The following is a 122,040-nucleotide window of genomic DNA, read 5'->3' as shown; positions in this document are numbered from 1 at the left end:
TATTCAGGGCTTGTAACACTTTTATGTCCTGGATGTCCTTTTACTGGTCTTTTTAATGTGTTCTTTTCCAGGCAGCTGTACAGATGACATTGGGTGGGAGTAAGAGAAAATTCTTTTGAGAACATCATAGAAGGGGCCTTGGTCCGGCCTTGGTGTCCAGACAGGGAAGATCAGGCTTTGCCCTAAAAAGCTCTGTACTGAAGCGTTCTTGGTGGTTCTGTTCTTCAGCATTAGAGGTATTCAGTTGTATCAAACCATTAAGGAAGTAAAATTTTCAGAATCTCTAGGTGTTAACATCTAAAGATTGTGCTAAAGGAGGGAAATATGTTCCCCCCTGCCCCCTATTTAGAACTTATCTCAGATGTGTAAAGGCAGCACACTGTAACCCAGGTAACATCTAAACCCCAGTATTCTTGAAAATTTAGGTAAGCTTCAAGGGAGCAGTGTCCCAGCTGTTAAAGGGAAGATGCTTGACAAAATGTTACTAATGAAATGATGAAGTGTAAAGAAAAACACATTCAAATTCTCTTCATGTCTAAATAATTGTGGTGTAAAAAGCTGTTCCCACTGTGGAAGTGAGCACCCAGTTCCACATGGGAATTGGAACTATGTAAGCAGTTACCAACTGTAGAAAAGAATCCTGTCTGCTGAGATTTTTGAACAAACTTTTACATATCTTCAAGACAATTCCGTTATGTACGAATGCTTAAGATGTTCACACTTGAACTGCCTGTCCAGAAACTGAGCACTTCTCTTAAAGCTTTGGACAAAAACATGCATAACTCACATTTTGAGAATTAATGCAGGCATTTTTGCAAATTCGGTGTTAAATACACATGTAACTGCTTGTAAAGTTAGCTTATGCTTACAGTGCACACCACTTTATTTCCTCTCTAATCTGAAACTGATAGATGTCAGTATTGAAAGCCTACTATGAAAAAAGTATTATTTATGTCCTGAAATACTGAAATACAAGAAATATGAATTGCACTAATCATATTAGGACTCTTTCCTTGCAATATAAATTTCTCTTATATCTTACCTTGTCCTATGCCCTTTTTCATTCTCAAATTATTTTGTGAAATTAATGTTACTTGCCTAACTTAAAAGACTATTTTGAGATGCTGCAAGATGTTTTCAGATGTCCAAATGAGTTAAGTGTAAGCTCAAACTACTACTGCTCTCCTGCCAAAGAGACTTAAATTCTAAAAAAGTATTGTGGAGTTAGATATTACAGTTCTTTCATAAGATGTACTGATTCTGTGATGGTAGAAATGAAAGCTGGCAGAAGTTTGAAATTGGGATTACAATGTTTTAAGTAAAATTGCTGTTTTCTTATGGGTCAACAGTAAAGATGAGAATTTTTCTGCTTTTAAAATGGTGTCAACAAACTGGATGAATTAAACATCATTAATTTTTTTCCCCAAGTTTTCTAATCTTTGCCAGTTTTGAAAAGAGCTTAGTTGGGAAGACGTTTGGCCACAATACTGTACTAGTTCTAGACAGACTTCAGTTTAGACATATCGGCAGTAGAAAGTTATACTAGATGTGAATGGTCAAAAATAGTCTAGGTACAGCTATGTAGCACTTTTTCAATTGTAATCTGATGATGCAGCCAAGTGTAGACAAAAAGCTTTTTCTTCCATTTTATACTGCTGTCCCAACAGCATTAGGTTATATTTCAATTTATTGCTTTTATTTTGCCTGTGTGTGGGGAGGAAGATAAAAACAAAAAGTTGATTAAGTATATAACAAAATGCAGTTGTAAGTTGTTCTCTAAGGTAGTATTAGAGTACCAGAGTTATTAAATTAGGTTTTTGAATCTCAAGCATGTTATGCTTTTCTTTCAAAAGCTTATTAACAACTTGAAGATTTTTAAAACCTCATCTACGTTTTCCATTTTATAAAGCATCTGGAATGGTACTTTATATTTGTGGAAAACTTACATTCTGAGTCTTGAACTAAAAGACAAGCAAAGTTGTTTTGTAGTCTTGATTTTGTTCACAGTATTTCTATATCTGAGCTTCAAACAACATATAAATGTGAATTTTGCTGTGTCTTCCGTGTTTGGGATTTGGGGGGGGGGGGTTGTTTGGTTGTTTGTTTGTTTTAAATAACCTCCAAAACCGTTTATTTTCAGAGGTTTGAGTCATCAAGCAGAAAGTGACTTCCTGTTTTCAAAGAGTTGTTCTTTAGGGAGAGATTTGTGAATGGATAAAAGAATGTTTTTACACTTCCACCGTACTCACTTCAGTCTCAAGAGATCCTAGTTCTGCCAAACAACAAGTGCTACTGCTTCATTGTTTTAAGAAAGTTTACTACCACCAGGATTTTTTTTTCCTTTGTAGTTGTGACTGGGGTGAACTTCATTTGAGAATCATTGTCATTTCTAATTAATTCATGTAATGCCTTTTGTTTACCATGAACTTGGAGACATGGGCCATTTCTGCAGTCTTGAATACTGAGTGAAATCCTAGTGGATGTTACAGTTCCTACTTTTGTCAGTATACTTTAACTTTTCATACTATGTGGCATTTTAACCTTCCAAATCTAGTAGGGAGGACTCAGTATCTTCACTCCCATAGTACATATAAAAAAATCTCTACATGTGAAATCCCAGCTCTCATCAGCTGGGTTTGCTGCTTGTAATGCACCCAATAGCAACAAAGACCCTTGGCAGTACTGTCATGACTTTCAGACACAAATAAAATGAGCTACAAATTTGTCTCTTTCTTTTTCCTGTTTAATAAAAAAAACGGTTTTAGCTGAGTTGCCTCAATAGAAAGAGCATGAGAATCAATTTGTTTTGGTAAGAACCTGAGCAAACATTTTGAGAGTCAACATGTATTTAAATACTAAGCAATCACATGAACACTTTACTTAAGTTCTTGAGATTGGTTTTTTAAAAGTTTCCATGCATTTAAATAAAAAAATTAAAATTTACATACTTCCAGGAATGTGTTTCAGCTAAGAAAACATGTACTTTTTTGCTTCTCTTACGTAAAGGCAATGTATAGTGTAGTTTCCAGTTTTCTTTGTATTGAGTGAAGTTGTGCTGCTGTCACACATTGCACTTGAACTTTGTTGAGCTCTTCCTTTTGGTAATTCTGAATTCACAATTTTGGATATGCAGATGGTGTGCACGCAGCTTGACAAAGCATTGAGGAAGTTTATTTAATTTTTGAGCTGTCTTAAAATGTATTTTGTAAAGGGTAATTGGAGTTTTGAGTTAGTTTACTTGTTTAAAATTCAGTATATACTAAATCAAAATTAACCTAGTACATCCTGTAGGCTCTGTTAACTTTGCAGAAAGGTACTAGGAAGCAGAGGAACCTTAGGAATTGGCAATAAATACACCAGGTTTTGGTGTTGTTCTGGCTGCAGGGTCATCTTTGGGTGTCCTGCCTGTAAAGGAACATTGCTACCTCCCCTGATATTATGGTAACAACTGGAGTTAAGATCAGTGTATCTGATCCAAATACGTGAAACTTTAGGACAGATTTAAGAATTTTAATTATAAATTTGAATTTAGAGTCCTTTATATCACTGATTGAAAAAAAAATGCATTCTCTTCTGCTTCTTGGAAGCATAAGATGCTTTTATGAGATTTTCAGTTATTTTTTCCCCCTATTTCCGTCTTGGTAGCTAAATATGAAATGGGATGCCAGTCAAAAAGTACTGAAACACACCTCCAGGTTTTTATCCAGTTCCCCCTGCCTTGCCCCCTTACTGGAGCCTCTAAGGTGTTTTCCCAGTCTGCACTTCAGAGAGGCTGTACATTCTAAGACAAGTTCTCTCAGTCCTTCATACACTTTTACAGGGTTGTTGGGTTGGGTTTTTTTTTCTTAAAGTATGTATCCTGCCCTCTTAATTTCTCTTCAGACTTATTTCCTTTGCTTTGTTCTTATCTGTCATTGCTTTGAATAAACTTGAGACGGCACACAAAGGAAGCATCTGCTCTGTCATTACATTTCTAACTTGTTTGCTCTCTGCCCTGAGGCAGGAGTAGCCTGAGGGTGTGAGCTGTTAGCAAACGATTGAACCAGATACTGATTTGTGCATTACTCTGAATTTCCCACTGCACTAGAGATGATAATGCTACTCTGTTTCAGTAGGATATATTGAGAGATACATTCTATTAAATATATAATACTGAGCTAAGATGTAATAATTCCTTAAACACTCTTTTCGTTTTCTCTCATCATGAAGGTTGTTGCCTTTGTTTATGCTTTCTTGATAGTCTTCAAGATAGAAGGGCAACGTTTTTGGTGGGTGGTTTTATTTTTTTTTGTTTGTTTGTTTTGATTTGATTTTTTGGGGGGTTTTTGTTTTTTTGGTTTTTTTTTTTTTTTTTTTTTTTTTTGTGGTGGTTGGTTTTTTGGGCTGTTTTTAATCCAAGACTACATTTCCTGAGTGACTAATCTACCCTCCATAGGTCTGATGGCTTGTGTTTTTCCATACCCAGTCTTCATCAGCTTTCTTCTTGTGAAGCCTTATCAAGTTAGGCTCTCTGGCAGCTTCAGTGAACGCTATGCTTGGGCATCATGGTATTTTATCAGTAGCTCAAGCAAGCTGGAGGACTTCAGATCATGTCTTGCACTTCTGCTGCCTTTTGTCAGGTGTATCCTTCTGTCTAATTTGCTTTGTAGTCCTAAAAATACCCAAGTATTTGCAAGTGTTTTTCAGAACTTGCCTGTCTACATGAAAAGATTAGTTTTGGACATTTTTCCTTGTCCTAGAGCATAACTAAACGAACCACAGCCAGCTGCACTGTCATTTGTGCTTATAGGGTAGTAACAATATTTTTCTGTAGGTAAAAAATAGGCTGAATTAGGGAAGGGATAGGTAATTTCATAATTCTGTTAAGTTTGTCCAGCCTTGAAGGGTTGAATGATCCTGCATGGTGCTTGCTTTACCTTTTCATGTTTGTGCCAGTAGAGTGAGTTGCACTGCGAGAAACGGGAAAGAGACGCGCGTTTGCAACTGGGTGAAAAACTCATCACTGCAAAGGCCGGGACAGCAGCTGCTCCAGCCGAATGTATGAAACACCTGGAGCGCCTGATGGCGAGATAACCCCAATAGCACCTGGCACTTTTACGCTACGAGGGTTTGTTTTAAGCTCTGACCCTCAACGCAGGTTGACAGAGGAGATCAGCCTGCGGCCGTCCCTCCGTTCCCGCTCGTTCCCCACGGCCCTGCCAGGCCCCAGCGCGGCCTCGCCGAGCCCAGGGCGGGCGGGCTGCATGGGCGGGGCGGGCGGAAGGCGCCCATGTCCTTCCGGGCCGCGGGCCGGCGCTGGCGGGAAGGCTGAGCCCGGGCCGTACCGCGCCGGGGCTATGGACAGGTGAGGGGCGGTGGCGGCGGCGGCGACGGCAGCAGCCCCGACCCGGGGCCGCGCCGGCTGCGGGACGCGCCCCTGCGGCGGGAAGCGGGTGCGCACAGTGCGGGCAGCGAAACGCAGCGGGCCTGCAGCGGCCTCTGAGCGTACCGGAGGGGTTTTGTCAGCCGAGAGTTTCAAGTCTGGCTGTTGCTTCTTGAGTATATCTTTGGATTAACAGGCAGCCGTGAGCTGGTCGCGGGGCCGGGCCTTTGCCAGGCCTGCTGAGGCGTGGCCGCGCTGCCTCCACAGCCCACCGGGAGCGGCTCCTCTGCTCCGACTAACTGGGAATGGTGTTTTCCCTTCGGCAAGACACGTGAGCTTTCCCAGTCTGCGGCGATTGCGTTATCCGGAGGGAAAAATCATGTCGTGAAGTCATGCCATTCTTTCAGTTTAATTTTTCAGTTCAAAATTGGAATTTCCTACTGTTGCATCTTTTACTAGCCTTTTTTTTCTCTCTTTTAATAGTACAATGTTAGTTATGGTGTAGGAGGAACAAAGTCTGGGTTTTCACGCAAGCTTGTTTCCCTGAGCTAATAAGCAGTGCTAAATTTCTGCAGAGGAAGCTGGACATAAGTAGTAAGATTGGAGATGACTTAACGCTTTAAGTTTCCTGGTTGTGGAGTTACTTTGCCATGACAATAAGATCTGGGATGTCCTGCTTGAATTTACTTGCTTGCTTTCTGTCTGTGATGCTGTTTTGTAGAAATGGTTTTGAAGACATGTCGTCCCTCCATGATCCTGAGATGGTCAGACCTGGACGAAAGCAAGGCTCTCAGAAAAGAGTTTCTAGTATCCTTTTTCTGTAAAGAATTCTTGTCTTTAACTGCTGTGTTCACCAGGTGTGTAAATTTTTAATACTGCTTTGATTTTCCTGGGTGTATGAATTCAGGTCGTTATCCACCCAGAGAACTATGTGAGCCAGAGCTGACTCCATTTCTGAGCTTTTGGAAAAGAAGAATAAGTTTCCTTCATTATATCTTAATTTTATGGTTTTATGCTTATTTGCAGGTATTGTAGTATCAGAGTATTATGATGATCCAGTGTATCTAACTTACCATCCACTGTCATAACAAAAGTAGTGCACAGACATAGATTTAAATTTCCATAGAAATTTCCCCCCCTGCTTTTTTACAATAAGGAACCCCTCCACCATATGGTTTGACAGCTAAGATAGTGGTATTTTCGTGGTTGTAATAGCAAAGGAATCCAGTACATTTGCTTGTTCTTACATTTGCTTGTTCTCACAAGCTTACATAAAGCTTACATAAAGCTTGTGAGATATTTGCCCTGATTATATTGTGCCTAAGAATCAAGATGTTTCTGAACGTTAATAGCATACGCTATTTTCTTGTTATGGTTGATGTAGTATGCAGCAGCTCCTCATGGAGCAGGATTCTCTTTGACCTGAGCCACTGTGAGGAGTCCCAGACCTGTCGTGTTCATATTTGCGAACTTCGCTTTGTGGTGTCCCTTCTAACTCTCCAGCTTTTAAAGGTTCTTTTATGAAACTTCCTGTTTTACTCTGAAAGACGTGTAATTTTCATAACATTTGAGTTATGACAAAATATTTTTCCTTTTCAAGTAGTCACATTCATTTAGAATAGATCCAAAAGTGTGTTTAGGAGAATGTTTCTTAACTTGTTTATTAATCAGTTCTTACATCCCTGGATGACAGTATTGGAAACATGACGCCCAAAAGCCAGTTTCTTTCCCGAACACCTAATTCATTACTTCACCAGCCAGGTAAGACTGCTTGCTTGTTTGCTTACTATTTAGTTAAAGGTTTTATGTGCTTGTACTTAATAATTAATAACAATCCATAAGAATGACATGGATGTGCTGCAGTCTAGTGAAGGCCCACAGAGTTCATTAGTGTGTTAAATATCTGATATATGAGGAGAGACTGAAAAGAGCTGGGATTGTTTATCCTGGGAAAAAGGTTGGGGGATCTTGTAAATATATATAAATATTTGATGGGAGGGAGTAAAAAATGAGCCAAGTTTTTCTTGGTGTCCTGAAAAGTCAAGAGGCAATAGGCACAAAAGCATGTACAAGGAATTCTGTTTAAACATTTAAAAACACCCCCTTTTTTACTCTAATGGTAGTTGAATGCTAGAGCTGCGCAGATGGTCTATGGAGTCTCTGTCCTTGGAGGTAAATAAAGCTGGACAAAGTCCTGAGCAATCTTTTCTAATTGACACACCTTTGAGCTGCATTATGCTTTAAGGGTTTGGAGACCAGTTTCCAAGAAAGCACGAGTGGAGATGTACTGCTCTTTATGCTCATGTGTGTTTACAATGAACTCTAGTAACTGAAGGTATGTTGCCTGCTTTCAGGCTTCTATCTGCACTTCATAAGTACTTCAGTCCCTGTTAAAAATTTCTTTTGGAATTTCTGGGTAGAGCAGAATAGCTTTAAATACTTTTTCTTTTCAGAAAAGTCTCTTTCTCTTTCAGGTACTGCATTACACCGCAGCTCCATGAAGTCATCAGATATGTCCGCCATCCTAGGAGCAGGAGGGAAATCTCCTCTCATTCTACCAAATTCTGGACTTTTTGGCAATCTGTCGATGGTAAGATGGTTAGAGCATCTTTTTCTCTTTTCCCTGTGAAATATAAGAAACTCCAAGTTCAGTGTTTCTTTGTTTGCTCCAAAGACAAACTGCGAGTGGTACAAGCTTGCTTGTACTGCTATTGCTGTTTATTGCTGGTGTTAATTATTACTGTGTTGTTCTTTGAGATGATGCCATGAGGAATAATAGAGATTTACAAGGAATTTCCAAATACACCATGTGTGTTAAGCTAGTCCTCAAAACGTCAGTTTGTGACTACAAAAGTCCTGACTGTGCTTGTCTACAAATTCTTCAAAGATAATTGTTTTATGTTAACAAGTTAAAATTTTGGGATTTTTCTTAATTTAGCATTCTCCAGTATTAGTCTTCACTAGAGTGTTGAAGATTAGACTTCAAAGATCAAGCTCTTCTTATGACTTTTTAGATGACATTGATGGTTTTCTACTGCAATGGCTTTGGAAAAACACTGATTGGGAGAGTTATCAGTAGGGACCTCTGACGTATCTTATCTCCATTTATTTTTAAATTAACTCTAAAGAAGTTACGGTGTTTTTCTCTAGCTACATTTTAATTCAGTCTCCTCTTTAGTTGTTTCTGTGGTTTGATACAGGCCATTTGTTTCTCCATAAATTATCAGCTTCTAGGGCCTAGTTGATCGATGTTTATACAGAGCTCTTAGCACTGTGTCCTGGGGTGACTAAATTTGCCCTAAACCAGGACACACTGGTAACTTTTTAAGGCATAGTTGCACCTTACCTAAAGGTAGTTATTTCACTATTTGTTTTTTTAGGATTCTCTGTTTATTCTTACAGAAGGAAAAAAGGTGTAGCTAGGCTTGTAATATCCGAGATTACAATGTATTTTCTTTATGTTCTTGTGGTTGCAGTTGGATGAAAGTAGCTGGACAATGGCACTTTCACCTCAGCAGAGAGGAATGTTTGTAAATGCAGACATGTCCAATATGACAGAAGATGTCACTATGAGTGCTGTGTTGTTGCGTGAGGATGATCCTGGGGAAGCTGGTGAGACAGTTTGAAGTTTTACTAATAACTGATCCCAGTTCTGACTTGTGGGGTATAAATATATGTGTCCTTTTAAAAAAATTTCTGTATTATTTTGCTGGTATTTCTTAGACAAAAGCAGTCTAGTTTTAAAAGTTCAGAAAATTACTCTGTTCCAGTTTATTGGAATTTTATGAGTTTGTGTTTTCTGTGGAAGCTGTTCTGATGGAATAAATGTGATGCTCTAGTGATGTGGGAAGCAAACTGGATTAATTTTTGTGGAGATACACAAATGAGTTTGCTGTTGAAATTCTTGTGTATTTACAACGAAAGTTTTATAACTGACATTGCCCATAGCTTCTGTAGATCTTACTATCTTAGCTGATAAATACTTCTGACTTCATGAGATAGTTCATATCATCATTGTACTCATTTAAATTTGCAAAAATGAGATGCCATCAGGAGGATGTTTTCATAGTTCAGTGGAGGCTTTTTTACCAAATTGTGCCTCACTAATATGGCTGTTTCTCCTTATATCTGTCCTAGCTACTATGAGCATGTACTCAGACTTTCTGCATTCCTTTCTGAAGCATACATCAACTACCATTTTTGATCTTGTGGACGAGTATGAAAATATTTGTAACAGTCAGGTAAGTAGTTACTTGGTTTTTTATTTACTTGATTTTACATTCCCTTCCCCAAGCAGCGTTGCTGTGAAGTCACAGTGCTTAACATACATACTTTAAATCTTCCAGCTTATGAGTCACTGAACACTAGCATTGAGTAGCATCTCACTTTCCTCAAACACTGCTTTGGTGCAGGAAGACCCATGGTGTAGCTTGCTGAATACTAAAACTGTCATCTGGTTGCTGTTCCACTGAAAGTGTCACGTGGCAATAAACATTAGCAGATGTATAAATGTTTTTATTAACAAGATGGATTAAAATGTACTTATTTCTCTCATATGTAAATAAATGGAATCATCATATTATTTTATAAATAAAATCATCATTTGAAGAGATGGTAATCAAACCTGTTTGTTGGAAACATTCAGGATAATAAAAAGATTGCTGTAATGGCTTAGGAAAAAAAAATACAAAAAAATGGGCAATATTAACTCTGTATAAATTTATTTCTCTCAGGTGAATATATTAGGGAAAATAGTTTATCGGGCAACTCCTGGACAGCAGAAGTTTTCCAAAACTGCCAGTGTCTTGTGGCTTCTCAAGCAGGAGATGGTAACTTGGAGACTGCTGTCCTCACTTTATAGGTAATTCCTTTGAAAAGCACACTACTACATTTCTGTACTGAGATTACTTTCTTGGATGAATTTTTACGAGTTTATAAATAGGGAGTCAAGCAATTAAGCTTAATTAGCTGATTATTAAGTTGTTTTTAAGTTAATAAGCTGTTTATGGAAGTATATTTTGATATATATATGTCTATTCATTATCAATTTACAAAAATGAAAGTTGTAATTTGCAACTTTTAGTATTTTTAAGAACATTTTTGTAAAGTTTTTTAAGCACCTTTTTGCTAAATTTTCTCAGCTTTTGTTTTAATCTTTAGTGTTTTGCATTTTTATTTCTAGAGACAGAATACAGTCTGCACTGGAAGATGAAACTGCATTTGATATCACTGTAAGTATGGACTCTTTTGGCTTTTTTTAAGTGATGTAAGAAATAAGCAACATATAGGCTAAATGCTTTTGTTTTACTTTTAGAATCTCAGAGTGGCAATCACTCAAAATTCAAAAGTGAAAAATTAGACTATTTTTTATCAAGACAATTATTAAATTATTTAACCCATTGTGAAGAGTAGGTCTAAATATTCAGTTCTAAAGAGAGATTGCTAGTGTAACAATTATTGTAAACTATTCTTTGTTTTGCTTCCTTAAATATCCTGAGTTGGAAGGGATGCACAAGGATCATTGAGTCCTTCTCCTGGCTCTGCACAAAATGACCCTAAATTCACTAGGAATAACTATTTATTTATTTTTAAAAGCTGCATCAGTAGCTGTGATGTTCCCATAGGTCAGAGATGATTTTGCTTTGCTTAAAAGAAGAACATGTGGTCTCAAGCGGTCTAGCCTTTGCAGTCCTGATTCCAATTTACCTGAAGAGAAATCCAAATTTTTTGCCGTTCCTGTTAGAGCTGTAGTCATCTTGGCTATGTCAATACAGTGCTTCCAGCCTTTGCTGCCAGAATATTCTTAGGAAAACAAAACAAAGTGACTCTGCCTTTGTTAAATTTATGATTGCAGATCTTTCTTCTCAGTCATAAAATAGCTTCCTCTACAATTCCTGCTGCTAAGTTGTCAGTGTTAAACACTTGTGCCAAAATACCCAGTTTGCTCCTACCTGTGTTTTTAGGAAAGCACATCTTCAGTTCTCTTTTTATTGCAAGTCTGATGAAAGCTAAATTAATGCAGGAGTTGCAATAGAAGGATCAAGGCTCTGGGATTGATTTTTTTGTTTTGTTTTTCACACTTTTTAATGTTTTTGGTTTTTGGGGTTTTTTTTTTCAATTTAAAGTAACAAATGGAATTTAAGATAATATGCAGGCGGTCAAGGAATCTACTGCGTGGAATCTTTCTCTGGTCATGTATTTGTGAATTATACTCTTAAGTCTCATTTTTACAGTTTTTAGTGTAACTGGATGTAAAAGATCAAATAAAGCAATGTATAAGGCATTTATTTTTTGAGAAGAGGGAGGGGTAAGACAGCATACTGAACTTTTAGCAAATTTCTGAATTAGTATGTGTTCAATTTGATATTTCTGGTTTTGTGGAAATTTTCTTTTCCATGAAGTAATAATCAGCTTTTTCTTAAATAGGCTTTAACTGCTAGTGAAAAAACTACTGTAGACAACTTGTTTCAGAAAGATTCACTTGTTCGACAAAGTCAGGTATGATGGAAAGTCTTTAATATATAGGAATGAAAATAGATTAAATGTTCGTAACACTAATGCTCTATGCACCTTTTGGGGTCGTTTCTAATACTTTTTTTTAATATTCACTTAGGTGTATATTAATTGTATGCATAAAAATGATGCTCCTTAGTTGCTTAGTTGCTTAGAAAGGTTTTTCAGGCTGTTCTGCAGAGGATGAAAGACTGAGAGCTGTTCCCATTTGCAGCATCTGTTACTGTTGATGGTAGCACTGAATTAAACTGCAGTATCCAGTGAGAAAGAGAGATAAAGTGTCAACCACCTTCATATTGGATACTTAAAATGCAAGTGGAATAGTCTTCTGCATCTATCAGCCTTTTGGTTTCTGCTTAGATAACGAGTGGATTCAGAGATGAGAGGAAGGCAATAAAAGTATTATTTGTTACATGTTTGTTTTAAAAATGCAATTTAATTTTATTCCAGCTGGTGGTGGATTGGTTAGAGAGCATTGCTAAGGATGAAATTGGGGACTTCTCTGATAATATTGAGTTTTACGCAAAAACAGTATATTGGTGAGTTAAGACTTTCTTTGATTATATACATTTTCCCATCAAGCGTAAGATTCACAGTTACAGAATCACTCTTCAAAAGAAGCGGTCTTTTTAGGCTATTCATTTCATTCATTTATTTTCTTTAAATTCATACATGTAAAATTGAGACTTCTTACCTATCCACTGAAGTAAATCTCAGAAGTCAATTAGTGCTTTTGGGGGGAAAAGATGAAAGGAAAAAACATCAAACCATTTTAATTTAATCTTTGTCTGGCTTTAGTTTTTGCCTATCTTAAGTTCTTACTGTGTCACTTGTGTCATTGACCCTTCACCAGAAGCTGTTATTGTCACCTTTATTGTCACTGATAGATGTAATGGCAGAAAGGACCAAAGATGACCTTTCATGCTAGATGCCTAGAGTAAACCTGCTTTCAATGACCACTGAATACAGGCTTTTGGAATTACATGTTTATCCTGAGATAAATTTCTGTCTTAGACTGACTTCATAGTAATGGTAATGGGAAAATCTGCTTATGCAGAAGTCAGTTAATAGTGGAATACACAGATTATTGAAATAACTGATGCTTTTGAAAGAAGTCAAATATATGTGCATTAATTCTAATACTGTATTTGTGAAATGTTACATTTTCATAACGCTAGTAGAGTCCATTGATGTATCAACCAAACCAAGTGTCTGTTCTGTAAACATACTCTATGTAACAAAATATATCTTTCAATATTTGTCTTACTAAAAGATGCTTGCTAAAAAAGCCATTTTTCTGTAAAACATTTCACTGCTTTCAGGGATAACACACTACACACCCTGAAGCAGCGACAGTCAAGTACATACATGGGAAGTTCTCGTCCTCTGGTAACAGAGTTGGTAAGTATTATATAAAAATAAGGCTTGGCTTCAAAATGGGCTAGAGAAATATGCTATCTTCACAGATTGCCACCAATTCTTGGACAGTTGTGCTATCTGAAAGTAGTTGTAGTATCTAAAAATTGCTACAGAAATTGTGAGGCAGAGCACCTCAAAAATTCTTTCATGGATCACTGTGGACTTGTGTTTTCTTTCAGCAATCACTTCCATACTCCCACCCCCCACACAATACTTGTGATCTATTTGGTGAAGTAATGGCTTTATTGTGACTAAAACAAGCTCATGTTCCTAACCAGAAAAGCTTATAAAACTCTTTGGGGAGCCCTTGCAGATAAGGAAATACTGTGTTCATGCAGTAACTAGTACAATGAAAACAAGTCCTAGTGCAATACTTTGAGAGCTCTATAATGAATGCTAATAGGGGAGAAGTCAAGGAAAGAAAGGACTGTCCTTTAAAACAAGGTCATGAGCTGCCTCAGTGACAGCAAAGCAGCTGTAGAAGATTAATTCAACTGGGGAGTGATCTGAGGTATTGATTGGCTTTAGAAAATCTTTTTGGATTACATAGATGCTAGTGCAGCTGTTGTGAAAAACCTTCTCAGATAGAAGGTGGAGGAGGACAAACAGTCTGGTAGGCAGATAGAAGGGCAAAGGATATTTGAAGATGAGAAGAGCTGGAAAATAAGTAATTTGGGGCAAATAAAAAGGCAGTGGAGTAAATTAATTACATTGACTCCTTCTGATAGGAACAGTGACAGAAGAGGAATAAAAGAAATTAGAGGAAAAACAGGAGTATCATGTTCAATATTACGGGTTGTACGGATTGTTGTACCCACATGAAAAAGTGACTCCAAATTATAAAACGGGGCAGGACGTTAATGGAAGAGACATATAGATATTGTGTAGATGAGTGATGACTTCTTTCATTGCAGGACCCAGATGCTCCTATTCGACAGAAACTGCCACTTGATGATTTGGACCAAGAAGACGATGCAAGATTGTTGAAGTATCTCTTCACTCTCATCAGAGCAGGAATGACAGATGAGGTAGTGTAAGTTTTAATTAAGTAAACATAAGTGTCTTACTGTTAAAGCAAATAAGCTGTGTACTAAAATGTCTGTTTAAATTTGGCTTGTTGTGATTCAGTTTTCAATTTATTGTCAATACTGACTGCCAAATTAACATTTTAATCAAACTTGGGTTTAGTTAAGTAATTTTGGGTGTAGAATAGATGTTAAGGAGAAAATTTAGTTTTGGGTGTTTGGGTGGTTTGATGATATTTTTTCACTGTTGTGTTTTGATACTAAATACCACCAAGACAAACACATAGAATGCTTTAAAAAGCTTCCTAATTGTGTTTCTAATCATGAATTGATTATCAGACATGTATACATAATGATATTTGAGGAATGGGGAGGAAAAGGGATTTGAGATTCTCGTGCCTAAGACCTTAACTGAGGACTATGAGTACTTGCTCATACTCTGTTCCAATATGGTGCACATCTATTCATTTTCTGTTGGTATGGGAACATGAGCCTATTGCTGCAGGGCAGTGTGAGTAGATACTTGCCGCTTCGGTTGCAATTGGGAAGGCTAAGTGAACTGGGAAAATGGATGACTGTATGAAGACAACAATTAAACATCTAAGCAAAAGGGCTATGCTTTACACTAATCTTACCAGAATGATGCATAACAGCTGTTTAGTTAACAAAGATGAGGCTGTAGCACATTTCTTACGTTGCTGTAAATACTGACTGAAAGTGGAAAAACTATGACATTTGTATTGAAATCTTTCAGTTGTTTTGAGTTTAAGATCCTCTCTGCTTATTTTTCACATAGTAGAATCTCGACACAAATTAACTGTTTTAGTAATATTCACATTTTTAAAGAAGAAGCTGGAGGTTTTCTTACCTTGAAGTGTGTTGCTGAGAAAATGCATTATTTTTCAGGCACAGCGCTTATGCAAACGATGTGGTCAGGCCTGGAGAGCTGCAACTTTGGAAGGCTGGAAATTGTATCATGATCCTAACATAATTGGAGGTATCTGCTCCAAAGTGCATTTTGAGACAGACATAAAAATACTAAGATCTCATAGTATCTGTTTGTGGCAAAGAGAAATAGCTCTTTATTTTCACCTGATGAGCCTTTTTTGGTATCTGGAATATTTTACCATGTCTGTTGAACATGTAAAAACTAACATGAAATTATTTGAGTTGAAGGTGAGTTCATTGAATCCATCTACATATGCTAAAGCCACTGTCTTTCTTTAAGTCAGACATAATCACTAGGAAATAAATGTCTCAGAGTTCTGTACAGATCTTCTCCACCTCCATACTTGGGTCTGCATTTTCTTAACATCTGGCTTATGCAACCTAGCACACATTTTGTTGCTTACAGATTCAAATTGAACTATATACCCAGGTTCAGAAAGGTGTAGTAAGACAAGAGTTCAGCAAATGTAAATGCAGGAGAAAGAGATGCTTTTAAAACATTTGAAAATTGTAAAGTACCTTTCTCCTTGGTTCCTTGCACATGGTTCCCCATTTATAACACAGTACCTTGCTTCTCTCTGTGTTCAGAACATTGCAGGATTTAGCAAGGAATTTAAGAATGAGTCTAAGTGTTGTTTATAGCTGGGTGTGGAAGGCTTAATGCTTTCCTTCTTTTCAAATCCTGATAGCCTGTTGCTTTTATCTGCATGCCACACCACTGTCCTAGCTTTTTTTTGAGTCTGCCTACCTAACCTGTTGTTACGCAGGTGTAAATGCCCATGCAGATGCGTGCCAGATAGCAGCACTGAAGCAGTGACATTTTTAAGAAGCTTTAAGATACAAAAATTCTTTTTTTCCTGTTAACCTTGTTTTTTTTCCAAATGTAGACACTGTAGATATGTTACAGCCAAAAGCATTATTTTTTTAAAAGCTAGATAACAGCCATGTTTTTAAATTACTGTAATTTATAGATGCAAATTCACAAGACTAGCCAGAAAAGCCACTTTGCAGTCCAGGCAAAAGCATCAAAATGCTTTAGGAAGAGTTCTAAAGGGATTGAAATTGGGCTATGAAAAGAAAATAGACTTTATAGTTTTGTAGGAGTTACTGGATTCTCTTTCTTTAATAACACTTTCTCTCTTTTTCCTTTCCCCCTCTTTTTTTTTTTTTAATTATTCTTTGCATGTAGGAAAAGAGCTGGAGCCTGTTGAAGGCAATCCATACAGGTGCATTTGGAAAATAAGTTGTTGGCGCATGGCTGAAGAGGTAAGACCATGCTGCTATTTTTTCTATTAATACATAAAGTTGAACTTTTCTGAACTCTGAAATGGGGTTTTAAGTGAATATACCCACTCTGCATTTGCTGCTTAGAGGATTTGCAATTAATGTTTCTAAGAGGACTTCTGAAATACCATATTTATGTACTGTGAGAAATCTACATAATCAGCACGGCTTTTTCAGGAAATGTCTGCCTTTCTTTTTCTGGTTGAAAGCAAAACCACTGACACTGACTTTCATCTTGACTTAATTGAATGGGAAAGATAAAACCTTCCTTTCTTTCCAGGTCAATGTAAATTTTTCAGTTAAGTTACAAGGGGATGCTAGTGAAGGAAAAGACAGCAAGTGCCTTTTCTTTTTCACTTGCTATTCTTATTTTGGCTCCTTGTGTATCCTGTGATTGTTCAACTTTACTCAGAATCCGTTAGATGGAACATTTTGCAATGGATTAATCTATAATAAAATGTGAAGTGACTAGAAAACTTAAATGCTTTGTAATTTAAAGTTTGGGTGTTTTTACTGTTTATTTTAGGAGCAGTTTAATAGATATGAAAGAGCAATCTATGCAGCCCTGAGTGGAAACCTCAAACAGGTATGTCAAGCCCCCTAGTTAAGCAGTGTTTGGTAGTTGTGCATTTCCTTTCTCATATGTGACAATGATATCATCAGAAATAATGCAGTTACTGGTTTCTGTACTTTTAAAGATCCAGTAAACAGAACAATAGCAAACATTGCTGCTTTAGTAGACATGCTCTTTGTAGTACTGACATGTCTTAATTAAATATATGATAGAATTTCAGTCAAGGAAAGGCTGCTTTTTAAGGTGGTGCCTACACTGCTTTGGTGCCTGAAAATCTGATCCTAAATTATAGTTGCTCTGTTTAGGTTCTGATGTTTCTCCATCTCTTGATAATTTTTACTCTGTTTTTTGAATATGTAGCTTCTTCCAGTTTGTGATACCTGGGAAGATACTGTTTGGGCATATTTCAGGGTCATGGTGGACACTCTAGTCGAGCAGGAAATACGAACCTCAGTAGTAACTGCAGAGGAGATGGAAGAGCTCCCTAGAGATTATTTAGAAACAAAGTAAGTTCCAAGTAAAATTATGCTGCAACTACGCTCAACAAAGCATTCTGTATGAAATCGGTGTGGAATATTCAAGGTAATGTTTTTTGTTTTTTCTCTCTTGCTTTGAAGCTGGACTTCAGAAAAAGTTTTTGAAGAACTTCAGGCTACAGACAAAAGGGTACGTAATAATTGCAGTGTTTCTCCTCACTGCTTACCATTTTAAATTATTCACAGGGTTCTACTTTTTACTGCACTCTTTAATGAAATACTCAAATATGCACAATTACTAATTTATTTCATATTTTCTATCCCCGAAAATGTATGATTTGTGAATTCAAGTATGTTACTACCTCTTAACAGTAGAAGTGATACAGGTTTTGTGTTGCCCTACCCTATATTTGCCAAACCAGCTGGGTGTGCTAAAGAAACAGATGACTGTCAAATGTTGTCAGACATACAAAGCAGACAGTGTACATCAACTATTGAACGCTTCAATAAAATGTTCAAAATTGATTACATTCCATTTTCTTCCTAGGAGATTTGTATGCATATTTCAGAACAGGCCTTTCAAAATTTAAAAGCTTAGACTGTGATTCTTTGTTACTTTATATATACTCAATTAATGTAAGGTGGGGATACATAACTTAGAAGTTAATTTTGCAGAGATTAAATTGAAACTACACTTACTTTTATTTGATGGAATGGACACATAGCATTTATCATATTGCTAAGACAAAGACATGCAGCTACAGATACACTCAGCCGTATTTGCCATTGCAACACAGTACAATCCTTACTATAAAGCAAATTTAGATTTGGATTGCATTTCATGCATTAATGCATTCATTCCTCTGGGGAGAGGGTGGAATTTCTTCCTGAAGTAACTTTCACAGACCTTTTCTTTAAGGATTTATACACATTGTTGCTTCTTCTGTGATTTTTGAAAATATTGTCTGTAACATCATTATCTGTAACATCTGTAACATCTCTTCAGAGCAAAAAGCCCTTGGTGTTGGATGTCTTCCATGAAAGGATTAACTGTACAGATCTATATTCCAGTTCTTTCGTTCAGTTTGTCAATGTTCTTGTAATTTGATGTAGAGACAGCAAGTGCCTTTTCTCTTGCTCTTTATGAAGAATACCCTTTGAAATAGGATAGCTTTTTTCCCCTGAGGAACCTTTGCTTTATTTATAAGTTTATTTTCTTCATACATTATGCTAGAAGATTTATTCAAAGTTTGAATTTTCTTTTTTTATCTCCAGAGGGTTATAGAGGAGAATCAAGAACACTATCATGTGATTCAGAAATTCATTATACTTGGAGATGTGGATGGTAAGCATTTCTCTTAAGTGATTTTTTTTTTTATTGTCAACTGACTACGTTATTTTGAGAGAACTTTCCAGAATCTTCTGTATGAATGGATTTTTAGAAGCACACAGTAGGCAAGCTCTGCATTAAAGCTGTGCTGTAATCAAAAATTGCAGGGATAGTTTGACCTACAGGGTGTTTTCAAAGAATTAATAAGAAGTAATGAAATCATGTAAATGTGTCAGGATACATGCCAGACTATAGCTGTAACTCCTTCTGAGGAATAATGGAATACATACAGTACCTTTATAAGCCAAAGAGCTACATCTTTCCAAAATCGTTGCTGTTCTGTTTTGTTGGGACTTCTGAGACTAAATTACATTTGTTGAATAAATGCATAATTTTGAAATATTTCTTAGGTGTTTTTTTCTTTTTCTCCATGGTTTGGCTAATGCAGACATTTCCTTGGTGGTTATAGGTTTGATGGAAGAAGTCAGTAGGTGGCTTTCCAAGGACAGAAGTGTGCTCCCAGGACACCTCCTTCGTTTCATGACACATCTTATTCTGTTTTTCCGCACTTTGGGTATGCAGACTAAGGTCAGTTCCCTTGTACTTGATTTGCTGTCATAGCAGTAGCCAGTCTTTGAAGTAGAAATGCTTGTGTGGGAATACATGGACAGCATAGAATGATGGTAAGTTACTGCCAGGCTGAGGAGGAGCTGCATGTTTAAATAGTTTATTTGTTGCTCTTGGAGCCTTAAAGGAGAAAAGAGCATCCTCATCTCTTCCAGCTGAGCTTAAAAATTGGGTTTTGAGGATGGTGAATTTTACTCAGAAGCCCTTTGTTGAGAAGGTCCTGAATCAAACTTCAGTGTTAGGCTTATTCATAGCAGCCAAGATGTCTTGAATATAATCTGTTCTTCCACAATTGCTGGAACGGTACCTATTGCTGCTTTAAACTCATAAGTGCTTCTGCTTGAGATAATTAGTACCAGCTGAAATTTTCTTATTATCTCCAAGTATAAAGTAAGTATAGCCTACTACCTATCTGGCCTATTTATGCTAAATACACAGATGGGTCACATAGCTGTAATTACTCATTTCTGACAATATCACAAGTAATTTGGGGCTCTCCTTCTCTACTATTTTAAAATTCAGAAGCTGTTATGTATCAAGTAAGTTTCTGAATGTAACCTCTTTTGGGAAAACACAAATGTGTGTTTTCATTAGATGATTTAAATACAGCTACGAGTTACTGTTTATTCATACTTCCAATCATTGTTGAATTCCTCATGGAAATTAGTTTTAAAGTCAGTTAACGTTTAGCTAAATAAGAGGAGTGTGTGCACGTATATGTATACTAATATTTATATACTATATGTATACTAATTTTTTATTAGTTTTATACATACTAATAAATATTTTTACATACATTTTACGGAGTAGGTCTTTAAGCTAAAGTGCAGTAGAACTAGCCATTCGCATATGTTTGACAGAGGGGACAAAAAAGGTGCAATTTCCTACATTAATTCCATTGTGGGAATTTGTAGCAGTTGATTCTGCCTTTACAGTTTTAGACTAGATGAATTTATTGTATGATTACTCGATCAACCCTCAGTAGACTTCATGGGGAAGAGGCAGAAGTGCAAGCTTTTATATTTATTGTGTATTGATTGTATGCAGATCATATAGGTGTATGCACAGATGAAGGTCTTCAATTTACACATATAAATTAAAATGATAATTCCTGACAGCAACAAACACTTGAGTCTTAGCTAAGGCAGTTTCACGTGCTTGGACTATAGTGGTTGTTTAGTATAGGATATTCTAGATGAGTCAGGTGATATTTATACCCTGTATATCATTTCCTATAATAAAACAGGGTATGTAGTACACTGCAGTACACACAGAACAATCTGTGTACCTGACATTTTTTTATTAATTTAAAAAATATGGTAAAATGGAAAGATTTAAAAGTCCTGTAAAAAGTAAGTAATCCTGTAAATTCCAGATAGACCAAAGACTATCCAGTTGCTGAAATACACTAAATCTTTTAATCAGAAGACATGCTTTTTTAATCATGCTCCAGGAGAAACAGTTCTCCAGTTGAGCCTGTTTGTATAGATAAGTGAAGCAAGAATAGGCAAATAACCTTGTGTCTGTTTTAATAGTGATAGCCTGTGAAGTACCTTTTATTTTATTTTCCATATTATCTGATTTAAAATTGAATTCATATTTGTTTGCAATAAGGAGGAAGTTTCTGTGGAAGTCCTAAAGACCTACATTCAGGTAAGCTTTCAGAAATACTGTTTATTTTCTCTGATGTGATTTGGATGTAAAGGAGGAAGAAAAGCAGACTTAAATTTACAGGATGATAAGAGCTATGATGCAGCTAATGCTGTACACTCAAGAGATACATGGAAGCTTGCCTAATTCACAAATTCTCTGTCAGCAATTCTTAAATAAGAGACAGATTTATTGATCTTTGTTTAGAGGCTGATCTTCCTGCATCAGAATAAATTAATCAGGAATTTTTTACACATTTTTGGGTTTAGTCAGTGCGTGTTTTTACTAAGGAATATAGTATACATATCTGTTATATGTATTTATATATTAGTGGATATCTTCTATATATTTGCTTCTTACATATTTGCTTCTCATTCTGTATGCTTGGTTCGTACTGTGCAGCGGTTGGTGTCTGAGAAGCACACAGATTTAATAGCATTTTATGTCAGCCACCTGCCCCCAGAGCTCGCTGTGGCTCAGTACGCTTTATTTCTTGAAGATGTTACTGAGAGTGATCAACGCCACCACTGCCTTGAATTAGCAAAAACAGCAGGTGAGAGACCCTGATGGTCCAATTATCATTTTATATCCTGGGTTATTTTGTCTTTCAGTAGTGTTTGCTCCAAAACCTAGCTATGAATACAATACTCTTTCCTTCTCCTATTTTTTTTTTAAGTTAAATAAAATTAATTTGCTGATCACTTCTTCAAGTAGGTGTATAAGTGTGTTTTCATTAACTTGGAATTAAACTAAATATCACTGCTTCTGGGTTATGTCCAAACACACCAGGAAGTAAATGTCAGCTGCCTGTCTCAAATATATGTTCTGAAGCTTGACATGATCATATTATTTCAGAGAACTAATTATAAAAATACATACCTCTTTGTGGATTTAGGAAGGTTATGAGTATCTTAAATTTTTTGTCCAATTTATAGTGCTTTTTCTTAGCCATGGTCGGTTGCTTGCATTAATTGTAAACTTCCTTCCAGGCCTGTACATGAAACTAGAAGGGGATTACAATGAAGCAGCACACTGTCCATTGCTTGACAATACCTCTGTGCTACTCAGAATACACAAAGAAGATTTCCTTCGGATTTTCGTGTCTTAACTTCTCTTCAGTCATTTTTCAATCACTTTCTTTTAAACTCAGCTTAGGATTCAAAAATAGCACATCCTGCTTAAGCATCTGTAAAAGAACTATTCTGAGCTTTTCCTGGTACATTCCTGTCAAATCATAATCTTGCTGTCATAATTGTAGGAATCAGTGATCTTAGCAGATATATCTATATGCTGTCTTCAGCACAGATTGAAAAACTTATTAGTTGTCTTATTCTTGTATTTGATGTTCTCTGTTACATCAAATCTCATTCTTGTAAAATACCTGCAATAAATGACATAGCGCAAAAGCTTAAAATTTATTCTGACAATGTATGTTTGAACAGACTGATAAGAATTACCAGTAGTAAGGAATAAGATCAACAACTGGAGTCTGAAATTCAATTTTTGTTAAGTTTGAATTCATGATAGTTCTTACACAGTTCTCTTTTAACCCAGGTCTGGACGTTGCAACCATAACAAAAACTGTTGTTGAAAACATCCGCAAGAAGGATGCTGGGGAGTTCAGCCACCACGATCATGTGCTAGACACAGGCACAACAGAGGTGAGTGCTTCACAGAGCAGATAGTCCAGTTTGCAATCAGCTACGGAGTCTTTGACCATGTATGAGCCATATTTTTCTTTCAACAATAGTGAAGATTGCCTTGAAAAAGCCTGTGAGGGAAATGCACTTCCCATGTGACCAAGTGAGAATATTGCACAAATCTGCAACTCTGTTTCTGCTTCTCCTTGCTCTTTGGGTCTGCTTATCAGCAGCCGTACCCGTGTACAAGTCAAGATAAGGCCCTTGAAACGACTGTAGCACCCTATGATGTAGGCTGTTACTGTAGCCTCTACAGTTTATGAGGATTAGTACTTTGGATCTCAGATGTATCTTTTAAGATGCTGAAGTGGCATTTCTAACTACAGCAGACACTGCTTTTGCTGACAGTTTCCTTGTCACTGCTATTGAGCATTGGTTGGATCAAACTCAGTTCTTTAGGGACAGCAAGGTAATGTTAACAGGCTCTATTCAAAGTACTGTTTGGACAGCAATTGATTGTTTGCAAGTTTCTGGTAATGTTTTTGCTGTTCAGTATAAAGTTTAAGCTCCCTAAGACAAAAAGGTAGTTTATCTAACACAAGAGTTGGAAGACTGGTTGCAGGCTGATGGCACCCTTGAAGATTATAGCAAGAACTCCATAAAACATGTTGTTACAGTGTATTTGTATTAAAATTTGAGGAAAACACACCATAATCCATAAAAAATGTTGAGAGATGCTCTGGATATCTTGGGAACACTTATTATTCCAGATGGCAGAGATTTTCTAATCTTTTGAATAAAGCAATCCTTGTTATTTACTGTGTTGTAATGCTTTCCAAACTTGTGTATTTCCCTGACCAGATCTAATGTGTGTTACATCAGCTGTGTGCTTAAAATGGTGGTGAATCTCTGTGTTGGTTTTTACAGGCGGATCAGCTGAAAATAGATGTAATTGACTGGCTCGTGTTCGATCCCGCACAGAGGGCAGAAGCACTTAAGCAAAGCAATGCAATCATGAGGAAGTTCTTGGGTACTAAGCTTCACAAATATTGTAGACTTATTTTTAAATGTTGATTTTGTTCTCATTGGCTCTTGGCACTACATTTGATATAACTTTGGATCTAGTCTATTAAAAAGCATGGGTTTGCCAGCTTAAGAAGATAAGGTATGGAAATTGCAAAGCTCTGATACCCAGTTCACATTCTCATAGCATCCAAGAAACATGAAGCTGCAAAAGATGTGTTTGTGAAGATTCCCCAAGACTCTATAGCAGAAATATATAACCAGTGGGAAGAACAGGGAATGGATACTCCACTTCCAGCTGAAGATGACAATGCTATCCGGGAACATTTATGTATTCGTGCATATTTGGTGAGTTTCAAATATGCAATATTCCAAGTTACTGTTTTGAAATACTGGTGGCTTTGCCTTGGTGGTGAAACTTTAGCTTTGTCCATTTAATTTAACTTCTGATTCTTTGATTCATTAAACCTGTGCATGTAATGACATTCTGGTTATTAGATGAGTCAAAAATACCCTAACACTGTTTCCAATGCAATCCAGGAAGCCCATGAAACCTTTAATGAGTGGTTTAAACACATGAACTCAGCTCCACAGAAGCCGTCTTTGTTACCACAAGCAAGTTTCACTGAAAAAGTGGCCCATGAACATAAAGAAAAGAAGTATGAGGTAGGTGGAAGTCCACCTTATTTACTGTAAACTTTTATGTTCTTGCTTTAGAAGCAGTCTAGTTCAATGAAAGAAAGTAGAAGTCTACTATTTCATATTATTTAAGGACTCTATTATAAATTATTTTTATGTTGAGAGAGTATGAAACAACAGAATAATAAGGCAACTGCACAATAAATTCTGGTTTTTTTAATGACTCAGCTTTACATAAAATATTGTAATACTAAATATTATCATGTGTTGATTGTCAGTGTTATTAATAAATGTGAGCACTTGATTTTGCTATTCTATTAAGTATTATCACCTTTTGTTTTCTAAAAGTTGCTGCAGTTTTGTTTTGACTGAAGTTCTTTTTGCAGGTCTGGTCAGTAAATATATACCCTATTCACTTAACAAACATTTGTTTTATAAGCATGGAGAATAGGTTGTTTAAAATTATCTTTCTCTAGTGGCTTTGTTTTTGAACAACCTGTCTGACTTTATGGACAGGGCATTAAGCAAGGTTGGAAATAGCTGTTAGCAGCAGACTTTTAAGTTTTAGCCACTGGCTGAAGATTCTAATTTTAATTTGAGCTGCACTGCCTGTTGCAGTGTGTTTTAAAATAGCCTTGGAAATTGTCCTGTTCTGCAGCAGTTTATTTTTTGTTTCTTTGCCAGATGGATTATGGCATTTGGAAAGGCCTCTTGGATGCTCTTACAGCTGATGTTAAGGAGAAAATGTACAATGTGTTGCTGTTTGTTGATGGAGGATGGATGGTTGACGTCAGAGAGGTAAAATGAGTTTTTATGTCATGACACAGAGCACAAAGCACAGATCACGTGTAGTTGTACTTTTGTGACATTTAGTTTCATGTGTTCCTGTTTAATTGGCTCTGGCCTTGCTGTGAGCATTTAGAGCTTGTTCCCCTTAGTAACCATGCAGATCACATCTGACAGTCCACTCCAGGCTGCTTAGGCCAGTTTTCTGCCTCCAACAGTACTAATTGCACAGTTATGCTGAGGTGCCTGTTAAAGGTAGATTTTCATAATACTAATGTGTTCTTTTGCTCTGGTAAGGATGCCGAGGATGACCCTGAACGAACGCACCAGATGATCCTGCTGCGAAAGCTGTGTCTGCCAATGATGTGCTTTTTGCTGCACACAGTGCTCCACAGCACGGGGCAACACCAGGAGTGCCTGCGCCTCGCTGACATGGTCGCCTCGGAGCGCCACAAGCTCTACACGGTGAGCTAGGCAGGGCTGCAACAGCCTGGCTTACATTGAAAGCTCTGTGGGTTGGCTGTGGAAAAAGCTTCTATATAGAGAGGAAGACACCATATGTTCCTTAACATCATAAGTTTCTTGATGGCTTCCCATTCACTGTAGTAGTAAAAGGATTCCTTGTGCTATGACTTAAGGAATCAAAGAGTTAACTTTGAAATATTGAGGATAATGACTGGTGGTCTGACAATCAGTTCTGAGTAATGCAGTTACTAGTTTTTGGATAGGGGCTATTGAATTTTAACTTCATGATCTTAAAGGTCTTTACCAGCCTAAACGAGTCCATGATTCTAAGTTTAGGTGTAGGATTGTAATTGATTTCTTTATTTCCATTGCATATCAAACACTATATAAGCACATTTTGGTTTAGAGTGTTTGGTTTACCCATGATCATCTTGGCCTCCAAAAGCCTGAAAAACAACTCGAAAATGAGACAGAGGTGTCTTGAGCCTACATTCAGGCTTTGGATGCTGCTACTAACTTTCCATGTCTTACTAAATGTCCTTCTGAAATGCCTGATGATCACACTATCTTAAATAGAAATAAATAATCAAATAGAAAAATAGTAACTTAATTAATCACTACTTACTTTTTTGTATCAGTGCTATTCATTGCAAATAAATACAACTTTATGATGTTTGTTTTTTTATTATTTATTCTCAGGTATTTTCAAAAGAAGAACTTCGAAAGCTTCTACAGAAGCTGAGAGAATCTTCTCTGATACTTCTGGACCAGGATCTTGATCCTTTGGGATATGAAATTCAGTCATAAGTTTTCATGCAGATATTTTCAAAAACTTCTGAGCATGGACATTCTGGTTATTAACAAAAACAAACAAAAGACCCCAACAGAATCATTACTTGGACAAAGTGTTCTCTCTTTTTGTGGGGTGAAAAACCCCAACCTTCAGATTTCAATTTAAACTTGAAAAAGTATGACCAACTTCAGAGATGTTATTTGTTACATAACCTTTTTCATGTTTTTTTTCCTAATAAAAGTGCTTGAAAAAGAGAAAATGCTTGTTCTAATCTAAAATGTCATTATATAAATTTGGTGATTTTCTGAATGTCCTTAATTTATTTTCTACATGCCAAAAAGACTGCCCATAGACTGAAAACATTACTTAGCAGTAAAATGAGCATGGGTACAGGGGGAAGGAAAGTGAGACTGCCAGAAGGTGTATGGAGAAAGTAGGGGAGAAGAAAACAGACACACTGGAGGAAAGGAAAACATAAAAGCGAAAGTGAGGGGTTACTTCCAGCCCTTCGGAAGAGAAGGCAGCCTTGCTTCTTGGCTTGTACTGTCCTCCTGTAGATGGAGTTGCTAAAATGCTGATGAAGTCCTGAACCAGAGGAAAGATGATGATACGTTGAAACCCCCATTTGAGATTTTGTAGTTTATTTTGAAAGCTTGTTCTGCCCCCGTTTACATGTGTAAACACAAGTTTAGCTGCCTTTCCCTTAACAAGACGGAGTGCAGAGGACACGTAGGGCAGTTAGGCAAGGACTTTAGCTCCTTCACCGAATCTCTTGACACCTGGCAAAGAACAACGTCGTGTTTGTGGAAATGCGCAGTCCTGTTGTGGAGAGGTACTTGTGGCTTGGAGCCGAGGCGCGTTTCCTCGCGTCGGGGCTGTTGGGCAGGAGGTGGGGGCGCACACAGACGCACACGCCACACGGAGGGCCGTCCCTCCGGCCTCCCTGCCTCCCGGGCGGGGCCGTTCGGGGCGGGCGGGGCCACCGGAAGGCGCGAGCCCACGTGTCCCGGCGGGGCGGGGAGGCGGCGGCGGGCCCGGCCGGTGCGCGGGCGGCCGCCGGGCTGCCTCAGCCATGGGCTGGCTGCCGGCGCAGGGCCGGCTGGCGGCGGGGCTGCTGGTCAATCTGGCCGCCTCCATCTGCATCGTCTTCCTGAACAAGTGGCTGTACGTGCGGCTGGGCTTCCCCAACCTCAGCCTCACCCTGGTGCACTTCGCCATCACCTGGCTCGGCCTCTACCTGTGCCAGGCGCTCGGCGCCTTCTCCCCCAAGAGCCTCCAGCCCGCGCAGGTGCTGCCGCTGGCCCTCAGCTTCTGCGGCTTCGTCGTCTTCACCAACCTCTCCCTGCAGAGCAACACCATCGGTACCTACCAGCTGGCCAAGGCCATGACCACGCCGGTCATCGTGGTTATCCAGAGCGTGGCTTACGGCAAGACGTTCCCTCTGCGGATCAAGCTGACCCTGGTGAGGAGGCGGCGGGGCCGAGGGGAGCGGGGAGGGGCAACGCTGAGGGCAACGACCCTGCCTAAAACCGCCGTGTCCCCCTCCACAGGTCCCCATCACGCTGGGTGTTTTCCTCAACTCCTACTACGACGTGAAGTTCAGCGTTCTGGGGATGGCGTTCGCCACCCTGGGCGTCCTGGTGACCTCCCTGTACCAAGTGGTGGGTAACGGCGCGGGGCGCGGGAGCGTTGCGGTGGTTGGGCTCCCAGATGCTGCCCCTTGCTTTGATCGCCTTTAAGTAGCGCCCAGCCCCGCAGGAAATCTTCTGTGCTCCGTTATTTCTTTTTGAAAACCTCCACCAAATTATGATAATCCACCATAACCTCTGACAAATTAAGGAATTGATCGTCCTTGCTGCTAAACATTGGGGTGTCATCTTTATCATGAGCGTTATTTTCAAGGGGCTAAGATTGCTTTAGCTGTAAAACTCCTCTTTTTTTCTAGAGGGAACAAATGTTCTTGCTGAAGCATGTGCCTTGCGTTTGAGCTTTTTCCCTAGAAAGGATGTTTTCCAGTCCTTCAATCCCATGGTTTATCCTTGAGCTATTTACATTTTATCAGTATCCTTCTTCAGTTTCGACCATATACATTCTAATGTGGTTTTGTAGAGGATGGATTAATGCATAAACCCACAATACAACCTTTCTGGATAATTATGATTTTAAAAATTGGTATGTCCAAGGACTGCCTCAGCCCTTTCTGCTGTAAGATTGTACTAACAGCTCACCCGATTTGCTATTGACCATGACTGGAAGAGCCTCCTTGATTAGAAACTCCTAATCAGGGAGAAACTCCACATCATGTAGATGTGATAGATTTAAACATTAATTTCTTTGTAGGAGGTGTACTGTGCCTCAAGAAGAGAAAAGTGAGGCTCTTTGACCCGTAGTGAGTATGCCCTTGCATACAATTTTCTCCTCTCATGGCTTTTTCACTTGAAAGAGACAAACTCATGGGGCCTCCACTGAGGCAGTGGTGAGGCTCAACAGCCTGTTTAGTATTGTCCACGTGAGACTCCCTCTGTGTTAGTAGCCAGTTTGCTTTTGCTCAGGTTTTTCAGTTTATGGGGTTCTTTTCCTCATGTTTAACAGCTTTCTCTTTTGGTTTTAGTGGGTAGGTGCTAAGCAGCACGAGTTGCAGGTAAACTCTATGCAGTTGTTGTACTATCAGGCACCGATGTCCTCAGCTATGTTGTTGTTCATCATACCCTTCTTCGAGCCAGTCTTTGGAGAAGGGGGAATATTTGGGCCCTGGACGCTTTCTGCTGTGGTAAGGCTTTTGTTGACTTTATTTTATTTAAATAATTGTCACTGATGTAGTTAAATTTGATAATAAGATCTGTTTCTTTGTGGAACAGATTTTTGTACAGGTCTTGTCTATGGTGAGATGAGAGGGACGTGTGCAGGACAAAAAGCCCCTTGTTGAGTCTGTCCCTTCCTCTGAGTCACTTGCTCTGAGAGGAGCGAGTCTGTCAATTGATTTATCTCCTTATTTTTGTTTCTGTTTAGAGGGCATCTGAACAACAGGAAAATCTATCAAAATCCAGAAGCTTCCCCTAGTGTATGAAGTGCTCTATTTCTAGCTCTGACTGTCCACTCAGAGAAGGACACTCTCAACTTCTCTTCTGTGGAAGGATGCCAACATTAGTTGTTCTCTAGAATTAGTAGTTTATTTTTACCAAGGAGACTATAGTTTCTCTCAGTAGCCTTCTGTCCAAAAAAGAGCCAGTGACATATTCTTACTACTGCTAATTGTGCCCCTCAGTGATGGGTCATTTCCTGTAGCATTGTATTTTATGAATGGGATAGCAAGTATTCACAGTAGTAAAATCAGATATTTTGCTAAAATAGTTTTTGTTGTGACCATAAATAAGACTTTATCTCAAAGTTAAAGAATACGACCTCTATGTGAATGAGTATCCAGATTTTCCAAATCACTCTTAAATGTTCACCAAGAGTAAAGGAGAAAAGGCCTGTGGCTCTGTCAATGTATATTTATGGATGTCATAAATATACATGTCACTGAGCTGCCTATCACCAGTGTCTGTACTGATTTGAAACTGTTTCTATTTTTGTTCTCCATATGTTTTTATTGCCTGATATTTTGCATTTGAAAGTAAATGAAACTAAACAAATAACCTGGAATGTATCTACAAATTGCCAAAAGCAAGTCAGATTACTGACTGTGTCCATTAATCCACAGATAATGGTACTGCTGTCTGGAATAATAGCCTTTATGGTAAACTTGTCCATTTACTGGATCATTGGAAATACGTCACCTGTCACGTATCCTTTGTAATGCTGCTCGTTTCTCCCGTTTCCAGATGAATTATGTTGGAATTCATTTGGGCTAATTTAGGTGGGAAAATTGTTTGATAACCTTCCTGGTTTGGGATTTGTATAGGTAATAGCTGTTCATTCACTGACCTTCATACCTGCAAGGAATATTAACTCATGCTTTGGCTGCCTTGAGGAAGTGTTGGCATGTCCATTAGACTGCAATGAAAAGGGTGAAAGGCTTTAGGTGGAGGTAAATACAGCCGCAGAGATTGGGAAAACTATGAGTTGAGTCAACACAGTGTACCATTGCATGCTTTGGGTGGAACTAATGAAAATTCCAAGTGTTTCTTTTTACAAAAAATAATACTGCTATTGGCTATTATCCTTAACAGATGTCTAGGTATAACATGTTTGGACATTTCAAGTTCTGCATCACCCTCCTGGGAGGGTGCCTCTTATTTAAGGATCCATTGTCTGTTAACCAAGGCCTTGGAATTCTGTGTACGCTGTTCGGCATTTTAGCCTACACCCACTTCAAGCTTAGTGAGCAGGAAAGCAATAAGAGTAAATTGGTCCAGCGTCCATAGAGCAAGAGTTTCTGAACACTATTGTGAAGGAAACCAAGTATTTAAATATGCATTGATTTTAGAATGCAAAAAATTGCCTCATCCGCTTAGATCTATGGTTTTAGTTTAACTGCCAAGATTGTTATTCTGTAACTAAACCAAACAGAAGGATGTAAAATGCTGGGGTTTTGCCATCTCAGTCTGTCCTATCATTTTCATTAAATTAAAACACTAACTTAAAAGAGAAAAAGGCACACTTCAAATTGCTGTGGAAATTGTACTGAAGTAATTATATTTTTTGCATACCAAATGAGATCATGATAGCTACAGTTATAGTATAGAGCAAGAGAAAGAAAAAGAATCCTGTCTCTGTGATCAAGCCAGTATTGCCGTTGTGAAGAAATTTGGAGGCACTTTTATGCAGATGTTCTCGTATGTATTGATGCTTCCTCATTTTTGTCCGATGAACAGTGAAGAGGGATACAAGCATACTTTGTCCAGTCATTTTTTTCAAAAAGGCTGCCAGACTCATTCCTGTTTTCTTGTATATACTTTCTTATGTATGGCTTCAACACAGGGATAGATTTTTAGATGAAGAAAGTAGATAAAATTACAGGTGAAGAGAAAAGCAGAAAACTTGAAGCCACAGGCCAAGCAGTGGGAAAGTAGTAAATCGGATCTAAAAAGTTCATCTTAATTTTTTCTTCTAATTTGTCAGGACATTAATGAAGTAATTGATGTTTTGAAAAATGTTGTTACTTTATAATTTTCTCTGTGCCAAAACCAAGACTTTACACAAGATCTTGTAAATACCTGTGAGCCTAATAAAATCTCTCGTTTTGTAGTAGTAACCAAATGTTTGCAGCCCTTGCAGACAGACACCCATGCTAAAAAAATTTTGAGAACACTTTGGAAAGGTCACCGTCTTTAACGGGTGTGAAGGTTGCCCAGTTCTCTCTCTTGCCTTCAGCACCACCTCCCTTGCTCCCATGCCTTTTCCCAAGAGGTACCTTGGGTGGGATTCGCAGGTTTGTCATAATTTGTCATCTGTTGTTGTCATTTGGGGAAGAGGCCCAGGGGCTGTCTGGACAATGCTGGGTGTGAGGCAGCATTTCTTCTAACAGTCCTGGGAAATGTATCTGAATGACTAAAGAGTGCAAGGTGGGACCTGCTGCTCTAAGTAAAATATGCTTTGAAAATAATTTTATGACAGTATAAGGCACTTATTTTGACAACGTGGATGGAAGAAGTTCAGTGCTGTTCTAGTTAAAAAAAGGAAAGAAAAAATAACTGCTTTCCATAAATCTGGTGAGAACATATGTTCACTAGATTTGCAGGGTTAGAATTTAATTGCAGTATCTTAATCCTTACATGTTGGGGTTTGTTTTGTCTTCATCTACCTCTATCAGATTTAAAGAGGGGAATTGTGTGGACAAAACCAAGTATTTAAGTTGTACAGCGACTGACAGAAATAATATTTAGTTCCTCTAAGTTTTTTACAACAGAGGTAAGAAGTCTTTGTGTTGGAAACAATGTAACTTTTCTCAAGCTTGTTTATTTATTCTGTTACAGAGTTCTTGATTTAAGAGAAAGTTATTCTTCTCTGTAACCTGAGTTTATACAGTAACACTCTATATCCTTTCAGAGTTACAAACACCTGAAAATTGTTACGTCTTTACCAACTGTTTCTTGGACATTGTACTGATCCAAGAATAATTTTTTTTAATACAGTTTTGTAGATCTGTATAATTAGTTTAAAAATACAGCCTGGACTACTGAAAGATGTGTTCAGATGATCAAGCTCTGGATGCATATCCTTCAGTATATACACCAAGAAAGCCATTTGTATTAATTTGTGCTGTGCACAAGTTCTTTTGAGATGTAGATAGACTGCAAATAAACAGCTAGAAAACAACTGAATTATATGCCTGTATGACAAAAATATTTGAGATGAGATGGATGTAAATATATATATGAAGTGGTAGAATGAACTAAACAACCATGCCTGGAAATACAAAAGACTCCCTAAGGAGAGGAGCAGATCTGCAAGAGCAAGTTAACAGCAGCATTTAAAAAGTACATTATAAATATAATCTGGTGCTGGAAGGTGTGTGTGTGGGAGTCACTTAAGTGATGTGATTTTTTTTTTTCATGCATTCAAGAACTCTCTTTTGAGATTAACTTGTTGTATCTAATCAATAAAGTATCTTGAACTTTGTCATTTGTTTCAAAATATTAAATCCAGGATGCTTGTGTAACTGTGGGATAAATAGATCTTTGTATGTATTGTTTCTTTGGATACCATGTGTAGGGTGGGAATAAATTTTTAATCGTTTCTGATACTTGCTTATTGCAGAAGAGAGGAGTTGTTCTTGTCTTTTTTCATCTTCTACCTGAATTCCATAACTTCGGGGGTTTAGGTGTGTACAAGACAAAATGGTACCACATAGCTTTCTGTCCGTATGAATACAACAGGGAGTTTCAACTTTTTGGACTCATGGCACAAAGGAGGGAAACTTTAAATCCTGAGGTAAAACTGGAATCTTACAAAAATTACTGATACTTACTTGCTTACTCTAGTTTTCACTACATCACTTGAATGTGTTTTCCTGCTAACTATGTGTATTTCAATCAATTTTGGCTTTCCTGAAAGAGAAATCAGAGACTTGCCATCTTCAGCAATGTGTAGTCATCACCCTATGTGAGCTGTTGCAATTGAAGCTGTACCATACATGCCCTAATGTTTGCTTTCTGCTTTCCATTTTACTTTATATTCATACTTTATATAACTAAACTGTGGTAACAGGATGGGCTTTGGTCCTTTCCTGCCATGCAGTGCTTTGCTGCCATACTAGCATTCTTTACTTTAAAAAGCTACCATTGATGTAGTTCAAATGGAGCTGAAGATACCAAGGTGATACTTAAAAATGAGAGCAGAGGATTCTGGTTAAAATGTGAGTGACTGGTGGTAAGTTATCTAGTCTTGTCCCCAAAAACACTTTAGAACAACATCCACAAGGTTTTCCCATTTTCCCCAAAGCAATAGGAAGTATGTCTTCATTTAAGAGATACTCAGTGTAAAGCTTTGTATTGCCTTTAACTTTGGTAACTTGGCTCGTTTGACAGCTTTTGCATTGGATTTTGTACAGCTTGCTAAGTTCTCTCAGGCTCTGGGGCAGAGTGCCAGAGGAGTTTTCCTGTAGATGGGTGAACAGCTACTCTCGCAGGCTTGAGGTTGAAGGAGCATGGTTTGCTGCTGTTACATGTATGAAAAGGAGGTTTGTCTTGCAGGAAGTCTACAACATTCAGGACAGAACTGCACTTCAGCAGGACTGTCTACTCTCTGTCTCATTTCATAAAATGAGTGCCCAGCAATGGCCTAGGACTAAAGCAACATTAAAACTTTTTTAGGCTACCCATAATTTTTTATTAAACATTTAAAAAATATTAGTGGTAGTCAATGCTTGTTAAATATTAAGGTAAAATCTAATTTTTATAATATTATATATGAGACTTTCAAATGAGTGATTTTTAATATTTTGGAGTTGAGCTAATGTCTAACCCATATCTAGTCTGACAAATCTGCAAAATCTATCAAGAATGTTGGATTTGATAGCTGGCCGTATATATTGGTACAGTTGGGCTGCTGAGGAGAGGTCTGCCCTTGAGCAATACTGGACACTGGCACACTGTTCACGTGTTTAGAAGTGACTAAGGAACATCTGGCCTGAAATTCTCCAATGTGCGTGGGAAAGGAAAAGGGCTCACTGATTGGTGAGAGCTTTTCAACTTCTGCTTTTTATGTTCCTGCTTTTAACAATGGGCTTGCAGGCTAAGGTAGTTCGGAGAGCAGGACTTAGTCCCTCCTATCACCTCCAATACTAAGATTTTTCTTACAAGATGTCAGTTTTGCTTCCAGTTAAATAGTTATGTCTTACCTAGATTATGAAAGAAACAGAGTTTGGATTAAAGACTTGCAGGTGGCTTTTTGTGTTATGGGTTTTTTTCCTCCTAAAATTTTATTTTAGAGGTTTTCAAAACCTGAATTCCCTGTTTAACGAGAAAACAAAAAGGAAAATTTTAATAAATGAAAGGCTATTGTGTATATATCGTGAAAATACGTTATGTTTTGCAAAAGAATTTCACTCTTCTAACTTTGAAGATGCAGCTTTCTGTTTTTCTACTGTTACAATCAAGCAGCTGAAAAGAAGCTTTTCTGCTTCATACAAATTCACTTTCTTCCTGCAGCTGCTCTCCCTCTGATCACAGTGTCGGCCTTCCATTTGACAGCTCAGTTGTTGCAAAGATCATTGGGATGTCAGCTGCAGAGGGCTAAGAACACAAAAGGAAAAGCTATCAGCAGAAGCTGATATAATCTTGGGTGATGAGAAATCCTACTGTAAGACATAGAGACATCTTGCCACACAGGCCTGTGCTATGCAGAAGGGAGAGGTGTGGGTTCATCTCCAAGCAGGTATTGCAGAGAATTGAAGAGCTAAATTGTTTGCATTCTTACTGTGCTGAAGTAGTCAAATTTAGTCATTTTTAATAATATAAAATTAATAAATAAATTTAATAATATAAAATTGAAAAAAAATGAAATAAAAAATATAATATTGAATTTAAAAAAAGGTGGATTCAGACAGTATGAGATCTTTGCCAAGCTTGTTCCACAGCAGTGATTAACCTTCCTCGAGAGAAGGGAGCTATTGTTGCTTCTCCCCTGCTCCAATGATCCTGGGCTTGGTGAAGGAGGGTTTGTGTTCGTGAAAGCTGCTCTGCTTTTTTTCAGCTGTATCAGCTGGTCCAATGAAAACATATCACCTCTCCCTGTAGCGCTTGTCTCACTGAAGTTGCTGTTTCTGCTTAAATCAACTGACACGGATCATTCTCCTGTCTTCCTTCTGTGTGTAAAACGACCTGAAAGGTCTAATGCACCTAACAATTCTGCTCTATGATCCTGTGACCATGGGGAGTAGAACATACTCCATTGCCTTGTATAGCTGCAGTGTCCAGTCAGCAGTAGGGAATCCAGCCCAAGGGGTTACAGTTACAGTCTACAGTAAAAGGACTAAAGAAGGGGGAAATATGATCCCTTTTCATTATTTTAGTTGCCACGCAGTTTCTAATATTTTTGAGTTTTAATCTTTGTCATTTCCCTTTAGGAGATGCATAAGTAAGCTCCCTTTACTGTTCCAGTCTGTCCTTTCTGTATAGTTATGATACAGTTTATAGAATTCTGGAATTGAGACAGAAATTGTATCATTGCTCACATAAATACATTGACCTCCCTCACTGTTGCTGATTTTTTACATAGGGGCCCTTGTCCGCCTTCTAGTCCAGAAAAGCTTATTTGCCTAAAATACAGGAGGAGTCAGGTTAACCTGAATTAAAAGGTAATTAGTCAGCTCAGGAGTTGCACGTGCCTTCCCAGCTGCACTTGCGCAGTATCAAACGGGCACAATGTGCTGCCTTTATAATGGATAGGCAGGAACAGACAGGGGAAGATGAAACATAATGTAATTAAAGTAAATTACATATTTAGAAGCAAGTAGGGGGAACAATCCAAAGTCTGCTTGGAGGATTGGCATTGCAAAGATGATTTCTGATTTATGGCTTCACTGAAACATGAATACAAGCCATTCAATTGAAGGCATGTGGTTATATTCAAGGAGCTCCAAGAAGTCCAGCATGGCTGTGTGGGTAACACGCACATGCAGGATGCACATGCAGGCTAAGCAGTGTGTCTGCAGAAAAGAGCAGGATTATTTTTAGAACCATAGATGTCTGTGTCTCATTCAGGAAGTGCAGGGAGGAGATCTCTGGTTGAAGCAGAGCTTAAGAATGTAATTTTTAATGACCTTGGCACAAAAAACTGTTGTGTTTTACTTTCTTACTAAGCAGAGACTGAGAAGCAAACTCATTTAAAGGAGCTGTGTTCTGAAGCACATGGAATAATCATGGATACTGAGACCATAGAACAGAGGTGGTTGTGATTAAAGGAAAAAAAAAGTGAGACAATGGATTAAGAAACAACTGAGAAGAGTAAACAGCACATACACATCTAGGCAGGTTTTTAAATATGAGGTCTAAGATTAGATGCTTAACTCTACAATTCGGTAGCTAATTGTGGAGTTAAGCATCTAAATGCTTAACTCCACAAGAGGGCCAGATTTGTCAGTGTGAACTTCTTCCCTTTCAAGAGAACTTGGTAGAGAATGGCATTTGTTCAGCACTTCCAGGAAGGAAGCTGCGTAATTGACAAGTTTGACTTTTTTTTTTTTTTTTTCTCCAACTAAATTTGGTATCCTACTCAACCAAGAACCTTGTTCTGTTTCTTTACTCTGCCCACAATGTTTTTAAACCTCCTTACTCTCTGGGGAAAAGAAACCATTTGTGCATTTTATTTTCTAACTACAGTGACCGAATGGGTTTTGTTTTACAATACACCAAAGTTGTGTATAAAAAACTTGAATTAAGATCTTCTTAATCAAGCTTCTGTCTTTGAGCTGAATGGAAAAAGCCTCTCCAGCTCCTATTATACAGCATCAATTGTTGTGAAATACATGCTTCTCTCCAGAGAGTCCAAAGCAATATTAAGGTCTGGCATCCAAAGTGGTTTACTTGTTAAGTACATCTCTTGTGGTGATTAGTCAGAAACTGGTTTCCTCTTTGTTAATCCAATTGAGAGAAGAAACTGACAGTTGTGATCATACACCCTCCAGGAAATTATGATACATTTCTGAAAACACACAGTCTTGGTTTTCTAACTGTTAAGGTGGTCCTTCTGATCGGGATTAACAATGTACCAATCTTTTTCAGCTAGTATCATTCCCCAGAGGTATGGTAAGATTTTTTTTTCTCAAAGAAAGTCTAAGCAAAACTTTTCCACAAAGCATTTTCCAGTTCACTAATAACTTTGTCTCTATTGGGATGGACATGTAAACCTTCATTCTATACCTCTAAACCTACAGTTTCAAAGAGTTCCAGCTGACAGCAGTGTGAGTGGACACGTGGGAGGTTGGCACTGAGCTGGGACTGCTGAGCACCTGCACCAAGTTGGTTTCATAGAAATAGATGCAAGTTTACAGAACCAGACCATCAGTATTTGGATGTCGTTCAAAATCTTGGATGCTGAAGACAAATGTAAATTCAGAAACTTTGAGAAATTAGCAGATGTAGTTGAAGATATGCTCCTAGCACACATTATGAGATGGCAGCAGCAGTGATGTGTCTGATGTGTGAATTGGGAAGATTATATGGCCCTCTGCTAGGCAGAATAGCCACGACTGGCTGTAGAGCCTTCCTGTGCGGGCAGGCAAGTTTCCGTGCTGGGAAAAGGGGGAAGGGTGACACCACACGGTTAGAAACAGGATCGAGGGAAGCGGGGCAGGGCGGGGCGGGAGGCGCCTCTTTCCCTAGTCCGGATGTAACGTCCGCACGCCCGGACTCAGAAGACAGGTTTTGAAGGAGGAAGTGTCACACATAAACGAAATGGTGAGGAAACACTCTTTTCATGTACAGCTACCAGCCTCTCAGACGGAAGCCCTCAAAGAGGTTCTTAAGCACTCAACATATTTATGAGTCTTTAAGTTATCTTGAAGTCTTTGGGAGACTGGCTCTGAGCCTCAGTGGCTTGCTTCCAGCCTCTGCAGCCTCCTGTGGACTGGCAGTTCTCTATTCCCCGTGTACCCCGTATAAAGTGAAGATCTTAGGAATGTAAATTGGATGTTGATCCTATTTTTCAGTGTGCTTTATTTAGCTGAACCAGTCTGTGCTACATCATCTGTTTCTGCTTCTTTGATAACCTATAGAGTAATTCACTGGGTGTTACATAAATCATAAATCACTGGGATATTATTTATAAAGGCTGGTTAATTTTCTAATCAGTTACTTGTCCCTAAGCAAGCCAGGATTTAAATGCCTTCAAGTTAAGTATTCTCAGTGTTTTCATTGAGTGTAAATGTACAATAAACGAGTCCCCTCATCTTTGGAGCTTTTTTTTAAAAATGAATGTAAATCAGTGTATGCAAAGATGTCTGAGGGAATTATTTTAATATGTGATGCCCTTATTGTCTAATAAGATTTAAATTTGGGGTGCTAGGAATGACTGAGATGAAGAAAAAATTACGTAAAGGCTTTTCCAATCCTGGCTTTCCAGGATTGGATTGTAGTAGAAGCCAGAGACACTGGGCCCTAAAGAGGGACTGCTTGCATTGGAAACTGGAACCAGAATCTAGCAAAAATGGAGAGCTGGTATGCATCTATAAAACATAGATAAAACCATACAGTTTTCTTAGTTTTAGTGCAATCATCGTTTTAGTGTTGCATAAAATAATTGTATGGCTGCATGAACCAAAAGGACTCTGTGTGCAGAGGTTGCCAGTGGTGTGTAACAGTACTGCTCCCCAGCTGCTTCAGGCTTCTGTTTTTCCAGAGCCGATTGTCCTTTTCCTGCCTGTGTCAGCAAAGAGGAATGTGTACCCATGCCGTGGTCTCCCTTGGATACAGTCCTTGGGGTATCAGTTATGACAGAGTGAGAACTGAGATGTGGGTAGCAATCCTGTCACCGAGACTGCGGGAAAAACAGAAACTCTCCAACACATCTGCACTGTTAGAGAATCAAGGCAGTACTTTATTCTGGCCAGGATGTTATTTCGGCCAGGATGTGCAATAGAAATCATTTCATCTACACCTGTGTCGGTTGTGCAGTGAAAATCATTCAATCACAAATGGTTTTTCACCACACATTTCACATATTTACACAGACGAATCCCAAAGAAATTCACGTTCACTGGTCTTAAATTACACAAATCTTAGCATTCTGTTTCCTACTGGTTATTGATCCCTTTGCCTTTGATGCTAATTTGGTCCTCATTCTTCGGTTCTCTTATCGATCTTTTCCCTGACCAGGTGTCTCCTACCTCACCGGGGCGGGTCATGTTCCTTAATGTTCCCTTGTCTCCTGTGCCTCTTCTGGCTACTCCCAGTCTGTAGATGTTGAGCTCATCAGACCCACCCTGTGAACAGCGTCTTTTGAAGAGAATCTTCAATTCCTCTCCCCCTGGGCAAAGGTGAAAAAAACCCTGACTAAAGTTACATTAAAAATGTTAGAAGTTGTATCATTTCCAACAATCCCTCCAACATAAATTGTGTTGCAAAGGCAGTAACTTTTGTCACAAGTCCCAACAACAGCAGAAGGGAGTGAGTTCTTGTATTTTTACAGCAGCTTCCACAGAAAAGAACACTTTCAGTTTGAAGTTAAGAGAAAATGAGTTATAAAACACAACGGCCTGCAAATTACCATCAGAAGTGCCTTCTTTGCTAGTATCAACAAAACTCATCTTGCAAACCTTTAGAATCCTTTGCAACACAGGAAAAGCTGGCTTTGGGGAGCTGAAGTAATTATCAGTGATAACATTTACTCTTTGCTTCTCCCTGAGTAATACCTGAGGGAAACTTCTGTGAATATGGTCACAGTTCTACTGGTTTATCAACCCAGGTGACTGATACCAGGAGATAACATTCAAGGTATGGTTAGATGACAAAGAAAAGACCACTGAACGGCTCCCTGCCTTCAGAAGGAGTTATTTCCCATTTCCATCTCCAATTCTCTGCTTCCAGCTGTGTGTCCCTGCTGTTTTCTTTATGTGTTCTTATGTGTCTTATGTTTTCTTATGTGTTCTTGATAAAGCAAGCTGACATACTAGCAGCAAATGCAAGTAAATATCCTGCTGTTGAATCAGATAAATCTGTTGTCAAAGGAGCCAAAGTCAATTCAAAGAAATACTTGGCTAGGAATGCACAGGTCCTGGCAGGGCCATTGTTTCAATAGGGCATTAGATGAGCTTGGGGCATTCTTTCTGTGAGGTATTTGATGGGCTCAGCTGCATCACCAAGCAGTACACAAGGAGGCTGAGGCAATCCAACACCACACTTCTTCCAAAAACGTTCTCACTATCAGTTTGCAGCAGTAAGTGAGGAGACAAGAAGGAGAATGGAATACCTCTCTGCAATGGTGTGCCCTGAAATCAGCCAAGCTTAATGTAATCTTCCTTCTCAATAATGCTGCTAAGATAACTGAAGCAGATCCCACCCACCTTTTCCCTGCCTACCTGTCTGCTGTCATTCCAGTGATGTCCTGGGCCAGCTGCTTTGTAGCTGCTTGGGACTGCCTCAGGGAATTGATCTACAGGAAAAAAAATGCATTATTTCTCAGGTGTGCTAGGTCACTTTATCCACTTTATAACATAGGTGCACAAATAACAGAAGGGGCAGCAAGAGGATGGAAGAAATGGCTGGGAACAGATGTCTCTGAAGTACCATGCCACCAACTCCTTGCCATTAAACACAACCATTTTAGTGTGGCTGTGCAGCTAAGTAAGGCCCACAACTGCTATATTTCTTGAGCAGAGCAGATAACGTGACTGATTAAGGATCAGAGAGATGGTAAGACAGGCCCAAGTCAAAGATGGCCTGCAGCTCTACATATACCCCATCCAATAAGAAAGAGGAAATTAGATATTGTGATATCCTCTGCATTGAATGAGTTAAAGATCAGGATTGGCAATTACCTGCCAAAAATGATAGTCTGTATTCCAACAGGCTGTCTTCAACAGATATGGGGGAAAATAAGTGGTTTTGAAATCTTTTGAAAATTGAGAAAAAATCTTTTGAAAAGTTGAGAATCTTTTTGCAACTGTATTTTGGCATAAAAACCAGATCTGTGCTCTCAGATGTCTCACTGCAGTACATTTCAGGGTATGTTTGTGTGAGGCTTGTTTTGCTTATGTGAGCAAACTGCAGCCTGTCCTCAGACAGTAAAGGCATGATGCAGTAATATCTTACAGTCCCACAACAGTGGATTTGGGATTTTTCCCTTGTGAGTAGCACTACACGGTGTATTTCTCTCTAGGGGTCCTACCCTTTGGCCTTGGCTCATAGGTGAACAACATGTTGTTAAGATAAATAAGGTAGGTCAGAAGTCAAAGCCCAGTGTCTGCATATCTCTCCAAGTACACAAACAAATGCAGAAGAAATTGCAAAATTATTTTTAAACTACAAAGGTGATTTAAACTAAGATGCTAGGATGGATATTGCGAAACCAGTTGAATGAAGGGATACCGAAAAGTCCGTGCACTTGCTTTTTGTGGAGACGAGAGATAACCGAGATATTAATGCTTCAATCAAACTGAACAAAGCACAGAATAGTATTTTGCATGGCTTCATCATGTGCAGGCAGAGCTTAGTTTGTGTCCTACTTTTCCAGTGGCATCAGTGGGTTTGTGCAACTTTTATGCATTAATTCCAAGAACCTTTTTGGGTGCTGTAGATGGAAAAAACCTTTTCTGCACCAGATGGCGCAGCCACCAGCGAAACTCCCCTAACAAACCTCCTGCCGAGGCCAGCGGGGCGGTGGCTCTGAGTCCCAAGGCTCCGAAACTGCAGTGGTGACTGTCAGACCGGCTAATGGAATCAGGGCAGATGACAGAAAAACAAGTTTAGTGGCACACACAACCTTCAAAATTCATGTTCCATTCTTCAAATACTGCCTTCCTGATAAAGGATGTTATCCTGTCCTGTACTGCCCACTGGTACTTAGAAAGAGATTTCAATTGGTAAGGCAGCTGAGGTGGGGGATTTCCCTTAACTTTACTGTTTCATATTTAGTAAAAAAAAAAAAAAAAAGAAAAAAAAAAAAGAAAAAATCTGGTAAATAAACCAAGTCATGGACTTGGAAAAGAACTACCTCTTACTTATACAAATGTCTCCAGTGGAGAGGTCCCCATCACAGTCCTTCTCATGCTAATGCATGCCACAGATTGGAAACTGCCACCAGCTGGCTTTCAGGTAGAAGTTATGAAAAATTAAAATTCTACAATGAAAGAAGAAAAGCAGAGTGTGAAATATATGGGTATTAAAACACTTTTTAAAAGGAGCAAACCCTCTTGCTATATGCTTTATTGATCCAATTCTACAAACATTTTCACATATAACTACCAAAAATCAGGACACATAAGAGTAATTGCAAAATAGTTTGTGAGCTCTTTGTATGAAACTATTTCTTATATCTATAGAGTGTATATATATATATATATACATATATATATATATACACTGTGGAAATATTAACAAAATCTGAAAAGCAGAAATGACATGGAGGAGGGAAGGATAGAGGAATACGCAAGTACTGGGAAGAAAACGCTGTTACAGGCAAAGAAGAGAAAATCAGAGGGGAATGTGAAAAAAAGCTCAAGACAGTGCTAGTCATCCCAACCAGTGTCTGGCACCTGAACTGCAGGATGCCAAAGTTCCACTTCCTTAGTGTTTCTTATTGCAGATGTGAGAATGTAAAAAATGTGTGAGAGCTTTTTCTTTGACCCAGGGGGAAAATATGACATTTTCCCTTGATTTCTGTGACTGTTGTGTTCCAGGGCCTTGAAACCCAGCTCAGAATAAGCAGGTAAACCATCATTGCTGTTACATTGGAACTGTGCTGCAGCTCTGTGGGTCACAAAACTCCTCCCAGGGACACCCAGTTCTACACCAGTTCTCTGCTGAGTGCTGTGCTGAGGTTACTATTCCCTTGCTCCACAGAGACAACTGTTTCTGTTTCTATTTCAGTGTCATGAATGTGCTCCTTACTTACATGCCGTTGTTTCATGTTTGTGTTCAAAGAGGTACTAACTCACAGGCAGGGAACTGGGCACTGTAAAAAATTTCTCTCACCTAGCAACAAGTTATTGCAAACCAGCTCCTGGGTGAGGTGATTTGTGATTAGGATCCACCTGAATCAAGAGAGGGCATATGGACAAAAAAAAAAAAAAAAAAAAAGACAGACTGGGTAAGCAATGTAGTTTCTCAGAAGGATGACTTAGCAAGAAAAATCAGTTTATTTCAAGAGGTATGTGTGTCATGGCAACGAACTAGTGGAGGGAAACTACTCAAACTTGCCTTGAGGGTTTCAGGTCAGGCTACACCAGATACTAATGCCTCTAGTAAATGCTCTAAACTACTTGTCTAGTTACTTGCACTGTTTTTTACTTGCATGTGCTACAACTATATGCTAAAAGTAGTACTGAAGAAGCTCTGCTGTCAAACATAGAGAGACAGCAGAAAGGTGACTTTGCAATTCATCGGTAAATCGACTGTATTAGGAAAGGAAGAGGGCTGAGGCTTTTGTCAGGAATGGATGGTTCATCCTGTGTCAAGTAAAATCATACACCAGTCAGTAAGACTGCATCACCCAAACATTAAACTGTGGAGCGGACCACAAGAAGGTTTGCAAGGAAGGTTGTTATAGATCCTGTGACCCAAAGCAAAGCATATATTCTTTGTATAACAGGCAGCTAGAAAGCAAGAATGGAGCATGCAGAGGAGATGTGGGCAACTGTGTCAGCAAGACTGGGACAGTTCTGGGAGATAAATGATCAGGTACATAGAATGGATCTGAGCTAAGAAGCTGGTTGTGTAATAAAATCCCTTCTGGGTTTTGTTGTTAGAGACAAACAGTTCAAGTAACAGCTGGACACTTAAAATATTTTTTGTCTTTTCTTCCTCTAACCTAGACTGCAGCCTGACCTGAATAGTACTTCAGGCCTGACCTCATCATTAGCTGTAGTTCTCTCCATGCGTATCATTCCAAACAGACTGGATTTGGATTGCATGCTGTGTTTGCTCTCAACTTCTCCTGGACCTAGGTTGTCCCTGAATACATTTCAGTTTCAGACTGAAAGATACCTCAGTGTTTCACGTGAGTCCTATTAGCCTGTGCACACCCCACACACCCTTCTGGGCCACTCCCTTGAACAGAAATGTTGTTTTGTGCTGGACTGAACGGCACATTTGAATGACAAATGAGCACTGAATTAAAAGAAAAATTCTAAACTGAATTGGCATCATCCTAGTTTGATTACATAAGGCAGATGAGCATGATTATACAGGAGGTTTTCTGATCTAATTACATACAATCAAATATTTCTAGGAAAGGAGAGATCACTGGATTGTTTAATTTTCACAGTTTAGTAAAGCAGGATTTGGTTACAACCTAGTTACATACTTCACCCCTGCTTAAGAAGAAAAGCCTGTTTCTTCACTCAGTGATGTGCTTTACAAAAACTATTTGACAGTAAGAGGAGTCTTTTCCTGAGATTTCTCCCTTTTAGTTCTTTAGAATTGTTCCATGAGCTTCTTTCAAAAGTGAGGACTAAACAGAAGACTAGAGTGGGAAAAAACACCCAACCCTTTCATTCTGTGTTATATATTGAGCAGAAGTTCAAAATAATTGGTTTATCTTTTTGCCAGTTGGCTTCCCTTCTGAAGCCATACACTATTCTTTTGTTTAATTGTGCTTGTGGCTGACTGCACTGCTACTAAATAGGAATCAGATTTGGGCAGACAGATTACCAATGTCTCCCAGATGGATGAAGGAATAAATACACCAATTAAACAAAAGTAGAAGAGCTGCTGTTTTATGATGTGGGATTATTCCAACTCCAGGTGGAAGGTGTTTTGAAGCAGCTGTAGTTAACGTGCTCTAGAGCAGACACACCTGGACTGAGTGCCTGTGGGAGGGAGGTAAGAACTCATGAACATCTGCCAGAAAAAAAAAAAAAAAATTAGACCCTCTTTTCCAGTACACCTGAAGTAATTTTATGTTTTTCAAAGTTATGGAAATGTAGGAAACTGATGATCATGTATCCAAAGCACCCACATGGCACATGTTGTGATTCTCGGAGGTGTCCTGTGCAGGGCCAGGAGCTGGATTTTGATGATCCTTTTGGGTTCCCTTCCAAATCAGAAAATTCTGTGATTCTGTGATAAGACACCACAGCCCAGGGTGTGCACCCAGGTGAAGCTGTAGAATGCCTGCCACGCCACCCAGCCTGCAGAGTAACTGGGGTTATTGAGAAGGGCAGTGCAGCCCTGGGAAGCTCAAACATGGCTCCTGCACACCAGGAAAACACAGCAGGAAAGCAAGGAGAGTTTATTTTTCCTTGTTAAACCACTGCAACAGCACTGCATGTGGTTTTTGGGTGCCCACTGCTGCTACAAGCTGTGCTCTTGATTCCTGCCTGTCTGTCTGTCCAAACTTGCTCCCAGGAAGGCTGCATCTGCTTTTCACTTAGTAGAACCTGAGTGTCGTTTCTGGTATGAATTTCTGGTGGATCTCTCCATTGGGACAGGTGTTAGATTACAAAATATAATTTTCCCAAAATTACGAAATATAATTTTTCCAAATATGTTATTACTGGCATGAGGATTTCTTATCACTGTGCTTTTTCTTACACAACAGGCGTTTCAAGAAAGCAACAAAATTCTTTCTCTTGTGTTTGTACAGAATTGTACTGACCCACTATCTGGCACGAGGGCTCACAGCTGTAGCAGGCAGCTCTGGCAGAAAGCCACATTAAGCAACACATGCTCCAGCTGCATTTCAGCATCTTTCTTTCTCTGTCCTTTTACCTTGAGGTGCCTGACAATCTGCAGCACACAACGGATCCCAGCTTTATGTCACAGTAATAGAGATGCAGCCTAAGGCTTCAGAAAGGATACATCAGCACAGTGCAAAGCCCTGGAGGGTTGCTCTCAATTAATTTCTTTTTTTTTTGCCTCTGAGCAGTTCACAGACAGTATGAGATTATTCTATCTGGTTAGGAGCAAATGGCTCGGAGATGAGACCTGACAATCCCTGGTCACTGATCAGCATCTGGCAAGGACCACATTGTGTATGTGCTGGATGCTGAATAGGCAGCTGCCAGGAAAGAGTAAGTAGGGCATGTTGGGGGAAAAAAATTACAGTGAGTAACAAAAATCAAAAATTGAAGTGTTTTAGTGGTCTATCTATTCACTTGAGTTGGGTACTCCTGCAGCATAGGGGCCTGCCCTTCCTCTGGCACATATGTCTATAAGTGGACCAGCTCCATCTCAGAAAATAATTTAGCTTGTAAGCATTAAACAGTGAAATGTCTACAGTTAGAATCTGTATTTATATTAAAAAGGGTTTCATACAATGTTAGTTAACCACAATGTAAAGTGAGTATCTCCAGTTAAGGCAGCTGGGCCTTAACTGCTCCAGATATTTTCTGTAGCATTTTAAGTAAAGTAGACAGGTGTAGTGACATCTCCTTTTCTTTTTACAACCCTCAAATAATGGAGAAGTCAGCTCTCATAACTATAGAAGCTTATTGCTCATCCTTCAAGTAAAACTTTTAAATTATACTTGTCCTGAATTAACAAGCACAAGAAAATAATGATGTATGTTGATCCCATAGCAACACTAACTGCATTAGTGACGAACAAGTGTTGCAGCGCTGCATATCAGCAAATATCCTCCTCTTTCCCTAAGCTAGCACAGACAGCAAATTTTACCTACTTGCAATCTCCCTTAACTCAAGATTAGTCTCTTGGAGAAAAAGAGATAAGATTGTCCTTGAAGACTGATAAAAAATCTAGACAGAAACTGTTGGAGTTTTTTTATCCTTGGCAGTTAATGAATCGGTAAGGGAAATTATTATTTAAATAATCTCAGACTCAAAGTCATTGGTCACAAGATGCTTATTGGTAGAGAAGTGGAAAAAGAAAGTTGTGAGATTGGCAAGTATTAGACTGCAGAAAATTATTGCTAATTTTTAAAAAGCTCTTTAATTTCTACACAGCCATAGCAAAATGATACTGTGCTTACGACGAGGATCAATAATGTGATATCTTGGTGAGAACTACATAAACAGTTCTGTTTGGTTCGATTTCAGTTCAGTAAAATACATTTTGCATTGGAATTAAATAGTTTTTGGGTAGTCTGCATGAGGACAAGGTTGAGCATCAGTAGTTGAGCTGTTTAGTAGCCATTCACTTCCATCTTCTTGCATTTTTGTGTAGATGGAGTTTTCTCCTAATAATGAAATTAGCTGGCTAAGGAATTGGGGTGCTGGGTGGAAAAGAGCAGATATCTGACTTTGCCTGCTGCAGGACATTCTTGACTCCACTGGAAACAGATTTCTGTTTGCCTTGAAATCCCAGCACTAAAAACAGATGAGCAGGCTTTGCAAATTTCTGGTGGCTTTTCAGTTGTCCCTCACTAGACCTTGAGCTTTATGCTCTAGAGAGATAACAAGGTCATCTTGAAAATCCATTGTCACACAAAAATCTAGATTTAAACCGTTGCTGGAATTTTTACAAGGTGCCATGGTTGCTGAGAAGCTGTATTTGGCCAACAGACAAGTCCAGGCAGTTATCCACTGCTTGTTCGGACAAGTTAGTTGTCATGGAAAAGTAGCATTACACTCCCTCTGCTCTAGCCTATCTTTAAACACTGTCTGCAGCACTCATGTTCTCTGACAAAGTTTTTCATTATTCAAAAATAATTTCAAAATGTCACCATGGGAAAAGAAAAAAACCTGAGAATTAGAAAAGGCAGTCAGACCAAAACCTAACCAGTTCGAGTTGAAGTGTAGCAACTAATAAGTACCTGTTAAAGTAACACACTTCCAAATGCCCTACATTTAAAAGATTCAGAAAATTGTAGAATGAGAGATGACGAGCATAGGACAACGTCCAATTATTTTTGTATGCAGAGTTTTCTCCTAGTTCCATCTCTTAAATATCTCTGAAAAAAAAAAAAAAACCCAAAAAAAAAACCAACCAAAAAAACAAGTTAGAAGGCATGAGCGGCCGCTGGAAGAGGAACTGGTACCCAGAGGCGTTGCTGGGATGAGGCGGGCGGCCCAGCAGCCCCGGCCCAGCCGCGTCGCTGCCCTGGCAGAGGGCGCGGCTGGAGGGGGGAGCCTTTCCCGGCGGGCCGCTTCCCGCAGCGCCCTGGCAGCGCGGCCCGCCGCTCGCAGCCCAGGGGGCGCTGCGGCCACCAACATGGCGGCGGGCGGCGGGCCGCGCGGCGCGGCGGGGCCGCGGTAGAGGGTCCGGGCAGGGCCCGGCGGTCCCGGCGCTCCGCTCGCCGCGGGCCGGGTAGCGGAGCGGGCGTGGCTGGCGGTGCGTGGGGATCGATCGCGGTTCGCTCGGGGGCCGAGGGGGCGCCGGGGGTCTCGCTGGCCGCTCGGGCGGCCGTCGGTGTTGGGGGAGGGGCTCGCGCCGGCGGAACGGGGCCAGGGCAGGCCGCGCCGGGTGGGTGGGTGCGGGGCGCGGGGACGCCGCTGTTCCTCCACTGCTCCTCCACGGCGCCGTCTCTCCACGGCGCCGGACCCCCCCGCGTTCGGCGGCTGCGGTGAGTCAGCGCCGGGCCCGTCGCGCCCGCCCGCCCCCCGCGGTGACTCGGCGGCGGCGCTGCGGGTCATGCTCAGGCATGTCGGGCCGGGCCGGGCCGGCGCGGGAGCTAAGCCCTGACTTGCCTCCTCTTGGCAGCGCTATATAAGGCCAGGCTCGGCCCGACTCGGCACAGACACCGCCGCCAGAGTCCAGCGTGTGGGCTGGACGAGGCACCGAGGTGAGTGGGCCCCGCCGGCGTGGCGGCTGCCGCCCGCCCGGGTTGTGTCGCTGCGTGCCGCGTTCTGAGGTTGTTCTCCCCTTAACTGCAGGCAAATGTGCAACACCAAGATGTCCTCCCTTACGGATGCCTCATCTGTCACCGCTTCGGAGCAAGAGGCGCTGGTCAGTAGCTGTTGGGCGCGTGGATTTTTTGCATGCTTTTTGCAGAGTTTTTAGTGGCTAATTCAGAAGAATCACTGTGCTTAGCGAGCGATGGCTGGGGAAAAGCCAGGAAGTCCAGCCAGTGAAGGTGATCTCTCTTTGGTTCTGTAATAACCAAATCTTCAGCATAATTGAGAGTACAGGGTGATGGTATAGGTCTAGCCTGTTTCCTGGAGATGTTTGCTGTTTTTTGCTTTCTTTTATTAAAAAGGATGCTATGATCGGGTTTGATAGTGGTAAGTATTTCAGGTGGTAATTATTAACAGATCATAAGCGCTTTGCAAAATCTCAATCATACAAAACATACTGTTGGGTGAAATAATCTGAAGATTTTCGACTTTCTCCTCTATTGGAATTTGTAAGAAGAGTCTTCATTTGTGTTTATGGCTTTGCATTTTCAGGCTTTCCTTGATACAGTGACAGTTCTGCATTTTTGTCCTTAGTTTTCCTGAGGATTGAAGCCTTTTACACCTGAAATGCGAGTTACAAAACTGCATATATACAATGATGGTTGAACTGGATTATCTTGTCTAGAAGGGTAAAGCTTAAAAGTGTGGACTTGACAGTAGAACTTCAAAAAAGTGAAATTGTAGAAGAGCAGACTGTTTAAAATGGATTTCTTTCATTTGTGTCTTCCTTTTTTTTATGTCACCATATTGTGATATTACTGTGTCCTGTCAGATCTGCAAAGCTGTAGAACTTGGAGGAGTCAGGAGGAGAGGGCTGGGGAGTAAAAGTGGGCTTAGTTGTGGATTCAGAGTTTTGAAACTGCCTTGCTGTGCTTAGCTGTCAGTAGTACTTGGATAAGTTATTTTTTGCTTCCTTTATGTAACTAATATATATGCCACATGTTCTAAATAATTTAGTTCTTAGGAGGGGGTGAATGGACAGCTAATGTTGTCCACAAGCTTAGTTATTTTTTTCATTATGTGTAATTCTTGCAACTAATATCTTGTTAACTCACTGAAACTTGTGTTAGTTTTAGCAGATCTTTGGAATGGAATGAAGGGTAGTTTCCCTCCTCCACCCTTCCCTCAAACATTTATTGCTTGTCTCATGATATTTTATTCACACTTCCCTGTTTTGTTTTGGTGTGTTGTTTTTTTCTTTTACTTTCTGTGTTTATTTTTTACATTTTATTTTATCTAATATATCAGGATAGCTAAGTATTAGCCTGGTTTTAGAATGGTTATGCTATTGTTAAAGAGGTGACACTAGAATATACTGCGCTGGGAGCATCAGTGGCTCCACAGGCTTTGCTGTCGTGGCAGCCCCTGCAGCTTGTTCTGATCTGCTGCACTGGTGCTGGCACAGTTGTGTGGGACAGTGCAGTTTGTATGTATGGGGGAAGTGATTTTTCTTGTTAACGTTTCCTTCCTCTACCTTGGAAATTGTCATGGACTGACTGCAGATTAGACTGCTGGCATGGTGCGTGGGTGGGAGGCCATTGCAGAGGTGGGAGTGAGTGAAGTATGACCGAGGGGACGGAGTGTGCTTGTCCCAGCTAAGAAAAGTCTTCAGAGGTAAAGCAGCCCAGCTGGCAAATGCAAAACCAAAACCCAAGAAACTGTCACAGAAAGAGACTAAGAAAGAGGCGGACCAGTGTTTTATGACCTTGCACTCTGGACTAACGGTCACAGAGATCTGTTTCCATCCTCCCTGCCCTTTGGGAGTTGTGGTAATGGTTAAAGGAGTGAAAGTGAGTTCCCCAGGACCCAGCCCTGGACTTGCAACTAATAAACAAATTCTGTAGCTCCAGTTAAGGAATTTGTATTTACCAATGTGTTGAGGTTTAACCCCAGTTGCCAACTAGGTAGCATAGAGCACCTTGTTCCCTGCCCCCCAGCCTCCTCCGCGGTGGGACGGCCATAATGAAAAAAGGCAAAATCTGTTCATTTAATAACGGAAGTATAAGAGTAATAGTAAAGAAAAGGGAGAGTAGTTAAATCCAAGGAAGACAAGTGTTGCACAGTGCAATTGCTTACCCACCTGCTGATGGATGCCCAGCCCACCCCCAAGCATCAGTCAGCACCTCCTGGCCAACTCCCCTGTTCATAATACTAGGCCTGACATTCTGTGGTATGGATTATCCCCTTGGCCAGTTCAGGTCAGCTGTGCTGACCATGTTCCCTCATGGCTTGTTGTGCACATCCTCACTGGCAGAGTGTGGGACACTGAAAAGTCCTTAATTTTGTGTAGCTACTTAACAACAACAAAAACATCAGTGTGTTGTGAACATTATTCTCTCTCTAAATCAAAAATGCAGCACTGTATGAGCTACTAGGAAGAAAATTAACTATCCCAGCTGAAACCAGGGGCCAATGAAAGACTGGGGTTTGAGCTAAGATGTACAGTGTATGACAAATATAGTATGATTTAGTTCATATTATTTGCTTTTAAGTTTGAACTTTACAAAGTGAAAAACTTGAATGAAGATAGGTTTTAATGCAGTTGTATGTTTGCATATCAGATTAATGCAGAAGGAGAAGGACAGCTGGTATAAATAAATGTTTTATTGGTGAATAATTAGTGCATATTGTTTTTCTCCTTCCACACACAGGTTAAACCAAAGCCACTGTTGTTGAAATTGTTAAAGTTAGCTGGTGCTGAAAAGGACACTTTTACTATGAAGGAGGTGAGAACTTTTAACCACTAAAGGTAGACTACAGTGAGTACAGAGAGATTGTTTTGGGTTGGGTAAATGGAGGGGACAGTATTGTTCATAGCTTGTCTAGAAATTGAGATAAGACAATGTTTATTCTCCTACTGACTGGGTATTTAGCAAGTTTCTCAGAAATCTGAACAAAAGTTTCTGGTGGTCAGTAGAATAGTAGTGTTCTTCTGGAATGATAGATGAAAATCTGTCGTCTCAAAGAGAATTTTAGGCAGAGTTTGAAGAGTAAATTTCAATGTATTTAATATGTTTTGTCTCTTACACTTTAAGAAACAACCTGAATATTTAACATCTATATTTATTTTATTTCACAGGTAATATTCTATATTGGACAATATATTATGTCTAAGCAATTATATGATGAAAAACAGCAGCATATTGTACACTGTGCAAATGATCTCCTGGGGGATTTATTTGGAGTAACAAGCTTTTCAGTAAAAGAACACAGGTAAAATGGGATTCTTTTCTGAGAGTCTGGTTGGGAAATAATGAAGAACATCATGCATATGTCCCTTTTTTAACTCTTCGTATCTTCAAAGATGGTAAGCTCTCTTTTATGGTTACATGAAGCTAACTTGTATCATCTCTTTCTTTACCCTTATTTAAGGAGACTATATTCAATGATTTCCAGAAATCTGATAGCAATCAATCAACAAGGTAAGCTAGTTTAGGAGGGTGATTTGTTTGAGAAACAGCAGTAGGGAAAATAGAATTTACATAATGAATCTTGCAGGTAGTGATCAGATAACAGTGAGCTCTCCATTATTAGCTATTTGGCTTTGCTCACTATAGTCCAGAGCAATCACAAAAGGTGAATCAAAGCAAGCACTTGTTTCCTCAGGAGGAGAAAAAAATGGGTAATTTTATTGGACTAGAACCAGAAAAAACACAGAGCTGAATAAAAAGGCTACTAAATTACAAACTTAAGTCATTTGCTTGTATTTGTTACTGATAAAGCCCTCAACAACATACAAAATTTTAATATTAAAAATAAGCTTGTTAAATTTTCGCCAGCAATAAAATCAGGGCAAAGGCTCTTTTCATATTAAAGTTCTGTTTTAATTTTCACAACTGAATGTGAAGTGCATTTAGAACTGGTCATTCTTGGCTATATTCAGCCCTTTTTTAAATGGGCTGTATACTTTTAAGTATCTTTATGGTGATGCTGTGGATAGCCACTCCTTAAATGCAGAATTGTTATACACAGTCCTGTGCAGTATAAAAAGTGCTCAATATAGCTGTAATTTTTGCCTAATATAGGGTATGAAACAGAAGTTAAACAATGGAAGCCATTTTGTAAATTGGCCTCTAAGTCTGTATAAAGACACCCTTTGTTTCTGATTTTTCCTAAAGGCAAGTGTTCAGCTGCTGAACATGGGAAACATACTCTCTTTGTCATCCCCATTGTTAACCTTGCAAACTTAAATTTATCTTCCAATTCTTTTTTCATGGAAGACTCTTTATTAATTTAGGATCTGTCTGTTTGTAAGCATGTATCATTAACAACAGCTAATTTTTCTTCTATTGTATGTCTTTTAAACTCAGGGGTCCCATAAGATAAGTAGTAAAAAGCAATTTGGGGAGGAGCAAGTTTCCTTCTTATATTCTTTTATATCTGCAGAATCACAGTTTTATACACAGACTTCATTTGAAGCTGTTTATAACAGAATTCTGAGCTGCTTTCAGTTGACATTTCTTCTTTCTCCCCACATTTCCACTTCAGTGATGTTATAGGAAAGGTCCTGCACACACCTGAAAAACAAAGGAACAGTGTGTTTTTTCCATTGTTGCAAAATGTCTGGATTTAAAATTTTACTTAGAATTTACTTTTTCAGCCTGAAATTGACTTTTTCTGCTATATTGTATTATGAGTTTTATTTTGGTTTGGTTTCAGACTCTACCCTTGGTGATACACCTGAGGATGATGCCACATCTCAGCTTGAAGAAGAAAATGTTATTAAGGTGCTATTTTTATTTTATTTGAATAAATTTTCTGAGTTGTACATTCTATTCAACTTTGCATGATAGTGTCAGTGGTTTAATGTAGTAAGTTGATTCTTGCATTTTACCTCATTTATGCTCAGGCTTACTCAGTATTTCTATTATCAGGAGTCTAGGCAAGAGTTAGAAGAGAACCAGACTTCATCAAACGTGGCTTCCCAACCAACGACATCTTCTAGGAGGAGGACACACAGTGAATCTGGTATCTGAAAATTTATGATGCAGAGCTTTCAGTAGCATGGCCACTTGGAGGGAAAAGCTACATTCTCTTGCCTTGCTGACTTGAAAGATGCTGGCAAATACTGCTCATGTTTCTTTGCTTATCTAAAACAAAATGTTCAGTCTGAAAGAAAAACACAATTTCTTGCATTGCTCCAGTGTCATGTTACCGTTTGGATGCCTAGAATTGTTAGTAAGATGATGGAATAACTTACTCCACAGCTCCGTTAAACTTTTTCACATCAGCAGGACTTTATCAGTTGTGTTATCTTCATGATGAGAGCACTTTTGTTTGTAATCTACTGATACCATCAAATTAATTTCAATTCCCTCTGTAGACAGCCACAAAATTTGAAATTTTGTTTGTTCATTAAAGCCAGTTTTCTTTGGATTTCAACTGGTGGGAGGCATCAAAGGTGTGGTAGTAACACAGGATGATTTTGGATATATTCAGGTACCTCACCATTCATTAAGCACTTGTTAAAACATCTGGTGACCTAAGCATCATATTTGCCTCCCCTTTGTCTTTACTGTGGTTATTCAATAATCACTGGCAAGTACATTTTCAAAACACAAATTGTTGTTTCTGATAAGTAGCAATAACAATCTGGTCAGTGTAAACCTGGTTTAGCTTCTCAATTGAAGTGTTCTCTACAGTTCTATGTACATATTATTCTGTGAAATTTCTTACATTAGTTTGTTCCATCAGTTACTGTCTTGCCTCATGACTTGGTGGTTGCACTTACCTGGGCAGTGATAACCTTCTGTCACTGCATAGAACCTCCTTTACTTGCTCAGGAGCATTTTTCAGTTCCTCAGCTTTCAAGTAGTATTTTTTGTGTCCCTCATAGGCCACAGTTATGTCAAGTCAGTCCCAAACCAGTGCTGCGTTGCTGAGCGGTTTGCACTAAATTAAAAGAACATTTTAATGTTGTAACTAAAACTGATGAAAGGATGGAAAGTCTTGGTTAAACATCACAACCTGTAATATTTTGGCATGACACAGAGCACATAAGGTTCTGGGTTATGCTTACTTATTGTAGGTTTGATTATTAACTCTTGCCTTGCATCCATTTATTAGTTTGTTACAACCTTAAGAGTTCTTTTAATATAGTGTTTTTATATACACTTTTTTTCTAATTTATAGGAAATCTTCCCTTTAAACCACTATTATTGTTAAATTGGGACAGTAGTGGCTCCTTTGGAGCCACTTAAATAGTATGTAGAGACCTTGTGGTGATACAGTATCAGTACGGCATGGAGCCATGACAACTAAATGAGGACAACGATGGACAGGAGCAACCTTTGGGCCTGGGGGCACCAAGTTTGGTGGGGCTCTCAGGGCGGAAAAAAGAAAAGAAAGGGGCTGAGCCAAGAAGCACCAAGGGAGAGTAAGAGAAGTCTCAAAGTATGTACAAGTGTTTTGTTCTCCTTTATTTTTTTTTTTTTTGGTTGTTTTTTTAACAATGAAAGATTCAAGACTTGAAGACTTGCGGATTGTCACAGTGTGATTTGCAAGGCGAGGGAGACGGGGGCAGCAGAGGGTGGGTGCAAAAAGCACCTGTAGCAGGCTGATACTGAGGCCTATTGAACCAAAAGTTGTTAGCATCTTGGGAGGTTTTCACTCTGCTGTACTGACATGCTGAATTTGCAACACGTTTTTATATAAAATTGTAAACCAAATGCTCTAGAAGTCAATGGAGCTGAATTTTGACTTACCTACTGCTAAAATGCTGTGCCCTTAGTCCTTACACTGCTGTAGGTGATTGTTCCAAAACACGATGTAGTTACAAAGCATTGTCTTTTTGCCTTCAAACCAAGCATGCTTAGTATGCAGAGCTTAAAGCAATGCTTTCAGAGTTCAGCTTTTACATAGTATGTTGGAAGATTTTCTTGCTAGGGTGCGATGAAAGTTCTAATAGCTTGTTATAAAAATCTTGTTGGGCAAATACAATTACATATAGTGCAACTATTCCCTGATAAATATGTTGAGGTGTCTGAAACTTGAACCTGAACTTACCTTGCTTAGCACAAGGTGTTCTGTATGCATGTGAACTGGGAGCTAAGTGCTCGATCTCACTATAAATTCTGGGGTGAACTCAGAAGCCCTCTGAAAATGCCTTTCTATCTGTTGCCTGTAGAGGGAGTGAGGACAAGTAAGATTTTAATTGTATTTCTTTAAATTAGGAAGGTTTAATGTCATGTGTGGAGTAATAATTCTTTCAAATTTGCAATTGTTTTCCATGTGGAGACTGCCACTCATAAATTGTGGGGAAAGGCAGCCCCTGAAGTAATGGTTTCAGAAATGTTTCACACTGTATGGATATAAGAGTTATTGTGTCTTTTTAAATAAGTCTTAGTGTCTCTTTGCCCCATAAAAAACATACTGTAATATTTTACTTTATTAGATTTCTTTGTAGTAAATTGTAGTTTAAGCTTCTGTTTAGAAAATTCAAAACTGCACATCGTATAGATGTTTTTGAGTAATAAAAAATTCTTGACTATGCCCAGAAAAAAATTCTTCAGATGATCTGCACAGTGAGAGAAGAAAGCGACACAAGTCAGAGAACATTTCGGTGACGTTTGATGAAAGTCTCTCATGGTGTGTAGTCAGTGGTCTGTGCCATGAAAGAAGCAATAGCAGTGATTCAACAGATTCTCTTTCCATGCCTGTAAGTCAAAATAGAAAAGTATTTTTGGTACAAATTTTGCAGATGACACAAGTGCAAACATGCATCTGAAAACACAATGTTCTTAATTAAAAGCAGAAGTGCCTGCAGTGGTGTCTGAGGAAAGAAAAGAGGTTAAAAGAAAAGTAGGTGTGTGGGTGGAGTGGGGTTTTTCATAGGTCTGCTGGCAAAGCTGAAGTGAATTTTTTTAAAATATTAATGTTGAATAGTCTTTAAAAACACAGTATGGAAAAATGTCAGACATATTTTGTGTTTTAAAATAAGTATTTCTTAGAGTGCTAAGAGACAAAAAAAAAGTAATTCCATATTTCAAAGTTAGGTGTTAGTTCTGGTACAGCTTTGGTAACTGTACCCAGTGGAATGGATGCTGATGGTGCATTGTTTTAATTTGTCATGCCACAACTTGGAAGCTTCGTATTGTTTTTAGCAAACACCAGGGCAAATTTGTGGTTCAATTAAGTCATGAAGAGCTGAACTAACAGTATTTCTAGTCACATACTGTGTTCTAAATTGACAGAACTTATACTGTATTTTCAGTCTTCCTATTTTGTAATTGTTAGCCATGGTCTCAGTTTAAACAGAGTTTATGAGAATAGGTAATTTAATGACATGCAGCCAAAAGATACCGTCTTCTTGCATCTGTTCTTCCACTTTTTAGGAGGGACTTTCTGAAATAATAATTGCAGTCTTTCAGCTGCCTGTAGGCAGAGTGCAGTTTCTTATTACAGAGCCAGCAAAAGGCTTCCAGACCTAGCTTTATTTTTACCCACCTATAATTTATCTCATAAAAAGTACTGTCTCACAGCAGCTGGTCCTTTTTCTTCCATAGCTAATTATACTGAGTAGTACAGTTTTATTCTAAGAGTTGTTTTATCAGCAATGTTATGTATATGGACTGGTGAAGTTGAATGTGTGCTTTCTTTTTTTGTTTTCTTCAGGATCTTGATGCTAGTTCATTAAGCGAAAACTCGGATTGGTTTGACCATGGTTCTGTATCAGACCAGTTCAGTGTTGAGTTTGAAGTTGAGTCTATTTATTCAGAAGATTATAGCCATAATGAAGAAGGGCAGGAGCTCACTGATGAAGATGATGAGGTACTATCTGCTTTCCTTGTTTGACCTTGGGGGGAAGGGATGAGAAGGAAAAAGAATTTCAACATGAAAAATTCTTGTAATTTTCCAAGGAGAACTCTTCAGGTATATTTTGGAGCTGCATGTGCTGGTGTCACGATCTGTACCCAGTTGTTCATTAAATCAAATTACGTGTCAGTACAGTTGGGTCACCCTTATACAACCCACCAGCAAGTAACTGAAACAATGCTGAGACTTTCTGCAGGCTCTGAAATGGGCTGGATAGGAAAGTCTGGGTGCTTAACTTCTCTCACCAGCTGTTGAAGTCAGTGAAGCATGTGTACTATAGTCTTTCTGCATTTTTAATTCTAGAAGCTTTGACAACACTTGATACCAAAGGAAACCTTTCTGAGTAACTCTTTCCAAAGGGATATGTCCAAGTTTTTTGCCTCTATGAATTTAAATGTTTCATAGAGATACTGAACCAAAGTTTTAGGAATCTTTGTTAGTAGGCAAGACAGAAAAATTTGGATTACTGCAGTTTTCAAGAGTTTTCTAGAATGTCAGGAATGAAGTGAGAATGTATGTGGGGTTTTCTTTCTGGGTTAGCTTTCTGTTACTTTAGAGAGGTTAATCAGCTCACGGCAAGACTGAGTGAGTACCAAAGGCAGAATTCACTAGGGACATACATGATTGTGATACCTGAGAGGCTGAATGGGACTGACTGTACTGATGTACACCAAATTGTAGTGTAGTGCAGAGCTGCACCCTGAGAGAGGATGGTAATTTGGAGGAGGAAAGGATTGAGGTGTGCCCCTGCGCCAGACAGTAATTTTGGGAATTGCAGGATGACTGGTGTTCGAAGGAGCCTCTGGAGGTTGTCTTACCCATCTGTCCTGGCTCAGGCAGAGCTGATTGCCCAGGTCCATGTCCAGATGTCTTGACTGTATCCAGGGATGGAGCTTCATAGATGCTCAGGGCAACCCATGCCAGTGCTCCTTCATCCTCACAGTAAAAGGTGTCTCCTGATATTGAGAGGGAACATCCGTGTTTAATTTGTGTTAGTTGCCCCTTGTCCTGCCACCGGACACCACTGAAAAGAGCATGGCTCTATGTTCTTGATGCCATCCTTTCAGGTATTTACCCACATGGACCAGGCACCCCCTCCCCTGAGCCTTCTCCAGGCTCAGCATTCACGGCTCTTTCAGCCTTTCCTCATATGAGAGCTCCTCTAATCCATTAATAATCTTAATAGCCCATCCCTGGACACTCTCCAATAGCTTGCTATCTGAAAATCTTATCATGTTAAAAATATTTGTGTTTTTATTAAATGCCAAAAGCTAGTTTTATATATATACATATATATATAATTTTTTAAAAATTTAAACTAGGTTTATCAGCTGACTATTTATCAGGACGAAGATAGTGATGCTGATTCATTTGATGAAGATCCAGAGATTTCTCTAGCTGTGAGTAAAAACTTGTCTGGTGAAGCATGGTAAATCGGGTAAACTGACACATAGAGTAGAAAAAGTATAGATGAATTCTATTGCTACCTGTGATTTTTTAAGAATTTAATTGACTTTTTCTATGCATGAAGATTCCAATACAATATTTTAATTACTGATTATTAAGGAACATGTGATTATTAAGGAATCTTGGGGTTTTTTTTGTTTAATGGTTAATAAACTTCCTAATCCATTAATCCCATGCTAATTTACCGTTTCATTGACTTAATGGAAGGAAGTTATTTGGAGCCTAAATCTGACTTTCTGCACAAAATGGAAAAAAATTAAAATCATAGTCATGTACATTTTAAAAACTCTTCCTATAAGTCAGAATACCTAGTTTTATTGTCCGGCTTGAATGAAGGTATCTGTAACATACAGATATGAAGGTAAGCCTTTTTTCAGAACAGTACTGTTAAAGTAAAAGAGGCCTCTACTACATTCTGTGAGACCGTTCTTGAAGAGTGGGAACAAAGTGACAGCCTAGAGGCAAAGTATGGAGATGTTTGTGAAAAAAACACTGCATTTTAATTCTAGCGTGTGCTATCTCCTTACTTACATTTGCTTTTCACATTTGATGCATGAATATGAATTAAAGCTGATTTGTGGAACTGTGAAGTGTTCCAGTCCTGTGATAGTCTGTAGGACTGAGGGACTTGGTGTGTTAAGAAGGCTGGCCACCTTCTGAAAACATAGCAGGGTTTATGTGTGGAAAATAGAGACCTGTACATTATTTTTAGGATGTAAAATTTGTCTTATAAGCTTTTAATGTTACTGATGTTATTCAGGACTTGTGTAAGTAAGTTTTGGGTTGTTTCTTTTTTGTTTTGATTTCTCCTACAGCTTGCATTTTTTCTAAAAAGGGTCTCTGTCCTTAAAAGCAAAGTGTATTTTTAACGAAATAGTGGTTTATTTTCATTGTACTCCATGGAGTAACCTCTGAGAGGCTGATGCAGCACTTTGTTTTTGCCCTTTTTTTTTTTTTTTTTTCCCTTTCCCCCTTCTTCCCGTCTGTTTTTGTGCTGGCCGATGTTTTCTCTGGTGCGGCTGTGTCGGAGCGCCCTCACCCGGCCGCTTTGTGCACCAACAGCTCAGCAAACCGCAGGGAAAGGGTCCCTCAGTCTTGAATAGCTGCCGTTGCAGAAGTCCATAGTCGAAAAGAAGGGAAATTATGGCCTTTTTAACGAGTTTTTCATGAGGGCCTCTGAGTAGTTTTGTGGTCTGCTTTCTGCAGTTTTGCATATGAAATAATGAATTGTTCTATTCACAAACCTACTGCAAAATGAAGGACAGCCAGAGTCCTTTTAAAATAAGAACCGTTTTAATCTAGAACTGTAAAATGCAGCCAAAACCACTGAATGGAATTTTAAAATTGTAAACAAGTTGATAGCTCAACATAATAATTATTTTGGCAGTAATAAATTGTTTATAATGTCTGAATACTTCAGTTGTGTTCCAAGTAGCTTAAGCTGTTCCAACCTTTGATTCACTAAAGGATTATTGGAAGTGTCCCGAATGTAATGAAATGAATCCTCCGCTTCCACGACATTGCCACAGATGCTGGGCCCTTCGTGAGGATTGGCTTCCAGATGAAAAGAGTGAGAAATTGGAAAAGAGCAAATTAGAAGCTTCCTTTCCTGCAGAGTCTGGAGAAGGTTTTGATGTTCCTGACTGCAAGACAACAAAAATGACTGAAGATAAAGAACCAGCTGTGGATGAGAATGAGGATAAAGCAGTACAGCTTTCTGAGTCCCAGGAAAGTGAAGGTTATTCCCAGCCATCAACATCAAGCAGCATGTTCTGTAGCAGTCAGGAGGACTTCAAGGAACCCGAGAAGAGAGAAATGCAAGACAAAGAGGAAAGCATGGAATCCAGTCTGCCTGTTACCAGCATAGAGCCGTGTGTCATATGTCAGAGCAGACCTAAGAATGGCTGCATAGTACATGGCAAAACGGGACACCTCATGTCATGTTTTACCTGTGCAAAAAAGCTCAAGAAGAGGAACAAACCCTGCCCAGTGTGTAGGCAGCCCATACAAATGATTGTACTAACTTATTTTAGTTAGACATGTGTTGACTGGAAAGCTGCAAAAGAAAGTTCATAAACTGGTTAAGAGAGTAAGAAATTATTTTTGTATGCTCATTGGAAAATTAATATTTTGTGTCTCTTGGCGTTCTGTCTGAAAAATAATTGCTGACATAACTGCACTGGAGTTAAGAGGTTTGCCTAATACTTATAAGTCAACTTGGAGATTTTAAATCCCTCTCAGTAGAAGTAACCAGGTCCTCTAAACCACCTGCCTCTCCAAGTGTTTTAATGTTCCATGCAAGTTAGTGACATTTGTTTTATTGAATTAAATACATTCATTAAAATCTCAAACTCGGTAATTGTTGGAAGAGAGACATGTTGAAGTGTTTATTTCTGCAAGTTCCTCATTTAAGAAAATATATTATCCAGGTTCCAGTTTTTGTTGCTTGGTGAAGACATAAGGCTCAATCAGACCCCTCTGAATAAGTCAGTAAAATGAATAAATAGAATCTTTTCTTAAATTCTTTCAATTAACCAAATTCTGTGGAAGATCTTATCAGGAAGTAGGGAAAGATGTGGTAGAAAATAATTAATACTTTGGAAACAGAAAAAGATATTGTGTGTCTTATTTTTGTGGTGTGCATTGTGAACTTAAGGGCTGTGTGTCCCCTGAGAAGTCATTGATCCAAGCTCAGTCATACAGTTCTCTCTCAAACGTCCTGTGAAACTCACATTTGTGGGTTTGGAGGTCTGTACTGATTATGATTATTATTAATTTAGCATCATGAAACAAGTCTTAGGCAGACTTGTTGAAAGGATATGAAGGATATACTATGAACTGTCATGCCAGGTAGTCTTAGGGGACAGTTGTTTTTCTGCACTTCTTTCTGACTTAGCAGAATACATTCACCTGTATTGCTACATGCGCTGTAATAAAAAAAGAAAAAAATTCACCTTCATCTGCAGAAACAATTAAGCCGTGCAGTTCCAGTCCACATTCTTGTAAGTGTGGTAGTCTTTCCAACTCACTGTTCTTACCTGTATCATAAAAATTCTGAAAATCTTTTGCAAGGTGTTTGGCCAACTCAAAGTTGGTCTCGTTGGACCTGTCCTTTACTGCTTTTAGCTCTTGTCTCCTCACTGTACTTTGTCAAAGACTTTGTGAAACTTACCAGTTCTGTGCCCAGGGAGTCTGCTGCCTGCCTCAGTTCTGGGGCCCTTCAGGCAAGGTAATGTGAGTGTGGGAACCAGGATGTGGTAAAGATCACTCAGCTGCCTTTCACATGGAGTTTCTGTACCCAGTGAGTGATACTTACTCCTTTGGAAAACTATGTTACAAGAGAACTTGTATATTTTTAGAACTTTTTATTTTTACATGTAGTTGCTGATTGTCTGCCCAATAGGGAATGGCAGATAAACAGTCAGGGGAGTGCCAAGAGTAGAGATGTAGTCCAAGTGCAGGAATTGTGCTGTGTTACCATTTTACAGCTTCCCTAACACCAGCAGTATAAAATTGCTAATGCCTGTGTGCTGGCACAGACTCCTACTGTTCTTCTTAACTGCAGAGCTGCAAATGCCTGGAAGCACCCAGGAAAAGGACAAAAAGACATACAGGAGAGACTTAGTAAATATTTGGTTGTGACTCGGTTGAAAAGTAGTAACTTCATAGGTAAAGACTGAATTATTGGGATCATTCTTATTTTGGTCATACATTTGAGCTATTTCTTTGCCAGTAAAAGATACTGGTGTACCCGAAGTTCTAGCACAGTTAATTTTAAGTAAACAAAATATAAACCACAGTTGTATTCATTCAAATTCTTGCAAGTTTCTTGCCTCCTGCACTTTGTAAAGGGACATCAGGTAGCTGGAAGTTATTGGAAGTTTTTTGATCGGCAGAAACCTTTCATGGGTTTTATAGGATTTGATAATCCTTCAGCCTGAGATAGAGAAGGCCTTTGGGCAAATACTTTTTTCAAGTAGGGATACTAACAGAAGGCTACTTGCCTTACCTTGCACTTCCTATTAATGTTTTTTTTTTTTTTATTTTTGATTTTATAAACTTAGGTGCTGTGAGGCTTGCAGAAGCTCTTCATTGCACCTGCAGGTGAGAGAGAACTGTAGATGTGCATATGCAGAAGCATCAATAACATGGGGACTATACCTAAAAAGTTTCTTCTTATGAAGCTTTGTCCACTGCATTGTCTCCCATGTCTTCCCCTCTCTCAGCATGATGCCTTCTCTGCAGTGGCTGCCCTGGCTGTGTAATTGCAGTGCTGGGGGAGCAGCTGTCCTTATCTAGTTCCTGTTGGGACAAATTGTACCATCTGCTCTCGGCATTCTTTTCCAGTCACATGCCTTCTGTTGCAGAGAATAGCCCTGGAAATACCTTCTGTTCGCTGGTGGGAGGAAATGGGGCATTTTAATTTCTGCAGCTGCAAATCACTGTGTCAGGTATTTTGATTTAAGTTATATTTTATGGCTTAATATTATTCTTAATGACTTCTAGTGCAACTTAAGTTTGGTTGGTGTGGGTGCATGCCTTCCAAATGGAAGTGATGGGTATTGATGTCTGTTCCTGTTGGGGACACTGGCAGGCAAGTGCAAGTGCAGGCCTGGTGCCCGGGGGCTGTGTCACAGTGACTCCCGTGGTGCCTCCTGGCTGTGGCCTGGAGCCTTTGGCTCTGCCTCCACCCTGTCTCCTGGCCTGGCCGTGCTCGGTGTGTGGTCATGAGCAGTGAGCACCCTGCTTGTTCTGGCCTTGGGTAGTAAACACGTTCCTGGCCTTGAGTAATAGCACAAAAATAAGTAAAGTTTTGGTACAAAACTTTAGAGATCCTTATTTAATATCGCACACATTTTAAACTTTAATTTATTGCTGTTTGTAAATATCCTTGTGCTCACAGTTGATGTTTTGAGCTCTAATTTATTGAATTAGTCTACTGCTACACGTGTAGTTATGATGATATGCTTATTTAGTAAATCACAGGCTCAAGAAAAATATTTTAAGAAATGTAGCATTAAAATTCAGAGAAATACTTGTATTATATTCCGATTGAGAAGGGCACAGGAAAATTTATGGCTATGTTTCCTATTTGCCTTCCTTTGAAATCACCTAAACAAGATTTATTGAATAGAGATGGTGCTGGTCCAGCATCAGCATAGTGAAAATATTTTGGTGGTGTTTTGCTTTCCTTTGGAATGCTTTTGCATCCCTCAGTACAGCCAAGGAGCTGACTGACTGCTTCCAGGTGCTGGTAACATTCGAGGTCATGGTCTAGGAGATGCAGGATGGTGATGAGAGGCGTTAAGGTTAATTTGCAAAGGTGGTAATGGCTTTTGCCTTTGGACACATGACCATGAAGGTTGCAGGGGAGGCCAGATGCCTACAGGATGTGACTGTATGTGATTTTCAGTAATTTTCTTTTCTTAGTCTCTTCCTTCTTGCACATCAGGTAGACAATAGTTATGTACAAATGGTGCAAGAACTTGCATTTATTCTTTTTTAGAAAGTACAGTAAACCTACTTGTTGTTTAAATACAAGTCTTTAACTATTTACCTATTTGTTAGTATGGACATCATATAAGTATTGAAATTCACCCCACACCAGCAGGATTGTGGGCTGTGCCGTCCTGTGCCTCTCTCCTTAGCAGATGATTTAGAAAGGGTAAAAGTGCTTGAAAATGATCACTGGTGAAAGCTTACATTCCTTCTAAGAGTGTGGTACGATTTTTATCACTGAGTTCTGTTTGCTGTACATTTGTTCAAATGTCACTGTCTCTGAAGTGTCTGTGGGTATGAAGATTTTTTCAGATTTTTTTCTCTTTTATGACTAATTTGAGGAAGAGAAAATTCCTTGTTCTTACAGAGAGTGTCAGCAAGAATAATTGTTTCAGAAAATTGTATCTTACAGAAGAGAGATTAGAAAATTATTAAGACCCGAATGAAACTGAATAAACCGACTAAATAGGATGAAAATAGAGATGAAGATTTTTTTTCTTCCCCATCTTAATCTAAGGCTGTTGTTCTGTTAGGGCATAACTTTAGGTAGAGTCTATAATTTTGAAGCAAGTAATCTATTCAGCATATTAACTTAACACACATATGGTGGGGCAGGAATTATCCCTTATGGATGGTACAGCATTTTGTTGTGCTCATTTGGTCTGAAAAAGGGGCATTTGCTGTTGTGGGGCTTCCCTGTGGGGAGGAGCATATTGGACACATTCATGGGACTTGTAGACAGGCAGTGTTGTCATGGAGGGGCTGTGGGGCAGCCTTGGTCCCACAGTACAGCAGAGCCTTGCTGCAGCATCAGCCTTCTCCTTTTTAGGCCCTGCCCTGCCTTTCCAGCTCCTCCATACTGGAGTCCAAGGCACATCTTGTTCTTTAAAGGTTCCACAAGCAAAGCACAAAACCCAGCTTAAGGTTTTAACAATGGATTGCACTTACTGAACATGAAAAATTGTTGCTTTTAACTAAAGTGTGGGGGTTTTGTTAGTTTTTTTTTTTTTAGCACAGATGCACTGAAAGCTTCAAGTGAATGCTTCTTTTATGTATCTATAGCTATATTATACATGTGAAATTTGTCAGTGATACTTAAAAAGGTGGTGACTCCCCTTTTGAGTAGATGCTTTAGCTTAACAGCCTGCTTTTAAAGGACAGTTCTTGGTCAAGAGCCACAGTAGTGGCTGTCAGGATGATGATTATTTAACACCGAAAATACCAATGGCTTTTCTAAAACCAGAATCTTTGTTGTCTGACTACACATAGCTGGAATGACTGTTGAATAGAGTAGTTATAGTGAATTTAAATAACTATGCAACACACTTTCAAGAGCTTTACCTGGTGCATTACTTTCCAGCTACCCAGTGCATGTGTGACCACAGTCAGTAATCATTAAAATGCAAGTATCCACTCCAATTCCACACAGTATAGACCCATTTATGAGAAGTTTCACATGTGTTGCATTTATATTTCAGTTTTTCCTTTTCTGATGAAAATTGAGTACTGTGTTCCATTTAAAAGCTTTAAATAAAGATTTGTTTATATACTACATGGTGCTCTTTTTTTTTTAATGTCAATTACTTGATTGTTAGAAGTTCTGGTACTTTGTTTTCACACAGATTCTTACTTTTGTGAGCCAGGACACAGGCTGTTTCTGCCCCCACTCAGCCACTGGACTGCTGACTTGTGTCAGATTTCTTTTGGGAGATTTTAACTCAAGGAATCTCTCATTCTTCCTGCTACAAGTGGCAGGATCAGTGACAGGATTTAGTGGATAATTACTTCTCTGTGTGGTAAACAACCCACAGCAGATCAGAAAAAAGGTGAGAAAAGGTAGAAAATGCAAATGGTTATGAGGAAGACATTCAAAAAACCAGTCTCTTGCACACACAGCCCTCATTGCTATTGGCATTGCTGTTTCAAGTTCTGAAGTGGATTTGCACACTGAATGTGGCCATCTGGCAGACAAATGGCTGCCCAAGCTCCATAGCCCAGCTGGTAGGGCTTGGTGTGACAGGCAGCAATGCCTCAGGAAAGGATTAACTGAATTCCTGCATTTTTTATTTACTGTATACAGGAAAAGATTGATGTTTCCAAAGATAATCTTTGCTGGTTTACTTTTGAAATTGCTTAAGAAAATTACTGGCAGATAAAGCTTTAAAGTAAACACAGGAGATGGTACTAACTGGCTTTTCTTGATAAATTTTCTGTTCATTGGGCAGCTTCAAAGGGCTCTGAAAATGACTTGCAACTGGCCAGGCAAAAGGAATCTGCTAATCCTGCCTGCAGTACAACCTAGCCAGGGGAACACTGAAAGAACCCTCTGTAACTGGAGCTGGCTGGTGCCTTGCTGATGTGCCTGCCAGCTCCTGGCATGGGTGTTAAACAGTCCCAACAGTGGAGTAGCAGGGCTGTGAAGCTGTTGAAACAGTATAAAGCCATTGCTAAAACTATTCAAAGAATTCTGAATTGTATGTGGTTCTGTGCCACAACAAATTCAGTTAAAAATGGAAAATGGACAAGGTGTAAAGCTGTCAGTGACTCTTTCCACATTGCTTTCAGCAGCTCTGCCACAGGAGAACACTGGTTTCAGAGCCACAAATTCCTCCCTTTTCCCTGTTGGTGTGGGTTATCATCCAGCTTCCACAGCATGGCCCTTTGGTAGATACTCACATTTGGTTTTCATCTTCTTGTCTTAAAACAAATCTGTGTTACTGGTTTTTACCTCAGTTGAGCCCTGAGCCATCTCATCTGTCCAGGTAAGAAAGAGCATATATAAAAATGCCATTTTTCATTTACAGTAGTGGCTTTATTATGAGAAATTAGTATTGAGCTGATGACTTACAGTTGTGTGGCACCTGAGCTGTTGGCTCAGTGAGGAGCCTGAGCTTGCATGAAACATTGTAATACAATTCTCAATGTTTTTGAATTTGGGAAAAGTCTTCAAAATGTATTTGTACTTTCTGCATCAAAATTCTACGGTTCTCTCCATAGGGTATATAAAATTTCTTCAGAGTAAGATATTTACATAGAATAATATGATAGTCTGTTACTATTAAAAATATGTCTACTATAACTAAAGTAAAACATTCAATTGTCAAGCCAGTATTTTACAAAATACAGTAAACATGATTGTGAATCTGAGAATTTGGTTTATAAAAACATACATTCTTTTGTATATACAATTCCTTCTCTGAAAAGCCACATTTGTGTAGGAAGATTTTGCCTTTGTCATTCCTGACTTTATTTGAAAATTACAAGTATAATGGTCATTAAAACCAAGATATGTACTGTTGGTTTTACTGCAGCTGAAGCCCGTGTGAGCTCTTGGTAGAGGGGAGTTTTGGGACATGAAGCAACTCTTGATGTGATCTTATCTGAGATCTCTGGGAAAGAGAAATCCTGTTTCAAAGCACTGAAGTTTCCAGTGTTGTCAGGTATTTCCACTGTCTTCAGCATGGATTTAAATCCTGGTACAGTAGCCTAGGAGCAAACATAAGAGTTCTTCCTTGGTTTGAAACATTGAGTTCAACTGTGAAACAATTAATGCTTATACTTTAAACGTACAAGGCAAGCAGCAGGCAGAGCCTACAGTGCATGGATGTTCTTTGGACTTCCACAGAGAAACCATTTTGGCACAAGGAAATAACAGTCACCCGTGGTGGTGTCAGCCTGTGCTGTGGATCCCAGGCTCCACACTCTCACCCCGCAAGAGCTCTGTGGTTTGTTTCAAACACTTCAAGCTCCTGTTGCTGTGCTCCACACTCTCATCTCAGCTGGCTCCACCATCAAGGTCCAAGTAGTGCTTATCTCTGGACATTGAGGACTGTATAAAAAAAATTCCTTTCTGCTGACTAATATTTAAATACATAGTTTTTTAAAGTCTGCTAAAGAGCCTTTACACCTCCTATCTATGACTTGAGCAGTTCAGCTCACCCACCTCTAAGGCTGCAGTCTCACTGTGCTCAGGGACTCAGTGCAATTAGAAACAATACTTCAGTAAGGCTGCATACTCACATTGATCACATATGTCCCAGGCAAAAGGAGAAGAAAGTATTCCCCTTGTTCATTTGTTCTGTAGGGGCAGACATGTGGCCTTCCTTTGGCTTCCACAATGGCATTGGGAATAGGATTCCCATTCTTATCAGTAACTTGGCCTTTGACACCTATGAAAAAGGGAGAGGAGGGAAAGATAATGAACTGTAACTGGTGAGCCTCCTTCTCTGAGAAAGGCAGACTGTTCTGTTGCTGGATGCACTCAAAGGCTATTTCACCACATTTCAGCACATCTAACATTATCACTAGTGACTTAGGCCTTGCTCAAGGGAATTAAACCAGAAAATCCTTGGCTGATGTTAATAGTTTACCCTCATGTTAAGTTAGAAAGCAGTATTGTAATCTCCTCTTCCAAGTCTCATTTGCTGAAGGTATCGTACACATTTACTGTATGTCCTTTACTGAAGGGCTTCAGTCTTGAGTACAGGTTTGGCAATTTTTGCACACAAACACACCCATGCCCCCCCCCCCCCATTTTTTTTTGCTATTTAAAATAAGTCAGCCTCTTGTCTAGTACTTCCCAAAGGCAGAATACGAACAATGTCTGCTTATGAAGTAGTTTCCCTTAATTCCCACACACCATCTTCAAGGCAGCACAGCCATTAAGCCGAGATTAAAAATAGCAGTTAGGGCAACAAAATGCAAGATAAGCAACAGGTTTGTGCAAACCCTCTGACTCATTGAAAAGCACCATAGCTTCACTAAGCAGCAGTTCTTTTCCAAATGTGAAGTTAGATCACACCTAGAGAAGCCTTTCAAATTTACAAAATCTAAGCAGCAGAGACCCATGACTCTAGTGCTGAGGCACACATACACTGAGAGACCTTTGAAATAAATGATTATCCCAAGGCTGCTCAGGAGAATGAGGGGAGGGGGGAGTGCATGGTCAGACAGCCCCCAAGGCCTGTCCCTTGCTTCTGCCCCAGCACATTTTAAGCCCCTTGCACACCTGTAGTAGCCCCTGGCCTGACACACTTCTAAGTTCTCCTGCCTTACCCATTCCTGGCTTTGTAGCACTTCTTGTTCAGAAGCTCCCAACTTAACACCAAATCTCTCCCCTGTGAGCTGTGACACTGACCCAGGCTGCTGAGGAGTTCCCTCTAAGCTGGCCTCAGTTTTCACTCTGCCCCCATTCGCATACCCACCTATGTGTACTTGTTTGATATATTCGATCAGAGCAACTTTGTTGTCTCTCCAGAACTTTTCCAGCTCGACTTCTGGAGGATATTTACAGCACGACAGCTCTAGTGTAATTTCAAAACACTGTCCCCAGACATAGTTGTAATCTTGCATTCCACCTTAAAAGTAAATAAAAGACTTTTCAGCTGCAAAGAAACACTAAGGTCAAACTAAAAGACAAATAATAGGAGAGTTAAAATGTTGGTACTTGCATCATACTTGTAAGAAAAGTAATTCAGATAAATTATTCCTCAATGCCACACTTGTATTTACTGCCTCCTGTGAAAAACCAACTTAATTATTTACTCTAGTTACTCACAGAGTGTTGTTTTCTGAAGCGTACTTCATTTTGGAAATGATGATGATTGATGAGAAAGGGTGGGTCTTTGACTTCAATTCATTCAAGCTTTCCCAACTAAAAAGGGACAGATAGGCTGGCGTAGGATTTGCTGCTGCCAAAGCCATTCCAAGACCCTTTTAAATATTTTAATACAATGAAAACAACGCACGCAGTGCACAAGCCCCGTATTCTATTTGACTACACATAAACAATAATGAAAACTTTTATTTCAGTCATTAAACATTAAAAAATGGATGACATATGAATAGAAGATTAGTTTTCTTTCTGAAAGGAGAAGATCTTGATGCCAAGCAGTGTGTGCACATGTATGTAAGTATACAGCTACTGCATGCCTTAAGCAAGGGCACAGAAGCAGGCAAACAGCAGCAACTGCCTCATTCACTTGTGTAATTGCTGGCTGGAAGAGTCTGAAAACACAGAATCTGCATGAATGAGTTGACTTGCTTCCCTCATCAGCCCTCTACTCTGACTAAAATGACTGCCCTTTCATCATCAGAGATGGCAGGAGAAAGTGAGAAAACATCTTACCAGGAGCAGCTGAATGAAATATCAATGACATTCTTACCTTCCAGCTGGTACCAAGAGTACCCATTGGTAATGCCTTCTGGGAAGGATTGCCTGTTGTCACACCCTGTCCCTTTGTACATGCTGGCATGGTTGGAAGAATAGGTTCTTGCCAGGTGAATAAAGACATCATCATCTGGAGATCTGCTATAGCCTTTCAAAGAGCCAGTAACTGCAGAGTGAAGACAGCCATTGTGCAACTCTCATTACTGGTAAAACACACAGTGTTGGCTTACATGCAGGATAAACATCTCCCAGAAGGCCATATTAGGCAGTGAATTTTGATGGGGTTTATCAAATTCTGCCCATCCCAGCTGAAAAGCTAGAAGAACTTTGCAGGAACCCTTACAAATTTTGCTTTGGTACAGCCAACATTCCTAAACTCAGTCTGTTGTGGGAGAACAGTTTTTCACCAGCTTACCTGGGTTACCATTATCAAAGGTGTAACTGGCAACCAGGGCACCCCCATGCAAGTTTGCTGAGAGAACAAATGTTTCATTTTTTATCCAGTCCATTACTGCTCGAGTCTCAGGCTGAATGCTGGCGCTGTTATTTTCAAATGCATCAGGAAAATTTCTGTTCAGATCTTCTCCATTCCTGTTGTACCTTAGAAAGAGAGAAGACATTCCCATTACTGTTTTGCCTGTGGATGCTTCCACATCACCAGCCTCCCAGTACTCCAGATCTGTGGTGTGCTAGTATCTTCAGAGAATAGGGAAGATGTCCATTTTTTATTTCTCAAGTATTAGGGTGATGGACTTCAGTTTGCTTTCTGGCAGCACTGGAATTTTCATAGGCCACAATAAAACAATTCTAAGTGGAAACAGAATATTTAACTTGCACATAGGATGCACACCTACTCATAAGTGAATTAGAAAAACTAGAGCCAGATCAGAAGGACTTTGTCCTCTTCCTGTATGTGTTTTTCCTGCTTGTATAGAACCAATGTAATTACTGAATGGCTGTATCCTTTGGGCTGATCTCACTCTCAAAAAAATTGAGTCAAACACAGGATGCATTTTATTCTCCCTGAACCTTAATGCCCAGCCTGTTCAAATGCTTTCTTGCTTGTTCTCTCAGATAGGTCAGTATGGGAACAAAGAGGGTATTGACCGTTGACTGTGCTAATTTTTGAGCTCAGTCTGTTAAACTCCCCTCTATTTGACAGTGCCTCTATACAAGTCCCATCTATTTGCTGAGGAATACATTTTTTCTTAATAAAAAGGATGGCCTACACTGGTCACCTAAAGTACTTAAACTTTCTTTCACTTGTTTCTGATGTTGCTAAGGCCAGTGGTGCAAGAGAACTTCTAGCTCATGGATTTGCTTTTTCTGCACATTCCAAATCTGTTCTTTGAGTGTTTCTTCCCATTCTCTCACTGTCTCTTTCCCTCTTCTAGCTTGTTAAGCTTTTCATCCCCTTTTTGGTCTCTGCAATAGTCACAATAAAGAATGCAAAAGTAGCACAGGATGCAATGCCAAGTTATATTTTCTTTTGTGTAGTTTTTTTTTTCCTACCATCGCTATTAGCAAAGAACCTATTATAGCCAGCTTTGCTTGTGTAACTCCTCCTTACTAAATCCACATTCAACATGATTTTTAAACACATTGCTAAAGACCATTCAACAAGCTTAGACACACCTTTTCTCATTAAGAAGGGTTACAGAATTCTCCAATTGAAATAGACCCCTGTGGGTGGAATTTTCCTTCTTTTCTTGTAGCACTCTAAAGGTGGTACAAAATAGGGAATTGTGCTTGTATTTGCAATCTGGGTCTCCTGCCTAAAAGGTGAGGTCATTACACTATTCTGACCAATTTTTTCTGGCCACACCACATATAAACACCAGTCTGACTCAGTCTTCCAGAAACTCTATGCCATAACAATGCGTCTTCAGAAGGGCACAGACAAAAATTAGCCCTAGCACATCCTGTAGACTGCTCTCCACCAAGTGTGATTAAGTTTTCTGGCTAGCTGCGATTATTACTCCCCACCCATTTATTTTACCTCTCCCAGCCTCCTAAGCCACCCTTACCTTCCTCGTGTGTAATAACAATCAGGCACTTTTGTAGCTTCAAATCCATCAGGATTCATCGTTGGCATGATATGAATCCGGGTATTATTGAGTAACCGGGTAATAACTGGGTTATGTCCATAGCTGGTCACCAGGAAATCTATCAAATGGAGCAGGATTTCTCTCCCAACAGTCTGTGTAAAGAAGCACAGATTTTATTTTAAGTCTGATATGGAAGAAGAAGAAAAATAAATAAATAAAGATCTACCGCCTTGAACTTCCAGGTTTTTCTTATGGACTGCACAGACATACAAAGCATATGAGAGCACACTGATCCACACTACTTTGTTTTATGCTCTCCCCTAAATATATTTAAAGCAACTGAATAGATTAAAGGAATCACTGGAGGGTTTTCACAAGGGTTTTAAACCCAGATCAACCAGACCTTTTTGTATAATGGGAAACTGACTGTGTCAGATGCACTGCTTAAATCTTGCATGGATAAGGAATAGCTATAACAAAAACTAAAGCTGCCTGATAAACATCAGGTGGGCTTGGGAACACTCCACTGCATTTTCTCAGTCCCACTGCAGGGTCCCAGCTCTGTGCTGGTGCCTCAGTGACCCTGCACATGAGTGCCAGTGCTGTGTGGCAGCACTTGGCAGTGGTGCTTCAGAAGGAAGGGAGGACAAGTCTGCCATGTTTTCCAGGATGCCACAGAGCAGGATTTTTTCTTGTTGATCCTCTTTTATGGGAAGTCAATATTAATACAAGATCAAAGAGGCCACATAGATACTTCTGTTACATTGCTTTATTTTAATGTCATGAGCATGCACATTGGGGAAACCAAATAAATCCTTAGAAAAGGACATGGAAAGACATTTGGATACAGACTTTAGATCAAGGAAAGGCAGAGGCAGAGAAGGAGCTAAACCCATATTTTTGCTCTTATAAGTTCGAGTAAGTCATGAAAGCTGACATCTCCCTTTAGTCTATCAGATTTTGGGCAAAATAGTGTCAAGTACACAATCCAGAGTTAAGGACAATTCTATTCTACCCCATAAACCACTGCTAATGTTTACTGGACCCTACTTTCCTGGGGCACTTTCCACAGCACTGTGACCCATGCCTCAAGGGTGCTTTAGGGTTCCTAAACCCTGTCTAGAAAGGGAACAAAGACTTGCAAGTAGATGAGTTCTAGAGAAAACTTATCTCTACTTTATCTCCAAGAACAAAGCCTGGTATATCACAACAGGATCTAAACCAGCACCTGAGTATGTGAAGACTGCTCTGCAGGTGTGATAAATATACTCTGAAATTTAAGAAGGGATGCAACAGAACCTGTCTTGTACAGGCAGCTCTTGAAAAGGGTGATAGACATCTTGGGAGCATTATAAGGGTGTGGGAAGAAAGGAGAGGACAGGAGAGGAGAGAAATCAGCCAACTCATAGCCCTGGGCATGAGACATGAAGTTACCAGACTCAGAATCAGCAAGAATAGCTCTACTACAGAGACAGCTAAACTACAGACAAGACTGGACTGCTGGAGAACCTGGGAAAGTGCTCTTCAGTGCTTGACCAAAATAAGCCCCAAAAAGAAAGGGTAGAGAAGCAGGAGCAGAAAGGGGAAAAAAGAAAAGTAACAAAACAATGTGGTAGAAAAGAACAATGTTTACAAATAATGAAAGATGACCAGATTTTCACAGATTATATTCTCCGCAATTAAAAGTTAATCCCAGATTTACTTACATGTACAGTATTTTGCAAACTATTTTATAGGATTCCTGGTATAGCTGTTGTTGTACTCAGGACATTAGGCAATTCAGATTATCATAAGAGTGCTGGCACTTGGGTGATTACACTGTGAGAGAAGTGTATGCTTATTTACCACTGTTTTGGTGTGGTAACAGAGGGGTGGTTTTGTTTTGGTCCAGAGCACCCTGCATTGCTTGGGAAAGCACATCTGGAAATATCTGAGGGAAAGTTTTTATTTCTGGGAAAGTTCAAGGTCAAGTTTTGATCAAGCCCTTGGAAAGCATCTGCTGCTCAGTCAAGCTTTACCCTGTTACTACAGAGGTCAGGAGCGTCTGTGGATAAGAGTTATGAGTCACTTAGAGCTTCATTTTAGAGCTTCAAATAAAGGATCTAGACACACTGAAGGTAGGTTGCTGACAGTAAAGTCGAGGACAGACACGTTTACCAGCCTCAGGTTTAATATGAAGATAGAGAGAAGAGCAGGGGACAGCATATATGTGTTCTGGGGCTTTGAGAGGACATGAACATTTAGCTTTCATTGCACTAGCCCAAGGGAGATGAGATGCTGATTGTGCTATTGTATTTCACACAAAGGGTGACAGAAAAGCAAAGGAAATCCCTTTCTCTTACTTCTAGGGATACAATTAGACATCAAGTTTCTCTGTGCACTTTCAGATGTCAGCTTCCTCCTGTGCCCCAAAGGGAGAAAGTCAGCAGGAAAGGCTTTCAGTGATCCTCAGGGGAAGCCTTGAATGAAGAAGCGTGCATGTGTCAGGGCACAGATCAACACTGTAGAAAAGGGCGCAATGCTGCTTCTGTACACAAACCCTTTAAACTTTGTGACTCTGCCTGCTGGCAGGGCTGTGTCAGCACCCTGCTCAGCTGCCACAGGCATTACTCAAGAAGCCAGAGAGGCAGCCAGTTAGGAGATTAAGGTTAGGTCCAATTGCACCTGTGCTGTAACACTTTACTGCATCAGCCCTGGATTTAGAACAGTTTTGTTACCACATGATAGAGACCTAATACCAGGGGACTATGGGTGGATGGACTCTGCCCATTTTTATTATTAAAATTCTTTCCTTAAACATGGCCTGGTTTTTAAGCTGAACGATGTTGAAAGAAAGATCCAAACCATCAGGTAGGACCTGTTTCAGGGCAACACAGTCTTGCCTGGCTCTTCGCTCTAGCCCTGGCTGCTCCACAGGCCAGGTGCAGCATACCAGGCACAGCCCCACCTAAGGGAGCAGAGTATGAGCATAGGCCAGCCTGGTTTCCCACTGAAATGCCACACTTGCAAGAATGTTATTTTTAACACTTGTACTGCACTAATTATCATGCACCGCTAGGACACACCCCACTGGGGCTGTCCTTCTTGGCTAAAACATGCCAGCACTGAAGTGACTGCTTGTGCCAATAGTTTGGCACACATCCCTTCATTTCTACAGCAGCAATTGCTATGGACATCTGAGAAATACCACATGTATGACAGCAAAGGGCAGCTCTCTGGTTTATCACTCAAGGAAATGCTTTTGAACAGTAAGTGGCACAAGTTGTTACCAACTGGACATACTCCACTGGCTTCAGGATTTACCTGGCTATTTACATGGATAGCTTTTTCTTTTCCCACTCAGAAGAGTGTGAAGAAAAATAACCAAAAAACCAACTGCAGCAAGGCAGTGTTAAAATGTGCTGAAACAGACCTCAGCAACATCCAGCTTTTTTCAAAGTCTGGTGTTAGCATTGAGATTTGATTGTTTTGAATTTTGAAATCTCTGGTACTTCTGACCTTTTTCACATCACATGAGCTAAGACTGAAGCTAGGTGGAAAACAGTTCACTATACAATAAATGTTTTTTATAAATAGTGGGTTTTTCCTAGAGCAAATACTGTTTCCCTGCATATCACTTCAATAGTATATCACACAGGACTGGGAACATGGTAATACAGACTTACAAATCCTTATAGCAAGTTGTGCAGCATATGCAGTATTCTTTTTGTGCAATTAGATGATAAAAAAATAGCTTTTTTTTCCCCACAGTGGTATTTTCATAGCATAAATGCAGCTTCCATTAATTTTTTAGAAATAAGAGTAAGAAATTCTACACAAGACTCATTAGTTCATTGTTCGGAGTTTTTTTTAAGGTTCCATTATATTGATCACTAAATAAATAAATCTACTCCAGCCCTTATTCACTTAAGCCTTAATATTTCAGGAAACCCTACTGTGGATATGACAATGTCTATGATGACATGGAAAATAGGGTAGAGTTGCTTTAACTTATTTCACAAGATAAGGCAGGAGATAAACACATCCTTTCATGTAGGCTAGTTCAGACTTATCAGTTTCACACAGTGAAAGAGGAAAAATACTACTATTTTTAATAGTATTTTATACTACCATATTACTATATTATTTATATTAGTGTTTTATTTATATTATTATAAATAAATTGTTTATTACAAATAAGCAATTGTAATATTTAATATTATTTGCATTGTTGTTATTTTATATACTGAGAAAATAAAGTGACCAGAAGTGGACACTTTAAAAGAAAAGGACTGATAGCAGCAGTGCCATCCTGAGAAAGAGTTTATCTTGTGATGGCCCAGTTACACTACAGCTGCAGAAAGTTAAAGCCATATACTCAATACATTAAAGGGGAAAGCAGAAACATACAGGAAGTTTACAGCTTGTTCAGATGTGCTTTTCCTTAAAGGGTTTTCCTGCAGTGATAGATATGGTTCAGGAACAGCCTTCCAATTAGATCCTATCTGTTCAGTTGTATAGAATAGACTTAACTCACTGGCACAGAGGGTCCAAATGGTTTTGCTCCATTTATGACTTAGGAGTATTTGGGGATTTGGTTGTGGTCAATGTTAAGCAGGAGGAGTTCTTCCCCAGGAAGGAATGTGTGACTTAGAAAGAGAAGGTCTTTAAAGTAAGAGTACAAGACAGGGACAAGAGACGCTGCTGTCTAATTCAGAATGGGAGTTGCCCCAGAAGATCAGGCAACCTCTCCCTCACCTTCCCTCTGAAGATTTTATTAACATTTCACAGGCATTTTGTGCAATTACTGCCATCTTGATTAAAGTTAGCTTAAATCAGTTTTAATTTGGCCCAGGTTAAACAAAAAGTACTACTAAAAATGGTATCCAGCTTCATATAGGCAACATAAAGAATGGGAGAAGTTTTTTGTTGCCTCTGGGGCAAAAGTTCACTCTATCTGGTAACAGTGAACACAAATGAAAATCTTTTAAATCTTGGCTGGTTATGTCTTAAGAGTATCAAGAAAGATGAACTTACTTAAAAAAATAAATTTTTTCAGTTCTGAAAAAAATACTCCTCTCATGGTATTGTGTAATAACATTACTTTATTAGAACTTCCCTATTGGGCAGCTTTCCAAATAACCTAGATTTTCTTCCAGCAGCATGTGTGAACAGCCCACACACATGTAATTCAGGTTCCACCCCAGCTTTTATGTTTTTGGAGCAGTGGGCCAGCTGAGTCAAAGTTAAGTGTCATATGTGTGATCATAACAGGTTAGAAGGGCAGCATCACCAAACAACACTTGAGAACAGAACTTCTCATTTTGTATCTTTTGTGGAAAACATCACTGAAGCACAAAAGACCTGACTGGATCAATGAAGCCATAATCCCACAACTTCAATTTATGACTCTGTCACACAAGTTGAAGCTCGTATAACTAGTGCAAAGCTTATCTGCTTAATATATTGTAGGGGTAGTTGAATCTATCCCCAGTGACTAGTCCAGCAAAATCTTAGATTACGGGGGAAAAAATATTAAGTTCTCCAATGCTCGTCTATATGAGAAATTAATTTCCTGCCATCTGAAATACATTTATGATCAGATTAAAAAAAAAAAACCAAAAAACCCAAACACTAACTGTGTGTTACCTGTATGTACCAAAAAACTGCATACAGCAAAAATCATCATGAGGGCCTGAAAAGGAGGAATAGCTTTATTTCTGGAATGTTCCCTAGGTGTAAGCTTGGTCTGACAAACAACTGGAATGTTGGACACCTTAGCCAGGCAGCTCAAGGATCAACCCTGCTCTGACTTTGAAAGAAAATCTTGCCTCATTTCCTCATGAAGTCAATAAAAAACATAGATCCTAGGCAATGATATGAGTTGTCAATCCCCAGCAACTCCCAGCCCTGTGGATGTGCAAACAATGTGTGCTTCTATGGTCAAAGCTCCTTATGTGTATCCAGCTGGGCAGCGATAATGACAGGGGTACTTCCTTGTGGAGACTTCAGTATGTGTGGCCTTTTGCAGTCCAGCAGTATTGGATTTGCAAGCTAGCCCATTCCAGATGACAACATATCCTGCCCTCCACCTCCTCCCCATCAACTGGGTGATTTGCAGTCACAGGTTTGCAATCCCCTTCAGCAGTCTGCAGGGACTGCAGTATGGAGCCTCAGTTCCTAGATGCCTTGGTGATGCATGCCAGGTTCCAGGAGCTGCAAACCCTATCTTGGGCACCTAACAAATGTACCCATTTGACACCATGAATCAGCTTCCTCCCAAACAGAGTTAAATTCCCAAGCAGTCAAACTCCCAGCAGCACTTTGAGCAAGGCCAGTGTTGAACAAGGTGAAACTAGTCTAACTTGGGGAAAATTCTTGGCACATAATGTCATAAGTGCCTGTAGGCATCCAAGTGCTCACACACAGCAATAACTTGTGACATGTTACCCTTTGCACAGGATACACTGTCTACTATATCTATCTTTCTTAGTTTGGGGAATTCAGAGCCTAGCATATATACATATACGTATATACTTTGCTACTCCTGCTTAATTATTTAACTTTCACATGGAAGACTGAATAAAAACTTATCCTGAAGTTGACTAATATAATCAGGTAAAATCAAAAGAATGAAAGAAATACAAAGCAAAGAAGTACTATAGGAGACAGTGAAGCTTTCATTCTTTCTGATTCAGATTCAAGTACTGCAGCAGGTACGCTCATAATCATAATTTCTCCTTGATCTTTAATAAGTGGACATTCTTCCCAGAGCAAGTCTATTGTTCTGGCATTGCTTTTTCTTTTGTACTCTGTGTTCTCTCAGGTGTATCCATCTGTTCCTAGCTTAAGATAAGGTCCTAGCTTAAGATAAATTTTCTTCCTAAAATAAATAATTTGATGCTTTACAGCAATTATTATTTAATCTTAGGATGTATTTGAAGAGTTCTATCAGTCATATTTCATGCCTAGGCAATAACAATGTACAAGCAAGCTACTGCATCTGACTCACTGCTGGGAAACTTAAAGCCTCTGGGTTTACTCACTTGGAGAAGACAAAGCTCTCTACTTAAGAGAGGTCTTGAGTGTAGGATTGTTGGACTCTTTGCTATGATGCAAGGCCTCCTAAGGCCCTTCCACCAAAACAAGGGAACTTTATTTTGAAAATTCCTCAATAAATACACACATATTTTGTCTTCCTTGAGTTATGACATACCTCAATAATAAGAAGCACATGCTTGAGAGAAGCTCACTCTAAACCTCTGGTAAGTGTATTTGGTATAAATGACATTGCAAAAACTGAAACGTACCTCATCCCCATGCATATTAGCAACATACTTGAACTCTGGAATGCCAATCTTATGATGGGTTGGAAACCTTCCCAGAACAAGAACCCACAGGTCTCTACCTTTAAGAGGGGAAGGGGAAAAGACATTTTTTAAAACAAGTGTAAAATTATACAAGCCTTAGAAGAATAAAAAGAGTTGGTCATTAAGACCACTGTAAAAAATCTCATATTTCATTGGTGCCCATTCAGTCCTATATATAACATATCAAAGTAGACTGTGGGGTTCTTTTATTCTATGAATATTTTCAATATTAGTTATAGGAATAAATATGCTTTGCCTTCTGCCCAAGTATGTAATAAACTCTGACATTTCTAAAGCATTTAATCAGCACTAGAAGAGAAGGCTCTTTTTTTTTGTAATAAACAGTTTTCAAATTAAATTTAGCAAATAAGACCACTCTTCCCCCCCCAAATTTTAAATAATAAGGCTTTTCTGAAATATATACAGAAATTTTCATTATCACAAAGAAAGAACATCTGGTTTTGTACTAAAGACAACTCAAAAAAGCTAAATACATTCATGCATTACTACTCAGAAAACAGGAGGTACCAGAAAGAGCTGTATCAAGACATATTTCAAATACATCAGCAGGGAAAGAATTAATAGCTACAGAAAAAGTATTAGTTAGGACCACTAAAGCTGCACAAGAAGCTGATCTTTAAGAAACAAAATAAACATATGCACATTTTGGAAGTCCACATTTAAGCAGGCGGGGAGAAGGAGAGGCGAGGAGATTTTTTTGTTATTATTTTTAGTGATACTGTGGCATTTCAGACCTCATCTGCAAATCTGTACTTCCCACTAGTCTGCTCAGTGAGGTGGAAAACTCAAGTTTCAGTAGATGGCAGCAATGAAACTGGACCGGCTACTTGATAATAGCAGTGACAGGCTATAAATTGCTAATGCTCAGACCTCGCAAGTGTGGCAGCTGTCCCCAGCTCCACACAGGTCTTGCTGGGACCCATGACCTGTCTGAGAGGAGCCCAGCACCACTGCTACTTGCAGGAAAGATAAAACATAGGAACTGCTATATGCAGTACTATAAAAAGCCTTATTTCCTGATTCTCTGTGGATCATCAAATCTGCAGTAAACAAACTCTGGAGCATATCGCTTCCCATTCCTGAAGGCATGGCCACTGTAGTTATGCACATGCCACAGGATTTTTGTTTTCTAGCTATGCAACTGCCTCACAGCAGCTATACCACAAAGGTCATGACTTTGGGAATGGGAGGAAAAACTTGAAGAGGACTGAAGCAACAGTGCAAGATGCAATGAAACAGTTGTAAGAGAGGTAAAACTGAAGACAGTGGTTGCCAAACTAAGTTCTCAGTTAAGAGAATCAAGAGTCTTAGGATCAAGAGGCAGCAAGACAATGCTGAGAGCTGACAGATTCAACCAAGAGTGATCTCAGTATCCCCCGGTTTTACAGCTGCTCTTGAAGACACAGGTGTTCAACCCCTGTAACCATGCCATGCACAAAGCTGTGAGATGATGCTACTGACTCTTTCATTAAAGGACAATGTGAGCAAACAATCCATACTTTAAAAAATAATTTTGTGACAACTGATTTGGTAAGAAAGCTAGTTATTTGGCCTTGCTGTATGTAGAGCCACTGTTTCATAAAAAAAGAAAAAGCTTGATTTCTGTAAGCCTAGACAAGTTGCACAGTGAAGAACCCAAAGATACTAGTTTTTAATCACATTCTTCTTCAAAAAGGAAAGAAAAAGAACATACAAATCATCTCACCCTAGCACTTTTCCCTTCCAAAACCTCTAGAGGTCCCCTCTAATCTCAACCATCCTGCAGCTCAGTGAAGATAGATGACAAGTCTTGCTGAAGTAGCATATGTTTGGAACTGAAAGCAATCCTAGCAGTGATAAAACTGTTATTCATAATCAAGTGTGGACAACAACCTCAACTTACTTTCCAATTCTGCAATGTGTCATTCTCTCTGTAGCTGCATCCTGGGGCAACTTGCTATGAATTACCAAGGATGTCCTTCCAGAATGTTCCTATGATTTTTTTTCTCCTTATGTCCTCTAAGCCCTGCTTTCCAGCTTTCATTCCCTCTCTTGGAAAGCAAGTTCAGACATCCCTCCTTGGTGTCAGTTGCCATGTGGACTTCTGCACCAAGAGGAACACACCTGCTTACAGCAGAGACTGCAGCCTTTCCACCATGGCCCAAACCTAAAGGTGGCTACTGCAAACCTACAACATGCAGCTCATGATATACACTGAAGCAAAGAGTCCAGGTAGAGATAAAGTGCTCTAGAGGTTTCCATCATTTAAGATTTTCTACAAATTTTGATATTCTGATACCAAATTTAAAGATAATATTTCCAGTGTCTTTCCATCAGCAGTACTCATTCCTGCTGCTCTCACTGTGAATTGCACTCATGGGAAACACAAAAAAGAGCTAAGTATAGACTAACATTAAGTACTGATGTAAATTGGTCTTTCCTGCATTAGTGTTCAGACTGTTTAGAGTTTGTGTGAGGGCCATCTACACGATAAACACTCCCATGAACTGAGATACCAATTATTTCCTGGCATTTCCAGCTTGTAAGGCGTACTAAACCTTCCATTAACAATTAAAATACATTCCTGGGTCTGCTCAGCCTGCAGTACTGGATAGTGTATCTGTGAGGGATGATGTAAGATTTCTTTTCATACAGCTGTAATTAACTGCATGTAAAAAGATTCAGCATATGGATGGTTTCCTTTAATCAGCAAAGCCTAGATAACTCTGGTTTGGTACCTGAAGGGAGCAGCTAAGCTTCCTCTCATGCTTTGAAAAGCTATTTCTCACTGCCAAATTGCCAAACCAAAACTGACGTCAACTAATTAGTGAACTATATTTCAAGTGATGAAGACAAACATGTGTTTCTAACTGTGTGTCTCAGGACAAGTAACAAGACTTGTATTGGAGCAGAGCCAGACCACACAGCTTCTAGTAGAATGAGAAGCCTTTTTAACTTTTTAAAAAGTTTTCTAGCATTTCCACTAGTTCACAACGTAGTGTTAGTATTCTAAACAGATGTACAAAACACGGTAACTAAAATGAAGAATTGAAACTGATCTCCACATCAAGTGGGAAAGAAACCAAATCAATTTGTAGATGTTAGAATCTGGATTGTGCTCCTTGTTTTTGTTCTGAATTTTATTTCTGCTTTTCTTCACTTTGTCCTTTACAGCTTAATTTATTAAAAACTCATAATTTCAAAGAAAGTTATGGCTAGGAAATGAAGTGAAATTACTGGGGAATGGCTCAAACCCACTGTCAGTACCAGTCAGGCTAGAGTACTGATTCAAGAGTTTGCAGGGAGGACCACTTTGACCAAGAAAAAGTAATAGACTGACTACAGTCCTCCTGGGCTGGCCATGAGTTGCACACTGGCTTAATGGGTAGGAACTGCAGTAATGCTGATCTGTGTTGAGGCAGCCCCTTCCTAGAAAGGTGCAGGATAGAGAGGAGGGGAAGAGAGAAACTCTCATGAGAATGCAAGGTCCCAGAGCAATTCAAAGAACCAATCTCAGAACCATTGAGCATCCCAGGTCAGAAAGAACATCAAGAGATCATCTGGTCCAACCCCACATGGGAAAGGAAACCTAGATAAGACTATTTAGCACTTTGTTCAATTGCATCTTTAAAACCTCCAGTGGGGAGGACTCTACATCATTTCTGGGGAGGTGGTTCCAGTGAATGATTCTAACTGTATAAAATGTTCATATATTGAGATGAAACTTCTCATAGTGCAACTTGTACCCATTGCTTTTTTCCACATGGCTCCTTGTGAAGAGAGAGGATTCATCCTCTTTATAGCCACTCTTCTCAAATTCTGTGATAAGATTCCACCCTAAGCATTCTCTTCTCCAGGCACATGAGTCTCCTCGGGGCAACACTGTCTTCCAGCAAAACACTACCACAGCTAATGAAGGACTTCAAGAGTAATTCCTTTTGCTAAACTACCATCAGCAGCACCCTTGCCCTGAGGTACTCTGATTTGTCATTACCAATTCAAGCTGGAAAATCTAATGCCATTTTGGAACTTTTCTTCTGCAAGAGGACTACCCAAAAACACACATGGTTTGATTGAGATTCTAAGAGAATTTTAAGTACCAGTACATTATTTGTATAACCAGAAATGGTTAATCAGAATGACTGATGTAGCAGTATTGCCTTACAAACATGAACAAATATGTGATTTTAATCTAGCCAGACTGAGTAAAACACCACCAAAACAAGCAACATACCTGAAGCTGAGATCAGACAAACATCTGTAAGAACAACTGCACATCAAATTATTTTGTGAGCATTTTTCCTTACTTTCAGGTATACCATGGTCCTGAGACAGAACGGATTACCTAAAGACTTGGCCTGTAGTAGTACTGGCATTAGTAATGAACGAAGTTGATATGACAAGAAGAGCTAGGACATTTTAAATATAAGAAAGTCTTCAAGGTATTGTAAAGAATAAAGAGATACAGATCAATCACATACATCAACCAGGCATGTCTGGCAATATTCAGTATGGTGCTTAGGTAACCAGAAAAAAAGCCAAAAGCACCCAAGGTAACATTTGGCTAGAGGCTTATTATTTGTCAGTGGCTACAGCCACTAAATGACTATGTGGGGGTCACTGCTAAACTTAATACTTCCAACCTCTTACCTCAGATCCCTTATTACAGATATAAGGCGCTCTCTCTCAGCAAAAAGTAAATAGAAGTATCAATTTCCCACTATTTAATCAGCTCCTATCTCCAAGAGATTATATATAGCAGTCACTCTAAATTAGAGTCAGCACCATAGAAACAGAACTGACGGAATAAACAATGACTCTAAAAATCACTAGATGCTGTTTATTTGTATCCAAAGCACTTGAGAAGGGAAGGGAGTCAAAACAATTAATGGTTCACATGCTTGCTTATCTTCCTAAACGTTTAACTAAATCTTTCGTTGATTGGGACATCCATAGCTGCTTTGGACACTTTCACAAGACTTGGATCTTATGAGAACAGCAACCCTTTCTTTCCTATGTACATGTGAGTCATCAGTGTACCATTTCCAGTTCTCGTAATCAAGTTGAACACACTCTTTATACAAAAAAACATGAAAAATTGCCAAGGCAGAGCACTGTCTCTACAATAGTACCTTACAGGTTATTTGAACAAAAATCAAGAAATAAAAATAAATTTGTGAAAGCCAAAGAAAAACAACCCAGAGGGAATACTAGTCTTAAATTAAGATATACTAACCTTATTCAGTATTGCTCACTAAGAAGATGAGAACACCACAGACATATAGAAATAGTCTGAGCAGGCTTTTTCTAGTATTTACACTGACTGGTTTCATATTTGCACCCAGAAACCAAATAGATTTTTTTTCTCTTTTCACCAACTCTTGTTTCTATCACCACAGGTTTTTAAACCTAGTTCTAAAAAGGTGTACTTTATTTTCTGAGAAAGCTGTGAAATGTGTATGCATCTAGTAATTTTCAGAAAAGCTATTGTATACACGAAAGTAATAAATATTACCCATTCACAGCAATACCATTGGATCACCATGAATAAAGTTAGATTGCTTCTAACACAAGCCAACCACAAGGGACAGGGGTCATTTGTTTTAAAGAGCAATTTATCCAGATTCAATAGTTTTTTTAGCCTACACTTTTACCACCAGAGGCAGAGGATGTAGAACTGTTTCTACCACTTGAAGTTACAGAAAACCCGTACAACCACTACAGGTTGTGGTTCATATGTGGCTGAGAAGTTACTGGTGCACTTTGAGGATTTGAGTTCACTGAAGTATCTCACCAAGAGACTTGTTACACCTATCCCATAAACATCCTTGTCAGATCTCAGAAATTATGTTTGCCTTAAGAATAGGAAGCTCAAAACCATGCACATCTCAGCACTGACAAGCAGACTCCTACAAATCCAGATACTGAGTAGCTCCTCCCCCCAACCTTTTCTTTAACTCAGTAAAGGGGGAAAAATGGACACTAGATTAATTTTTAAAAAATAATCCAGTCTCCGCCATGATCATCTGTTTCTGGTTTAGTTAACAGGCTACATTAGTCTGACCAGTGTTTCCAGATTCTCTCCTAAAACTGGTAACAAAATGTCTCTAGAAACACTAGCAACTGGCTTTCAGGAAAGGTAACAAAGGCACAAGGCAACAACTGAGAATCGGGCTGTGTTACTACCTACAAGTAGAATAATTTGGTCCTTAGCCTCTGAACAAACATGCTCTGATGGCCTCTGTTTATTCTTGGGATTTTGAGATCAGCCTAATGCAATTGTGTATCAAAGCAAGTTTTGTAGTCTAGGCACACCATGATCAGGAAATGTGCTTCATCAGAATCATTCTCGTTGGACATTGCTTGAAGCGCATAGCAGGGAAGGCATTTGTGTCTACCCTGTTCCTGTAATTTTCTCTAGCTGCTCTTTGGAAAACACAATAATGGACACAGTAGGACTACATTTCTTATTGAGAACAGAATTTGCTTTTATTTTAGATTTAGGATAAATCTACTTTTTCAGATGTGCTCAAGCTCTGTTTAAATGCCCCAGGTAACTGCAAGACCATGGAGGTAGAACACACTGGCTAGGGACAAACAGGAAATGTAACTCAGCTGTCCTAAATCCACTGTGAGCTCAGCATGTTACGTAGCAGCTACAGTAATTTAATTGACTCTGACTGCTGTGGTCTGACCTTTCCCATAACAACAAGTAAGTACTAGATATCAAACTGCAAAATCATCTGCTTAGAAACATCCTCTACCCTCTTTCTCACATTTGAGCCACTGCACAGCTTATGAGAGTGAACAGTTTTACAAAGAGGGTATTCTCTAAGCTGTGAGGGAAAGGGATCTACAGCCAGTCCTATGCATTATCTTTTTCTATGTCCACTTCTTAAAATTAATCTTCTAATTAATAAAAGGTTCCAAAAGCAGAACTTTCAGAAAGTTTAGAAATCACATGCACATTCAGATTTCATTTAAAGAAAATCCCAGCCCTAAAAACAATCTAGATCTCTCTTCTACACAAAAACACATGCAGAACAACTGTCTAACAAACAAATGCTTCACTGTAAGAAGTCTTGCAAACAATTAATTAATGTATTATAAGTAGGTCTCCATGTACTTATGTGAACACAATATGCTATAGCTACACACAGCAAACCTTTAATTAGGTAGCCCTGAAAATAAGCAAGTCTGGTTCCTTCAAGGGTCTACAGCCAGAGGTCCTAGGCAGAAAAGCTGGGCAGAAGGGATGTGGGGCACACTGCTCTTCTTTTTTGGGGAGTGAATGGAAAGCTACTAGAAACACTTTTCTACTAAAAAGTCTCATTGTCTGAAGTGGGGTAGGAGGTATGTGTTACTAAGTTCTCCTCAAGCTAAAAGGAGAACACAGACAAATTGGCCATCTGGGTAAAACTGAGGCACAAGATAAGAGTTTTATTTCTTTAAGTACGTTTGTGATCATATTCTTTAAGTAAGTTTCTGATCATATTCTTTAAGTTTGTAATTCTTTAAGTAAGTTGTGATCACATTTCATTTACAGGGCTAAAAATGTATGCACAATGCTCCAGAATGCAGAATCCTACAAGAAGTGAGGGGGAAAAGTATCCATTTATGTCTATCATGCACCATTGTTAGTACCCTGAGCTCTGTATTTTAGTTAGTTTTAAAATAAACAAAACCCCAAACATAAAATCTCTTACACATTTACTTCCTCAACACCAGGAAAGGATATGGATACTGCATCCACCAGTATAATTGCTGATTCTATGTTACATGATCTCCAGAGCATTGCTAACTTCACTGGTGTGAATTACAATATCCAAGAGTCAATCCTGCCTATTTCTAAACAAAACAGAAAGCTGCGAAGTCTCACTGATGGGAAACAGGATAGCTGCAGCCTTAAGACCTTTATTGCTCTGAAAAAAAGGTTGACAAATATATGCTGCAACCACACAACTACAAAGCAAAAGGTAGAGAGGAAGCAGGAGAACAAAGATTTTATTTCCCACAAGGCTGATTCTAAATAAATGCTACTCACGTGAACAGCGTACTATTTCTAAACAGATCAGCTCTTTCCATTTTGAAGTTACAACATTAAAACTTCAGTACTAGATAACAGTTTATATACAAGAAATGTTTGATCTATGTTGCGAGGATAGGTTCCACTCACACTTTATTTATTTATTTAAGCTGGGACAGAAATCTCTGATACAGCATGTTCCACAGGAAAAAAACAAATGAACTAACTTTCCTCCAAAATTTTCTGAAAGAAGTATATTTAAGTAGGAGAGATCATAGAAGGTAGGACAAAAATGACTGACCAAGTCACAGCAAGTGTAAAGAAGAGAAGACTTAAGCAAACAATTTTACTTTTACTGCAAGAGAATAGGAACGTGCTCAGAGTCAGTGACTGCATCTCCAAGAGTAATGTCTAAGCTTATTAATGTTTTAAACATCTGACGCTAACCAAATGACATGCTTTTTATAAATGATTCATGTAAAAAGCATAGTTATACTGACAGGAAAGAAAAGTTAAGTCTTGTTATCATCAGATAAAGTCCTAGTACTTGGCTATTAGAGGATTGATTGCACACAAACTACTTGCGTCACATCACAGGAGTCAAACTGTGAGAGGATGCAGTCAGATAATATATGAATCTGTATTTCAGCATTTAAAGAATTCTTAGCTTCAGTTAGGACAAATAGAATTTAAAGCTAATCTAGTAATGGTGACTTCTATTTAAACACATGATTTAGAGCAAAGCTCAGTTGGGAGCTGAACACTTAAGAATATAAGTTAATACTTCTTGTTTTTAATGTCATGATTTAGCTTTCACTAGATAAGCCATGAAGGAGCCAGTACTCCTTCTCTGTTTTATTTCCCCTTCCTATCACAGTGACTGACATAATGTGCTGCAAATAGAGTTTACAAGGCTATTAATATCAAGCCCATCTGTAAACCCAAACACTTTTTCAATAATAAAATGAACATGTAAATCTACTTAGAATCTTGTTAACATAAATTTATATGCCACACATAGTGTCAGACAAGAACAAAGATGATTATGAGGAAAGAAAGGAAAAAGAGCAAGTGATGCATTACAGGGAAAAAAATTTAGAAGTGAGCAAGCATGGATAAGAATTTAACTACCACAATAATTTTTAGAATGCCCATTTTTGCATGGAACTCTGGACTGGAGCCAAGCAACTTTAGTATGATTTGCATCATGGGGCCCTCAGAGTGGAAAATGTCTCATTCATTCTTGTTTCTAAAAACGAACTTTGAGAAACCTCAATGCTAATATCATCTATACACACCATACTTGCATGACAAGCCTGTAAGGAAATTTGTGGGGTGAGGATAAGGAGGAGGGAAGTGAAGAAGAAACACTATCAAGGATTGGAGACAGGAGGAAAGTTCTCTGCAGCAGTCAAATGGAACAAACCTAAGGTAACGATCTTCTACACAAATATACCTCACATAATGTAACCACAGAAAAAATAACTGCAATATAGTCTTTAAAGGCAACACATTTGCTATGGATTTTTATCAAGGTAATTTGCTTATTTTTAAGACAACAAGAATTCTCTCTGTCACCTTTCATTTTTCTTCCTACTTTTAAAAACACAATTTAATAACAGGTAACACCAAGAAACTTAATGTGAAGTACAGTGGGTTGTATAAAACCTTCTCATTCTATTTTTGTGCGCTGCCAGAACCCCTGAGCCAACCCAATAATAATTCCAGTGGAATACAAACATTTTATGGGTAACGTATTTCAACTTTGTTTTCTCCAGCAGTAAAACTTGTTTTCTAATACTTTAAACAAAGTAAAAACATCCAGAACATAAAAGTCTGTAATGTAAATTCATTAAAATTTACAATGCACTTTACTATTGATGGTAGTAACTCAGGCTTCTTCCATACTGTGTCACAATAAATAACTTGAGTTCCCAGCTACATACACAGATTTTTATGCGTAGATGAGACAAGTACAATAGCTAGCCTTTTATTATGAAATATTTTCACTGAGGAGCAGTGAACCTTAAATTGGTACTCTCTTGTTCAACAGCCACCCATAAACACCTAAAGGTATCAGCCACCTGTAAATGCCTATAGGTATCAATCACACTGAATCAGATGAGTCAGGAGGTCTAAGTTGACCTCTGGCACACCTTGGGCACACATTCCACTGATGCTGGTGAGGAATGAAGGACAGGTTAATTGCCTAGGTTTTCTATTGACTGTATTACCAGGCACATGTTGCACACAGCACTACCTGAGCCCTAATCCCTAGCATGCCCTTTTGCTGAAGTCACAGCTGCTTATCAGATGGAAACCTGGGCATGCTCATTCCTCCTGTTTTCCAAGGAGAAAAACACATGAATGCAGGCAGGAAGGAGACAAAGTTATCCAACAGGCACCTTGTCACTGAGAAACCTGGCCTGCTGGGAGCCCTGCTGAGCACACCTTCCCTGTAGTCCATAGCACAATCCATTCACGCAGCCACGGGCAAGTCCTGCACAAACTATAGAACCCACAGCAACGATTCACACACCCCCTGCACATTTCAGCCTCTCCTGTTTACAGAGCAAGGATAGCAAAATGCTAATAAGCAAGACTCACTACTTAAAAACAAACCAAAAAATTTCCCCCAAAGTTAGCAAAGTATTTAAGATTAATGGATGCATCCAATCAAGGGCAACATAGAGAGCAACTGAATATTGGTATTCACTAAGCATCAGAATTGGATGACTAAGCCACATAGTTCTCAACCAAAGAAGCTTTCAGGACAGCTCTTTTGCAAGGTATTTCTGAGAATTTCTTGTGGAACCAGAACAAAATGTGGTCAATTTTAGTTTTTTTCTCTCCAGTAACAAAATCTGCCAAAGGGATATTAATATATAAAGTCAACTTTGAAACTTCACTAGGTAAAGACAGGGGTACTTTAACCATACACAACCTTTCCCTCAGTGAGCAGAATCTAATCTGAGGATGTTTACAACTGTCCCAAGTTGACTGGAATTCTAAAATGTAGTCTGGCCTCCAGAAAATCTAGATCTAAACCAAGCTGTAATTAGTATACTATCACTTTATCTCAATCCAGAGTGCATCTGAAAAGGCTTTTTAGAGTGTGGATCTACTACAAAAGTTACTCTACTCTTCCAATACCTGGCTGTTTTTGTCCTCCTAAAGAGGTCAATCAATTCTGTTAGAATCCTTAAATCGGCTTCCCACGACCCTCATTTTCTTTTCAAAGAATAACAACAGCACTGTATCTTGAACAATGAAAAGCCACAGATCATACACATACATCGACTCTTTTCCTTTTGGTAATGCACTCTAAGATTTGCTTGCTGAAGAGTCAGGCTGTTTTCCACTGGGGTGGCATTAGGCAGGATGGGTTAATATGATCATACCAGGTCCCATTCTCCCATCCCAGACTGATGCAGCTCTGCAGATTCCTCTATTATTATAGAGAGCACACCCTGTTCTGAGGTTGGATATTGGACATATCAGAATACCAAACTCCTGACAAAAAGCTTTTATAACTTTATTCAACAACACACCTGAAACAATACAAAAGAATTAAGGTATTTTCTGGGCCATCATACATATCTGCCTACCTGCTGCTAAGACCATATCAGTTTCTCACAGACCAAATTACCTACAAATCTTGAGGGCTGTGAGGCTACCTACTAAATTAGACCAAAAGGTAACACTCGGTTTTGTCAGCTGATAAGCTACATCTTTTAAGCTCCTTTCTCCCTTCATTTAAGGATAATAGCTTAGCAGATGAGATACATAATTAAATATCCTAGCTTCCAAATCAGATCTGGAGACTTAACAGGCCTTTGCCAGTCTAGAACGCATTGTTTTCAGTAATTTGGCAGAAGCACTCCTAGTAATCTGGCAGGGGGGAATTTCTATATGGTGATGTAAACCACCACAAAACAAATTGGGCGTCTTTCCATTTGTTTTCCATTGAGGATCTTGGTACAGATTCTGCTGTGCACACTGCTATTATAGCCTACATGCATCAAATAAATATACTATGTAAATCTCACCTCAAATTTATCCATAACAAATCACACTTGACTGGGTTTTATGCAGAAATGACTGACTTAGTGAAAGGGAGCAAAGCATCATATTTCTTTAGTCTTGACCTTAGCAAGGCTTTCAACAGAATCACAGATTTAGGAATTGCATGGGACTTCTGGAGGTCACCTGGTCCAACTCCTCTCCTTAAGCAGGGCCACCTACAGCCAGCTGCCCAGGACTGTGTTCAGACAGCTTTTGAATATCTCTAAGGATGCACCCTGAGCAGCCCAAGTTCTTGTCACCCTCATGGTGGCTTTGTAAACAAGCTGGGAACATATGGATTAGAGGAATAGACTACAGTAAGGTCAGAAGCTGACTGGACTGAACACCTGGTGGTTCAAGAGACAGCAAATTATCAGCAGCGTCAAGGGTTATTCCTCAAGGGTCAATAATGGGGCTGATGCTGTTTAATATCTTCATCAGGGCCAGGGCTGCCCTTCAGAGGGCCTTGGTAAGCTGAATGAATTTCCTGACAGCAAATTCATGGAGTTTGACCAAGATAAATGCAAAATCCTATACCTGGAACAAAAGAACCCCACGTTTTGATTATCAACTCAAGAAAATAACCCCATGCAGGTACAGATGCAGACTGGCTGGGTTGCAGCTGTGCAGCCTAAGAGCTGCAAAGTGGCTCAGGTACTTAGAGACTCTGTAGAACCTCCACACTTGCAGATACTCAGAAGTAGAGTGGAGAAGGCCCTGAGCATCATAATTAACTTTCAGGTGATCCTGGCTTTGAACAGGAGCTCAGACTAGATAGCCTCCAGACCTAAATTACTTTATGATCTGCCTGAAGCAGGTGAGGCTTCTGACATGAAGAGTGTTTAGATACTTCTCTTAAAGAACTATATAGGATCACTTTCTGAAGTGGTAATACACAGGTCCCCTATCACCCTCCACAGCTCCTAAGAGCTGGATTTTCATATCCTTACAGAGCTCTGAATCTGCACACACCGACCAAAAGTCAAGCCTCTACTTCACATTCTTCATAATCCAAGTTTAGATGGCAGTATAAAATACTAGATTATTAGATAAAATTGGAGTAAAACATAGATTAACAAATAACATAGGAACAATAACCATTCATGACAATAGTAAAATAATGTTTGTTGACTTTATAGGTGTTACTTTGATCCATGGGATATTGTACTCATCGTCAAGAATTTTCATATCAGGACTATCAACTTACTACATCACATTGAGCTCAGTTTTATAGTACTTAAATTAATTTCTGTTTCTCATCATCAGGAAGTACATTTTGCTATCATGGTTTAGCTAGCTGGCAGGAGGACAACACTAGTAAACTCATACAAGCATGTGCACGCACAGTCTTGCTTGCGTCAGCTTAACTGAGAATAGAGGAACAGAATTTCAACCCATGGACCAAAATTGAAACTTAATTTTCACCAAAATTCTATAACCACTGTTGTCATAAAACTTAATTTTAGTGTGAGCAAAAAAAAAACCCAACAAATTGGACCCTAATTCAGTATTGTCCCCTGCCATATTCCAGGTGACTCTGAAGGCTCATTTCTCAACAAAGGTAGAAATCTTTTAACATTTAGAAAAAACTGAAAGAATAGAGGAGCACTAAACATTTTTCACTGCCATTCTGCTTTATGTGGCACTGAAAATAATAATGAGGAGAGTCCACACAATTCTCTTCTCAGAGTCTGGCAAAGAAGAAGGCAATATATCAAAATCTGAATGATGTTTCAGTGCATTGCTCAATCACAACCAAGAGATGATGATTTTCCAGTTTTCACTCTGGTGTAACTCAGACAAGTTGAACACCTCATCAGCTTTCAGGTATCTAGATACATAAAAGCCAAAGTTCCAATCTCTCAGGTTGGATGAAAGGTTTTTGCCTACCCACACAAAGATAAGCCAGCTGAGTTTCTGGCAGAAAAGTCATAATCTAGTCCTATCATCAGAATGTTAGCCAAGTTCTCTAAAGGTATGAAAATGAGGATGTGGATAATTGCTAGTTTGCACTGGAGGGAACTGTACTTACAGGAACTAACCTCTTGCATGGATGAATAACATAATCCAATCTAATTCTGCCTTTGATGAAACCAAAGCCAACGCAGTTTAAATAACTTGAAGATTCCTTGTCTGCTTTGAGATACATGGTAAAGCAAGTGAGAAGGCATGAAAATGGCTTCATGATCATCTATCAAGAAGAATAGAGATTTTTCTTTTTTTAATCAAGAGCATGGATTTGATAATAGATGCTACAAATGTCTCCTTCCCGTGGTACGAAATGGGATTAGAGGAACAGATGATATTTCTAAAGAATGGATTTTCTATCTAGTTCTATAGCTCTTCTCAGAGTGATTTCGTTTCTTGAACTGAAATCTAATAAAGCAGTTTGGATATTTTTTGTTTGTTTGTTTTCTTAGAATTAAACAGATGTACATCAAAGTTCATATGCAAATAAACACTAATCTTTCAAATCCCTTTTGAAAAATTAGCCACTTCTCCCCAAATTTACGGTAAGAAAGTACCAATCATAGGGAGATAAATTAAAATATCAATATAAGGTCAGAAAGGCGATTACTGATTTCAGTACATTTTCCTATAACATTTGAGACTGAAATCCTAGTCTTCCTCTACAGCACAGGACCTTGTATCAGAAGGTATTTTTAACACAACCACAAGTTAGAAAACACAGGGCTTTTATTATAGTCCCACCCAGAATGGGCACTTGGCAAAGGGGCACCGTATATTCTACACTTCATAAAGACAGCCCTCTTTCTGAAATTGCCACTCAGGACGTTTCCAATTCTCAGAAACATAAGCGCTGGGACAACTTTTACCCTGATGACACGTTTGATGCTTCAGCCAGAGTGTGTTATTCACGCTTAAGCAAGAGGAAGACGAAACTTCACAGAGGTTTGTTAGAGCAGCCCCGCCGCCAGCAGGCGCCCACGAAACGCCACTTTCACCCACAGCTGCCCCGATTTAATTAGAACAAAAAGCCTTCTCTCCCCTCGTCCCACAGCCCTTACCTTCCACCGAGCGCCCGATGCTGTGCAAGTGGGTGAGGGAGGGGTAGGCGGCATGCACCCCCCTCAGGTACTCCTCCAGCTCCTCGGTGTGGTGGTATTTAAACTCCAGCGCGGCCGCCGCAGAAGCCAGGCAGAGGATGAGGATGCCCACCACGTCCTAGGAAGAAACAGATAAAGCTCCCTCCGCGGGCTGGTCGCCGTGCGGCGGCGGCAGCAGCGCCGGGGCAGCGGCCAGCCCGCGGAGAGCCCACCCCCCTTCCCTCTCTCCTTGTCGCCCCCGCCCCGCCCTGCCCTGCCGGAGCAGGTGCTGCTGCCCCCGCTGCCCCTGCCCCTGCCCTACCGCGGCCGCCGCCCGCATGCTGCCGCCGCCGCTCCGCCACTGCCGCCCCGCGCCGGGCGGGGACCGCCATCCCCCGCCGGCCTCGCCCTGCCCCTGACTGACGCGGGCTCCATCCACTCAGCTCCCCTGGCCCGCCCAGGGGTCGGGGCCCCGGGACAGACATGGACAGACATCCCTCCCCTTGTCGCCTGTCCCCTCCCTCCTTCCCGCCTCGCCGGAGGCTCCCACCTGCGCGGGGCACGGCTCCCGTGCAGCGCAGCCCTCGGCGCTGCCCTCTTTTCATCAGTGCCTGCTGGTTTTTCCTCGTTTTTCTTACTGGAGGGAGTAAGCGGTGTCTGTAGGGATTAAAAAACCCCAAACAACGAACCGGGGAGGGGTGCGAACGTTCACATTTTGACTTCTGGGGTTGTTTTGATTCACAAGAGAGGTTGTTGAATAAAAACCAAGCTCCTCCTCAGCACCTGTGTGGTCGTGGCGTGTGATTAGGACGGCAGCACCTGGGGGGCCCAGAGACAAAGCCTGTTGCATGAGCCGTGAGAGAATTTATCTGCAAATCCAACAAAATCTCTACCTAGCGCTATTTTTGCTTAGTCTTTTTTGTTTGAAGATGAGTTTTTAATAGGCTTGTGTTGGCTTACTAAAAGGACTGGATTCTGTCTACAGAATTAAGTGCTTTTCTTGGTTCTGTGCTAACCACATTGCCTTGGGGATGTCTTGGTCTTGGGATTCACCACAAAGGCTTTTTCATCACCTTTTGTTGTCTTGATGATTGAAAAGAACTAAGAGAAAGTTAAGCTGGCTTCCAGCAACAAAAATTAGGATAGTGTCTGCATTTATTTTAAAATATGAATGTGGATATAGCTGAGTATTAGAAAACAGCTACTTTTAAATTCTTCATAATTTTACTAAGAAAAAAGTTATAACCACCACTGGGATTTTGTCTGCTTTCTTCTGAAATTTACTATGCTGGTTAATGTCAGAAAAGGATGTTAAAGGAAATGAACCTATGAGCCAATCTCAAATAACAAGTCCTGTATGCCAAATAAAAGACACTATATTTAATAAAAGTTCTTGTTAAACAAAAAGTTACTGTTGAATTTAAAAGTACCTTTTTTTTTTTCCCATGAAGTCTTAAGAAAAATAGTTTGAAACTATATTTTAATGCAACTGTCTGTAGGATCCCAATGTACCAGAGGCATATGTATATAAAAATGCAAGATGTCTACATCCAGATTCCTCTTAGTTCATGGGAGGGACTTCTGAATCATATATGACATACAACAAGGGATGTATGCAAATTATGAGGCTACTTGATTAAAAGAGATGTGTAATATTATATTTCTGTGAACTGGGTTCCTTCCAGTATGGTATTCTGAGGGAGGGGACAGACCCAGAGCCTTTCTCCCATACACTGACTCCTCCTATTTTAACTCTTACAACTTGACAAGATCCTCTCTTATTCACAAAACAAAATTCTTATGGGACTTAGATATGGATGTCTTTTACATTCTGTAAAAAAAAAATTTAAAAGTTGATAGTTGATTTTGGTTATAGTTACCTCCTATGTGAAATGGGAGATAAACTGTGGGGTTACACTGCAAAGTGTCTCCAGAGAAGCAGGAGGAAGAAGTCAAGTATGTGAACTTCATATTTGAATTTATTTGGCTGCCATATACATATTTATAGGCTCCTTGAATGATGATCTGGACACACTACTTGAGTAAGCAGGGAAGAAATACACTCAGGTGGTAATCCCACATAAATATACTTGGAAACCTTCCCAAGATAATCACATGAAATCAGAGAACTCTGACTTCAAGACAGAGTAGGGTGTTGGCAACACAGTAAAAATTACAAGGTGTGTAAAAACTTAACCTCAGTGAAATAACCAAAGTCACCTTTGATGCTGGATAATCACGCAGCGTTATCTCATCTGGAAATTACACCACCCTCTAATGTAGCCAGCACAGTCACGGTTAAATGAGAGTATTACTGCATATAGGAGTGTTCAAAATGATAGATTGTTTCTTTGCCAGGTGCTTGCAAGTTAAGACAAGCCAGCATGTTTGGCAATATTTGAGTAACATGTGACAGAACCAAAAACCTTTTTTTCCCCCCCAGCCTGCACAAAATTCAAAGATAAACTTGAATCGCTTTTCACAAGGTCAGTTTAAGCCAGCCTGGGCTAGTAATATTCTGGTAAACACAGTTGTGGGTAGAAGTTAGTACCAAAGATCAAATCCTGCATGGAACTAAACCAGCAGTAAATCTCCCGTTAGCATCAGTAGCTCAAAATCGGGGACCACGTATTCGAAAATGATGGCAGTTGTTCTCAGCAGTGGGCAGTGACCCTCGTGGTGAGGAAATGACACACACAGAGAAGCCAACTCCTCGTGCTTTAAGAAGCATTATTCTCCTCTCACCGTCATTCCGGATCGTCCATTCAGAAGTATCCAACTGGTAATTATTTAGGTTAGCACTTGAACATGGGATTTATGGAGAAAAGCCCGCAAGTCGTTATGTGAGCTTCGCATCCGCGGTGTCAGCAGGGAGCGGGCTGGGGCTCACCGGCGCGGCGCTGAGAGCGGCTGCGTTGCCCTCTAGTGACAGGCACAGAAATTCCTGCCACAAGCAACAGGTACGAGCAGCTCCTCTCGCAAAGAGTCAGGCATCACGCCAAGACTGGCGCTTCACAGGCGCAGTTGAGATAGGTAACGGCAGCAAAAGGATCTTCTGGAAAATTTTGCGGCTTTGGAGAGCCATTCACAGAGGAGGCCTTGGAATTTGAAATCTTAATCAGTTTTGTTATCTTTCATGCAGGATTCCTGCACTTTCCAAAGAAAAAAGAGGTGCATTACATTATAACTGAAGTGTCAAAATATTTTTGACTAGAAATTAAAAAAGAGGTCACTAACAAAGATTAAGAACCACCACAGCTATTGAAACTCTCATCTGAAATCATGTCCTAGGAATACAGACTACAGCTACATGTTCTTTACATTGATGTAACATTAAGGACCTGACAATCAGATTTCTCTGGGGGAAAATCGTGAGATAAAGGCTTTCTCAAGTGAGATGGACCAGACAAGTGAGTTCTATACAAGTGATGACACAGACACATGAACTTGAACAGCATAGTACTGGATTAGTATAAATTCAGATACAAATTACCTGAATAAACATCAATGAAGCAATTCTGGTGTATAATATCTGCACTGGCTGATATTAGTATGACAAAAGATAGATTCCTTGTAAGAAAGAGCACTAAAGTATCAGAAATCTTTCAAACATTCACCAACTGATTAGTTGTCTCTACCGTGCTGACAGTTCTCAGCATATTTGGTTCATAAATCTCCTCCCCCTCCATCCCAGCATACTAATTATCCTTGGAGAAGAAAGGGATGCCCTGCTGTGTCTTGTAATCTTCAATTAGAAAATGATCCCAAGGGGAACTATTAGCAGCTGGTACTGTTTAGGGCTGTCCAGACAAGCACTGATTCAGCTGGAAAATCTGGAGCCACAACCAGCTGCCTGACAGTCGTCTCACACATCCCATCTTGCCAACAGCACGATCTGCACACAGCAGAGATTTTGAGCTACTGTATGACAACATTTTGTCGTGTGCTATGGTAGAACAGGTCTGTTCTGCTCCACACGGGGTTGAAAAATGGAAACATGATCTCAATCATGACAAAGGTCTTGAGTGTTGTGTCTTGGGTATTGTAATACAATTGTAGCATTTTTCAGCTTTATCTCCCATCTCCCTCCTCTTAAATTGCCTTATACTTGCCCTTTCAACAGTCCACACAGAATTAGATGTAATTTGAAAATAAATTATCCTTGGAATGGCAAAACCTAATTTTGCGCCTGAGGCATTACGTGTCCCTTGGTAGGCAAGAGCATGATACTAAGAATAGGGAAAGACAGAAAGGTTGAGGCACAGATGCATCTCAGGGAAGTAAAGAAAAAGAAGGAAGGTGAGGAATGTCCATGGAGGTGAGAGTGGCCTGGAAGGTGGAAGCATTATACATACTGTGGTTGAGAAAAAGTAATTGAGAAGATTTGGCAGGTGAATTCATATGGAAAAGGATTGAGAGTATTCTTTCTGCTCACTGACATCTTGCTAATCTGACCTCAGGGTAACAAAATTTGATGGATTTAAGATGATGACATAGCATCTTGTCAGGTCTACTAATTTGTATATGAAATGTATTGCAGTTAATACTATGGAATTTACAGAGATTCTTCATAGCTGATTTCTTGTTGATATTAAGCAATACTTTTGAGCAATCTGAAAATTATCCCAAGAATTGGACTCATTTCAGCTTTAGCTCTTTGGGAAATTTGTCGAGCTTTGAAATAGTGTTTTGCCATTTTTGCTAATTACCTTCAAATCAAAATATGTTTTAATTGCCATTGTCATGAACAATGCAACACTCTTACTCATAATGATGGCAAGTCTGTCTCCTAAAAAACAAAATTCCTCCAGGCCATTTAGCATATCTGTTTCAAGAAAACGATGGTGCCATTTCTTGAACAGGAAATTAGGATACTTTTTAGAAAATTTCATTGTGTAATAAACCAATCCTTTATTTCTCTGCACTGATTTATGCATAATGGGCCTCTACACAGATAACCGACTGAACAGTGTGCACTGAAATCTCCCATCAGTGAAAAGTACATATGTTATGCACAAAAGTACATATGTTTTGTACAGATGTTTTGCACTAACCTTTTTCTTTTGGGAAAGAAATGAAAAGGGAGCTTTCCAGATATACAATAGCTATCGATTTGCTGATTGGCAGTTTAAAAATGAATGTTTAGTGGTGCAATAAACAAAGATGCCACTTGTTTGATTGCAGTGAAAGCAGATGTCAAGACTTCTTGGGTTAATCTGTAGTGGCTGTGCACTGGTAAGACTGTCATTTATTAAGCCATATGGCTCTATGTAGGCTCCATTTCTCTGAAGATATGGGTATGGTTTTGTAACCTGCTTAAAGTAACCTAAAACTGAGCTGTCTCTGACAGAGGCCACCCTGCTACCTCCCTTTTGACAGTGTGAGCACTCGAGCAGCTCTGTGGTCAGTAGGACTGGGGAACTGGTGCATCTGGAAGCTAACCCAAACACACACATACACCATCGAAAGAATCCCTGTTTTCACCTGGCTCAGCTGCCCAGTCCATACAGGCACTGGCCTTTGCTGGGGGAGCAGAAGAGCCAGATGGCTCCTGGACAGTGAACTGCTGGCTAAGGGGAGGTACATATGGGATGCCACAGGCCAAAAGAGGGTCTCTTTGGAAGAATAAGCTGAGCTCATAAGAGAGAGAGGCTGTTGTGCTCTGCCTCTCTTCTGGCAATGGCTTGTTCCCTAGAGATACATGAAGTGCTATTACTCTCCTCCCCCACTAATGACATGGGAATATTAATGCTGAATTTAGCTATAAATTAATTAGTGCTTGTCAAACAGTCTTGTAATGCCAATTAAACTGAAATTTGAGCAAGAGAACCCTCTAACAGATATGGAAACCTCTGCTACCCTTAGTCTGATACTGTTGCCTGCTTGGTATAGAAAATAATGATAATATATAAACAGTTCCTCCAGCCACATGAGCCTTCCAAGACAACTGTCATGACAGAAATCTTAGTAATGTTATCTTGATACAGACAGTATTTACAGACACAACAGCCTGCATAAAAGAGCACTGGAAATAATAACTTTTATTCACAAATGCTTATAAGTGAAACAAAAGCTGCTCCCATGGTGGCTATGGAAGCTAGCTAAAGAGCAGCCCTTATCAAGACACAACCTGTACAGCAAGGATCTTTCAATATTCAGTATTAGAAGGTAGTTTATTTGAGGTCACAAATATCTTAATCAGAAAATCCAAAATCAAGACAAAGAAAGTTGTTTTGCTGACAGCAGAGAATTTTTCCCCGCTAGATCATCTTTTACAGAATTATTAGAAAACTATAAAAGTAGGCAAGGTTTGATATGAAGCAAGAAAGATCAGGTAAGCCTTAATTTTGTCTTGGTTCACTGAATTTGTATATGATTAAACTTCCAATGTTATTTATTTACAAATATTTTTGAGTGCTTTCTTGCTTTAGAATGTTTGTACTTAAACTAGATAATGAAAAAATAAATGCTTATTTATGACAACTCTTTCCTAAAAGTAACCCCTTAGCAACCTTTCCTGCCAAATCCACACACAGAGAAGGATAAGGGATGCTTTAGCATTCTTGGCACATCTTTGGTATGGATGTTTCAAAACAACATACATGACAGCAGGCTTGAGCAGAGTCATCAGGCATCGAACTGACATCTGAGCAAGCCCCAGGCTGGAACAATTTCCTGCACCAGATACAGAAGGAAACAAATCTTCAGTGGGGTTGAATATATTCATTTTTATTTTGCTAGTATATGGCTGCGTAAATATAATATAAGATTCTCCACTGGGAATGAGGATTTCAAGTTTTTGAGAAAGCATAACCTCATCTCATTTGCATTAGTAATCCTTGTTGGCAGTCTCACACACAGGAAGCCTGAAAATACACAAGAAAAACATTAATTCCCCAGAGACCCTGTGGTAAGGAGATCTCTAAACTAAGATAACTTGAAAGATATCCTCATTTCAAGGCATGTATTCAAATCCCCATAACAAATAGCAAGGCTGAACTGCATGAACTGCATAGATTGCAAAACCTTTTTGATAATTGATTGTTTTTAATATAATTTTAATTATTTTTCATCCTACAGGGTTTTTAATGAATATCTATGGAGTCTTGATCTGCTCTTGTCATAGACAGAGTAGCTTTTCTGAGCCTCTCCTTTACATGACTGTTCCCATGCAAGCCTAACTTCATGGGAGTCTGTCTTTTATATGATTGAACTGTTGAGAGAAGTATTTGATATTTAAAACTGTCTTGTTACAGGCAGATACTTCAAATTCCCTTGTATACTACAAATATTTCCATAGATTGCCATGGATATAGATATTTGATCATTAAAAAATTTACATTTCCCATATTTGCTTTCTTTGAACATTAATTATTTCACCTTGTCCTAATATTCATAGATCTGTTGTGCTCCAGGACTTGGCATTGTTGCAAAGTAACTATCACAATTACAAATGTATTACAATATAAGCCTAATGTGATTGCTGGTTTACAGAGTCATGGAACAGATCTTAGATTCATGGTGGCAGACAGATGTTTTATAGGACTGGAATGTTAGCCAGCTCTCATGTGAACTGAAGAGCGTTCGTGTTTTAACTGTAATTTTAAAAACAGGACTAAATGTAAAGGAGAATCTGAGTCGACAGAACTTGCATCTTCTCCTGATCCTATGATGAAGTTATATTAACTTAAATTCAGTTTTTAAATTTTTCTTGGTTCCCTTAGATTCATAATTTTTGAGACTGGACCTTTAAATTTGGCCTTGTAGCCTAAATGTAACCAAAATGTGTGATCACTTTATCCATCTTGTGTCTTTGTCTTTAACCAAAGAATTATTTCTTTTCACTGCACGTGAAAATACAAAATATATTATCTCTTGCGTAAATTTATATCTAGGACATGATTCCTTATAAAAGGACCAAAATTTATTTCTTCCTCTCCAGCCAGTGCAGTCCTAATTACTCCTGGTAATTCTGGTACTTTTGTCTAGATCTAGAATTACAAAAAAGGTCTTTATGTGTTGTCCAGCCTTTACCCAGCTGTAAATAGAGAATCCGAGCCAGTAAATCACACAACCATATGTTCAACACTTTAAACTTATGCCAAGGTTGTCTTGATTTCAGCCACAGTTAAGACGATGTGTATTGTCTTGTAGGAGATGGAATAGGCCTGGGAGCTTTCATAGTTGGGGCATTTACTGTTCTGGAAATGTCTGCCTTCTGTAGAGATTACATAGCTTTATATTAAAACAGAGATGATCCATGGACGTAGGCATCTCTAATTTCTGTTGTGTTTTCTTTTAATGATTTGGGCTCACAATTTTGATCATCATTATTTTCTCCCATCCTCTTCTGAAACAAAATTTTAGTGAGTTGCTAGGCCAATAGAGATTTATGAACTTTTGCTGTCTCATAGGAACATTTTATCTGATTAAAATATAATGCCATAATTTACTCTTATTTTAAGATTTTTTTCCTTTCTCTGTTTATGTTCTATTCAGAACTGATTAACATGGAAAAAAATCTTGGTCCAGTCTCTTTTGAGAATTAAAGAACTGGGAATAATTTTTATTTTGCTCCATTCAAGATTCTAGACTCTCTGGACTCACTTTTGCATTGTCCTATGTTGTCATTTATGTATATAGAGTAATTGAAGAGTGTGCAAAAGTAATAAATCAGCATTGTTCATACATTTGGCAGTGATCTATTGATTGGGCTGCAGACAATATGTCTACTATCATTTGGCATTCTGCTAAAACCATGGCCAAGTAGTAGCTGGTACAGTACTGTGTTTTGGATTTAGTATGAGAATATTGTTGATTCCACAATTATGTTCTAGCTGTTTCTGAGCAGTGCCTACTTTAAGTCAAGGACTTTTCAGCTGTCCGTGCTCTGCCAGTGAGGAGGTGCCAAGAAGCCAGAGGGAGCATGGCCAGGACAGCTGACCTGAACTGGTCAAAGGGATATTCCATACCACAGAACATCCTGTTCAGTATATAAGGTGGGGGGAATTTGGACAAGCAGGGCTGATCACTGCTGGGGGACTGGCTGGGCACTCACTGGTCAGTGGATGGTGAGAAATTGCATTGTGCATCAATTCTCTTTCTTGGGATTTATTCCTCTCCCACTTCTTATCTTCCTTTTCACCATCATTATAATCATCATCATCATCATCATCATCATCATCATCATCATCTTTTACTTCATTACAATTATTAAACTGTTCCCTCAATGCACAAGTCTTACCTTTTTACCTATTCTCCTCTTCCCACTGTAAGGGACATAATCCATGGAGGAGACACCTCCTTTCTCCTCCAGGCTAGTTACTACAGCTCTTGCAAATTTCAAATATCCTTGGGATGTTCAAACCAGCACAGTTTTATTCCTATGTCCTTTGTGCTCCAGGTCTTGTTGAGTAACTACTTAAGAAAACCACCCAGAGATCTGCACTGAGACTGGACACCTCTGAGTGGACGGGGGTGTGGGACAGTGTGGGCAAGTACCTAGGACAGTGGGTACCTCCAGCATTTTGGAACTTCCCCCTGAACAAGTGCAAGATCCAGAAAAAGTAGGAAAATACTTGGAAAAAGGATGCCCTCAGCCCGGCAATTCCAGAGAGACACAAATCACTGCAACATGCTGGGTGCTGGCCTACTGAGCCCAGTTCAACACTATTCAGGATCCTCAAAGGAAAAGAATCTCCCTGGATTTGGTGACAAAGTGACAGGCACTGCAGCTTTTCCAACCCTGGCCCCAGGCCCTGCAGCTGACCCAGAGCACCAAGCCCTGCCGGTATCAGTCACCCCTTCTCACCAGAAGAAATGGACACAAGAGAGTTTGTTTAGCAAAGGACAACAAAGCAGGACCATCACAAGAGCAAGAAGAAGAGCCAGAACAAGAGGGAACCACTCAATCCCTATCCCAGAGAGAGCTGTGGGATATGCAAAAAGATTTCAGCCATCACCCAGGTGAGCAGGTGATCTGCTCAGCAGATCACCTGACTGCTTGGATGCTGGGGAACAGGGCTAAGAGCCTGGAATTAGAGGCTAGGGAAACCAAGCAGCTGGGATCACCTTTGAAGGAAGGGGGCATTGACAAGGCGATTGGCAAAGGGCTTCAGCCTTTGGGAGGTGAATCCTGTAGAGTGTGAAGGAAAATCCAGGGAAAAGCTGCATGGACAGTTTTCAATAATACTCTTTTAGTGAAGGGACTTCTAATCTAATTTTCCACATGAAAAAAATCCAAAACAAGGAATGGGTGTTCTGTCCTGTGAAGTGTCACCCTCTAATGACATGGTTCATGACTAATGACCTAAGCTCCTTGTTGTTACTTACTCCTTATTTGCAAAGAAAACAGTTGGTCAGATTCAAGTTTCCATAAATGAAAGCAAGAGCTCTCAAGTTCCTGAGACATATATAACTTATGTAAGGCCTGAAGTGAATTGAAGCAGATTAAGAATAAGTTACAAAAAGAAGGAGATACTTGGAGTAGAAAACATTTATATTAAATACTAGAATATAAAGAAAAGCTGGATGTATGTAGAGAAAGTACATTATCAGGACAGTAAAAAATTATTATTATTAATGAAGGAAAAATATTAGAATATTAAAACCCAAGGCAAATATACTTAATTTTTTTGTAAGTCATGGAATTCAGACCCTGAGACTGAATGCATTCTTGGAACTGTCTATCTTGACTCATCCTTTTCTCTGTAAGAAGGACAAACTCAATAAATCCTACTTTAAAAAGACTAAAAAAATGGAACCTTAGATTCATCTCTATTTAAAACATTCAGGCTGCGCATGATGTAATTTGACAGATTTTACAAATAATAAAGGCAGAACAAAAGAGCCTTTCATTAAAATTTCCTATAACAAACTCTCCTATCACAGAATGATACTGTCACTTCATTACACTTAGAAAAGATTTTAAATTGAATCATCAAATAAACTGCTTATCCTGCTAGTGTAAGGTTGCTCCAGGGCACAGAATAGAGTTGGAAGCAGCCTTGTTTCACCTTTTGTAGATTTAAGCAAAGATCAAATTGCTCTGTTTGCTTAAAATGCATGTTTTATGAACATTTCAAAATAATCTGCCCAATGCTTCGGGAAAATGAGACACTAAATTTTAATACATAAGAAGCATATAGTGACTCTGTGGTTGCATCCTGCAAACAAACACAGAAAAAGAGTATGCTTACTACAGCCCTGCATGGAGTGCTGAAAATGCTGCTTTTTGTCTAAACTGCTGTGTAGTCAATTTGGTCTTTTCTTACAAGCACTCTGAACTTTATTCTATAATAATAAATGCTGTAGCTCTGCTGATTTTACTGTAGTTCCACAAATGGTAAGGTAAAGCAAAGAAAGAAAAATGCAGACAGGGGATTTAAAATGTGTGAACATATTATTCAGGAGGATTTATTAGTTTTAAAATATTGTTACAATTGCCAAAAATGTTACAATTGAGAAGACTATTTGCTCAGTAGTACAGGATAAGGTCCTGACACAAAAGGTTAAGGTGGCCCTTCAAATCTGCGAAACAGATTGTTAAATCCACTCTTATGTCATGCTAAGACTGCTGAAGATAACTTGGGAACACCAGGCTCTTGCAAACTATGGTGCAAACGATTCTGAATAATGAACACATTGAGTGAAGAGTCACACAACAGCTGTCCCTCATCAAAAAATAATCATCTCTATCTGTGGTGGCCTGTGGGCTGTCTCAAGCTGATCCTAGGTACTGCACATCTTCGTAATGATGAGGACTCTCTAGACAGCCTTTTGAACAAATTTCCTGAGAAAACGGATGCAACAGGCTCTCTTACCCTTCACTAGAAGCCTTTTCAAAATCACCCTGTGCAGGGGTATTTATCTATGTTCTGAAAGATTTCATATTGCCTGTAAGCCACTAACACAGCACTATTCCCTTCTGGTACGAGCTGTTACTGTGTTAGTCCTCTGTGCTCACAGAAATGAGCCACAGTAGGGCTTTTGTCCTGTCTTTCTGGGATGCACATCACTCCAAGCTGATCTTGTCCTTTCACTGATGCTATCTGGACTGCTCTGAGGTCTGGGACACTGCAGTTTTGTTTCTATTTCTCTGACTATATGCTTTGTGATACTGTTTCCCACCATCACTGCCTTTCCATTCTGGTACACATGAATTTGGCCTTAGAATCTTTTTTTTTTAATTTGAAGGAAAAATTCTACAAAATCTGTCCTATTGCATCACAAATTTGCTGCTCTGAAAAGCCAGGAGGATCAGAGAAGTCTGTGACTCCAAGAGAAACCACTGCAAGGACAGCCCATGACACCTGGTTCACCATCCCCCATCTGACAGCAAGCAGTATTTCTAACATTACATACACAGTATTAGTAAGGGCAACCAGAGCTTCCCCTTCTGGTAATCTGCAAACTGTGGACTTTGTCTCTCACAAGAACAGAAAGGATATGGCAAACATAATTTCAGCTAAAAGCCTCTGATCGGGACTGAGCAAAGGAGTTATCTGCTGTTTCCTACGTGGTCCTGTCTTGCAATGAAATTTACTGACCTGTGGATGGCCCGTAATGCAGAGCTAAGGTGTACCAAAATCAACTACTCATCTTGCCAAGCATTTCATTTTTATCATCAAAGCCACTTACACAATTAACAAAGTCATTATTACAATTAAAATAAAAGAAAAAGCTCCATTTGAAAATGCCCGCAGCTGTGGGAAGCCACCAATAGGAGAGATTCTAGGGATTCCCACCATGGCTGCAATATGACTAATCTGTAATTTCTGGAAAGCTACCTAGCTGATGAATCCAGTAAATGATGAATCCAGATGTTTTAGCATGTACCTCAGTTGTTTAGCAGGTACCTAAAGGCATTAGTTTAAAGTTAACAAACAACTGCCTTTACGTGGTGGAGTTTGATGGTCATTCCTATGCCTATCATAACTGTAATCATGATGCTGCATGGAGATTATACTACAAATATAGACATTTTTGTCACTTTTTGCATTGTAAAGATTGACATACACTCTCCATCTGTTTCTCAACGACCTATAAAGCCACATATGATTAAGTTAAAATACAAGCAATCATCTGACAGCTGTATGGGACTTGACAGATATTCTACACTGATTTGCAATTTAAGACAGCAATATCTGGATAGTAAAACCATCCAGAAAGCTTTCTCTTGCTCTAATTTATATTGATAGATAAACAACAAGGTTAAAACAGTACATATTTTGGGTTACCACACCCTGAGTGAGCAGGTCAGTTCTCAGTTGTATGATCCTAGAGACAACATACTTTTAATTTAATATTGTTGTACATTTCTAACAACCATTAGGCTCTTTTAGCCAAACAAAAAAAAAAAAAAAAAAAAAAAAAAAAAAAAAAAAAAAGAGAGAGGGAAAAAAAAAGAAAAAAAGAGAAACAAAACAAGAAACCAAACCAAATCAACCAACCAACACCCAAAAAACCCCTCTAAAACACACAGCCTCTGGCTTTGATAAGGTATTTCCTTTCTATCAGTTTCCTCCCATAAGCATTTTAAAATATCCCAAATATTGCCCTGTACAAAATGACTTTCTTTTCTAACCCCAATGCTGCAAAGCAACATATGATGCTACACCAAGTTCTTTTTACCATAATAAGCCTTTCTATAATTTACTGATTCACCTTTTCTTTTTCATAGTGCTATCCCCACAGTTCTCTCAGCTCTTAACCACTTCAGTATCAACAGCGCTTATTTGGGTTCTCATTTGAAATGCCTCTCTTTCTTTCCACTGGCTATTGTGCAGCTGATGTACAAACTTCTCTCAGATCTCATTTATGCATGTATTCACATATTTAATTGAAAACATATAAAAATTTTCATAACACTACTGTCATGAAGCCTGAACATTTTTTTTTTTGGTGATAGCTCTCAGATTTGATTACTTTGAACCCCTCATTTTAATTGCCTTAAAGTTGCTAACAACTTTTTTGCTCTCTTTTTCTTCCAAAATTTTTGGAAGCCATGTTACTGGTTCCATGAATGCAAAAATAAATCAGCAAATGAAAAGATTAAAAAAAAAAAAAAACCAATAAAAGTAAATGGTTCTCTTTCTTTCATCTACCTTTTTTTTTCCTATATATTTTTTTTTTGAGATCAGGATAGATGTCTTGTTTCCAGATTTCTTCATCATGCTGCTGGATAAGTCAATATCTGGCAGCTAATAATAAAAAAGATCCTAATATGCAGCAGCTTCCAAGAACTTCTTGTTCACTTTTCACCCTAAAATTCCACTAGAATGGTGAACACTTAACAGTGATTAAATTTTTACTGTGAATGCCTCAGGCAGACTCTTTGTATAAATTCTAGATAATTCCTTTCTCTGGAGGTTTTCTTTCACATGCTCATATTTCTCCAGGCTGGTATAGCTTTCCATAATCCTGTTGGTAATTTCTCATGTGGTTTTGCTTTTGTGCCTTTTATTCCAAGAATAGGGAGTAGAAAATTTATTTTCTTGTCCTGAAAGTTCTTTATGTTTAGTGGAAGACAGCAGCCTGTCAGCTCAGGGACAACGCTGATCAATGCTGAAAGAAAGTAGTTCTTTCATATGAACTACTTGTACTGATCACTAGCTGATTGCTACCTAGCTGTTACCTGGGAACTCAAAGTTTCTAGTTTATTCCAGCAGCAGCAAGGACATAAATGGGAAACAGATTTCTAAAACTCACAGTCTCCATAAATTATGAAAGATACATTTTTAATATATAATTGGAATGCTGAAGATATTTTATGTGTGTATATATATATATATAATGATATGTGCTTTAATTTGACAAAAACTCCCAAACCCTTATGTTTTGACTTTTGAAGTTAATTCTATCCCCATCTAATGAAGATATTTTATTATTCATTGTCTCCCTCTCAAACTTTCAAATACACATGCAGCATTTGTTACAATGCCTGGTATTTACTGGCTTGGTAAAGAACAGGGACTCACCTAGTTCAGAGCTAATGGGTTTATCTTCTCTCTGGACAGCATCTGGCAATTGTCTTCCAAGAAATCTTTCTCTTCTTTTTGTCACGACACACACAGTTTTGAAGAACATACAATATCATTTTAGTTGATATATCTCCAGTTTGAAAAGTTCTGACAGCAGGCATAACTGTGAAACTGTTCCCTGGAAATAAACATCACAGCATGAAACTGTTCCCTGGAGATAAATTATAACTGATAAATTAATTAAGATTTCCCATCTTACTAGTATGATGAACAGAATTCAGGAAAAAATAAAAAAGGGATTTGCAATCAGGTTTAAAAACCAAGAACAAAGTCAGGGCCTGTTGTTGTTTAGTGAACCGTTCCAGGTCTGGATTACAGCAGTTCTACATGTTGATGTTGGAGTCATGAGAATGTTGCCCATGCAACATTATCCATCCAGTCGTGACTATAGGTTATTTATCCTTTTTAAATGAGATACAGATGAAATGCATTCTTAGAGAAACCAACTTGATGAAGAAGACATAAATAATTTAAATGCTCTAATGTGATGATTCTTCTGGTTTTATTTGGAAATATGCCATGAACTGTGCTTCTGTGATCACACATCTCTTTGGTCTCCAGAACTCTTCATTCCAAAGTCACGGAAGTAAATCTGACACACAAAGACTGTGGAGGCTGTTTCTGCTCTGCCTTACCAGCAGTACCTGGGTGGGCTTGACTTGTTTTGCTTTGTACAGGAGCTTTGCCTGGTGATCTCCCTGTAGTGTATATACATAGCTCCTCCTAACACATGGTTGTGTTATGGATACAGTCACATCTAGTTGACGGGGTTTTATCCTCTGTAATGCCTGACGTGACTCTGGTGGTTCATCAGCAAAGCTGAGGTCAAGAGAGCTTCCTCTAAATGATAATATATAGGAAATTTTATGATCATATAGTAAAACCTGCCTTTAGGCTGCTGCTACACTTGGCAGCTGAAGCGAAACAAAGCCATCTTCTGTTCAATGCACAGCTGGAGGGACTCCAGGTGGCTGTGTGGCCTTGAGAGACATATCCTGCCAGGGTCAGACATCTCTGGATACCCATTTACCTCCAGAGATTTCATCTAAATCCACCAAACTAGAACAGCTGGTGCCTCAAGACTTAAAAATACCATCAATAAGAAGAACGAGGAGTCATCATTTCAAACAAGATGGCTGCCAACAAGAGCAGCAAGGCCCAGCTGAAAAAAATTACTGTAGTCACTTTGGAAATTAAAATCACAGTGTCCGACAATGCTGTTAGATGTTACTTCAATTAGTTCTTCTTGGCAACACTACTGGGACAGATGAATTAACCTCAAGGGGGATATTTGTGGTGGAAAATGAAGTACAAGAGATTCCTGCCCAGATCCAGAAAAGTCTTCAGACAGTTATATTCTCTGAACTAGCCAAATCCTGCAGCCACAAGGAAAGAAAAACCCTTGAAGCCTGTCTTCCTGATCCTTACAAAACTGCTCAGATGCCTAGTAGGTGGTGAATTTAAATTAGGAAAAGCTCTGCACCTGGCTCCAATTGCAAATACCATATACTGGTATTTACACATCTCAAATTTGAGAGTGAAAAAATACAATTCAGTCAAAACAATTCTTTTGGGGATGCCACATTAAAAATAATAATTTCCTGCAATTTAGCAAAACACATTATGGGACTGTAATCACCCCTTTAAAAAGTAGGAAATCTGCCAGGTGGCAAGGACATAAACTTCTTAATGAAGTTTCCAGTTCAGCTCTCCTTTCAGATCAGTGAGGAGCTGCATCTCTTCCAAAAGCAGTAGCTTTTGGTTTCTAGTCTTTAATTTTCAACAGCTCACCTTCTGGAAATAGGAGACTTTTATTTTCAGTAAGACGTCATGAAAAAATGTTAAATGATATCTCCAGCAGTCAACAAAATGGAAGAGATCAGCACATGATTCACACCATCTGTACAATCACCTACTAACCCATTTCTATTCTTCAGCTCCTTGTACCTTCCTAGCTCCCCTTTCTTCCTTCCCTTCTTTTTTCCCCACATGCTCTTCCTTCCCACGGTTTCCACCACCAAGCCCTCCCTTTGATTTAATCCCTTATTCTCTATGCTCCTTTGCTCAGTTCCTTGCACCACATGAATCCAGACTCCCATGCATGAAACGGGAGCGAAAAATTTGTAATAAAGAATTAGTCACTGGACTTAATTGTCTGTGCTTTTTGCTGCAAAAGTTTACATTTTGTCCTAGAAGTTAGATTTTTTTCCCTGATAGTTGAACCTTTGCTTTGCAGGGCAGAAGGAAAGAGACTGACTGTTTATGAAGAATGTGGAAGGAGGACTCTGATGAAGCCCCCCACTCCCCCAGCACATAACATCTCACTGAGAACACAAGGATGTTGATGAGGGTATTCAGTCTGGAAAATGATAAATTAAAGAGCATAATGGCCAGACACATCCTCAGTTAGGGACCATGCCTGGAAAGTGTGGATATGTTTGCACAGCATGCTCAGCACCTGAGTGCTCAGCACCCAGTGGTGCAGGAAACATCCAAGGGTGGCAAAAATGCTGGTGAAAGGGGGAGTGCTGCCCAGGTGGGCATCCATCTCAGCTCCAGTAACTGCTCCCAGAAAGCTGTTTGTGATTTAATCAGTGCCACAAGCACTGACTAAAAAGCAAGTGGCTTTCACCAATGCTACCTTCTTTGACATGCAAGACTCTGCTATCCTTCCTCCCTAGCCAGCAGGTCCAGCCATGCTGTTGTGTTTGTCACAGAGATTGCAAGGAGCAAAGGATGGGGAAGAAGGTGGGCACACTCATACCTCTGATATGCTTTCTGTCTCCTTAAAGCCCCTTCCAGTTGCCTCCAATTGGTACTGGTGTCCACCCCCCCCCCCCTCCCACACCCCCCAGTGTCCTTCTTCCCAGCTTTCTCCAGCTGTCCCACTGCTGCTGGTGGCAAGTCTCAGCCACTGTCTGGAAAACAGCAGCTGGTGAGAACTGGTCTCTCCCCAGTATCATAGGAGTTGCCTCTAGGGCAGGTTCCCTTCCCATACTGCCCCTATTATGGCTCCTCTATTGCTCATGTACAGACAAGTTGCATCCTGCCCACAAAGCCAAGCTCTGTCTGTGTATTGTCTTAGGCATCAGAAATGATTAATTCTTATATTCACAGGGACACAGACTCAACTGGAAGGTGGAGTAAGTCACAGATTAGTGGTTAGGCAGTCTCTAAAAGAGATGTGAAATAGGAGTTTGTTAATGCTCCCAGGCAAAGGAGAGAACTGCAACTCTGGGGCAACCCTGTGAAAAATCATGGTGTCACCATGATTTAAGTGGAAACAGTAGCCAAAAATGTGTCTACTGGTGCATGAGAGAGGAGGCTTTGAGAGCAGAGCACCAGACACAGCTCAGCACAGAAACTCTTGTTTCTGAATTCTGGTGAGGTACAAGCAGTTCATGTACGAGACAGAAAACAAATTGCTGAGCCCTGTCAAAATTGAAGTGTTTCTGCAAATGTCCAGAGGCTGAACCCTCAGAACCTTTGAAAAGCCAAGGTTTTAGAGGCCTCCCAGCTCCCAGGTCATATCTGAGCCCTGGTCTGAAGGGTAACAATTTTGGGTGCGGGTGTTCATGGTCCACTGTGAATATCAAAGTTCTTCACATGATCTTCCAGCCTTAGGAACAGATGTGATCTTCAATAGATGATGGTTCAGATTTGAAAAATCCAGGGCAAAGTACAACACCACATTTGAACTCATCTCAATTACGATTGAAATAATATGTTCCTGCCAAAGAAATTAGGTAGAATTTGGGGCGTATTTTGGCTTTGGTCCTGGGTTTTATCTTGAAACTGCTTCTGTGAAGAATAGTGGAATTGCTTAAGATTTTTGGACACCCTTTGAAGTGTATGGTATTTAGCAACACACAGTTGAGTAAATTAAGAGGAAAACTTGAATCAGAGTTGCCTAGGTCTATATTTAGGATTAATATACTTCCAAGTGAATGGGGCTTTCTGATCTCTCACATATAGTCCTTACAAACACAGTGAATATAGATGTGTAAGTGAAACAACCCCACACATTTCTGGTAAAATTAATTGTTTAAAATTGGAGTGTTTGGGTGTATTGAGACTCGGTGATGAGCATTTCCAACATTAATACAATTTCAGAGTTTACAAAATTAAACAGCAATGTTGAATTTATGGAGTTCCATTTTCAGCACAGGCTGCCAAAGTTGCCACAGTTTCCAAGGTTTAAATGCAGTACACATACCTTTACAACCTCTCTAAGTGTCTACTGAAAGTCATCAGTCACCAAATAATTTCATTCAGTTCTGAAAACCCAGTCAGCAGATGAACTGATATAGGGGTGTCTTGGTTTGGTAAGGCATTGCAAGTTAAGGGATGTGGAAAGGGCAAACACTGTTTTCTAGGGAGTAATGCAGTGCACTTGGAAATTAATGAGATTTTTCTGACAACTTTCCTTTGCTCTCAGCTTCCCTTTGGAAGGCGTTTAGGAAGGACTGTGCCTCCTGAACCATTGAGACTGGCACCAACAGATCCACACATTTAAGCATGATTTTCTTGACTCTGTTTTGCTCCCCTTTCGCAAGGACAAACTAATTTTAAGATCAAAACACAATCAAAATTTTGGTGTCAGTTGCTTTCTCTAAACAAAAGATGCTAAGCAATATAGCTGAAAGCTGTGCTGAACTTTGCTCTGCTCAGAAAAAAATAAGATGCATGGATGGATGGATAGACAGATGCACTAAACGTTTCACCCTGTACTTGAAAGCTAATGAAAAACACATTTTGTGGCTTTGACAAATTAACAGAGCAGAGCAATCTAGTTTTATATCTTATTTCCTGTTTTTCTAGTGTGTTTTGGCTTGGAAAGCAAACAGAGTTGTGCACAGATGAATAATGTGTTTAGATTTGGATTTGGCCAGAAAAGGAAGTCACGGAAGACCTTTTTACTTGGATGGAAATAATGTATGTTACTCTGATGTTACTCTATGGGATTCAGTTCTATTGCTGCTTTCATAGCTGATTGCAATGTGCTAATGTCCTAGCGCCAAATCTCAAATGGCTCCGTGAAGTCAGTGGGAGTTTTGACTAAGTCAAATCTAAATGACATCTGAAAAAGGATGTTAGGATTTGCTTTGTCACAAGATCTTCACTGGCACCCTAAAACATTTACACCCTGAAAAAAAAAGTATTTTGGAAGAGTCCTTAACACTCTGTAACTGAGATGGTTTCTGGAGCACAGACAGGCACTCAGGAAAACAGCTGTAGGACCATTTTCCAGTAACCCCACCAAATCACAGTGCAAAGGGCATTTCAAGGACAGACTACAGTTGTAGCTCACAGTGCTGATGTCAGGCAAGCTCTCAGGGTGCACAGTGTAGCATGCAGAAGACTGTCCATGTCAGATCCATCTGTCTTCTCATGCTGGCCCTATGACTTGGGAAAGAGGGATGGTCTGTACAGCAGAATCAGGAATTCAGTGTTTCAGACAAAATCAACAGCTTTATTCTCAGCTGAGATTCCTGTTAATAAAAAGCAGAAACCTATGCCTTAGCTTTTGTGGGTTTAATTATCATCTTCCTGTTGAAGTATTGATCTGGGTGGAATGAAACTCCTGAGCCTGACTCTCACCTTTTACAGTGTCAAAATCTTGTTCATCAGTATAAAATCAAGTTCATAGTTTCATGGGATTAAACAATGTCCTCAGTTGCTATGTATATGCTTTTTAAGTACTTGCATTTTTCAAAAGGTTTCAGGCCTATGTAGCCAGAAATGTGAACTATATGGATCTAAACTAGCATACCAACAAAAAGAACTTTTACTATTTTTAATCCCCCTATTTTTAAACTACTCTAGCAAATCATCACGTTCTGGGGTCTCTGGGGTTTTGAAAGGTTGCAATTCACATCACTTCCCAGCTCCAGAGGGTAAGAACTGTTCAGTGTTCTCCTCTTCTTGAAATTTCCATTATTTATAAAGATTAGCATTAGACTGCTATGACATCTTTGTAATCAGAACTTCCTTTGAAAAGAAGCTGGCTGGAGCCACAGATGTTTCTTGTATTACATATCATAAAATACTCACCTGAATGTACAGATTATAGCCTTTTTTTAGGCATTAATCTGGTTTGGGTGTTGACCAGCTGGACATTTTTGAGGCACTTTGTTTAATCAGCAGTCCTCTGCCTTCTCCTCATCCTTCCACAAGTATATATACTTATACACATACAGAATGGCTCAAAGATAAAATTCAGGAATTCTGGCATGACTATTTTGAAGTATTGACACGAAGCTTTGTATGCTTCAGACCTTCCTGAAAACAATACTGGCTCACTGGCATACACCATTGTCCCAGATTGGGAGGCAAGATGTATTCCATTTCCCATCTCTGTGACAGTTGTCTTCTGTTAAGTGAGCAGTTTTCCTTATCTCTTCCACAACCAATTCTCCCTCCGGGGAGACATCTGCTGATAATGGGCTATTGAATGTCACTGCATGACTGATAAAAATTACAGCACCCCATTGTGAGATGCTCCACCCAGAGGGAGGAGCCAAGCATTCCTACCTGGATATAATCTGAGTTTTTGGGACACCAGGCTCAGGCTTTCCCGCTGGATTTCCAGGAGGACTGCAGCTATTCCAATTTGGACTACTACCAACACCCTGACCAAAATGGTGTCAGGTTGTATTCTGACTCTGTCAGTGGTTTTTCTTTTGTATTATTGCATGTATTTTGTTTTCTTTTTCCCTTTTCCTAATAAATTGTATTTCTGACTTGGAGTCTCTCACTAGTTTTGCTTTCAAACCAGAACAACCATGTGGTAGGTTGACCCTGGCTAGATACCAGGTGCCCACTAAAGCTGCTCCATCACTCCCCTCCCCAGTCTCATGGGTAGAGATAAGGGAGAGATTGTTCACTCATCACTGTCACAGGCAAAACAGACTTGACTTTTTGAAATTTATTAAATTTATCACAAATCAAACCAGAGTAGGATAATGAGAAACAAAAACTAAACCTTAAGACATTTTTCTGCAAATCCTCCCTTCTTCCAGGGCTCAGATTCACTCCCAGTTTTTTACCTCCTCCACACTGGTAGTGCAGGGAGATGGGGAATGGGGGCTGTGGTCAGTTCATCACAGGCTGGTTTTGCTTCTCCTTACTCCTCAGGAGGATAACTCCTCACACTATTCCCCTGCTCCAACATTGGGTCTCTCACACAGGAGACATTCCTCCATGAAATTCTCTACAGTTGGTCCTTCCCACAGGCTGCAGTTCTTTGTCAACTGCAGCAGAGTGGTTCCTCCAGGAACGAACTCCTCCAGCATGGGTCCCCCACAGGGCCCTGCTCCAGCATGGGACTCCATAGGTTCATGGCCTCCTTTGGGCATCCACCTGCTCTGGTGTGGGGTCATTCACAGGCTGCAGGTGCATCTCTGTTCCACCATGGCCATCCATGGGCTGCAGGGGCACAGCCTTTCTCACCATGGGCTGCACCACAGGCAGCAGGGGAATCTGCTTCTGTGCCTGGAGCACCTCCTCCCCCTCCTTCTCTGACCTTGGTGTTTGTAGTGCTGTTTCTCTCATGTATTCTGACTCCTCTCTGCTCTGACTGCAATTGCTCCTGTACAGTTACTCTTTTCCCCTCCTTAAACACATTATGCCAAAGCTGCTTTCAGTGATTGGCTCAGCCTTGGCCAGCAGCGAGTCCATCCTGGAGGGGCTGACATTGACTCTGTTGGACATGGAGGGAGCTTCTGGCAGTTCCTTAAAGAAATCACCCCTCTAGCCCCCCCGCTACCAAAACATTGCCTCACAAACTCCATGCACACACATTTTTCACATTGAGAGAAGTCAAACAACAGAACAGATTTTCCAGAGATGCTGGGCAGCTTCCATCTTTCGAAGTTTTCAAGACCCAATGGAAGAACCCCTGAGTAACCTTTTATGAACTCATGGCTCATGTTGCTTGGAGCAGCCCCTGGGCTGCAGACTTCCTGACATGTATTCCAGTTTCAGTTATTGGGTAGTCCTGGGATTCTAGGATTATGTAGTGGATAGTTAGAGAGATATAAAATATTTTTTTCAATGGCTTTGGGGATAAATATAAAATAATCTACATTATAAGTCCTGGTTATGTAAATCCATCCAATATCCTTGTTTTCCTTGAAGTTACACTATTAATTTTAACTATGCCAACTAACAATGCAGAGAGTTTAAATATTTTTACAAAGTATCTTTGAAAATACACATTAAAGTTATCTTTCCTCCCCACCCACCCTGGAATGCATAGGGAAAACATTCCAGTCTCTGCAGTTATCATAATTGCAAGCTCGCAGTATATAGGACTAAGAATGCTTTTAGAGTAGAGGTGTACCTGTTCACACACACAGGGTGGAAGTACAGGCTATAAACCAAAGGAAAATCTGAACAGGCAAAAGAATGATGAATTGCAAGAGAGGAGAAAACACATATGGTTATATCTTCCCTCATTCAGTTCAATACTGTTAGTTGCTATCCTGAGAGTTTCTGTTGCCAGCATACACACAGCATACAACTCCCACTGATTCCCTTACAAAGCATTTCATGCCTCCTGTAACATGTTTGCTGTATTACTTATTGGTCTCAGGTTAATAGTCCATTCTTCTTCCATTCCTTTCCACTGCCCTACAAGGACAGGATTTTTCTAGCCCCTCAGTTTACAGCTACTCAGAGTTCACACCCTTTTCATCCTCTTTCCCATGAGCTTTTGCAGTGCCCTTTCCAGAAAAAATAAACTTTCAGATTGCTCAGTGATTAGAGATTGTCCACATTAATCATTCCCCTTGTGAGCATGAACACAACAAAAGCTCATTTGAGAAACTCAAGCACTCTGCTCTAACTGGGAGAGGTATTGCCTATTTCCTGCAGAAGTGGCCTTTTTATTCCCCTGTTAGATTTAATCAACCATTTGTGTCTATCATCTCACCAAGAAGCTCTTTTGCTTCCTGAGGTTTGCATGAATTTCAAAAGCTGCTGCTGAATCACCAGAAGGATTATATTAGTTTCTAGGGTTTTTTTAGATTCCCTATCTGCCTGTCTCATGCTTAGCTTATTCTGAGACCCAACAATTAAAATTAAAAGCTGATACCTATTTTTCATGTTGGTAAAGCACTAGCTAAAATATCAGCAAACAGAAAGGTCTGCTGTTTCTTCAGGATGTTCGTCCCTGAGGTTCCTCACACTTTCATCCACACAGACACTAAAATGACACAATATAGGACAGAACCTGAAGAAATGTTCATTTACTTGGAGATTTGACTCCAGTGCAGAGAACTGTGTAAGTCATAAATCTTTTTTACATAATCACCCGCCTTTTCTAGCCAAGTTTCCTTTTGTCCCAACAAATTATCTACAAGACACAGTTTGATCCAATATTTTGTTTCTAAGATAAATATTTTGATATTTTCTCTCCTTTCAGAAAAGACAGGTAGTGAGTTGTATTCAATTAAGGATAAAGAGTATGCTGAGGATGTGGGAGATGCTTTTGAAGTTGGGTAAAAAAACAGTTGAAAAATCTGATAGCTTTGGCACAGTACCAAGCATTACAAAAGCAAAAACCCCATGTGATTGCCCATTACTTTCATCTCCTAATGAAAGTGTTACAACAAAGTTTTCCCTCCTACTTCCTTAAGCTTTTCTGTTAAGTGAATGTGCTTCATTTGGCATATGGCTGTTGAATTCGTCATAGCAGGTGTAATATCAACATGCCTACAAGAAAATAGTAAGTTACTGAGAACTTAAATGTTGATTTTCCCATAAAAATTAAAGAAAAATTAACAAAAAACACCAGTAATTCCTATGTCAGTCATGGTCAATATGGTCACATATCAGGTAATATGTGAAATCAAGGAATTATTATAAAATTACTATTTATGGTACGGGCATTAAATGCAATATAAAACATTAAGAATTTCTTCTACTTTACAAAAAAAAAAATCCTAGATTAAGAAACATCTTTGACTGTATATGAAAATGTGTTCCCCATAATAGGAAAGTGAACAATTATCATTTTGATCTGTGGGCCATGTTTCCTTGATCATATAGGTAAAAAATTTCGCTAATTATCAGATTATAACTGAGTCAGAGTGTACAGCAGCTCAGTACACAAATCTAGCTCTTAGAAAATATTTTAAAAGATAAGCCTTCAATTTTTTGCCAGTTTGGCATAGGTGTTCCATTCCTTCAAAAGAAGTATAAAAGACAATTTTTTTCCAGCTTCAAATGAAGAGAAAGCTGGAGATGTAAGAGCAGGGATAGGCACTCTCTTCATTAATTTCTTTTTTTAAGAAGTAAATTGTAATGCAAGTTTTGAGAGACTAGAAAAGATATGTGCAAATAATGTGTTTGAAAAGTGATACAATAAATTTAAAACTCATTTTCCCACAAGCAGAATTTTTAGTCTGAGTCATCCCAGAATCTTCAAGGGTTCAAAAGCAGAGAGCTACACTACCTACCCATATAGAGTTGGTACTGAAGAATTTTTTTTCAAGACTTTTCATAACCTCACAGGACTTGTGGAAGAAATAAAAAACTTAATATTAAGTTCTGGCACAGTAGAATCAAACAGAGATTTAGTACATACATGACAAGCTTGTTTGAGTTTGTAAATCTGTTATGGTCAGATGAAAGGAATAATTCTGATTATAAAATTAATACAACCACTATTATAAAAATATATTTTCAAGATTTTTTTTTCAATTATATATATAAATGGCTTATAGTAAACTATAAACATTCAGAGTTAAAGCAGTACTCTGGATCTAAGGATTTTTATACTTTTATTAAATACTTTTAGTTTAATGATGTAACTGTATCATCTGATAAACAAGTTACAGCTGTAATATTTCAATGAAATATATTTTAAAAATTATAGCAGCTGAAGAAGAACATTCACACTGTTTGAATTAAGGCATCTATTTCAGGAGCTCTCTGTTAATGGAGTGAGTAAGGTTCCTCTGAAGGTTAACTAACCTAATCTTGCTTAGAAGGCTATTACTAGTAACTATGCAAATATTTTAAATATGAAGTATATGAGACCTGTGAAACTACAGTGGACAT

At 39.4% G+C, this 122,040-nt stretch overlaps 4 protein-coding genes across 11 annotated transcripts; 3 read left to right on the top strand and 1 right to left on the bottom strand.

Annotated features, from left to right (window-relative positions):
* Positions 1 to 4,995: 4,995 nt before the first annotated feature.
* Positions 4,996 to 26,568, top strand: NUP107 (nucleoporin 107). 4 transcript variants are annotated; one of them, XM_053942659.1, is made up of 28 exons: positions 4,996 to 5,038; positions 6,084 to 6,169; positions 7,034 to 7,123; positions 7,837 to 7,952; positions 8,839 to 8,974; positions 9,500 to 9,603; positions 10,096 to 10,223; positions 10,545 to 10,593; positions 11,789 to 11,860; positions 12,326 to 12,414; positions 13,198 to 13,276; positions 14,209 to 14,322; positions 15,226 to 15,316; positions 16,457 to 16,533; positions 17,078 to 17,137; positions 17,486 to 17,631; positions 17,743 to 17,791; positions 18,877 to 18,946; positions 19,401 to 19,519; positions 21,173 to 21,211; positions 21,611 to 21,761; positions 22,763 to 22,869; positions 23,776 to 23,878; positions 24,059 to 24,219; positions 24,412 to 24,537; positions 25,195 to 25,308; positions 25,594 to 25,761; positions 26,461 to 26,568. In XM_053942659.1, exons 2-28 carry the CDS (start codon positions 6,100 to 6,102, stop codon positions 26,566 to 26,568), a joined length of 2,736 nt encoding a protein of 911 aa, XP_053798634.1. In that variant the 5' UTR covers positions 4,996 to 5,038; positions 6,084 to 6,099. The 4 variants fall into 4 exon arrangements, with proteins under 4 accessions (XP_053798634.1, XP_053798631.1, XP_053798633.1 ...); XM_053942656.1 differs by lacking the exon at positions 4,996 to 5,038 and adding an exon at positions 5,244 to 5,344; XM_053942658.1 differs by lacking the exon at positions 4,996 to 5,038 and adding an exon at positions 5,392 to 5,432.
* Positions 26,569 to 27,583: 1,015 nt separating this feature from the next.
* Positions 27,584 to 33,260, top strand: SLC35E3 (solute carrier family 35 member E3). The gene is made up of 5 exons (XM_053942661.1): positions 27,584 to 28,016; positions 28,105 to 28,215; positions 29,166 to 29,324; positions 30,258 to 30,340; positions 30,735 to 33,260. Exons 1-5 carry the CDS (start codon positions 27,627 to 27,629, stop codon positions 30,919 to 30,921), a joined length of 930 nt encoding a protein of 309 aa, XP_053798636.1. The 5' UTR covers positions 27,584 to 27,626; the 3' UTR covers positions 30,922 to 33,260.
* Positions 33,261 to 48,799: 15,539 nt separating this feature from the next.
* MDM2 (MDM2 proto-oncogene) lies at positions 48,800 to 66,780 on the top strand. Of its 4 annotated transcripts, none has more exons than XM_053942568.1 (12): positions 48,804 to 48,885; positions 49,255 to 49,336; positions 49,428 to 49,500; positions 52,100 to 52,174; positions 52,528 to 52,661; positions 52,821 to 52,870; positions 54,108 to 54,175; positions 54,323 to 54,416; positions 56,945 to 57,105; positions 58,062 to 58,217; positions 59,585 to 59,662; positions 61,197 to 66,780. In XM_053942568.1, exons 3-12 carry the CDS (start codon positions 49,432 to 49,434, stop codon positions 61,764 to 61,766), a joined length of 1,455 nt encoding a protein of 484 aa, XP_053798543.1. In that variant the 5' UTR covers positions 48,804 to 48,885; positions 49,255 to 49,336; positions 49,428 to 49,431; the 3' UTR covers positions 61,767 to 66,780. The 4 variants fall into 4 exon arrangements, with proteins under 4 accessions (XP_053798545.1, XP_053798543.1, XP_053798546.1 ...); XM_053942569.1 differs by lacking the exon at positions 48,804 to 48,885 and adding an exon at positions 49,100 to 49,117; XM_053942570.1 differs by lacking the exon at positions 49,255 to 49,336 and having other exon boundaries at positions 48,800 to 48,885.
* Positions 66,781 to 68,013: 1,233 nt separating this feature from the next.
* On the bottom strand, positions 68,014 to 96,315 carry CPM (carboxypeptidase M). 2 transcript variants are annotated; one of them, XM_053944198.1, is made up of 9 exons: positions 96,255 to 96,315; positions 95,915 to 96,071; positions 80,735 to 80,832; positions 73,425 to 73,597; positions 71,813 to 71,997; positions 71,393 to 71,563; positions 70,433 to 70,585; positions 69,249 to 69,397; positions 68,014 to 68,714 (listed from the first exon to the last, which is right to left on the bottom strand). In XM_053944198.1, the coding sequence occupies exons 1-9, from the start codon at positions 96,270 to 96,272 to the stop codon at positions 68,475 to 68,477; spliced, it is 1,344 nt and encodes a 447-aa protein (XP_053800173.1). In that variant the 5' UTR covers positions 96,273 to 96,315; the 3' UTR covers positions 68,014 to 68,474. The 2 variants fall into 2 exon arrangements, with proteins under 2 accessions (XP_053800173.1, XP_053800174.1); XM_053944199.1 differs by lacking the exons at positions 80,735 to 80,832; positions 96,255 to 96,315 and having other exon boundaries at positions 95,915 to 96,048.
* Positions 96,316 to 122,040: the final 25,725 nt, after the last annotated feature.

The sequence above is a fragment of the Vidua chalybeata genome, chromosome 5 (genome assembly GCF_026979565.1).
Source record: "Vidua chalybeata isolate OUT-0048 chromosome 5, bVidCha1 merged haplotype, whole genome shotgun sequence".
Classification (NCBI taxonomy): Eukaryota; Metazoa; Chordata; class Aves; order Passeriformes; family Viduidae; genus Vidua; species Vidua chalybeata.
The sequence above is the reverse complement of the archived record's forward strand: the minus strand, read 5'-3'. Positions and strand labels throughout refer to the sequence as shown.

Bases quoted from the DNA above. Each gene is read 5' to 3' on its own strand.
- NUP107 (XM_053942656.1), top strand. From the start codon at position 5,244: ATGGGCGGGGCGGGCGGAAGGCGCCCATGTCCTTCCGGGCCGCGGGCC. The intron at 6,170-7,033 runs GTATCCTTTTTC...TTTATTAATCAG, and splicing joins CTCTCAGAAAAGAGTTTCTA to TTCTTACATCCCTGGATGAC. The intron at 7,953-8,838 runs GTAAGATGGTTA...TTGTGGTTGCAG, and splicing joins TTTTTGGCAATCTGTCGATG to TTGGATGAAAGTAGCTGGAC.
- SLC35E3 (XM_053942661.1), top strand. From the start codon at position 27,627: ATGGGCTGGCTGCCGGCGCAGGGCCGGCTGGCGGCGGGGCTGCTGGTC. The intron at 28,017-28,104 runs GTGAGGAGGCGG...CCCCCTCCACAG, and splicing joins TGCGGATCAAGCTGACCCTG to GTCCCCATCACGCTGGGTGT. The intron at 30,341-30,734 runs GTATCCTTTGTA...ACAGATGTCTAG, and splicing joins GGAAATACGTCACCTGTCAC to GTATAACATGTTTGGACATT.
- MDM2 (XM_053942570.1), top strand. From the start codon at position 49,432: ATGTGCAACACCAAGATGTCCTCCCTTACGGATGCCTCATCTGTCACC. The intron at 49,501-52,099 runs GTCAGTAGCTGT...TTCCACACACAG, and splicing joins CTTCGGAGCAAGAGGCGCTG to GTTAAACCAAAGCCACTGTT. The intron at 57,106-58,061 runs GTAAGTCAAAAT...TGTTTTCTTCAG, and splicing joins CAGATTCTCTTTCCATGCCT to GATCTTGATGCTAGTTCATT.
- CPM (XM_053944198.1), bottom strand. The intron at 80,833-95,914 runs GTAAGGGCTGTG...CCCCTCTTAAAG, and splicing joins CATCGGGCGCTCGGTGGAAG to GTAGAGACCTGTGGGTTCTT. The intron at 70,586-71,392 runs GTAAGAATGTCA...TTTACTTTTAAG, and splicing joins CTCTTGGTACCAGCTGGAAG to GTGGAATGCAAGATTACAAC.